This window comes from Eurosta solidaginis, chromosome 4, assembly GCF_040869045.1.
Source record: "Eurosta solidaginis isolate ZX-2024a chromosome 4, ASM4086904v1, whole genome shotgun sequence".
NCBI classification, from domain to species: Eukaryota; Metazoa; Arthropoda; class Insecta; order Diptera; family Tephritidae; genus Eurosta; species Eurosta solidaginis.
Genome location: NC_090322.1, coordinates 22,651,005 through 22,772,900, shown reverse-complemented (window position 1 = coordinate 22,772,900; position 121,896 = coordinate 22,651,005). Strand labels below are relative to the sequence as shown.

At 39.8% G+C, this 121,896-nt stretch overlaps 2 protein-coding genes and 1 long non-coding RNA gene across 4 annotated transcripts; 2 read left to right on the top strand and 1 right to left on the bottom strand.

Moving 5' to 3' along the window:
- The first annotated feature begins 2,328 nt into the window (after positions 1–2,328).
- LOC137248431 (zinc finger protein 107-like) lies at positions 2,329–108,844 on the top strand. Its single transcript, XM_067779369.1, has 13 exons — positions 2,329–3,026; positions 3,110–3,420; positions 3,483–3,582; positions 33,100–33,336; positions 33,406–33,712; positions 62,732–62,890; positions 72,982–73,706; positions 73,766–73,912; positions 73,976–74,179; positions 100,548–101,062; positions 101,124–101,223; positions 102,810–103,046; positions 106,484–108,844. Exons 1-13 carry the CDS (start codon positions 2,377–2,379, stop codon positions 106,797–106,799), a joined length of 4,008 nt encoding a protein of 1,335 aa, XP_067635470.1. The 5' UTR covers positions 2,329–2,376; the 3' UTR covers positions 106,800–108,844.
- Positions 53,347–55,048, top strand: LOC137249276 (zinc finger protein 22-like). Of its 2 annotated transcripts, none has more exons than XM_067780595.1 (3): positions 53,347–54,210; positions 54,281–54,487; positions 54,557–55,048. In XM_067780595.1, exons 2-3 carry the CDS (start codon positions 54,315–54,317, stop codon positions 54,873–54,875), a joined length of 492 nt encoding a protein of 163 aa, XP_067636696.1. In that variant the 5' UTR covers positions 53,347–54,210; positions 54,281–54,314; the 3' UTR covers positions 54,876–55,048. The 2 variants fall into 2 exon arrangements, with proteins under 2 accessions (XP_067636696.1, XP_067636695.1); XM_067780594.1 differs by having other exon boundaries at positions 53,349–54,146; positions 54,251–54,487.
- Positions 87,809–88,817, bottom strand: LOC137249277 (uncharacterized). The gene is made up of 3 exons (XR_010952321.1): positions 88,273–88,817; positions 88,026–88,213; positions 87,809–87,962 (listed from the first exon to the last, which is right to left on the bottom strand). It is a non-coding gene; the product is annotated as an uncharacterized lncRNA (long non-coding RNA).
- Positions 108,845–121,896: the final 13,052 nt, after the last annotated feature.

Below are 121,896 nucleotides of genomic sequence, written 5' to 3'. Positions count from 1 at the left end.
TGAGCAAGAGCGAGTAAGATGTAGAGATCGAGAGCTATGTCCAGCTATTGAATGTCCTGTGGTATCTGTGTCGCAAATTGGAAGGAAATCAAGCAGTCTTACCGTCAGAGGGAATGTCGATGGCAAGGAGCGTGTACTGATTGTAGATACGGGCGCATCTCATTCCTTAATCCGATCTGACTTGGTCAACAGGAGAATAAAACCGTTACCTGGAGCAAGGTTACGTACGGTAACAGACGAGTATAACCAAGTCCAGGGGAAGTGATATGTGAAGTCTTAATTGGCAAGGTCATGGTTCTACACAAATTCATTGTGGCAGAGATTGTTGATGAAGTCATATTGGAGTGGACTTCTTGGTTGACCATGACATCAAGATCGATATGCAGAGAAGGGTGATGCGTTATGAGAACCAGGATGTGCCACTTAACTTCAGTTTGGAAAAGGGGTTCAGCAGTAAGCGAGTGCTGGTGGAGGAGATTCGACAGAGACCACGAAAGTCAAGGAAAGTAGATCGAGCAAAGGTTGATGGAACAAATGGGCCAAACAAATCAAAACCGAAGGTACCTGTGAGAGAAACATTGGCATTGAAAAGCCCTAACGGACGAACTGGAACGAAGGAAAGAATTTCGCAGAAAGAATGCAAGGGTGGTTTCAAGCCAGTGCACACTACTGTTGTGAAGTGTGGGAACGATACGGATTATGCAAAGCAAATCCGTCAAACGCAAGCTCTACGAAGTAGTTCATTGGCCAAACAACAGAGTGTGAGGGAACGAACCTGGGTAATGAGTAGTACGATGAAACACAGGTACGACGAGAACAAGAATACGGAAGGTTTCTTGAAGAGAGATTTGGTACTGCTATACAACCTTCACCGGCGGAAAGGTGTTCCATACAAATATCGGTGCAGTTGGGAAGGCCCGTACAGAGTTGTGAAGAGGATCAGTGGTGTCATCTACCGCATACAAACAATTGGGAAACCACGAAATAGAAGGTTGGTTCATTTGGTGAGGCTAGCAGCGGTTAGATCGAGATATTTATCTGATCGGGACGATCAGACAGGGGGAGGGCAGTGTTACGAATATTAGCAACACTAAGGGGTACTGTTATCTCTAAGCCGATGCTAAGCAGTGACTTGTATGCACATCAATAATTCAATCATTAAGCTGCAGACATTGGTGCTTTATCGGTAACCGTATCGGTAACCTTATAACAGCCGATTCGACCAACCTTATGGGCTTCAATTGGTGCCGCAGGGGAGAAGCAACGCACAAACACATGCAGATATCTTATCTGAGATGCTCCCAAAAGTATGCAATTATAATTGTGGAAGTGTCGCTCACAAATACACGCGCATATGAGAGCTACACACGTGCATCTTTAGTTATAATTATATACCAGTAACTAAGTAAATTCTGGAAGCGCCTAGAAGATGCAACGAGGAAATCACACATTATAAAAGCAGCAACAGTAGAGGCGCGACAATCAGTTGGATTTAAGACGCTATCTGGCGAGCAATAGTAGAGTTATTTATTGTGAAGTACTTTAATAAAGGCCATTTTGCATTATTGAATAGTGGTGTTATTTATTCAACAGTTTAGCGATACGAACTTTAGTAGAAGATTTGAAAAAGCGGAATTGCAGTAAATTCGTTACAATGCGTTGTAGCCACATTCCATCCGTAATTTTTATACCAAAGTCGAAAAAGCAAACACAAGCTGGCCAAAGGTATCAGGTCAATAAGTCTAAAAACACTCGTTTTATCCACAATGGTGGCAACTTTTTAGCATTTTGGCAGCGTTTTGACAGGATGTTCAATATGGCGGCGCATGGCGCCAGCTATCTTCGGCGGTTGATAGAAAGAGATACAGAATGAGATAGCGATAGTCAATTAAAAATCAGGTGATCTATTCTATTTGTAATTTTGACGTCTGTGCAGAAGTTATCACACTTGTTTTATCCATAATGACAGATACCTGCATGGAAATTGCACCGAATATTTCCATTTTTTTGTTAATATTTTTTAAAATAAGAAGTATTTTGAATTGTCCATCGCTCAACTATATGGTTGGCTCATCCTGGCAACAACATAACTTCGTTCAGATTGTCAAAATTTGCGTGTTTGTGTTAAGTGAATGGAATGGATTGAATGGTTCCACTTTGAGTTTGCAGTCTTTTTTGACAATCCCTACTCCAGTGAAATGAGAAAAATCAGCTGAAGAGATGAGCCAACCATACAGTTGAGCCATGGAATTGGCTGAGCTTTCATATTTACCACGTCTGTCAAAGAGTAAGTAAACAAATTTCTCCCATAGTGTACAATATATAGGTACACTATGATTTCTCCCATAAAATAAATAATATATACATATATCTTTTATGAGAAGATTTTGCTTTATTTTATTGTATAAAAAGGTGCAAGTTTTTCATGAGTTGGTGAAAGGGCAGAAAAAAAAAATGGATTCAGCAAGTGAGCAGTTCTTCGATTACTTGTGTCGGACGTGTATGCACGAGTTAGTTGAAGCGACTACATTTGGGGATGACGCCAAACCACAACAGGAATGGCAATCTGTCTTTGACACAATTGAAGAATGTGGCGCGCTACGTATATCTGATATTCTATCCAGCACAATACCGCTAATAAAAGAAGTGCAGCTAAGTGACGAGTTACCAAAGAAAATTTGTTGTGAATGCCTACAGAAATTGCTTTGTGTATATCAGTTCCAGCAAACCTGCTTACAATCCGATCTTCATATGCGTAAATTAATTGCTAAAAGAAATGATTATTTCATAAAACAGACATCAGTCGACGATGAAATTGGCGTAAAAGAGTTTTCAGCACCAGAACATTCAGACGCCAAAGAGTTTGAATCGATTAAATCTTTGGCAGTAGAACCAGAAATAAGTGTTGCTGATCCTTTAGAAAGTGACGAAGCAGAAATAGATGATTGTTCTCAGAATGATGTCGATTATGTAGAAAATGGATCTTGTGCTGATGTAAAGCCCAATATTAAGGAAGCAGGCGTGGCGTAAGTACGATGTATACATAAGTGAATTAAAATAAGTATTATAATACTTGCGTTCATATGTTTAAATTTATATATCCTTTTAGCGAACCACATAATTTACAAAGTAATCTGAAACGGCACAAAAGAAAGGGTAGAAAAAAAACAAAACCCATTAAGCCCAAGATTATTCTTCAGTATTGCGCTTTTAAATGTGATATTTGCAATCGTTATTTTCATAAAGCAGAATCTCTACAAAATCATCGATTGCTACACGATGGGACATCGGAGGACAAGATACAAGACGATCAGCCAGACAAGACACCAAGTTCACCGCGTGCTTTGGCGAAAATACGTAACTCTACAGAAAAACCTCAAAAGCCATTAAAACAACATTCATGCAAATTATGCGAAAAAAGTATGCCTATATAGAAGAAGCTGCATAAAAACTTTACCTAAAAATACATTATTTATTTTAAGGCTATAAAAGCTCACCCGCACTAAGGAAGCATGTACTTGCGCATCATAAAGGCGAGCGTTTCTTATGTCCCGAGTGTGGCAAAGCATTAACTACAGCAGGGTACTCATATACGCTAATAAACCTATATCTATGGTCAAGCATTTATATATTGAAATTACCTTAACCTTCAATTCAATCGATATTTTTTACAGTTTTTGGTAACGTTTTACAAGACGGTGCACCACCTAATTCTTATCAAAAATTATCAAAGGTGGTATCAAAAGACGTGTCTCGACCTCAGTTTTAAGAATCCGGAAATCAAAAATTTTATTTCTGTCAAAAGTTATTCATAAGAAACTGTAAAATGACCCCGAGAGGGTCCGAAATATGGGCCCGATCCATAGTTTTTTTATACTCAGTTGAGCAGAGCTCACAGAGTATATTAACTTTGATTGGATAACGGTTGGTTGTACAGGTATAAAGGAACCGAGATAGATATAAACTTTCATATTTCAAAATCATCAGTATCGAAAAAAAATTTGATTGAGCCATGTCCGTCCGCCCGTCCGTCCGTTAACACGATAACTTGAGTAAATTTTGAGGTATCTTGATGAAATTTGGTATGTGGGTTCCTGGGCACTCATCTCAGATCGCCATTTAAATTGACGAACGATATCGGACTATAACCACGCCCACTTTTTCGATATCGAAAATTTCGAAAACCCGAAAAAGTGCGATAATTCATTACCAAAGACGGATAAAGCGATGAAACTTAGTTGAATTTATGACGCAGAATAGAAAATTAGTAAAATGTTTGACAATGGGCGTGGCACCGCCCACTTTTAAAAGAAAGTAAGTTAGAAGTTTTGCAAGCTGTAATTTGGCAGTCGTTGAAGATATCATGATGAAATTTGGCAGGAACGTTACTCCTATTACTATATGTATGCCTAATAAAAATTAGCAAAATCAAATTAAAAAAAAGTTAATATAAGTAAATTATGTCAACATTCAACTCCAGTAATTATATGGTGTAACAAAATATAAAAATAAAAGAAAATTTCAAAATGGGCGTGGCTCCGACCTTTTTCATTTAATTTGCCTAGGATACTTTTAATACCATAAAGGGGCAAAATCGGTTGAAGCCACGCCCAGTTTTTATACACAGTCGATCGTCTGTCCTTCCGCTCGGCCGTTAACAGGATAACTTGGGCAAAAATTGATATATCTTTACTAAACTCAGTTCATGTACTTATCTGAACTCACTTTGTATTGGTATAAAAAATGGGCGAAATCCGACTATGATTACGCCTCCTTTTTCGATATCGAAAATTACGAAAAATGAAAAAAAAATGCTATAATTCGAAATACGAAAAAAGGGATGAAATATGGTAATTGGATTGGTTTATTGACGCAAAATATAACTTAAAAAAAAAAAACTTTGTAAAATGGATGTGACACCTACCATCTTAAGTAGAAGAAAATGAAAAAGTTATGCAGGGCGAAATTAAAAGCCATTGGAATCTTTGCAGGAATAATGTTCATGGTATTACATATATAAATAAATTAGCGGTACCCGACAGATGATTTTCTGGGTCACCCTGGTCCTCATTTTGGTCGATATCTCGAAAACGCCTTCACATATACAACTACCACCATTCCCTTTTAAAACACTCATTAACCTTTAATTTGATACCCATATCGTACAAACACATTTTATAGAGTCACCCCTGGTCCATCTTTTTGGCGATATCTCGAAAAGGCGTCCACCTATAGAACTAAGGCCCACTCCCTTTTAAAATACTCATTATCACCTTTCGTTTGATACCCATATTGTACAAACGCATTCTAGAGTCAACCCTGGTCCACCTTTATAACGATATCCCGAAAAGGCGTACACCTATAGAACTGAGGCCCACTCCCTTTTAAAATACTCATTATCACCTTTCGTTTGATACCCATATCTTACAAACAAATGCTAGAGTCACCCCTGGTCCACCTTTATGGCGATATCTCGAAAAGGCGTCCACTAAGGCCCACTCCCTTTTAAAATACTCATTAACACCTTTCGTTTGATACCCATATTGTACAAACGCATTCTAGAGTCAACCCTGGTCCACCTTTATGGAGATATCTCGAAAAGGCGTCCACCTATAGATCTAAGGCCCACTCTCTTTTAAAATACTCTTTAACATCTTTCATTTGCTACCCATAACGTACAAACGAATTCTAGTGTCAGCCCTGGTTCACCTTTATCGCGATATCCCTAAATGGCGTCCAACTATAGAACTATGGCCCACTCCCTCTTAAAATACTCTTTAATACCTTCCATTTGATACACATGTCATACAAACACATTCCAGGGTTACCCTAGCTTCATTTTCCTTCATGGTGATTTTCCCTTATTTTGTCTCCATATCTCTCAACTGAGTATGTAATGTTCGGTTACACCCGAACTTAGCCTTCCTTACTTGTTTTTTCATAGAACACCTTTCTGCGTTGGCGGCCTTCGGCCGAGCTTATAAAAGATTACCCGACACCGGTTTGGGGATCAAAACTAAATGCGCGCAGAACACCCTTCTGCTTTAGTGTGTGTGTGTGTGTATAACAAATCTGACAAAAAAACAACAACTACATGAAAATTAGAACCGATTTTTTACTTATATCTTTTGACAGAAATAAAAATTTTAATTTTCGCCTCCCGATTCTAAAAACGGAGGTCGAGACGCGTCTTTTGATATCACCTTTGATAATTTTTGATAAAAATTAGGTGGTGCACCGTCTTGAAAAAAGTTACCGAGTTTTTAACTGAACCTCCTTTTATCATGGTATTCGTTTCGCTAACGATATTGTTGTTGTAGCAATTCTTATCCCTGCGTAGTAGGTACGCCTAGTAGATTGAACTGAATTTGTTTGCAGAAGTTTGCTCATTTCAAAAAAGTATAGTGAATGACTTATAAATAAAAATAAAATAAAAAAATAAATAAATGTAAGGCGCGATAACCCGAAGTAATTTTAGGCCGATCTTCTCTTCCAATTTGCGTCGTGCTCCATTTAATTTTTCCTACAAATTGGCGGAACAAGACCTACTTGTTTTATGCCGACTCCGAACGGCAGCTGCAAGGCAGATGAGTTTTCACTGAGAGCTTTTCATGGCACAAATACACTCGGAGTGCTGCTTGCCAAACACTGCCGAGGGGCGACTCCGCTTAAAAAAAATGTCTTCTCATTGAAAAAACTTGTTTCTTAAATTTTGATGTTGCTTTTCCCGGCGCGTGAACCCAGGATCTTCGGTGTGGATGGCGGAGCACGCTACCATCACTCCACGGCGGCCGCCGGCTAGTTGATTTTTAATATTGCATACCCACTTCTTCCATATAAAACAGTTGATTCTATCGGAATGAATTTAAAGCGTTATTGGTGCAACAGAATAAAAACTTACCTATCACCCAATAACATCATTTTTTTGGATCAATTCATTTAAATTCGAAGTTTATGCGAGCTGTATAAAATATTAGGGTCAATTCGCCGAAAAAGACACCACTGGTAAAAAAAATTGAGTCAAATAACCGTATTTTAATGCATGAAGCAAGCATTTTCTGTGCGATTGTCCGGCGCTTTGGCACAAGAGGAAGAAATCTCTGGGATCTCCTTCTTTGACGATCTTTGTGATCTGGTTAACTTGGAACCTAAGAAATTCCTGACGTTTGCTAAATGGACCTGTTGGTTTGAGTAGGGGAGAGATCCACGTGGTATCACAACGGGACCTTTATGGACCTAAGTGCACTGGTGCTCACACCGGTGGCCACGCTAACCTTACCTAATGCATGAAAAACGTGAAGCAGATATAATAATCCTCTAGAAATCCTTTCTTTCAACGTTTTTTTGTTTATCAAAGGTAAAATAAACATTTACAGCGAAGCAGTCAGTTGAAATGTATTCTCACACATTATGTTGTTTTAAAACAACTTCTCCCACCCGTCACGACCCAGATGTGTTTCTTTTTTTTTTCATTGGTAAGGTACACATTGGATCTTAAACCAATTTAACACAGAAACTTAATGGAGTCACAATGTTTGTGATTGTAACAGCATAAGTGTGACAAGAAAAAATTTAAATTTAGGTACATTCGATTATTGAATACAAAAACAAAAACGTTTAAACAGCAATATATCGGCACTCTGATGTTTGGGAATGAACCTAGCCTTTTGTAGCAATATAGGAGTATTACATATCGTTAGCTTAATGTGAAAATGTGCAAAGTCAACTTTTACAAATTTTACAGGAGACGAAAAAAACTGAATAATTTTTTAAATACCCTTCTTTTTTCAAAACTGTGAATGAGGATACCTTAATTGCAATGCTTTTGAGTGTAGAAGCTTTGAAAAAGATAAATAAAAATCATGTATGCCAACCCAACAGCTATTTTATGACTTAGCACAATTTCCGCACTCAAAACAAATTTTTTCTCCTGACTTATCACTTTTTACTCAATATGTTTTCCCATCACTCCTCCCCTTTAATGATTCAAATATAACACTAAAACTATATATTTGACAAAAAATACTATTTATTTGTCAAACTATTTCTAACGGTTCTGATAGGGACTCGTTTGGCGGATGCCGCGCAGACAATCATTTATTTTTAAATTCAAACAAAAACTGCCACATACTTTATCTACAAATGCTAAATCTCTTAATCGTTGTCAAGAGAGTAAACAATTGATTTCATTGTTTCAAAATTTGTTGCAATGGCTAGGTTCACTAGACGTAACATCAGTGACTTTAAGGACCCTATGACTTTGAAGGCATTTTATATATCTTTGGTCAAAAGTGGTCTTGAATATTGCTCAATAATATGGAATCCTTTCTATGAATCTAACTCCTACAAAATTGAGGGAGTTCAAAAAAATTTTACAAATATTGCTTTACGTATGCTTCACTGCCCAGACGGCCTCCCATCACATCACATACCAGCAGGCGCAAATTGCTTGGCCTTCAGGCTTTGCATGGCAGAAGAACTTTTATCTCACTCATGATTGCCTATAATGTAATACACCTGAGCACGAATTGCTCTGATTTATCTAATTTGTTCATTCCATATATTCCACTGCGTGATCTTCGGCATAATAGATTACACAGGCCGACAGCATCTCAGACCCAGGAACCGGGCTATATATTTTCGAGGGATTTTGATGCGATGAATCGAAATGTGGCCTCAGAATTGCTCTGTAAGCTCTGGTTTTCGAGATACCCTAACCTAAAAGTGCAAAAAACACCGTGTTTGCCCATATTTGAGGTTATGTAGCCTTGTAGATGTTTTCTTTCACCAAAATTAAAGGATGTCATCTTTGAATACGTGTCTTATTCTTTCAAACGGCGTTGAGTTTGCCCAAATATCATTTTTTTTCGCTGAGATATTTTATTCTGAAATTTTGTGGTGTGAGGAGTGGTTTTGAGAGGTTAGGGGATACGGAAATTGATGGGTTATCAGTTAAGTTGGTTAGCCCACTTGTGATGTGAGATATCTAGATAAATAAGACTTATTTTAGGAAAAATATGCGAGTAAACGCTGTCCCCAGGGTTAAGTGGGTTAGCCTGCTTGCGGTATGATAGGGGTGGTTTCTAGAGGTTAGGACTGTGTGTGACTTGGTACCCGAGGGTTAGATAGTGTGGGGGTGTGGTGAGTTAGCAAACTTATGGTGTGAGACAAAATTTTAAGAAAAATAAGACTCAATTCAAGAAAATTAGTAATCGACTATATTGTAACGAATGTTAGCAGCACTGAGCGATGCTATCGTCTCTAAGCCGATGCTAAGCAGTGACGTGAATGCACATCCATAATTCAATCAATAACTGCGTCTACATATATGTACCATGTACGTATACGAGCAGCGGAGAGTCAATGCACAAACACATGCATATATCTGAGATACTCCTATAAGTATGCAATGAGAAAAACTATAAAATTGTGCAATTGTAGTTACAGCTGAGAAGTTTGAGAGCTACTGGACTAGTAGATTCTGGAAGCGCCTAGAAGATGTATAAAATTGTGCAATTGTAGTTACAGCTGAGAAGTTTGAGTGCTGCTGGACTAGTCGATTCTGGAAGCGCCTAGAAGATGCGAAGGTTGAAATCAAAGAGTATAAAAGGCGACAATTGTAGAGGCGCTGGAATTCAGTTTGATTTGAGTTGTCAAGCAGTTTCGATTAAGACGATATCTAGCGAGCAATAGCAGTATTATTTTGAAAGAGTTTCATTTGGGCTATCAATCAGTTTGGTTATTAAGCAAGCTATTCGTTGCAAAGTATAAGTGTATTGTGAAGTTCTTCAATAAAAGCCATTTTTCCATTATTCAATATTGGAGTTATTTATTCAACAGTTTAGTGATACGAACTTAGCAAAAGGGCAAATAAGAGGATTTGAAGTAAATTCGTTACAATTGGTGTCAGAAGAGGAATTGTTGAATAAATTCCGAAGATTGGGAATACAACTTGGATATGGCAAAGTTCAGTGAATTGAAGATCCAGCAACTGAAAAAGGAGTTGGAGAACCGTGGATTAAATACAACCGGCAATAAGATCGAACTTCAAGCACGGCTACGAGAGGTAATGGAGTCGCAAGGAATTGATGTGGACGAGTTTGTCTTTTATCCTTATGGGGACGAAACAACAACAAAAATTGAAGAGAAAAACGAAACATCGCAGACAGTTACGAGCACAGACTTGAACATGATATTGGCTGCAATATCTGCACAAACATCGACATTAGCGTCAATGTCGTCGCAATTGGCATCCCAACTGGAAGCGCAAGAGGCACGTATAACAGAAATGTAATCACAAATATCCACAAATATGTAATCACAACTGGAAGCGCAAGAGGCACGTATAACAGAAATGTCTTGACAAATATCCACAAATATGTCATCACAACTGGAAGAGAAGAAGACATATATGGCATCCCAACTGGAAGAGCAAAAGACATATATGACATCTCAGTTGGCTGAGCAGTTGAAAGCACAGGAGACCCCCATATCCTCGCAGCTGGAGGCACAGGAGATAAGGGTAACATCGAAGCTGGAGGCCCAGGATACAAAAATTTTACAGTTTGAGGAAAAAATCGAGGCCGAAGTGGATGCTTTGAGAGGACGTATCGAGCAGTTGCAACTTAATCGCCCAGCAGTTTCAGCAAGCAATCCAAAGGTAAAAACTCCATATTTTGACGGCTCTGTTCCTTTCAAGGTCTTTAAGTTACAGTTTGAGAAGACCGCAGCAGTGAACAACTGGAATGCTGAAGATACAGTTGCAGCTCTGTGCGTGGCATTGAAAGGGCCTGCCGCGGAAATCTTACAGACGATTCCAGAGTACGAACGGAACAGCTATGAAGCATTGATGGCCGCTGTCGAGAAACGTTATGGAAGCGAGCGTAGAAAGCAGATATTCCAAATTGAGTTGCAAAACCGTCACCAAAGAGCGAATGAGACTTTGCAGGAGTTTGCCTCAGATGTTGAAAGGTTGGCACATTTGGCAAATGCGGACGCACCCGTGGAGTACACCGAGAGGGTAAAAATTCAGAGTTTTATAAATGGCATACGGGACGTCGAAACAAAGCGAGCTACATACGCAAACCCAAAGCCAACATTCGCAGAAACGGTGTCACAAGCTCTGATTCAGGAAACAGCGTCGCTTCTGTGTAAGCCAGTTTTCAAAGCACGCCGTGTGGAGGTAGAAAGGCCAGAGTGGGTAGACGCAATATTGGAGGCGCTGAAAGGATCGCAAAAGCGGAGTGAAAAAGTTATCAAACGTTTCAAATGCGGGAAGTCCGGTCACATTGCCCGTCATTGCGATCTTGATCCTAGTAGTTCCAATAATGGGGGTGGCCGTAAACCCAAAGCTGTAGGAAATGAGCAAAGAGCGTGTCTGATGTAAAGAACGAAAACTTGCCCCGGCTATTGAATGTCCTGTGATATCTGTGTCGCAGATTGGAAGGAAATCAAGCGGTCTTACCGTCAGAGGAAATGTGGATGACAAGGAGCGTGTACTGACTGTAGATACGGGCGCATCTCATTCCTTGATCCGATCTGACTTGGTCAACAGGAGAGTAAAATCGTTACCTGGAGCGAGGTTGCGTACGGTAACTGGCGAGTATAACCAAGTCCGGGGAGAAGTGATCTGTGAAGTCTTAATTGGGAAGGTCATGGTTTTACACAAATTCGTTGTGGCGGAGTTATATTGGTTGTTGATGAAGTTATATTGGGAGTGGATTTCTTGGTTGACCATGACATCGAGATCGATATGCAGAGAAGGGTGATGCATTATGAGAACCAAGATGTGCCACTTAACTTCAGTTTGGAAAAAGGGTTCAGCAGTAAGCGAGTGCTGGTGGAGAAGACTCGACAAAGGCCACGAAAGTCAAAAGGAAAGGTTGATGGATCGAATGTGCCAAATAAAGCGAAATTAAAAGTTCTTGCGAGAAAAAGACCGGCATCGAGAAACCCTAATGGATGCACTAAAATGACTGAAATAATTTTTCAGAAAGAATGCAAGGATGGTTTCAAGCCAGTGCGCACTTCTGTTGGGAAACGTCGGAACGATACTGAGTATGTGAAGCCAATCCGTCAAGAACAAGCTCTACAAAGTAGTTCTTCATTGGCCAAGCAACAGAATGCGAGAGAACGATCCAGAATAATGAGTAGTAAGATGGAACACAGGTACGACAAGGAAAATAATTCGGAAGGTTTCCGGGAGGGAGATTTGGTACTGCTATACAACTCTCACCGGCGGAAAGGTGTTCCATCCAAATATCGGTGCAGTTGGGAAGGCCCGTAGTGAGTTGTGAAGACGATCAGTGATGTCATATACCGCATACAAGCCATTGGGAAATCACGAAATAGAAGAGTGGTACATTTGGCGATGCTAGCAGCGTTTAGATCGAGAGATTTGTCTGATCGGGACGATCAGACTTAGGTGGAGGGCAGTGTAACGAATGTTAGCAGCACTGAGCGATGCTATCGTCTCTAAGCCGATGCTAAGCAGTGACGTGAATGCACATCCATAATTCAATCATTATGTATCTACATAAACGAAACAATAACTGCGTCTACATATATGTACCATGTACGTATACGAGCGGCGGAGAGTCAATGCACAAACACATGCATATATCTGAGATACTCCTATAAGTATGCAATGAGAAAAACTATAAAATTGTGCAATTGTAGTTACAGCTGAGAAGTTTGAGAGCTACTGGACTAGTAGATTCTGGAAGCGCCTAGAAGATGCGAAGGCTGAAATCAAAGAGTATAAAAGGCGACAATTGTAGAGGCGCTGGAATTCAGTTTGATTTGAGTTGACAAGCAGTTTCGATTAAGACGATATCTAGCGAGCAATAGCAGTATTATTTTGAAAGAGTTTCATTTGAGCTATCAATCAGTTTGGTTATTAAGCAAGCTATTCGTTGCAAAGTATAAGTGTATTGTGAAGTACTTCAATAAAGGCCATTTTTCCATTATTCAATATTGGAGTTATTTATTCAACAGTTTAGTGATACGAACTTAGCAAAAGGGCAAATAAGAGGATTTGAAGTAAATTCGTTACAATATCATGTCTATGTTATCTCAATCGATTTTCAGGTGTAGGGAATTTAGAAAAATTAAAATTTCAAAATGCGATATGCGATATGCGAAAGAAAATGATATTTGAGCAAACTCAACGCCATTTGAAAGAAGAATACTTTTAGTTAAAGATGCCATCCTTTAATTTTGATGAAAGAAAACATCTGCAAGGCTACATAGTAGGCCGGGTCGATTTGTGGGGAGGCAAAAAAATCGCCCATTGCTCTGTGAAAATCATATTCTAGGGATCAAAATAAGAAACTGCCGAAGGAACCATACCTCTAAAACGAATTCTGATGTCCCCCCTTTGGGTCGTAGGGGCAAATTTTGAAAAATCCCACTTTGAAATGCCTATGTTTTTTCTTTTTGGAGTTTATTTTTCTCTTTAGAAATTTATTTAGTCAGAACATATGTAAATGAAAAAATTAGTTTAACTTAGTAATAGAAAAGAAATTAAAAAAATTATTAGAAATTAGCGTTTTTACAACCCCATTTTAAAACCAAGGCATCACTGTGATGCATTTGCATGTCGTAAACATAGTTGTGTGGGTTTTTTATTCAACCGTTTTAAAAAATGAAGGTATCACAATTGCAGATCGTAAAATTGCTTGTGTTGGTTTTTTAAGCCACCACAAGACACAGCAGGTAGAATTGAAATTGCCCCTACCCAAAAGTTCGACCCAAAGGGGGGGACATCAGAATTCGTTTTAGAGGTATGGTTCCTTCGGCAAAGTTTCTTATTTAGAATACGATTTTCACAGAGCAATGAGCGATTTTTAAATCGACCCGCCCTACTACATAACCTCAAATATGGGCAAAAACGGAGTTTTTTGCACTTTAGGTTAGGATATCTCAAAAACCAGAGCTTGTAGAGCAAGGCCAGACTTGGATTCAGCGCATCATATACCTTCGGAAATATATACAGACCAATTCTAAATATTCTCGCGGAATTTTGTTCTCGCGGATTTTTTTTATTCCCGCGGAAAAATTCCTCCAATTCTTTTCTCCTAGGGAGAAGAAAAATTGGGGAATAGGAATTTCGAATTTTCGAAGTCAGCGGTTTTGTCAATTGAAATTTCGTTGCGCATTTCTTATTTTGTTTAAAAAATTGAAAAGTTTAATTATTGTTGCGAATTTGTTTGAAATTAAGATATAAGGTATAAACAATGCGAATTGTTGCATTTCATGTGGTATTCACTGAAATGAGTAATGAATTGGTGCCACAGCAACATCAACAGAGGAGCATAAGAAGAAGACGGCGGGATAACACAAATCCGCCCGAGTTGCCTGTTTTCATTCTGCAAAGCAATTTTCTGGCGGCCACGTCGAGTTGAGTTCGCCTTTCGCCATATGCCAAAATCTAATGAAGCCTTCTTAAAAAATCGTTGCGCAATTTCTGGATGCCTGCATCAAATATACAAAGAGCTCTTCCGTTGCTTATGATATACTTTTCGACTTAAAATAAAGAATATTGTGGTTGTTGTTGTAATAACAGTGAGAATATTGTGGCAGATTGTAAATACATATTTTAGCACAAATTTGTACAAATAAGTGTTCTTTCTTAAAAGAACGAATTTCCTTTAACTATTTTGATGCATTCCCTTTAATTTAACTAGTGAAAAAACTCCTATGAAATGGCAAAGAAATCTCCCTCACATTCATAGTACCTACTTTTCTCCCATAACCGGTTTCCTCTTTTTCGAACATTGTTCAGAATAGGAGATAGGAGGAAAGGGAGAAGTGAAAAAACTCACAAGGAATTTTTATTTAGAATACGAGGAATAGGAGAAGGGAAAAAACTAGCACGGAATTTTCGTTTAGAATTGGGCTGATAGTCTGGTTTCTGGGTCTGAATGATGGTTGAATTTTGTCGGCCTGTGTTATTTATCGAAATATTTCATAAAACGAATTATGCTAAGAATGAACCTATAACTAGGAATATACATCTACATAGCAAATAGATTCAGTAGTGTTATTAATTTTAATAACAGCTTATATGTATAACTTTAAATTTGAATTGTTTTCTATTTTTAACTAGTCTGTAAGAAAGCATGTAGTTATCGACATGTAAAAATTGAAGTAGATAAAAGTCAGCGCAAAGCATTTATCAAACACCGAAGGCATGTCTCGATTGGGTGAATCCAATTTCAAGGGGTTGTGTTCGCAACCCTTTCAAGGGGTTTCCAGCACACAATATATAGCTACTCCAACCCAATTGTCAACTCACCTAACAGTGGCGAATCCTGTTTCATTGACAGCTGAGGCTCTGGCGACCCCAAGTTCCTCATGGAACTAGGGGGTGGGGAGGGCGGGATGGCCTAGAAGGTTTAATGTGATCATATAAATCGTTCCCGAGATGGTCGAGCTAGTAGTACCTTAATAGTGCTTTGTTACTGGAACGTACCGGATCTATATCCGGCAAAGGGCCATCAACATCGATAACACTCCCCAAAGCCTTCGGGGAGTGTCTTTATCGTTAATACAACAACAACAACAAAGCATGTACTTTTAGACTGCATGAATTAAACAAATAAAATGCGCACACAAAGAAATGACTAGTAATTCAGATTGATATTATTGAATGGTTGACTTGGCACATTTTTTTTGAACAGCTGACGACTTAGCACATTTACACATCATTGTCCATAGCTCGTAAAAATTAAAAATTAAAATATTTTTTTTGTGATCGTTGTATTTTGAATTCAGTTTTAAAACTGCATTAAAATACAGTTTTTCAAAAAAGTGACTTAGCACATTTTCACATTAAGCTAACGATATATGTTTTTAACGAAAAATATGCTTTTAACAAAAAATGGTTAAAATGAATATGAGCGGTTTCCTCATTAAGTTTAAAGATAAACGAACTAATATGCCTGCGCAACTATTCACATATCGTTAGCTTAATGTGAAAATGTACTAAGTCACTTTTTTTGAAAATTTGTATTTTAATGCAGTTTTAAAACTGAATTCAAAATACATCGATCACAAGAAAAAAATATTTTTGTTTTTAATTTTTACGTGCTGTTTGCAATGATGTGTAAATGTGCTAAGTCGTCAATATCATATCAGTTAATAATATCAATCTGAATTACTAGTTATTCCTTTGTGCGCGCATTTTGTTTACTTATTTAATTCATTTAGTCTAAAAGTACATGCTTTGTTTTTGTTGTTGTATTAACGATAAAGACACTCCCCGAAGGCTTTGGGCCGATGTGTATGGTCCTTTGCCGCATATAGATCCGGTACGTTCCGGTAACAAAGCACTATTAAGGTACTAGTCCGACCATCTCGGGAACGATTTATATGACCACATTAAAACTTCTAGGCCATCCCGTCCTCCCCACCCCTAGTTCCATGAGGAACTTGAGGTCGTCAGAGTTTCGGCTGTCAATGAAACAGAATTCGCCACGGGTAGGTGAGGTTGGCAATTGGGTTGGAGAGGCTATATATTGCGCTGGGCACCCCATCAGAGGGTTGCCTACACAACCCCTTGAAATTGGATTCAGCCAATTGAGACATGCTTTTGGTGTTTGGTAAATGCTTTGCGCTGATCATAATCTACTTCAATTCTTACATGTCGATAACTACATGCTTTCTTACAGACTAGTTAAAAATAGAAAACAATTCAAATTTAAAGTTATATAAGCTGTTATTAAAATTAATAACACTACTGAATCTATTTGCTAGATGTATAGTCCTAGTTATAACTAGGTTCATTCAAAGCATAATTCGTTTTATGAGTTATTTCAATAAATAATCTATTATGCCGAAGATCACGCAGTGGAATATATGGAATGAACAAATTAGATAAATCAGAGCAATTCGTGTTAACGTTTATTACATTTTAGGCAAGCATGAGTGAGATTCAAGTTGTTCTGTCATGCAAAGTCTGAAGACCAAGCAATTTGCACCTGCTGGTATATGATGGGAAGCCGTCTGGCCAGTGAAACATACGTAAAGCAATTTTTGTAAAAATTGTTTGAGCTCTCTTAGTTTTATAGGAGTCAGATTCATAGAAAGGATTCCATATTATTGAGCAATATTCAAGACGACTTCTGACCAAGGATATATAAAGTGCGTTCAACGTCATAAAGTCAATGGTGATACGTCTACTGAACCCAACCATTGCAACAAATTTTGAAACAACGAAGTCAATGGTACTAGAACAAGAGAGTTTGGAGTTAAAAATTACACTCAGTACTCTTTACTCTCTTGACAACGATTAAGAGATTTAGTATTTAGTTTGTAGATAAAGTATGTGGCAGTTGTCTTTTTGGAATAAGACACAACACAGTATTTGTTTGAATTTAAATATAAATTATTGTCTGCGCACCATCCGGCAAAAGAGTCCAGATCAGAACTGTTAGAAATAGTTTGACAAATAAATAGTATTTTTTGTGAAATATATAGTTGTAGTGTTTTATTTTAATCATTAAAGGTGAGGAGTGATGGGAAAACATATTGAGTAAAAAGTGCTAAGTCAGGAGAAAAAATTTGTTATGAGTGCGGAAATTGTGCTATGTCATAAAATAGCTGCTGGGCATACATGATTTTTGTTTATCTTTTTCAAAGCTTCTACACTCAAAAGCATTGCAATTAAACTAACGGTATATTGCACCTAACGAAATATGTGCCTATTTAAAAAAGCAATAATATCTTTTTGTGCAAAGGCTACAAAAAAAAAATTTACTTTTTTTTGTGTTTTTCTATATTTTGTAAATTATTTAAAATAACTTATTTTTGATTGTCATTTGTTACATTGACAATTAAGAACTTGTATTTTGTATGGAAGATTGAGTTCAATAAGGGATTTGATGTAGAAAACTTGATTAATTATTTCATTAAGCATCTGTGTGAAATGGGTATTAGTTTCTCATGAAAACATCTGTACCAAATGATTTCAAATTTTGAAAAGATTTTTATAGTTTGAAATTGTAAAGTGAAGTTATCCACTTACATAGGCGGGTGATTTCGTAGTCCACCCTTCACTGTTAGAAAATTGTAATTTTTTGTGTAAATAATACACCTAAATCTTATATTTCAGCTTCGTATTCTATGAGTATTCGCGTTTAAAGGCAGTTTTCATAGGGGCGAATAAACTTACTACATATAATGAGTTAACCGGGGATTACCCGTATCGCTTTATATGTATGAAAACATTTATTTCAAGCAATTTTTTTAATTTTATAATTTATTCAATAATTTGGGAAAATTTTAAACAACGTGACATCAGGACGGACAAAGCGACAGCTCTTTCGATTATACCTTATAAATCTCTTCAAAGCCTTTTCTCCCGGGAGTGGGAGTCGAACCCGCACTCCTACGATAGTTGAAATGATTACAAACGCATTTAGCTACGTCTTACCACAGTTAACTACAAGTTTGCAAATTTTTTTTTAATTTAACTAATTTTTTACTTCCCAATGCACGCTAGATAACCTTCGATTACTTACTGGAGTTTAACTCGCCAATATTGAGTGGTGAAACTTTAGCTAGCTCGACGGAACAATAAGAAATCGGTAGTTAATTGAGGAAAGTATGTTAACTCGGCACTATAAAAATGGCCATAAGTGATAAAATTTCAAAACTTATGTAATTACTATTTAAACAGAAAATGATTCAAGTTTGAGTCAAAGTCGAGTCAAAATGTCCCAACCGAAAGTATGTCATGCCCCATTACCCATTTGATCTTCGAATTTTAATTAATTTAATGCATTCGAAGCCAATATTTGTTTAATTTGTTTTCACATATCGACTGGTAAGTGGGATATTACCCTATCTCGGTTGCCAGTTCGAAAGCACTCTATGTATAAAAATATTTTTCAAAAACGCTCTATCTCAGGATTTGTTTCAACAATCTCAGAATGTTGGAGAACATACTCTCACAACTAAAATAAATCCCTATCTCACGAAAATATCTAATACATTTTTGCTCATATAGAGAGTTTTTGAATAAAATTTAAAAAAGAAAAAAAGCAAATATCAAAACTAGCCGCACTGCGTGGAGAACTTCTGCACATGTATTTTGGGATTTAGCCATAATAATGTCATTTAAATCAAAAAGTATACAAATATTTGTATTTTCATCCCTTTTTTAGTAGTTTGAACGTTATTTTTCAAAGGAACAAAATTTCGTTTTGCTGATATCAAAAAACAATATCCAAAAGTTCGTTTTCAAGTTTGAGCTTAAAAAGCTTTAGCTTCGAAATATCAAAGAAAACCCAAGGCCCGTATTACTCAATTCACTCAAGCGATTGGATTCTAGATAGAGAGAATACGCCTATTATAATAAAACTTTACTGTAAGAAAGATTTCAAAGCTAGAAAGAAGTGCAAGTCAAAATCTATAAATCTTATAAAATAAAGTCGCTAAATGTCATTCTACCCACATCACTTCACACAGAATGCTCCGATTTTAAAACGGTTTTTTGCATTGCAAAGCTAAGATATGTGAGATGGATATTTTCAATATAATTTGAAGGTATATATTATAGGGGCGTGCCAAATTGCCAAAATGTAGTAAAAAATCATAAAATTTTTGTTTACGCAGCTATAACTCATAAACGGATGGATGAATTTAAAAAATTCTACTTTGCAGTAAAACTTTGAAATATTTACCTTCGTTCTGCATAAAAAAAAATACTTGATTCCTTTCTTATATCAGCCAAATTGTTTAATCAAAAGTCACATTTTTACCAAAAAAGGCGTGCGTGTGGTTGTTCGCTGTCAACTGAGCGCGCAAATTGGTTTTGAGTGAGACATGATGTGTCACATACGTACATACATAGCATTCGCTGCGTTATTTAACTTCGGGAGCGCATTTATATAATGGATGTAGATATGTATGTATTTTCATATCATATCAGCTTGACATATTTATGCGTGTTGCCAAGTTAATGCAACATAAATGGTGCAAAATGCATACATATCTTGAAAAATACTCTTTCGTTAAAAATATTGAACATTTCCTTAAACAAAATTTTTATTTTTTGGTATTTTTGCATGTATATGATAATATTTGTGCACTAAGGAGATTTAATTCTTAAATATATTTTTTATGCTAATTTGTATGCTGATCGTAAAGACAAATTAAATGAGTATCCATTTTTAATGTTTTTTTATGGCAGGAGTTATTTTAAAAAGAACTGTTTTCACGAATTTTCTTATTAAAATTTGCACGTAAGTTGTTTAAGCTGTGCTAATAATTTATTTTATTTTATTTAAAATCAAAACAAAAGTGAGCTTTTTTTTATCAATATTTTTTAATCAATATTATTGCAAAAGTAAGTACAATAAGTACCGTACAGTGCGATTTTCTATATTATTTAGCAGTGCTGCTCAAAATTTTTTATATGGAAGTGCAAATCACAATACATGTACAAGATTGTATGTGCACTGAAATTTTTTTGTATTAAAAAAAAAAAAGAATTTAAATAATTTTAATTGCTTGATGTCGGGAAAAGTTGAAGATTTGGTTTCAAGGTACAAAATGTTTGCTTAAAATATTACGTAAATAGTTGTATCGTCAACATACAAGAGGCAATAAACTTAATTCTGAAAGTTGCGAAAAATTATATTAACCTATAGCTATAGTTTTTGTAGTAACATATTTTATATATGTCGTCGAAATTTGGTTTTCAATAATCGTTCTAAAAGTGAATGTAGAGATTTCCCTGAATGTTACATTACAAAGTGAGTTTTATAACTTTCGAAATGCTTAATTAGAGGGCTCTGCGTGGTTTGTTTTAAATTTGTGTTACAATTTAAATAGTATATTAGCAACAGAGATTACTGAGTTGCTGAAATACCACCGGAATTTAATAAAATGTTTAACAAGTAAATGATAGGCATGGTTGCTTAATCGTTCCCCCCACTTAGAGTCAAAAATTGTCTCATAGCCACGAAAAATAATATACCGAAATAAAACACAGCGGCGTGCTTTGCACACAGAGTATATTAACTTTGATTGGATAACGGTTTGTTGTACAGGTATAAAGGAATCGAGATAGACATATACTTCCATATATCAACATCGTCACTATAGAAAAAAAATTTGAATGAGCCATGTCCGTCCGTCCGTCCGTACGTCTGCTCGTTAACACGATAACTTGAGTAAATATTGAGATATCTGCACCAAATATAGTACACGAGCTTATCTGGACCCATAATAGATTGGTATTGAAAATGAGCGAAATCGGATGATAACCACGCCCACTTTTTATATATATAACATTTCGGAAAACACAAAAAACCTGATTATTTAGTAAATAATTCACCTAGAATGTTGAACTTTGAGGTGTGGACTGATATTGAAACTCTTGATAAACAGTTGAAAAAATTGTTTAAAATTGGCGTGGCACCGCCCACTTGTGATAAAATCAATTTTACAAATATTATTAATCAAATCAAAAATCGTTAAACCTATCGTAACAAAATTCGGCAGACAGGTTGCCTTTACTATAAGGTTGCCTTTACTATAAGGAAAAATTAAGGACCACGCCCACTTTTATTGTAAAAGATTTTTAAAAGGGTCGTGGACGAATAAAATAAGCTATATCTTTGCAAAAAAGAGCTTTATATCAATGGTATTTCATTTCCCAAGTGGATTTATAACAATAAATAGGAAAAACTTTATATTTAAAAAAAAATGGACATGGCACCGCCCCTTTTATGAATGAGCAATTTTCTATGTTTCGGGAGCCAAACTCGAAGAAAAACTAACGGATCGTAATAAATTGGGTACTAAAATTTTCCATATAGCAGGGAATATTTCTAGAAAATATGGACGAGATCGGTTAAAGACCACGCCCACTTTTATATAAAATATTTTTAAAAGGGTCGTAGACGAAAATAATAAGCTATATCTTAGCGAAAAAGAGCTTTGTTGCACGTGTTATGTAGAAAAGTAATTTATCTGTAATGAAATGTACAATTAAGTTCACGCTGAGTATATAATGTTCGGTTACAACCGAACTTAGACACCTTTACTTGTTAAAATAAAAATAAAAAATCCAAACTGTCGATTTTATAATTGCAAATATAGCTACTAACAAAATAGTACTTATTTGGCAGTCTAGGTCTAGTTCCGAACCAGAAATGTGTATCACTAGTTACTGACTTCCCTTGCGGATAATTAACTATTATCATATGAAGTTGAAATAGGCTCCTTTTCTTTTGGTACAGTTTTGCTTATACATAGCTCTGCGGTCAGTTATCTATTTTAATTTTATTTATGAATCAGTTTTGATTACAATTTTCTTCAGTGCTCTCATATTTTTGAATAATTTTTTGTTGCAAATTGTTAGTGTAAATTTTTTTCATCATACACAAGTGCCTGAGCTTCATACGGGAGTGCTTTTTCTTGGCACTTTCATAAGAAATTCGAGCATTTTCATATAATTCGAAATTATATGAGGGCATATGGGAGTGCTATGAATTTTTTTTTATGTTTGAAGTGTGAATTTGTAGCTGTGCCTATGATTCAGGGCAAAACAAAAACAAAAGTGCTACAAGTGTATAGGGGTTAAGCAGCCCTGTTATTTAGTATAATTTTTCGAAAGGACAAATAAAAGAAAAGAAAGGGAAGTATAGGAGAGGAATGGAACGGAAAGGAAAGAAGAGGAAAGGAAAAGACAGGAAAGGAAATAAAGGAGAGGGAATTACAGGGGAGGAAAGGAAGGGAGAAGACAGGACAGCACAGCGAACGAAAGGACAGGAAATGAAAGAAAAGGAAACGAAAGAAAAGGGAACAATAGGAGAAAAGAGGACAAAAAAGGATGAGAAAGGAAAGGATAGGAAAAGAAATGAAAAGAAAGAAAACAAGGAAAAGAAAAGGAATGGAAGGAGAAAGAAAAAAGGAAAGGGAAGGAATATAAAACAATTAATTAAGATAATGTTTCCTTAACTTTCATCCATGCAGTTTAATATTTTAATAATTATTTATTGTTACGATTCAAATAAGTTTTTGAGCCGAGCTTTTCATAATAAGCATATAAAAGGAGAAGAAATTACAAGGCAGAAGACAGGACCGGACAGCGAACGAAAGGACAGGAAATGAAAGAAAATTAAAGGAAAAAAAGAAAAGGAATGGATAGGAGAAAAGAGGACAAGAAAGGAGGAGAAATTAAAGGATAGGTGAGGAAATCAAAAGAAAGGAGGAAGGATGGGAAAGGAGGAAAGAAAAGGAAAGGGAACGGAAAGGAAAAGGTATAGGAAAAAGAAAGGAAAGGATATGAATTATTTTATTTTTTAATTGAACCTATGAGGTGGGTTTTGTCGTAGGCTGAGGTAGCACTCAGTCAATCCAGGGTCAAGTAGAGGTCCCACAAACTTAATAAGAACACAGTAGTTATGTGTTATTGACGAATATACACACACACACACGGCTTGAAGGGTAGGGAGGGCAGCAGCTTTCCGTACAAAGGTGGCGCGGGAGGGAGGCGACCTGCGAGGAATGAATATAGTTAGTGCCGGCTCTCTAGCTGGACACCACCGCCTCCATGCCCGCACGATGGCACGGCTGGGTGCGGAGTTATACACGCCGGAACTCCGTATGCCGATCCGGGGGCTGAGGGGAGTGCACCCTGACGGCACAGCGGTAGCCCCTTTAGCTGGTGAATCGGTCTACGGCCGGAGCCGGGGCGGAGGGGAAAAGGGCCGTATGGTCATAAGGCGGCGCGTCCCCTCCCCCCCCCCCCCCCCCCCCCCCCTACTTAGCTGGGACACGGGCGAGAAAACCATAAAGGCGGCGACCCGTTGTCCCCGCAAGCAGAGGGTGACCGTTCCCTGACGGCGCCTCTTCCCACTCCCGTGGTGTGGTTGGCTCGCTCGCTGTTTAGTACTGACTCGCTAGCTGGACACCACCGCCTCCATGCCCGCACGATGGCAGGGCTGGGTGCGGAGTTGTGCCAGCCGGAACTTTGTAGGTCGACCTGTGGGCTGAGCGGGAGTACACCTTAGCGGCACAGCGGTAGTCCCTTTAGCCGACGAATCGCTCTACTGCCGGAGCCAGGACTGAGGGAAAGGGGTCTGTTGGCCGAACGGCGGCGAGCCTCCCTTACTTAGCTTGGACACGGGCGAGAAAACCATAAAGGCGACGACCCGTTGTCCCTGCAAGCAAAGGGTGATCAGTGCCGTGGCGGCACCCCCTTTCCCTCTGGGAGTGGGATTGGCTCGTTTGCTGGACATCGCCCATCCCGTGTTTGCACACTAAAGTAAGGTGCCGGAGAGCGGTGCACCAGCTTTGTCCTTGCCGGTTCGTATGCTACGAGGAGAAACTGGGCCCGAAGGTCACCACGCTACGCAGCTGTACAACCGGGTCGGCTGGAGCCTTAGCTGAGGGGAAGGGGTGAGGTAGCCATAAGGCGGCGAGCCCCCCTACTTAGCTGGGACACGGGCGAGAAAACCATAAAGGCGACGACCCGTTGTCCCCGCAAGCAAAGGGTGACCCGCGCTAAGGCAGCACCCCTTCCACTCAGCTAGTCAGGACGAGTGGCAGGGCGGCTTAATAAAGCAACCACTTCCTCTGACTAACCTGCGAGGAATGAAATGCCAACAGCAAATTCATTCCTTTTTATACTGCTTCTGTTATGATGCGAGTTAGAAATAAACCGCTAATTGGGCACTTCAGTGAATTGCCATTTACTGTGAGCTGACGTGCTATGTGCATATTATTGTTGTCGCCAAATGCGATTCGCATGCATTGGTTTGTAATCGGTGCTGTTGGCTACCTGTTAATGTACACTGTAAGTATACTCTCAGGCGTAGGTGAAAAAGGGTTTTATTTATTTATTCAAGTCTATGAAATACAGGTTTCTTACAGACTATAAGCTATGTGTATCAAACAACGTAAAAACTTAACAACATATTACAAAACTGTATTCAATATGTTAATAAGTTTATACTTAGATATTGAGAAGTCAAACGAAACAGAGTTAGAGATCCTTTTAAGTTTATTGATAGTTCGAGCGATGGGAGCATTTCGAGCGTAATCAGTTCTAAGAATTTGCTCATAGAAGGGAACAACAATACGCAGAGACCTCCGCGGGATGTTAAAATTAATCCGGGCGAGAAGAGATGCACAATCTATTTCTCCACTGATAATATTGAAAAAGAAAGATAATGAAAGAACGACTCGCCTTGTCTCCAGCGTTTTCAAATTTATTAGAAGTAACCGCGAATTATAAGTAGGCATCGGCTCAGAGAAGTTTAATAAGCGTAGCGCGAACCTAAGAAATATTTTTTGGACCCTTTCAATTCTATTTATTGCAGAAATATGGTATGGTCTCCATATTATAGCACCATATTCCAAGTTTGACCGAACAAAGGCTGTAAAAAGTAATTTAAGAGTATAAGGATCCGAAAATTTCGCACAATTACGCCTAATAAAGCCCAAAAGTGAGTACGCTTTGGCGATAATAAAGCTTATGTGGCTATTAAAAGAAAAGTTCCAGGTAAAAATGATACCAAGATCCTTAGTTTCTTCTAAAGAATCTAAAAAGAGCCATCAATCATATAGGTTGAAGGGAAAACATTTTGTATCTTCGCGTACGTTATGGAGAGGTGAGGGTTTAAACACCAGACCTGCATTTTATCAATATCTGCCTGAACCTTATTAATGTCGTCACGATTTTGAATATTAGAATATATTTTTAGATCGTCAGCATATAATAGGTATTTAGCGAAAGAGAAACTGCTTATGTCATTTATGAATAACACAAAGAGCAGTGGGCCTAAAATGCTTCCTTGAGGAACGTCTGAACACTCTATAAAAGGTCGTGAGTTGGTGTTATCAACAGTGACCACACATTGCATATTAGATAGATAAGATTTTAACCACTTAAAAAAAACAGAATGAAATCCCAGGTGTTCAAGCTTACTAATTAGCACCACGTGTGATACTTTATCGGAAGCCTTGGAAAAGTCAGTGTATACGCAATGAACTTGAAGACCAAGTTGGAAAGACTCTAAGCAGTATTCACTAAATTCAGTCGAATTAGTAATTCTGATCGATTTGGAATAAAGCCATGCTGAAATGGTGTTATTAGACTTTTTGTTGCAAAATATATTTTCTCCTTTACAATAACCTCAAAAAGCTTCGAGATTGTGGACAGCTTTGAAATCGGACGATAATTACATTATTCTTATTTCCACTTTTGAAAGTAGGAGTAATGCATGTAATTTTCCAATCTTCCACAAAATATCCTGAAGCCAGAGACATATTAAAAATAATTTTAAGTGGTAAAATTAACGCTGGCGCATTTTTGAGCAAAAAAACCGAAATACCATCAATATCAGTTTTTTCTGAAGGCTTAAAACCCATTATTCCTTTTAAAACATCCTCAGATGAAAGTATGAGAGATCCAAAATTTACGGAAGAAAGATTGTCGTGTGAACCAGCCACAAATTCGGGTTTACTATCATCCAATATAAAATTAGAGCTAAAAAACTTCGCGAACAAATTTGCTGCATCAGTTAAGTTACTAGCAGATTCGTTCTCCAAGAATATACCAGATGGAATACTAGAGATAGATTTTTTTGATTTGATGAAACTCGAGAATGATTTGGGACTGGCTTTTATACCGGACTCAACATTAAGTATATAATTCCTATAAAGAAATTTATCCAAACAGTTAAATTCCATCATGTATTTCTGATATGATGCAAAACATATAAAGTTACCTGTAGCCTTGTACCCTTTAAAGAACTTGTTCCGCAGATTCTTCAACTTCTTCAGGCGACGATTGTACAATGGAAGTTTATATGTTTTTTTTTCGGACAATGGGAACCCATTTCAGACACACTTCAGATTGTGGTATTTAATATATAAATCACTATTTAATAATAAGCACTATTTATTTTTATAAAATATTTTTATTTAACCGCTCCTAAAAGTGTGTTACAAAACGTTTTTAAATATTTCAACCGAATGAAAATTTTTGAAAGACAATATTTTACAATTGAAAAATAAAAATTAACAAGAACAAAAAAATTCAATTTATTTAAAGTAGGTACATTTAAAGTTGAATATAAATATAACCCTACAATACTCCCCCTTCCGGAGATTTAATGTTAAATAAATTAAAAGTAACTTTCTTTTTTGTTTTTGTGTTAGGTATCTGTATTTTATCAATCATTGCTGGTTTTAAACGATCGATAGGAATAGATTTAATTTCATTGTTTATTTCAATTTTAAAGTTTTTAATATCTTTTTCAATAACTCTATAAGGACCTTCATACGGATGTTGCAAGGAATGTTTGTTTATTACACGTACAAAAACAAAATGACAATCTTTTAAATCTTTTGGAACAAAAATACCACTAGAATTTTGATGATGTTCCAAATTTGATTTAAAATTTTTAAAATGTTCACGCAAACGACTTAAAACATCCGTTGAAGTTATATTCTCTGTAGTTGAAACAAATAATTCACCAGGTAATCTTAAATTTTGTCCATAAACCATTTCAGCCGGTGTTGCTGAAATATCTTCTTTAAAAATCGATCGCTAACCCATAAGTACTATCGGTAACTCTTCATACCAATCTCTGGATCCATTCCTAGCCATTATTGAAGATTTAAGCTGTCTATGAAAACGTTCTATCATTCCATTAGCTTGGGGATGATAAGGAGAAGTTGTTATTTGATGACTTCCAAGAAGTTTCGTTAATTCTGAAAACAAGTTTGAAGTAAATTGAGATCCCTGATCTGTTGTTATATCTAATGGAACTCCAAAACGTGAAATATATTCTTTAAAAAATTTATTTACAACCGTAACTGCAGAAATATCTCTTAGTGCGAATGCCTCTGGCCAACGTGTAAATCTATCAATTATAGTTAATATGTAACGATATCCTTTTGAAACAGGTAAGGGTCCAACAATATCTAAGTGAATGTGTTCAAATCTAGATTTTGGAATTGGAATTTTCATAACTGGAGATTTTGTATGACGATGTACTTTCGATTTTTGACAACTTATACATTCTTTAGACCAAGTATTAATATCTTTATTCATTTTAGGCCAAAAATATTTCTTAACTATCAAACGACGTGTAGCTCTACTACCAGGATGTGAAATCCCATGTAACATATCAAATATTATTTTTCTTAAATTGTTTGGAATGAAAGGCCTAGGATTTTCTCCTGACACTTCGCACCATATATTAAAGTTAAGAACAGGAATTTTTATTAGTTTCAAATTTAAAAATGTTTGCTCTGAGGTAAGTTTGCTTAATTCACTGTCTTGTTGTTGTTCACTTTGTAAAATTTTTAAATTAATGTCCGTTTTTAAATTGTTTCTACTTCAAACGCACGAGATAATGTATCAGCTACAACATTTTCTTGTCCTTTAATATACCTAATGTCATTCGTAAACTGAGCAATGAATTCCATATGTCTAGTCTGTCTTGGACTGCGTTCTGTTTTTGAATTTAAAGCAAATACAAGAGGCTTGTGATCTGTGAAAACTGTAAATTCACGTCCTTCTAGAAGGTAACGAAAATGTTTAATGTTCAAATAAATAGGTAATAGTTCCCTATCAAATGCATTATATTTAATTTCGGATGGAGACAATTTCTTTGAAAAGAATGCAAGTGGTTCTGACTTATTATTAAACGTTTGATGTATGACACCACCTATTGCCGTATTGGATGCATCTACATTTAAAGCAAGTTTTGCATCTTTGTTAAAATGATTTAACAATATCGCAGATGCAAACTTTTCTTTAATGCATTCGAAAGCTTTATTAGATGTATCGTCCCAAATTAAAATCTTGTCTCGCTTCTTATTTGTTATATTAATTAAATCATAGATAACTGTCGTAAACTCTGCTAATTTTGGTATATATCGATGGTAATAATTAACCATACCAATAAATTTTTGGACGATCAAAATTTCGAATGGCTAAAACTTTTTCTTCTGAGGGTCTAATTCCCGTTTCAGAAATATTATGTCCTAAAAAGTCAACATTTGTTACGCCAAAAGTACATTTACTTGGTTTTATATTTAAACCGTACTCCGTTAGGCGCTGAAATAGTACGCGAAGATCTTTGAAATGTTGTTCCTCATTTTCGCTTGCCACTAAGAGATCATCAATATATGTAAAAACAAAGTCTAAATCATTAACTGCTTCATTAATAAATCGTTGAAAATTTTGCGCGGAGTTCCTAAGCCCGAAAGGCATTCGTACAAATTCAAACATGCCAAAAGGCGTAGTGATTGCAGTTTTATAGATATCCTCTTCTGCCATTGGAATTTGGTGATAAGCTCTTACCAAATCTAATTTTGAAAATATTTTCTTATTTCTTAGATTCATGTTGAAGTCATGAACATGGGGCAAAGGATAACGATCAGGAACTGTTACGACATTTAATCTTCTAAAATCTCCACAAGGACGCCAGTCATTTAACTCCTTCTTGGGTACAAGATGTAAAGGAGATGCTACTGCTGAATTAGAAGGTCTACATATCCCTGTCTTTACTAAAAAATCGAATTCAGTTTTAGCTACTTTGAATTTAATGGGGTCTAAACGTCTTGGTTTAAAAAATGGCAAATTTCCTTCAGTGACTAATCTGTGAACTGTTGTATGTCTAACTGGTTGTGAATAATCTGGTTCAGAAAATAAAGAAGGAAATTCTTTTAGTAACTTTGTAAATTTGTTATCCACAGCGAAAACTTTTGGTAGCGAAAACTTTTGGTAGCGAAACATTACAAACACATGAAATTGTGTTAACTGAAAGACTTGTTATCGGATCTACTAAGCATTTGCGTTTAACATCAACTAAGAGACCATATTTACACAAAAAATCAGCACCGATAATTGGTTTAGCTATATCCGCTATTAAAAATGTGAACGGAAATTCGCGACGCAGTCCTAAATTAATATTTAAAAGTTTTTTACCGTATGTCGAAATCGTTGAACCGTTAGCTGCAGTTAAAATAATATCTGATGACTTTTTCGAACTTGAAGATTTTGAAACCGGAAGCACTGAAATTTCTGCTCCACTATCTATTAAAAAATTAAGTTTGTTTGTTTTATCAAAAATAAATAAGCGACGTGTAAAGGTGTCTAAATGTCCGTTGTTTGTCGCCGTAACAACGGATAACTTTAGTTTGACGAACTATTATTTTTAAAAGCGCATGGTTGTTTGCACTTCAAAGCCTGATTACCAAACTTATAATGATACCTACAATTTGGGTTGTCACGAGACTTTGATCGATATCTAGAAGGACTTCTAAAACGATTCCTACTAAAAGATCGGGACCTTGAATAGTTTTGACTCATCTGATTTTTAATTTCACTGATCTCTAATGACAATTTTTCAAAATTTTTGCACATCATGTTAGTTGTTTGAACCAAATTTGAAATAATTGCATTTTCGCTTTTAGAATTTGGAAAATTACTAACTGAGGCTATTTCATTTTTATTATAAATTTCCCAAATATTATCGGCTAATTTAACTAAATCACTTATTTCATTCAAATTCGAACTAGTAAGAATAATACTTAAATTTTTGGGCAACTTCCTTATCCAAAGCTTTTTAAGAATTTCTTTGCTAAAATTGTGTCCAGAGAGTAGCACTAGAGACCGATAAAACTCAGAAGGTTTACGATCTCCCATTTCTGAATCGGATAACACTCGATCTAATTTGGCATTCTCACTTAATGAGTGCCGTTCAATTAAAATGTTCTTTAATGCAGAAAATTTGTCATTTTCAGGAGGATTTTGAATAAAATCAAGAATTGTCATAATTACATCCTGTGGAAGTGCAGTTATGACATATTCATATTTTGTCCCTTCCTGAGTAATGTTGTTTCGACTAAATTGCATTTCAGCATGGATGAACCATGCTTCAGGGCAATTAGTCCAAAATTGGGGAAGTTTTACCGATGTAGCAATAATTTCATTATTTTGATTCACATATGGATTTGGTAAATAATTTTGATAATTTTCATTATCCAAATCAATAAGCGAATCGTTTACTTGATTTCGTGGTGTAGATGTACGTATATTATTTGATGGTGAATGAAACATTGTTAATAGAAATAACTACAAAAATTATATTATATGAAGAAATAAAAATGTCCAGAAAGGAGCGTTTACAAAACCCAAATTATTAATCTATTTTGATACATATACAGATACATATAAATAATATTAATACTAGATACAGCTCACCAAATATTTGTCGCATTGGCTTTAAAATTGATTGATGAAATTAGACAATGTATTGTGCAATGGCTTTAATTGTTTTGTATTTGTAGCTTTTGTTGTTGTTGCTCTTGCAATGTTTGATTGAAAGGCTGATGTTAATGATGCAGCGGTAACGTCTGAAATAATGACAATCCAAAAATACGACGAAGACGACGTCGTGCAGTTGAAAATAAACTAATTTTATAGAAGTGAATCTAGTTTTTGGACCACCACGTCTACGTCAAATACGCGTTTGAGAGGGATCTTGTGATGTTCACGATATATTTGGTATATATTTTCAACTTGTTTTTCAGATAATTCTTCGAGTAGTGAGGACACTTCACACTAGTTTAAAGGTACGAATTACAAAACTTTTAGCGAGTTAGAGCTGGACGTTGCAAGATGTTACGCACTTTATTTGAAAGTGAATTTAAATAAATCTCTTCACTGGTCTTTTGTAAATCAATTAAAGTTTGTTCAAGTGCACCACCTTTAACAATTTGTTTAAGAATTTGCTGATAAAAACGTAATAAGTTGGATATAGTAAACATAACTATGGTATCGTTTTCGGAAGTCAATATGGTTTCCACTCGCATAATATATAACTAGGAACAGAATAAATCGATTTTTGCTGAACATCAACTGGTGGCGTTATTATTTCATACAGCATACAAGAATTAAAATTTGATTCGTTATTTTTGAAGGACGGTTTTTATGTTTGGCTGGCTAGATCGCCAATGTGGTATTTAATATATAAATCACTATTTAATAATAAGCACTATTTATTTTTATAAAATATTTTTATTTAACCGCTCCTAAAAGTATGTTACAAAACGTTTTTAAATATTTCAACCGAACGAAAATTTTTGAAAGATAATATTTTACAATTTAAAAATAAAAATTAACAAGAACAAAAAAATTCAATTTATTTAAAGTAGGTACATTTAAAGTTGAATATAAATATAACCCTACACAGATAATATGTCTTTAAAGATACAAAAACTAGCTGAGACATCAGATGTAGAAAATAATTCCTCCCAATTAAGCTCAGATAAACATAAGTTTAATTCAGAAAAATTACCGGCTTTAAAATTTAAACGTACGTTTTCGACAGAGGCATTTGATGCAAACTTATAAAACTCAAAATTAATAGTCAGAGGAACATGATGCAAGTTAGATGGCGACAACAGTGGAGTCTCAGGTGTAGGAGAAAAAGGGTTACAGTGGGGGTCGTACTATTGTAACGCTACGTTACAAACCATTAATTCAAAATGCAACAACAAATTACCATTTTTAAACATTGCAACCTGTGTGAAACAAGGTGTGGGTTGCTAGTATTCTATAAAAAAAAAAAAATAAAAAACCAGTAAATCTTATTTTACTGCATTTAGATTTACAAGACAAACCCGGTTTTATTTTAGCCTCCGAAAAGAATTATGTTTAAGAAATAAAACCATTATTTAGTTAAAAACGTTTTACAGTTAATTAAGTTCATAATATGTACTAATTATCGTATTTCTTTAATCATGCTTTTGTATTAGCACAGTTGTAAAGTTGCTGTTTTTGCTTCACATGTACAAATATTCCTATTTCAATACAACTTTCAAAGGTATGTTTAGTTTGCTATTTGTGCATGCTATATATGTATCCAATACACTCAGCTCCCATTGGTTTGGGTTAATAGCGCAGGGTGTTCACACGTTCGACTATACAACTGTGTTATTTCAATAGCAGAAGGTAGAAATAGCATCAGAAAATACACTATTTCATTTCATTTCATTTATTAATCATTTTGAACTCCGTAAGTATAATATTTTGTTATTTTCTCTTTTTATACATAGCAACTTGAAACAGCATCGTTTACGTCACAGTGATAACAAGCCGTTTGAGTGTCCCTACTGTCCAATGAGATTCCGCTGTACTACCGATGTATTTAATCACAAAATAATGCATATCGGAATTAAGTCACACATTTGCGATGTGTGTGGTGCTGCGTTTCCTCAAGCTGCTATATTGCGGAAGCATAAAAAGATTCATAGCGGTGTAAAGCCGTTTAAATGTGAATATTGTGATATGCGGTAAGTTACATATACACAAAAATTCATATACTAAATTTTTTGAAATAACTTCAACCCTTCTTTAAATAGTTTTGTACGCATGACTCAGCAGCGCTGCCATATGCGAACGCACACCGGCGAGAAACCATACAAATGCAAATACTGCGATCGCGCTTATGCACAAAGTGGAGATCACGTTAAACATTTACGTACTCATCTAGGCGATAATGTTTATAGATGTGAATTTTGTCCGCTAGCTTTCCGATTAGCTTCAGAGTTGCGTTTACACTTTTCTTCACATAAAAACGAAGATCCAGAGACGCGTGAGCGAAATATGTTAGCATTGAAGAAAGCAGAGACTCAGTTGCAATTGAAATTAGCTACTAATAATGTTGCTGTTCAACAATGATGACGTCGATAAATTTAGCAATTTAGTTAAGAAGTTCACAATCGAATGGAACAAAATGTTAGCACAACCGACTAAGATCATTTATTTATTTATAACATTTTTTTTTTCAATTAAGAATAAAGGCCGAAACAAGTGCAGAATTGCTGCGCAGCTAGATTTTACTCTACACAAAACACATGTGTCGCTGCAGGCTAACCAGCGCGCTCCATGAACTGTTCAACGCTTCCCAAGGCAGTCGGTTCTATGTACCGGAGCGACTCGGGATTTTTACCGACCAAGGACTGTCATTTCAGTGTAACCCCATTTAATTTGTTGCGTCCCTCCCACAAATTGTCATCCTCCCAGCAGCTCCTTGCAGCAGGACTGCTCCATTTTCTCTTGCTCCGGGAAGGTATCGAATCCAATCCGGGTCCGTCTCCTGACCCCGGTCCTGAGAAATGGTTTTGCTGCATCTGCCGGAAAAGAATCTTTTTAGGACGGTCATACTCTGTTCAGTGTGTCTCGTGTAAGGGATGGTTGCATCGGACAGGTTATTCTGGGCTTGATCCCAAAACCCGACGTCCACGTAACTTTTATAAATATTTTGTGGCTCCTTGCTGTTCACGCCCAAGGGCGTCCCGTAGTCTACACCTAAGCATGCGCCATGTTGCCAAGTCGCAAACCCAAATCATCCGCGTACCCCAATGCTTGCGTAAGGACATCCAGTCCCAGGGCCACAACAGCAATTGCGTCCTGGCCTTCCACAACCCAGGCGTAGTCACCCGTCACTTACCCCCAGAGTGGCGACGTCTCCCCCTATGCACTTCAGAATTCTGCAGTTAAACTGTAATGGACTAACTGGGAAGATTACGGAGATAGTCGATTTCATGAAGCGGCACAACATCCGCGTTGCTGCGATTCAAGAGACTAGACTCACAGCAAGGTCTGCATTGCAGACCTGCTCTGGGTATAATGTCCACAGAAAAGATCGTGTGAGCGGAAATGGAGGCGGCCTCACGTTTATCATATACCACTCTGTGCAATATTATATATTTGATCTTGGCATCGACCGCAGGGACAATGTCTTAGAACGTCAAGGCCTATCTGTCCGGTCAGGCGATGCAAAGCTAGAAATCATCAACATCTACATCCCTCCTGCCACCTGTTGCCCCAGTGGATACCGCCCTAATATCAGGGCCTTACTCACTGGCAACAATCGCATTATCTTAGGTGATTTCAATGCCCATCATGATCTATGGCATTCAAACTTGCGGGCGGACAGTAGGGGTGAGATGTTGGCGGATCAAATAGAAGAAACGACGTTCTGCACAATAAACGGAGACGCCCCCACACGTATGGTAGGAAGCTGTCACAGCTCGCCAGATATCTCAATCGTGAGCGCAGAACTCGTAAACTGCGTCAACTCGCAGCCGATGGTAACATTGGCATCCGACCACCTGCCCATACTTATTTCGCTCGAGCGTACCGCCGACTTCATCGTCACTGAAAAACGCACTTTCATAAACTTCAAAAAAGGAAAGTGGGAAGAATATAAATCCTTTACAGACAACCGCTTTGCTGCCCTCCCTATCCCGACTGATGCCCGCCAAAGGGAGTGTGCCTTCCGCAAGGTCATTGAATCCGCCTCGGCACGTTTCATTCCCGCCGGGAGAATTCCCGAAATCCGGCCCCTCTTCCCGGCGGAGGCCGCAAACTTAGCGAGAGAACGTGACCTTATAAGACAGCTTGATCCAGGCGACCCTCAAATAAGGGATATAAACCAACGCATCAGATTGCTTGTGGATGAACACAAGCGGGCGAAATGGAAGGAGCACCTAAGAGGTTGTAACCTCTCTACCGGTGTGGGTAAACTTTGGTTCACCGTAAAGTCCCTATCGAATCCGACTAAGCACAAAGACAAAGTTTCCATCGCCTTTGGCGACAAAGTGCTGTCGGACGCGAAAAAATGCGCGAGCGCTTTCTGCCGACAATATATAATGCATCCTACGGTCGACAAAGATAGACGGAGAGCCAATAGACGCGCACATAAAGACAAATTCAGCGCGTCACCAATCACCATCACCGCTGAAGAGGTTGAGGACGCTATTGTCGCGCTAAACCATCCAAAGCAGTGGGCCCAGACGGCATAGCCATGCCGATGCTTAAAAGCCTAGGGAACGAGGGTTTCAAATATTTAGCGCATGTCTTCAACCTGTCTCTTTCCACCTTTGTCATACCCGAGAAATGGAAAATGGCCAAGGTGGTCCCGCTACTAAAGCCTGGTAAACCAGCTAACATAGGAGAGTCGTATCGTCCGATATCTCTCCTATCGCCAGTATCAAAGACGCTTGAAGCCATTTTGCTCCCTTATTTCCAAGCAAATTTGCAGATAGCCTGTCATCAGCATGGCTTCAGAAAACTCCATAGCACTACCACCGCGCTAAATGTCATTAGCACCCAGATAAATTGCGGTTTAAATCAAAACCCCCACCACAGAACAGTACTCGTAGCGCTAGACCTATCAAAAGCTTTTGATACGGTCAACCATGGCTCGTTACTGCAAGACCTGGAAGGGTCTACACTTCCCCCATGTCTTAAAAGGAGGACCGCAAATTATCTGGGTGGTCGGCAGGCATCGGTGCAATTTAGAAACGATACATCAAAACCAAGGAGAATTAAACAAGGGGTGCCACAGGGTGGTGTCCTATCCCCACTTTTGTTTAATTTCTACATATCTAAGCTACCTTCACCACCGGAAGGAGTCACAATCGTTTCCTACGCCGATGACTGCACAATAATGGCCACAGGCCCAGGCCCACAGATCGATGAGCTATGCAATAGAATAAACGGCTACCTCCCTGATCTCTCCAGTTTTTTCGCCTCGCGAAACCTGGCATTATCACCGACTAAATCTTCCGCGACCTTATTTACAACATGGACGTCCCAAATGTCGACCATTTTGAACATCCACGTCGATGGCACTACGCTACCGACTGTCCGACACCCCAAAATCTAGGGTGTGACGTTTGATCAGGATCTACATTTTGGTGAGCACGCAGCCGCAATTGTTCCGAGAATTCAGAGCCGTAACAAAATCCTCAAATCCCTCGCTGGCAGTACTTGGGGAAAAGATAAAGAAACGCTCATGACTACATACAAAGCAATTAGCCAGCCGATTACGTGCTACGCGTCACCCATATGGTCGCCAAGCCTAAAAATCACCCACTGGAAGAAACTACAGGCCTGCCAAAATACTGCTCTCAGAATCGCCACGGGCTGTCTTCTTATGTCCCCAGAACACCATCTGCATAATGAGGCGAGAATACTCCCCATCAGGGAGAGAAATGAGATGCTGACCAAACAGTTTCTGTTGAATACCCAGAAACCTGGGCATCCCAACAGACATCTGATTGACGAACCAGCACCGCCTAGGGACCTAAGGAGTCATCTCCGTAAGCATTTTGAGGAAATACGGCACCTGAGAACCCAGCCGTATGAAGCGAAAACACACAAGCAGGTCCTTGGTGAACTCCATAGACAGGCGTCGGAGCTTTATGTCGGGAATTGCCCGGTGAATCCAGTACTTGAAGAAAAATATCCAGAACTCGCAGAAGAGGAACGCATACTCCCCAGGGAAATGCGTGTCACTCTTGCTCAACTTCGTTCTGGATACTGTAACAGGTTAAACTCTTACCTATCCAGAATCAACCCCGACATACAAAATGTATGCCCCGCTTGCAATGTGTCACCACATGACACCAACCATCTCTTTAATTGTAATGTGGAACCAACGCCTCTAACACCCCTTTCCTTATGGTCCACCCCTGTTGAAACGGCAAGTTTCCTTGGACTCCCGTTAGAGGATATTGATGACAATTTGTGATCGGTCGCGGCTATTAGGTGGGGCGAGCATTGCTACAACAACAACAACAAGCAGGCCCTTGGTGAACTCCGCAAACAGGCGTCGGACCTTTATGCCGGGAATTGCCCGGTGAATCCAGTACTCAAAGAAAAGTATCCAAAACTCGCGGAAGAGGAACGCATACTCCCCAGGGAAACGCGTGTCACCCTTGCTCAACTTCGTTCTGGATACTGTAACAGGTTAAACTCTTACCTATCCAGAATCAACCCCGACATACAAAATGTATGCCCCGCTTGCAATGTGTCCCCACATGACACCAACCATCTCTTTAATTGTAATGTGGAACCAACGCCTCTAACACCCCTTTCCTTATGGTCCACCCCTGTTGAAACAGCAAGTTTCCTTGGACTCGCGTTAGAGGATATTGATGACAATTTGTGATCGGTCGCGGCTGTTAGGTGGGGCGAAGCACTGCTACAACAACAACAACAACAACATGAACTGTTCAAACAAAATTTGCTGCATTGAATCAATGTTGGGTAACAAAAACCCCAATCACGAACACACAAAACAATGGGGTTGTGTAACGCAACCTTTTCAGGTTGCCATCGCAATATATAGCTTCTCCAAACCCAATTTTCAACCTCACCTATCCGCGGCGAATCCTGTGCAATTAACAGCCGAGGCCCTGGCGACCCCAAACTCCTCATGGATCTAGGTGTTGGGATGGCGGGTTGGCCTAGAAGGGCGCATGTGGCCATAACAAATCGTTCCCGAGATGGTCGAGCTTGGTGCCGGAACGTACCGGATCTGCGTCCGGCAAAGGGCCATTTGTTTTACTAATTTAAATTCAAAACCTTTTCAAAATATTTTTTTTGTATTACAAAATTGGTTTTGGATTAACCAATTCAATATTTAGTGCGTTTGAAAAATATTTTATACTAGCCTTTACCCGCGGCCCCGTCCGCAAGGAGAAAATGAAATATGTGGGCTATTCACGTTAGCCTGCTTATAAAGTTATCTGTTTAAAATTTTTTTTCTGTCTAATGCATTTTATTTTTGTAATTGAGTAAAAAAAAGAACTTTATGAGCTGATAACCTGATAGGATCCCAAAATGATAACGAAATTATCCAGAAAAAGCCACGAAATGGCCCCGACGCTATCGCGGACGGATCCCGAAAACCATCCAGAAACGCCCCGGAAGTGTTTCCAAAAGTTCCCGAAGTAGTCCCCAAAAAACCCGAAATGACAACGACACGATTCTAGACTTATCCAGATAACCACACAGAAATGATGCCTGAAGGGTACCAAATTGATCCCGAAATAGTCCCGACAAAGTTCCGAAATTACCCTGACGGGCTCCCGGACGGATCTCAGAAACCATCCAGAAAATATCCAGGAAGGGTCCCTAAATTATCCCGACTAACTCCAGAAAAAGTTCCGAAATGGCTCCGAGGGGATCCACGATGGATCGCGAAAACCATACAGAAATGATTCCGGAAGGATTCCAAAATGATCCCGAAATAGTCCGGAATTGACCCAGATGGGATCCCGCACAGATCCAGAAATGATCCCGGAAGGGTGCAAAAACTATCCCGGAAAAGTAACAAAAAATCCCGAAATGGCTCCTACGGCATCCCGGACGGATCCAGAAATGATCTCGGAAGGGTCCCCAAATGATCCCAAAATGGTCCCGAAATGACCCTGATGGATCCGGCAAACCATAAAGAAATTATGCCGAAAGGGTCCCAAAATGATCCCGAAATAATACAGAAAAAGTCACGAAACGACCCCTAGAGGATCCCCAAATGATCCCGTATTAGCCCCAAAAAGGTCCCGAAATAACCCCGACGGGATCCCGGACAAATCCCGAAAACCATCCAGAAATGATGCCGGAAGGAATCCCAAATGATTCCGTAAAAGTCCCGCATTGGTTCCGACGGGATCCCGAACGGATACCGAAAATCATCCAGAAGTGACGCCGGAAAGGTGCTCAAATGATCACCTAATAGTCCCGAAGTGACCCTTAAGGGGTCATGGACGGATCCCATAACCCATCCAGAAATGATCCCGATATATTCCCGAAGAAGCCCCGAAATGACCCTGACGGGATCTCGAACGCACCCCTAAATGACCCTGACGGGATCCCGGACAGATCCCGAAATCCATCCAGAAATGATCTTGGGAGGGATCCCAAATGATCCCGAAAAAGTCCCGCAATGATTCCGAGGGGATGCTGATCGGATACCGATAACCATCCAGAAGTGATGCCGGAGAGGTCCTCAAATGATCACCTAATACCAAAATGACCCTGACGGCATCCCGGACTGATCCCAAAATCCATCCAGAAATGATCTTGGGAAGGTCCCAAAATTATCCCGAAATAATCTCGGAAAAGTTCAGAAATTACCCTGACGGGTTCCCGGACGAATTCTGAAAGCCATCTCTAAATGATCCCGAAAAAGTTCCGAAATGACCCTGACTGGACAGCGAAAGGATCCCGAAAACTATCCAGAAATGATGCCGGAAATGTCCTCAAATGATCACCTAATAGTTCCGAAAAGACCCTGACGGGATCCCGAACGGATCCCGACAATTATCTAGAAATGATGCCGAAAGGGCCCGCAAATGATCCCGTATTAGGCGAGAAAAAGTCCCGAAATGAACCCGACGGGATGCCGGACGAATCCCAAAAACCAGCCAGAAATGATGCCGGAAGGGACACCAAATGATCCCGAAAAAGTCTCGCAATAATTCCGACGGGATCCTGAGCGGATACCGAAAACCATCCAGAAGTGATGCCGAAAAGGTCCTCAAATGATCACCTAATAGTCCCAGAATGACCCTGACGGCATCCCGGACAGATCCCGAAATCCATCCAGAAATGATCTTGGGAGGGTCCCAAAATTATCCCGAAATAGTCTGGGAAAAGTCCAGAAATTACCCTGACGGATACCGGACGAATCCTGAAAACCAATCTTAAATGATGCCGAAAAAGTCCCGAAATGACCCTGATGGGACCCGGAAAGGATCCCGAAAACTAACCAGAAATGATGCCGGAAAGGTCCTCAAATGATCTCCCAATAGTTCCGAAAAGACCCTGACGGGATCCCGAACGGATCCCGACAACTATCCAGAAATGATACCGAAAGGGCCCGCAAATGATCCCGTATTAGTCGAGAAAAAGTCCCGAAATGACCCCGACGGGATGCCGGACGAATCCCAAAAACCATCCAGAAATGATTTTGGAAGGGACCCCAATGATCCCGAAAAAGTCCCGCAATTATTCCGACGGGAATCTGAACGGATACCGAAAACCATACAGAAGTGATGCCGGAACGGTCCTCAAATGCTCACCTAATAGTCCCAAAATGACCCTGAGGGCATCCCGGACAAATCCCGAAATCCATTCAGAAATGATCTTGGGAAGGTCCCAAAATGATCCCGAAATAGTCTCGGAAAAGTCCAGAAATTACCCTGACGGGTTCCCGGACGAATCCTGAAAGCCATCCTTAAATGATCCCGAAAAAGCCCCGAAATGACCCTGACGGGATCCCGAAAGGATTCCAAAAACTATCCAGAAATGATGCCGGAAAGGTCCTCAAATGCTCCCCTAATAGTTCCGAAATGACCGTGACGGGATCCCGAACGGATCCCTACAACTATCCAGAAATTATGCCGAAAGGGTCCGCAAATGATCCCGTATTAGTCGAGAAAAAGTGCCGAAAAGACCCCGACGGAATCCCGGACGAATCCCAAAAACCATCCAGAAATGATGCCGGTAGGTATCCCAAATGATCCCGAAATAATCCCGAAATGACCTCGTCGGCATCCCGGACGGATACCGAAAATTATCCAGAAATGATGCCGGAAAGGTCCACAAATGATCCCCTAATAGCCCGAAATTACCCTGATGGGATCCCGGACGGACCCCGAAAACCATCCAGAAATGATGCCGGAAGAGCCCCCAAATGATCCCGAAAAAGTCCCCAAATGACCCCGACGATATCCCGGACGGATCCCGAAAACCATCCAGAAATGATGCCGGAAGAGCCCCAAATGATCCCGAAAAAGTCCCCAAATGACCCCGACATACTCCAGAAAAGGTTCCGAAATGGCTCCGAGGGAATCAACGACGGATCGGCAAAACCATACAGAAATGATTCCGGAAGGATCCCAAAATGATCCCGAAATAGTCCGGAAATGACCCAGATGGGATCCCGCACAGATCCAGAAATGATCCCGGAAGGGTCCAAAACTATCCCGGAAAAGTAACAAAAGATCCCGAAATGGCTCCTACGGCATCCCGGACGGATCCAGAAATGATCTCGGAAGGGTCCCCAAATGATCCCAAAATGGTCCCGAAATGACCCTGATGGATCCGGCAAACCATCAAGAAATTATGCCGGAAGGATCCCCAAATGATCCCGAAATAAAACAGAAAAAGTCACGAAACGACCCCTAGAGGATCCCCAAATGATCCCGTATTAGCCCCAAAAAAGTCCCAAAATAACCCTGACAGGATCCCGAAAGGATTCCGAAAACAATAAAGAAATGATGCCGGAAAGGTCTTCAAATAATCCCCTAATAGTCCCGAAATGACCGTGACGGGATCCCGACAACTATCCAGAAATGATGCCGAAAGGGTCCGCAAATGATCCCGTATTAGTCGAAAAAAAGTCCCGAAAGGGCCACGACGGGATCCCGGACGAATCCCAAAAACCATCCAGAAATGATGCCGGTAGGTATCCCAAATGATCCCGAAATAGTCCCGAAATTACCTCGTCGGCATCCCGGACGGATCCCGAAAATTATCCAGAAATGATGCCGGAAAGGTTCCCAAATGATCCCCTAATAGTCCCGAAATTACCCTAATGGGATCCCGGACGGATCCCGAAAACCATCCAGAAATGATGCCGAAAGGGTTCCCAAATGATCCCGTATTAGTCGCGAAAAAGTCCCGAAATTACCCCAACGGGATCCCGGACGGATCCCGAAAACCATCCAGAAATGATGCCGAAAGGGTTCCCAAATGATCCCGTATTAGTCGCGAAAAAGTCCCGAAATGACCCCGACGGGATCCCGGACGGATCCCGAAAACCATCCAGAAATGATGCCGGATGAGCCCCAAAATGATCCCGAAAAAGTCCCCAAATGACCCCGACGAGATCCCGGACGGATCCCGAAAACCATCCAGAAATGATGCCGGAAGAGCCCCCAAATGATCCCGAAAAAGTCCCCAAATGACCCCGACGATATCCCGGACGGATCCCGAAAACCATCCAGAAATGATGCCGGAAGAGCCCTCAAATGATCCCGAAAAAGTCCCCATATGACCCCGACGAGATCCCGCACGGATCCCGAAAACCATCCAGAAATGATGCCGGAAGGGTCCCCAAATGATCGCGAAATAGTCCCGAAATGATTCCGGAATAGTCCCGAAAATGTTCCAAAATAACCCCGACGGGTCCCGTAAACTATACAGAAATGATCCCGGAAGGGTCCCAAAATGATCCCGAAATAGTCCCGAAAAAGTCCCGAAATTACCCCGGCGTAATCCCGGACCGATCCCGAAAACCATCCAGAAATGATCCCGGAAGGGTCTCGATATGACCCTTACGGGATTACAAATAAGGTTAAGCTAATTATAAAACCATGTTAATAAGGCAGCAGGCGCATTGGAGCGAATAAAAAGTTAGATAGAAACATACAGGTAAAGCTAATAAAAGCGTGCTAATAAAAACAATTGATGGAGGGCGGATGGCGGGAGTAGAGGAGAGGACCACTGATCGTTCCTCCAAAATTGTCTAGATCTCGTTCTGTATGTACCAGATACCAAAAACTATTGATTTAGGAGAAAATTTAGATTGAGTTATAACAATTTATGGATTTTACACCAGAGGGGGAGATAAAGGGGGGCGGGCGGAGGGTGTCACTGCTTACTTTGTAAGCCCTCGACTTATTTGACCCCTTGAGTCTGTGATATTGGTGAAGGCCAGTATACGTAAAGTTATAATGTGTAAAAATTATGAAAAATAATTTCTCGAAGGGTCGTGGGACCCCCACCCCTCTTTCCATGTTCGAAAAAAATTACGCTAGTAGACTACTGTCTGTGTCCCAAATTTCATCAAAATCCGTGTAGCCATTCTGGCGTGATTCAGTCGCAAAGACGAAAAAATATAATAATTAAATTATAACTGTTCCTAGTCGGCGGGGACCACGCCCCTTTTGAAAAATATATAGTTAGTAGATCCTTCTAGACTATTGGCTATATGTGTGCAAAATTTCATCCAAATCGGTCCAGCCGTTCTTGCGTTATTGAGTCACAAAGACAAACGTCTGGACAAACATCCAAACATCCAAACATCCAAACATCTAAACATCCAAACATCTTAACATCCAAACTTTCCCATTTATAATATACTAGCCTTTACCCGCGGCCCCGTCCGCAAGGAGAAAATGAAATATGTGGGCTATTCACGTTAGCCTGCTTATAAAGTTATCTGTTTAAAATTTTTTTTCTGTCTAATGCATTTTATTTTTGTAATTGAGTAAAAAAAAGAACTTTATGAGCTGATAACCTGATAGGATCCCAAAATGATAACGAAATTATCCAGAAAAAGCCACGAAATGACTCCGACGCTATCGCGGACGGATCCCGAAAACCATCCAGAAACGCCCCGGAAGTGTTTCCAAAAGTTCCCGAAGTAGTCCCCAAAAAACCCGAAATGACAACGACACGATTCTAGACTTATCCAGATAACCACACAGAAATGATGCCTGAAGGGTACCAAATTGATCCCGAAATAGTCCCGACAAAGTTCCGAAATTACCCTGACGGGCTCCCGGACGGATCTCAGAAACCATCCAGAAAATATCCAGGAAGGGTCCCTAAATTATCCCGACTAACTCCAGAAAAAGTTCCGAAATGGCTCCGAGGGGATCCACGATGGATCGCGAAAACCATACAGAAATGATTCCGGAAGGATTCCAAAATGATCCCGAAATAGTCCGGAATTGACCCAGATGGGATCCCGCACAGATCCAGAAATGATCCCGGAAGGGTGCAAAAACTATCCCGGAAAAGTAACAAAAAATCCCGAAATGGCTCCTACGGCATCCCGGACGGATCCAGAAATGATCTCGGAAGGGTCCCCAAATGATCCTGATGGATCCGGCAAACCATAAAGAAATTATGCCGAAAGGGTCCCAAAATGATCCCGAAATAATACAGAAAAAGTCACGAAACGACCCCTAGAGGATCCCCAAATGATCCCGTATTAGCCCCAAAAAGGTCCCGAAATAACCCCGACGGGATCCCGGACAAATCCCGAAAACCATCCAGAAATGATGCCGGAAGGAATCCCAAATGATTCCGTAAAAGTCCCGCATTGGTTCCGACGGGATCCCGAACGGATACCGAAAATCATCCAGAAGTGACGCCGGAAAGGTGCTCAAATGATCACCTAATAGTCCCGAAGTGACCCTTAAGGGGTCATGGACGGATCCCATAACCCATCCAGAAATGATCCCGATATATTCCCGAAGAAGCCCCGAAATGACCCTGACGGGATCTCGAACGCACCCCTAAATGACCCTGACGGGATCCCGGACAGATCCCGAAATCCATCCAGAAATGATCTTGGGAGGGATCCCAAATGATCCCGAAAAAGTCCCGCAATGATTCCGAGGGGATGCTGATCGGATACCGATAACCATCCAGAAGTGATGCCGGAGAGGTCCTCAAATGATCACCTAATACCAAAATGACCCTGACGGCATCCCGGACTGATCCCAAAATCCATCCAGAAATGATCTTGGGAAGGTCCCAAAATTATCCCGAAATAATCTCGGAAAAGTTCAGAAATTACCCTGACGGGTTCCCGGACGAATTCTGAAAGCCATCTCTAAATGATCCCGAAAAAGTTCCGAAATGACCCTGACTGGACCGCGAAAGGATCCCGAAAACTATCCAGAAATGATGCCGGAAATGTCCTCAAATGATCACCTAATAGTTCCGAAAAGACCCTGACGGGATCCCGAACGGATCCCGACAATTATCTAGAAATGATGCCGAAAGGGCCCGCAAATGATCCCGTATTAGGCGAGAAAAAGTCCCGAAATGAACCCGACGGGATGCCGGACGAATCCCAAAAACCAGCCAGAAATGATGCCGGAAGGGACACCAAATGATCCCGAAAAAGTCTCGCAATAATTCCGACGGGATCCTGAGCGGATACCGAAAACCATCCAGAAGTGATGCCGAAAAGGTCCTCAAATGATCACCTAATAGTCCCAGAATGACCCTGACGGCATCCCGGACAGATCCCGAAATCCATCCAGAAATGATCTTGGGAGGGTCCCAAAATTATCCCGAAATAGTCTGGGAAAAGTCCAGAAATTACCCTGACGGATACCGGACGAATCCTGAAAACCAATCTTAAATGATGCCGAAAAAGTCCCGAAATGACCCTGATGGGACCCGGAAAGGATCCCGAAAACTAACCAGAAATGATGCCGGAAAGGTCCTCAAATGATCTCCCAATAGTTCCGAAAAGACCCTGACGGGATCCCGAACGGATCCCGACAACTATCCAGAAATGATACCGAAAGGGCCCGCAAATGATCCCGTATTAGTCGAGAAAAAGTCCCGAAATGACCCCGACGGGATGCCGGACGAATCCCAAAAACCATCCAGAAATGATTTTGGAAGGGACCCCAATGATCCCGAAAAAGTCCCGCAATTATTCCGACGGGAATCTGAACGGATACCGAAAACCATACAGAAGTGATGCCGGAACGGTCCTCAAATGCTCACCTAATAGTCCCAAAATGACCCTGAGGGCATCCCGGACAAATCCCGAAATCCATTCAGAAATGATCTTGGGAAGGTCCCAAAATGATCCCGAAATAGTCTCGGAAAAGTCCAGAAATTACCCTGACGGGTTCCCGGACGAATCCTGAAAGCCATCCTTAAATGATCCCGAAAAAGCCCCGAAATGACCCTGACGGGATCCCGAAAGGATTCCAAAAACTATCCAGAAATGATGCCGGAAAGGTCCTCAAATGCTCCCCTAATAGTTCCGAAATGACCGTGACGGGATCCCGAACGGATCCCTACAACTATCCAGAAATTATGCCGAAAGGGTCCGCAAATGATCCCGTATTAGTCGAGAAAAAGTGCCGAAAAGACCCCGACGGAATCCCGGACGAATCCCAAAAACCATCCAGAAATGATGCCGGTAGGTATCCCAAATGATCCCGAAATAATCCCGAAATGACCTCGTCGGCATCCCGGACGGATACCGAAAATTATCCAGAAATGATGCCGGAAAGGTCCACAAATGATCCCCTAATAGCCCGAAATTACCCTGATGGGATCCCGGACGGACCCCGAAAACCATCCAGAAATGATGCCGGAAGAGCCCCCAAATGATCCCGAAAAAGTCCCCAAATGACCCCGACGATATCCCGGACGGATCCCGAAAACCATCCAGAAATGATGCCGGAAGAGCCCCAAATGATCCCGAAAAAGTCCCCAAATGACCCCGACATACTCCAGAAAAGGTTCCGAAATGGCTCCGAGGGAATCAACGACGGATCGGCAAAACCATACAGAAATGATTCCGGAAGGATCCCAAAATGATCCCGAAATAGTCCGGAAATGACCCAGATGGGATCCCGCACAGATCCAGAAATGATCCCGGAAGGGTCCAAAACTATCCCGGAAAAGTAACAAAAGATCCCGAAATGGCTCCTACGGCATCCCGGACGGATCCAGAAATGATCTCGGAAGGGTCCCCAAATGATCCCAAAATGGTCCCGAAATGACCCTGATGGATCCGGCAAACCATCAAGAAATTATGCCGGAAGGATCCCCAAATGATCCCGAAATAAAACAGAAAAAGTCATGAAACGACCCCTAGAGGATCCCCAAATGATCCCGTATTAGCCCCAAAAAAGTCCCAAAATGACCCTGACGGGATCCCGAAAGGATTCCGAAAACAATAAAGAAATGATGCCGGAAAGGTCCTCAAATAATCCCCTAATAGTCCCGAAATGACCGTGACGGGATCCCGACAACTATCCAGAAATGATGCCGAAAGGGTCCGCAAATGATCCCGTATTAGTCGAAAAAAAGTCCCGAAAGGGCCACGACGGGATCCCGGACGAATCCCAAAAACCATCCAGAAATGATGCCGGTAGGTATCCCAAATGATCCCGAAATAGTCCCGAAATTACCTCGTCGGCATCCCGGACGGATCCCGAAAATTATCCAGAAATGATGCCGGAAAGGTTCCCAAATGATCCCCTAATAGTCCCGAAATTACCCTAATGGGATCCCGGACGGATCCCGAAAACCATCCAGAAATGATGCCGAAAGGGTTCCCAAATGATCCCGTATTAGTCGCGAAAAAGTCCCGAAATTACCCCAACGGGATCCCGGACGGATCCCGAAAACCATCCAGAAATGATGCCGAAAGGGTTCCCAAATGCTCCCGTATTAGTCGCGAAAAAGTCCCGAAATGACCCCGACGGGATCCCGGACGGATCCCGAAAACCATCCAGAAATGATGCCGGATGAGCCCCAAAATGATCCCGAAAAAGTCCCCAAATGACCCCGACGAGATCCCGGACGGATCCCGAAAACCATCCAGAAATGATGCCGGAAGAGCCCCCAAATGATCCCGAAAAAGTCCCCAAATGACCCCGACGATATCCCGGACGGATCCCGAAAACCATCCAGAAATGATGCCGGAAGAGCCCTCAAATGATCCCGAAAAAGTCCCCATATGACCCCGACGAGATCCCGCACGGATCCCGAAAACCATCCAGAAATGATGCCGGAAGGGTCCCCAAATGATCGCGAAATAGTCCCGAAATGATTCCGGAATAGTCCCGAAAATGTTCCAAAATAACCCCGACGGGTCCCGTAAACTATACAGAAATGATCCCGGAAGGGTCCCAAAATGATCCCGAAATAGTCCCGAAAAAGTCCCGAAATTACCCCGGCGTAATCCCGGACCGATCCCGAAAACCATCCAGAAATGATCCCGGAAGGGTCTCGATATGACCCTTACGGGATTACAAATAAGGTTAAGCTAATTATAAAACCATGTTAATAAGGCAGCAGGCGCATTGGAGCGAATAAAAAGTTAGATAGAAACATACAGGTAAAGCTAATAAAAGCGTGCTAATAAAAACAATTGATGGAGGGCGGATGGCGGGAGTAGAGGAGAGGACCACTGATCGTTCCTCCAAAATTGTCTAGATCTCGTTCTGTATGTACCAGATACCAAAAACTATTGATTTAGGAGAAAATTTAGATTGAGTTATAACAATTTATGGATTTTACACCAGAGGGGGAGATAAAGGGGGGCGGGCGGAGGGTGTCACTGCTTACTTTGTAAGCCCTCGACTTATTTGACCCCTTGAGTCTGTGATATTGGTGAAGGCCAGTATACGTAAAGTTATAATGTGTAAAAATTATGAAAAATAATTTCTCGAAGGGTCGTGGGACCCCCACCCTCTTTCCATGTTCGAAAAAAATTACGCTAGTAGACTACTGTCTGTGTCCCAAATTTCATCAAAATCCGTGTAGCCATTCTGGCGTGATTCAGTCGCAAAGACGAAAAAATATAATAATTAAATTATAACTGTTCCTAGTCGGCGGGGACCACGCCCCTTTTGAAAAATATATAGTTAGTAGATCCTTCTAGACTATTGGCTATATGTGTGCAAAATTTCATCCAAATCGGTCCAGCCGTTCTTGCGTTATTGAGTCACAAAGACAAACGTCTGGACAAACATCCAAACATCCAAACATCCAAACATCTAAACATCCAAACATCTTAACATCCAAACTTTCCCATTTATAATATATATTAGATATTAGCAGAGAATTTAAACACAATGAGAAGGCGTTATTTTGGCATCCACTGCTTACGATCCATTTGCATGTGTCACGTCTTGCACTTCACCACTATTCCCCAAATTAATGTTAACTTAACAGGGTGCAAGACGTAACAGAAAATTCTCTTAACGATTTCCTCTGTTCGTCTGTTACCAAAAAATATCTGATCAGAGCAAATATATTGGAAATTTGAATTCTCTGATTTTTTGTAAATAAATTATGATGGTTGGAAGGTTGAAGTCTTCGGCACAGCCGAAGATAGTCCTGTCCTTACTTGATTTTTTTTATATTCAAAGTGTGAATTTGAATCTGTGCCTATGATTCAGGGCAAAACAAAAACAAAAGTGCTACAAGTGTATAGGGGTTGAGCAGCTCCGATGTAAAGAAAAATTTGGCAAGTATAAAATACATTATTCAGTCAACAAATATAGTCAAAAAAGATTCAGAAAGCTGAATTAAAAATTATTATAAATTTTTGATCTCCTAAAGTAAACACATTTGATTCAAATATGATTCCAAAATGTGGTTGAAAAAATATATTCAGTGTTTGATCATCTAAAGTATTCATATTTGATTATTGCTTTTGTTCAATTGTATGGTAACTCATTATTTTGCCAGAAAGAGTAATCAAATTATATTGATATGTAGGGAAATTGAAAATTTAATCACCTAAATGGTGAGTGGGTATAAACAAACCTAGATTGGTATATATGTACACACATATATTCCTAAACTAAAGATCAGCCTACACCCCCATTTCCCACCCACTTCATTGATACCAAAATATCCATGCATAAGCTAACAAATGTTTGTACATTCACATGTTCAAATAAAAGACAAACGGTTTCAATCAACCACTTCCAACAAAAATTATTCTTACGCACAAGCCTATGTACAAATCTATGTTCATATGTAAGCTAAGAAATATTTTTATATTCGCATGTTGACAAAGCCAACAAAATTCACTTCAACCATCCAACCATACGCACAAGCACACATACATATTTACATATGTATGCTTATGTTTTGTATGTAAATCACAAAATCCTGAAAACTAGCTTCCTCTTGATTTTTCATTCATAAATTCTTCTTCTTAAGTTGTCCAAATTGATGATAGAATTTTGCAATTCGGCAACATGGCATTTGATAAAATCGTCAAAGGCAAATTTTTGCGATTTTATAAATTCCAACTTCGATGCATATTGGGGGTATTCATTATGACGAGCATAACTACTTTCATAACCCCGCACTTTTCCTTTGAAATAATACCAAACTATTTATAAGCCTGTATGAAAGTACTAATATGGTAGTAAAAAATGCAAATAAACATGCACAGATATTGCCTAGTAAATGTCCACTAACATATTAGCAATATAATCTAAAAATTTCCATCCATTATTCATATAAATTATTGCAAATAATTTTCTCATATCCTGAATTGCCGAGTTGTCACAGCTTATGGACATTTTTATTTGCTATTTGAAACCCCCTATCATATTCTGCCGAAAAATTGTTCGCGCAGTCACGCAGCCAAATTTGCAGCAACTGTGTTGCAGTTGCTACATAAGAGTGGTGTTTTACCCGTTTCTGGCCGGAATTCGCACTGTGACGTCATACTGTATATGCTGACTTGTTTATCACATGTCAGTACAAAGTAAGAATTTTACATTATTTTCATAGATAAAAATTAATATATGGGAGCGGCGAAATAAATTAAAGTAATTTTGCGAAGAAATATAACATTATTTCGCAAAAGAGCAATAAATTCGTTTATTTTAATTTTATAATAAATTCCCCTTTTAGCTGTGAGTTATTAAAGAAATAAACGGCAACACTTTTAACTACCGACGACACATAATTTGGCTCGTGCCTATTGTATTTCGTCGGCTAATTGCTACGAGCATTGATATTTACATATCCATGGCCGTATACGCGGATTGCCATAATTGATTTGGTCGCTTTATAACGCGGAAAGCGACAAGTTGTTTTATTAATAACTTAAGACACTGCCACAGCATCAAAGCGACCAAGCTTTTTATACATGTCTGCCTTTAATTAGAGTATTATTGAATATGTATATATGTATGTACATTTGTACTTTTTTGCTTTGGTTTGTATTTTCATACATATATATTCAATGATACAATGCTCAACATCTGATCAACAGGCACATGTCTTTTGTGTATTGTTGGTCTTATTTACATATTTAAGGGTTGATTTGAGGCAGGTCAAATGTATTTAAGTTTGGCTTGGCTTATCAAACCTGCCTTTGAAAATATTCAAGTACATAGGTACTTACATCATTGTACTGAATAACGCATATAAAATGCTTTAGGAAATTTCTTTATAGGTACCTCCCCTCCCACCCATAGTCCAAATAATAACTAAATATTTTTTTATTAATTCAATTGTTATCAAATATTTTATTTATTTCAATTTTTCAATTTATTAATATTCATGGTTAATATGCATACATTTTATGCAAATTACCGTTTCATAAATATGCAATGGATTTCGTGTACAGAAATTCCAAGTGTGCAAATGCCGTCGGCAAAACACTATTTGCATGCATATTTCAATTTGCATACATTTTCCTAACATTTTAATTTATTAACAAAAAGGGATGCGATAATTCATAAATGTATGATTAATTTACAAACATTTCATGAAAGGGCATATTTTGGGTATATGAATAGGTTTTTGTTTGTAAAGAAATAAGCAAAACTTCTGCAATTTGCATCAACATAAAACAAGCAAATATATTGCTACAAGTAATAAAATTTAAATTCAATTAATCCTACTAAATACCTATATTCCCACAAAGAAATCATATTAAGAGAAAATCCAGAGAATTTATACACCAGCTGAAACTGTTGACAGAGAATTTTCTGCTGTTAACTGGTTAACATTGAAATTGGATTGTGTGTGGTGAAGTGCAAGACGTGTTCACATGCAAAAAAGTTGGAATCTAGCAAAAACGCCTTCTCATTGTGTTTAAATTCTCTGATATTAGATATTAGATTCTTTATACAAGTCGCTGCAAAGAACTGCCAGGTAAATTTAACTGCACGTGAGCGCTGCAGGCAAAATTGCTGCACATGTAATTTGGGCATAATAATTTTCAATAAAAATAGTGAGCTTAAAAAAATGGTAAATTTCTTAGTACAAATTTAAAAATTTCTTTTTTAAAATTATACAGTTTTTGAAATTTACTCCAATGAGAAAGTGTAGTTAACTTGAAATGAGAATGTGTAAATTCAAAATTGTTCAAAGGAGAAAATGTAATACCAATTTCACACAGAAACTTAATGGAATAACATTGCTATATCGGCATAAAAGAACCGTCATGAAATAACTATATAAGTATTTTTAAATTAATGACTTAAATTACAAAATATCTTTAAAAAATTCGATTCCGTCTTTCATTTTCCAAAACCTAATTTGCTGATAAAAACGTAATAAGTTGGATATAGTAAACATAACTATGGTATCGTTTTCGGAAGTCAATATGGTTTCCACTCGCATAATATATAACTAGGAACAGAATAAATCGATTTTTGCTGAACATCAACTGGTGGCGTTATTATTTCATACAGCATACAAGAATTAAAATTTGATTCGTTGTTTTTGAAGGACGGTTTTTATGTTTGGCTGGCTAGATCGCCAATGTGGTATTTAATATATAAATCACTATTTAATAATAAGCACTATTTATTTTTATAAAAATATTTTTATTTAACCGCTCCTAAAAGTATGTTACAAAACGTTTTTAAATATTTCAACCGAATGAAAATTTTTGAAAGATAATATTTTACAATTTAAAAATAAAAATTAACAAGAACAAAAAAATTCAATTTATTTAAAGTAGGTACATTTAAAGTTGAATATAAATATAACCCTACACAGATAATATGTCTTTAAAGATACAAAAACTAGCTGAGACATCAGATGTAGAAAATAATTCCTCCCAATTAAGCTCAGATAAACATAAGTTTAATTCAGAAAAATTACCGGCTTTAAAATTAAAACGTACGTTTTCGACAGAGGCATTTGATGCAAACTTATAAAACTCAAAATTAATAGTCAGAGGAACATGATGCAAGTTAGATGGCGACAACAGTGGAGTTTCAGGTGTAGGAGAAAAAGGGTTACAGTGGGGGTCGTACTATTGTAACGCTACGTTACAAACCATTAATTCAAAATGCAACAACAAATTACCATTTTTAAACATTGCAACCTGTGTGAAACAAGGTGTGGGTTGCTAGTATTCTATAAAAAAAAAAAATAAAAAACCAGTAAATCTTATTTTACTGCATTTAGATTTACAAGACAAACCCGGTTTTATTTTAGCCTCCGAAAAGAATTATGTTTAAGAAATAAAACCATTATTTAGTTAAAAACGTTTTACAGTTAATTAAGTTCATAATATGTACTAATTATCGTATTTCTTTAATCATGCTTTTGTATTATCACAGTTGTAAAGTTGCTGTTTTTGCTTCACATGTACAAATATTCCTATTTCAATACAACTTTCAAAGGTATGTTTAGTTTGCTATTTGTGCATGCTATATATGTATCCAATACACTCAGCTCCCATTGGTTTGGGTTAATAGCGCAGGGTGTTCACACGTTCGACTATACAACTGTGTTATTTCAATAGCAGAAGGTAGAAATAGCATCAGAAAATACACTATTTCATTTCATTTCATTTATTAATCATTTTGAACTCCGTAAGTATAATATTTTGTTATTTTCTCTTTTTATACATAGCAACTTGAAACAGCATCGTTTACGTCACAGTGATAACAAGCCGTTTGAGTGTCCCTACTGTCCAATGAGATTCCGCTGTACTACCGATGTATTTAATCACAAAATAATGCATATCGGAATTAAGTCACACATTTGCGATGTGTGTGGTGCTGCGTTTCCTCAAGCTGCTATATTGCGGAAGCATAAAAAGATTCATAGCGGTGTAAAGCCGTTTAAATGTGAATATTGTGATATGCGGTAAGTTACATATACACAAAAATTCATATACTAAATTTTTTGAAATAACTTCAACCCTTCTTTAAATAGTTTTGTACGCATGACTCAGCAGCGCTGCCATATGCGAACGCACACCGGCGAGAAACCATACAAATGCAAATACTGCGATCGCGCTTATGCACAAAGTGGAGATCACGTTAAACATTTACGTACTCATCTAGGCGATAATGTTTATAGATGTGAATTTTGTCCGCTAGCTTTCCGATTAGCTTCAGAGTTGCGTTTACACTTTTCTTCACATAAAAACGAAGATCCAGAGACGCGTGAGCTAAATATGTTAGCATTGAAGAAAGCAGAGACTCAGTTGCAATTGAAATTAGCTACTAATAATGTTGCTGTTCAACAATGATGACGTCGATAAATTTAGCAATTTAGTTAAGAAGTTCATAATTGAATGGAACAAAATGTTAGCACAACCGACTAAGATCATTTATTTATTTATAAAATTTTTTTTTTCAATTAAGAATAAAGCCCGAAACAAGTGCAGAATTGCTGCGCAGCTAGATTTTACTCTACACAAAACACATGTGTCGCTGCAGGCTAACCAGCGCGCTCCATGAACTGTTCAACGCTTCCCAAGGCAGTCGGTTCTATGTACCGGAGCGACTCGGGTTTTTTCCCGACCAAGGACTGTCATTTCAGTGTAACCCCATTTAATTTGTTGCGTCCCTCCCACAAATTGTCATCCTCCCAGCAGCTCCTTGCAGCAGGACTGCTCCATTTTCTCTTGCTCCGGGAAGGTATCGAATCCAATCCGGGTCCGTCTCCTGACCCCAGTCCTGAGAAATGGTTTTGCTGCATCTGCCGGAAAAGAATCTTTTTAGGACGGTCATACTCTGTTCAGTGTGTCTCGTGTAAGGGATGGTTGCATCGGACAGGTTATTCTGGGCTTGATCCCAAAACCCGACGTCCACGTAACTTTTATAAATATTTTGTGGCTCCTTGCTGTTCACGCCCAAGGGCGTCCCGTAGTCTACACCTAAGCATGCGCCATGTTGCCAAGTCGCAAACCCAAATCATCCGCGTACCCCAATGCTTGCGTAAGGACATCCAGTCCCAGGGCCACAACAGCAATTGCGTCCTGGCCTTCCACAACCCAGGCGTAGTCACCCGTCACTTACCCCCAGAGTGGCGACGTCTCCCCCTATGCACTACAGAATTCTGCAGTTAAACTGTAATGGACTAACTGGGAAGATTACGGAGATAGTCGATTTCATGAAGCGGCACAACATCCGCGTTGCTGCGATTCAAGAGACTAGACTCACAGCAAGGTCTGCATTGCAGACCTGCTCTGGGTATAATGTCCACAGAAAAGATCGTGTGAGCGGAAATGGAGGCGGCCTCACGTTTATCATATACCACTCTGTGCAATATTATATATTTGATCTTGGCATCGACCGCAGGGACAATGTCTTAGAACGTCAAGGCCTATCTGTCCGGTCAGGCGATGCAAAGCTAGAAATCATCAACATCTACATCCCTCCTGCCACCTGTTGCCCCAGTGGATACCGCCCTAATATCAGGGCCTTACTCACTGGCAACAATCGCATTATCTTAGGTGATTTCAATGCCCATCATGATCTATGGCATTCAAACTTGCGGGCGGACAGTAGGGGTGAGATGTTGGCGGATCAAATAGAAGAAACGACGTTCTGCACAATAAACGGAGACGCCCCCACACGTATGGTAGGAAGCTGTCACAGCTCGCCAGATATCTCAATCGTGAGCGCAGAACTCGTAAACTGCGTCAACTCGCAGCCGATGGTAACATTGGCATCCGACCACCTGCCCATACTTATTTCGCTCGAGCGTACCGCCGACTTCATCGTCACTGAAAAACGCACTTTCATAAACTTCAAAAAAGGAAAGTGGGAAGAATATAAATCCTTTACAGACAACCGCTTTGCTGCCCTCCCTATCCCGACTGATGCCCGCCAAAGGGAGTGTGCCTTCCGCAAGGTCATTGAATCCGCCTCGGCACGTTTCATTCCCGCCGGGAGAATTCCCGAAATCCGGCCCCTCTTCCCGGCGGAGGCCGCAAACTTAGCGAGAGAACGTGACCTTATAAGACAGCTTGATCCAGGCGACCCTCAAATAAGGGATATAAACCAACGCATCAGATTGCTTGTGGATGAACACAAGCGGGCGAAATGGGAGGAGCACCTAAGAGGTTGTAACCTCTCTACCGGTGTGGGTAAACTTTGGTTCACCGTAAAGTCCCTATCGAATCCGACTAAGCACAAAGACAAAGTTTCCATCGCCTTTGGCGACAAAGTGCTGTCGGACGCGAAAAAATGCGCGAGCGCTTTCTGCCGACAATATATAATGCATCCTACGGTCGACAAAGATAGACGGAGAGCCAATAGACGCGCATATAAACACAAATTCAGCGCGTCACCAATCACCATCACCGCTGAAGAGGTTGAGGACGCCATTGTCGCACTAAACCATCCAAAGCAGTGGGCCCAGACGGCATAGCCATGCCGATGCTTAAAAGCCTAGGGAAAGAGGGTTTCAAATATTTAGCGCATGTCTTCAACCTGTCTCTTTCCTCCTTTGTCATACCCGAGAAATGGAAAATGGCCAAGGTGGTCCCGCTACTAAAGCCTGGTAAACCAGCTAACATAGGAGAGTCGTATCGTCCGATATCTCTCCTATCGCCAGTATCAAAGACGCTTGAAGCCATTTTGCTTCCTTATTTCCAAGCAAATTTGCAGATAGCCTGTCATCAGCATGGCTTCAGAAAACTCCATAGCACTACCACCGCGCTAAATGTCATTAGCACCCAGATAAATTGCGGTTTAAATCAAAACCCCCACCACAGAACAGTACTCGTAGCGCTAGACCTATCAAAAGCTTTTGATACGGTCAACCATGGCTAGTTACTGCAAGACCTGGAAGGGTCTACACTTCCCCCATGTCTTAAAAGGAGGACCGCAAATTATCTGGGTGGTCGGTAGGCATCGGTGCAATTTAGAAACGATACATCAAAACCAAGGAGAATTAAACAAGGGGTGCCACAGGGTGGTGTCCTATCCCCACTTTTGTTTAATTTCTACATATCTAAGCTACCTTCACCACCGGAAGGAGTCACAATCGTTTCCTACGCCGATGACTGCACAATAATGGCCACAGGCCCAGGCCCACAGATCGATGAGCTATGCAATAGAATAAACGGCTACCTCCCTGATCTCTCCAGTTTTTTCGCCTCGCGAAACCTGGCATTATCACCGACTAAATCTTCCGCGACCTTATTTACAACATGGACGTCCCAAATGTCGACCATTTTGAACATCCACGTCGATGGCACTACGCTACCGACTGTCCGACACCCCAAAATCTAGGGTGTGACGTTTGATCAGGATCTACATTTTGGTGAGCACGCAGCCGCAATTGTTCCGAGAATTCAGAGCCGTAACAAAATCCTCAAATCCCTCGCTGGCAGTACTTGGGGAAAAGATAAAGAAACGCTCATGACTACATACAAAGCATCACCCATATGGTCGCCAAGCCTAAAAATCACCCACTGGAAGAAACTACAGGCCTGCCAAAATACTGCTCTCAGAATCGCCACGGGCTGTCTTCTTATGTCCCCAGAACACCATCTGCATAATGAGGCGAGAATACTCCCCATCAGGGAGAGAAATGAGATGCTGACCAAACAGTTTCTGTTGAATACCCAGAAACCTGGGCATCCCAACAGACATCTGATTGACGAACCAGCACCGCCTAGGGACCTAAGGAGTCATCTCCGTAAGCATTTTGAGGAAATACGGCACCTGAGAACCCAGCCGTATGAAGCGAAAAAATACAAGCAGGTCCTTGGTGAACTCCATAGACAGGCGTCGGAGCTTTATGTCGGGAATTGCCCGGTGAATCCAGTACTTGAAGAAATATATCCAGAACTCGCAGAAGAGGAACGCATACTCCCCAGGGAAACGCGTGTCACTCTTGCTCAACTTCGTTCTGGATACTGTAACAGGTTAAACTCTTACCTATCCAGAATCAACCCCGACATACAAAATGTATGCCCCGCTTGCAATGTGTCCCCACATGACACCAACCATCTCTTTAATTGTAATGTGGAACCAACGCCTCTAACAACCCTTTCCTTATGGTCCACCCCTGTTGAAACGGCAAGTTTCCTTGGACTTCCGTTAGAGGATATTGATGACAATTTGTGATCGGTCGCGGCTATTAGGTGGGGCGAGCATTGCTACAACAACAACAACAAGCAGGCCCTTGGTGAACTCCACAAACAGGCGTCGGACCTTTATGCCGGGAATTGCCCGGTGAATCCAGTACTCAAAGAAAAGTATCCAAAACTCGCGGAAGAGGAACGCATACTCCCCAGGGAAACGCGTGTCACCCTTGCTCAACTTCGTTCTGGATACTGTAACAGGTTAAACTCTTACCTATCCAGAATCTACCCCGACATACAAAATGTATGCCCCGCTTGCAATGTGTCCCCACATGACACCAACCATCTCTTTAATTGTAATGTGGAACCAACGCCTCTAACACCCCTTTCCTTATGGTCCACCACTGTTGAAACAGCAAGTTTCCTTGGACTCGCGTTAGAGGATATTGATGACAATTTGTGATCGGTCGCGGCTGTTAGGTGGGGCGAAGCACTGTTACAACAACAACAACAACAACATGAACTGTTCAAACAAAATTTGCTGCATTGAATCAATGTTGGGTAACAAAAAACCCAATCACGAACACACAAAACAATGGGGTTGTGTAACGCAACCTTTTCAGGTTGCCATCGCAATATACAGCTTCTCCAAACCCAATTGTCAACCTCACCTATCCGCGGCGAATCCTGTGCAATTAACAGCCGAGGCCCTGGCGACCCCAAACTCCTCATGGATCTAGGTGTTGGGATGGCGGGTTGGCCTAGAAGGGCGCATGTGGCCATAACAAATCGTTCCCGAGATTGTCGAGCTTGGTGCCGGAACGTACCGGATCTGCGTCCGGCAAAGGGCCATTTGTTTTACTAATTTAAATTCAAAACCTTTTCAAAACATTTTTTTTGTATTACAAAATTGGTTTTGGATTAACCAATTCAATATTTAGTGCGTTTGAAAAATATTTTATATTCTTTATACAAGTCGCTGCAAAGAACTGCCAGGTAATTTAACTGCACGTGAGCGCTGCAGGCAAAATTGCTGCACATGTAATTTGGGCATAATAATTTTCAATAAAAATAGTGAGCTTAAAAAAATGGTAAATTTCTTAGTACAAATTTAAAAATTTCTTTTTTAAAATTATACAGTTTTTGAAATTTACTCCAATGAGAAAGTGTAGTTAACTTGAAATGAGAATGTGTAAATTCAAAATTGTTCAAAGGAGAAAATGTAATACCAATTTCACACAAAAACTTAATGGAATAACATTGCTATATCGGCATAAAAGAACCGCCATGAAATAACTATATAAGTATTTTTAAATTGATGACTTAAATTACAAAATATCTTTAAAAAATTCGATTCCGTCTTTCATTTTCCAAAACCTAATTAAAATTTAACATATTTAGTTGATTTCAATTGAAAAATTGTGGGGAACCGCTAATTTTCAATACGCATTGACTCCAAAAATTGGTTATACGATCGTTTTAACCGTTAGGGAAATGAACTACCGCTTCGTATTTTCAAAGCGATTTCAAGAACTACATGCGTTTTTAGTTAATCGCATTGAATCAAAGCGACGTATAAATATAATATAAAATAAACGTAACAAGAGTTTCGCCCAATGATTCAATTGCTAGCGCATTGTTCTTAATGGCAGCCGAGCTTTAGCACTCCCAAATTTGTGTTTCAAAAAGGCACTTTCTCAAAATGTGTTCAAAAAACGTCCTATCTGATACATTTTAGCATAACATGGGGCGTTTATGAAAAAAAAATCTGAGATAATGCGTTCTTCAACCTGATTCTGAGGTTCGACGCCTTTGAAACAAGCCCTGAGATAGGACATTTTTTAAAAATACTTTAAGATACGGCTAGTTCGAACTGGCAGCCGATATATGGTTATATTCCCCTCAGCAGTCGGCATGATCTTTCAAAAACAAGGAAACTATTTTGAGATAGTGTAGCCAACATAGGGTGGTTCTCCACCTAGCAATGGCAATGAATTCACAAAAAAAAAAAAACAAAAAATAGCTGATGGCCTTAAAACTTCAAACTCCCGCTTTGACTCTGACAGAATAGTTAAGCTTATTTGCGGTCTTGCTACTCAAGGTGTATTTACCCTACCTTTAATGAAACAAACATCTGTCAGCAGTCCAAAAAAATATGCTTTTTACAAAAAAATAGTTGAAATTGATAGCAGCCGTTTCCTTCTTAACTATAAATGCAATCAAAATAAAATGCATGCGCAACCACCCATAGATGTTGCACCTATCCAAATATATATTTGCCTATTTTAGAAAACGCCATATTATCTTTTGCAGCAAATGCAACGAAAATTAAATTTAAAATTTTTTCGTGTTTTTCTATTTTTCGTAAGTTATTGAAAATAATTTATTTTTGATTTTCATTCGTTACATTGACAATAAAATACGAAGCACAAAGCAAAGCCGACTGAATTTTTCACTCGATTAATAAATAAAATAAATGTAAGGCGCGATAACCTCCGAAGATATTTTAGGCTGAGCTTCTCTGCCAATTTGCGTCGTGCTCCTTTTTAATTTTTCCTACAAATTGGCGGGACGGGACCTACTTGTTTTATACCTACTCCGAACGGCATCTGCGAGGCAGATGAGTTTTCACTGAGAGCTTTTCATGGCAGAAATACACTCGGAGTGCTTGCCAAACACTGCCGAGGGGCGACCCGCTTAGAAAAATTTTCTTCTAATTGAAAAACCTTATTTCTAAAATTTTGATGTTGCTTTGCCCGGGGTGTGAACCCAGGGTATTCGGTGTGGTAGGCGGAGCACGCTACCATCATACTACGGTGGCCGCCACGCGATTAGGCATTCAATAAAGCAATAATGAGATAATTGAGAATTTGTATTTTGTATGGAAGATTGAGTTCAATTGGGGCTTTAATTTAGAAAACTTGACTAATTATTTCATTAAGCTTCTGTGTGAAATTGGCATTAGGAATATATAAGTTCATAATGAGAAATATAAACTCGTATTGAGAATGCGTAAGTTCGAAAAGAGAAAATTTAAATTGGAAGCGAGAAATAGTTCTATGCTAAAAACGCAATTCACCATATATCGATTGATGGGAGAGACAGGTTTTACGTCTAGACATATTCCCGGTTGCAAATCCCATTGAAAACATTTGGGCGAAGGCTGTAATGAAGTGAAATCAAGTCTGTATGCTTCCACTTTAAATAAAGGCTGCACAAAAAACATTATTTTCATCAAAAACCATAAGAATATTTTTTTTTATTTTGCTTTTCCAATAATTTTAACCTTATATGTGCAACGAATAAGCAATATCAAAAAAATTTCGTTTTCGAGTTTAAGTATTTCGCACGTTTTATTGAAAACAGATGTAACACGAAATAGAAGATAGTTGAATTCTTCGGCTATTTTCTAGGGCACGTTATGCTAGTTTGAAAGGTAGAAGGCCAAACTTCAATTATTAGATACAATATATTGCCGTGGTGTGATGGTAGCGCGCTCCGCCATCCACACCCAAGATCCTGGGTTCACGCCCCGGGAAAAGCAACATTCTGATGCCTGAATTGTGTCCAGTCAATGTGACGATCTGCCACTTCCGTTTTTTTCAAAAGGACGCAAAACTACAACCGCGGACTTAGTACATAGTGTCAATCACATCCCATGCAAATCTATCAAGATCTTTTTTTCAAAATGTTCCTGGCCTCAGAAGTAAGACCGAAAATGTGCGCCTATTTAGTTCTTTGTTGGAGTATGATGTATTTGTCATCATCGATACTTGGCTAAACAGTAATTTCTTAGATGCTGAATTTTTTGATCCTAAGCTTTATCATGTTTTCCGTAAGCATAGATATGCAACAAAGACTGGCTTAAATAGACGTGGTGTGCTGATATGGGATAAACGCAGCTATATGTACTTGCGGATCTTAATTTAAGTAATGTTAGCTGGATCTCTCTTGAAAAGAAATCTCAAGTTAATAGTTTCCATAATTCTTTACATCGCACTCTTAATTTAACTTTTGTAACTAACAATATTAGTTTTGTTATCTTGCATCACCTGCCCTTAAAGCTTGAAATTGAGTTCCTGGAGTATTTCTGTATTCCTACATCAAATATGAAAACAGCATTCAATTTTCGACGTTGTGATTTTAATCGTTTAAATTCTGCTTTAGGTGGCATTGATTGGGATGCAATGTTTGGCGAAAGTGCAGTTGGAAAATCTTTCAATGTATTTAAAAAAGAAATTCATAAGATTTGTGAAAAAATCGTGCCGGTATATCATGGCGGAACGATACAAGGTGGCAGCATGGTGACATACCACAAACATAAATAAAAATTTCATATACTTTGTTTTTTGTAAATTCGATGGACAAATGTCAAAATCGTACTGCGCCGGAAGTTGATGTATCAAATCAAATAAAAAAAGTTTATGACCAGCTCACATGCTGCCACCTTGTGTCGTTGCGCCATGCGGTATATAAAAAGAAAATTTATTATTCTCCCTGGCACAATAGTGAGCTCAAGCAACTAAAAAATTTGAGAAACAAGTTTCTTTAAAAAATATAAGATTACTAATCAGCTTCGATTTTATGATTTGTTTATTCTTTATAAGAAAAATTTTAACAATCTTAAGAAGTCTTTATATGCTAATTACGTTAGAAATTTTGAGGTAAACATCAAGAGCAATCCGAAGAACTTCTGGAATTACATAAACTCCATGAAGAGCGTATCTTACTTACTTACTTCAGTATGCTAAAATAATGTTATTGCCAACTCTGTGAATGAGGCTGCTAATCTCTGCAGATTTCTTCTCGGCAAACTTTATCACAGATAATGATTTAACTGTGGAAGACACAGAAAACATACACAATTAAGTCTCCCACCACTAATAATTTTGGGTCACTTTCTCTCACAGAGGCAGACATAGTTGAGGGGATTATAAATTTAAAAATTTATAAAACATAAAAATTCTAAAATTGTCCTTCGCTAGTACGACCGTTAATGATTATATTCAATAAATCATTGGCATCGGGTATTTTTATTAATGACTGGAAGCAAGCATCCGTCACTCCCATTTTTAAGTCTGGCAACAAAAATAACTCTTCTAATAACAGACCTGTTTCTAAACTGTCTACAACGTCGAAGCTTTTTGAATATGTTGTCAAAGACAAGCTTTATTTTAGTATTGTGCCGAATGTTAGTGACACTAAGTGATACTCACATCAGTAGTCTGATGCTAAGTAAATGAAGCCACAACAACAATAAAGCAGACAGTCACTTGTATCTGCATAAACGAATCAGTCATTATGTCTACACATATGTACGTACACGCAGCGGAGAAGCAACGCACAACCACATGCATATATCTGAGATACTCCTGAAAGTATGCAATAAGTGTGCAAGTATCACACATATACACGCGCATGAAGTATGAGAGAAGCTATAAAATCGTGCATCTGTAGTTATAATTGTATAGCAGTAACTAAGTAAAACCTGGAAACGCCTAGAAGTATGGAACAAGGAAATCGAAGAGTATAAAAAGCAGCAACAGTAGAGGCACGACAATCAGTTTGATTTAAGCAAGCTATCAGTTGCGAAATATAAGTGTTATTGTGAAGTACTTTAATAAAGGACATTTTGCATTATTGAATAGTGAAGTTATTTTATTCAACAGTTTAGTGATTCGAACTTAGTAGAATGTTGCAAATAAGAGGAATTTCAGTAAACTCGTTACAATTGGTGTCAGAAGAGGAATTTTTGAATAAATTCCGAAGGTTGGGAATACAACTTGGACATGGCAAAGTTGAGTGAATTAAAGATCCAGCAACTGAAAGAGGAGTTGGAGAACCGTGGATTGAATCGAACTTCAAACACGGCTACGAGAGGTAATGGAGTCGCAAGGAATTGATGTGGACGAATATGTCTTTTATCCTGATGGGGACGAGACAACAACATAAATTGAAGAGAAAAACGAAACATCGCAGACAGTTACCAGCACAGACTTGAATATGATTTTGGCTGCAATATCTGCACAAACATCGACAGTAACATCCAAGATGGAAGCACAGGAGGCACGCATTTCACAAATGTCACAAATATCAACAGAAATGTCATCTCAACTGGAATCCGAGAAGGCGTATATGGCATCCCAACTGGAATCCCAAGAGACACGCATAATATCCAAGATGGAAACTCAACTGGCAGAACAGAAGACATATATGGTATCTCAAATGAAATCACAGGATACACGTATATCCGAAATGTCGTCACAAATAACATCCAGGATTGAAACACAGAAGACACGTATATCCGAAATGTAGTCACAAATAGCATCCAGGATTGAAGCACAGGAGGTACGTATATCCGAAATGTCGGGACAAATTTCAGCACAGGTATCATCGCAGATCTTTGCACAATTAGAAGCCCGTATGGACGAAAAAATAATGCAATAACGCAGCTTTAAAAGGTCGTATACAGGAGCTGCAACTAAATCGCCCAGTTGTTTCAGCAAGCAATACGAAGGTAAAACTCCATCTTTTGACGGCCCGGTTCCTTTCCAGGTATTTAAGCTCCAGTTTGATAACACCGCAACAGTGAACAACTGGAATGCTGAAGATAAAGTTGCTGCACTATTCGTGGCATTGAAACGATCTGCTGCTGAAATCCTACAGACGATTCCCGGGGGAGAGCGGAACAACTGCGAAACTTCGATGAGTGCTCTAGAGAGGCGATACGGAAGCGAGCATAGAAAACAGATATACCAAATCGAGTTGCAAAACCGTCACCAAAGAATGAGACTTTGCAGGAGTTTGCCTCGGATGTTGATAGTTTGGCTCATCTCGCAAATGCGGACGCACCCGAGGAATACACCGAGAGCGTAAAAATCCACAGCTTCATAAATGGCATACGAGACGTCGAAACGAAGCGAGCTACATATGCGAATCCGAAACTCACATTTGCTGAAACGCTATCCCATGCACAAACTGCCTCACTTTTGAGTAAGCCCGCATACAAAGCTCATCGCGTGGAAGTGGAAAGGCCAGACTGGGTAGACACAATTTTGGAAGCATTAAAAGGAACGCAGCATAAAAACGATGGTGCCGTCAAATGCTTTAAGTGTGTAAAGCCAGGGCACATTGCACGTTATTGCAGTACCAACCCTAATAGTTCCAAACATGTGGGTCGCCGTAAACGCAGAGCTGAAGGAGATGAGCAAATCTCCAAATCTATTCCATCGTTAAACTAAAGCGAGTCAGCCGCAAGGGGCGACAGCTGGCTCCCTCAATTGAATGCCCCATACTCTCTATCTCGCAAATTGGAAGAAGGTTAAACAATCTTACTGTCGGAGGACATGTGGATGGAAAGGAACGTTTACTGACTGTAGATACGGGTGCATCTCATTCCATCATTCGATCAGATTTAGTCAACAAGAAGATAAGACCATTGCTTGGAGCAAGATTACGTACAGACACGGGAGAGGACACCCAGGTAATTTGCAGAAGTAGCATGTGAAGTAGCAATTGGGAACGTCATGGTACTACACATTTTTATAGTGGCAGAGATTGTTGATGAAATCATAATTGGAGTAGACTTCTTAATCGACCAAGGCATCAAGATCGACATGCAAACCAAGACGGTGCTATATAAGAACATGGATGTGCCACTTAATTTCGGCTACGAGAGAGACTACAGCAGTAAGCGAGTGCTGGTGGAAGAGAGCCAGCAAATACACAATTTTGGAAGCATTAAAAGGAACACAGCATAAAAACGATGGTGCCGTCAAATGCTTTAAGTGTGGAAAGCCAGGGCACATTGCACGTTATTGCAGTACCAACCCTAATAGTTCCAACAATGTGGGTCGCCGTAAACGCAGAGCTGAAGGAGATGAGGAAATCTCCAAATCTACTCAATCGTTAAACTACAGCGAGTCAGGCGCAAGGGGCGACAACTGGCTCCTTCAATTGAATGTCCCATAATCTCTATCTCGCAAATTGGAAGAAGGTCAAACAATCTTACTGTCGGAGGACATGTGGATGGAAAGGAAGGTTTACTGACTGTAGATACGGGTGCATATAATTCCATCATTCGATCAGATTTAGTCAACAAGAAGATAAGACCATTGTTTGGAGCAAGATTACGTACAGCCACGGGAGAGGACACCCAGGTAATTTGCAGAAGTAGCATGTGAAGTAGCAATTGGGAACGTCATGGTACTACACAATTTTATTGGGCAGAAATTGTTGATGAAATCATAATTGGAGTAGACTTCTTAATCGACCAAGGCATCAAGATCGACATACAAAACAAGACGATGCGATATAAGAACATGGATGTGCCACGTAATTTCGGCTACGAGAGAGACTACAGCAGTAATCGAGTGCTGGTGGAAGAGAGTCAGCAAATACCACCAAAATCAGAAGCAGTCATCTGGGCAAAGGTTGATAGAGATTGTGAGACAAACAGATTGTGGGTTGTCGAAGCAGCAAACAAATCAACACTGAACGTACTTGTAGGAAAAACCCTGGATATAACAAAACAAGATGGACGTATCCGGTAAGAGTACTCAATGAGTTCAAGTCACCACTAAAACTGACCAAAGGAGCTATTTTGGGAAGATGCAAAGAGGCTGAAGTAGTTATTAACTGTGAACAGCTCCAGGAACACGTTTCATCTAGTAATACTGATCTTTCAAATGACATCACGGCATGGACGGAGGGGCTAGAGGAAGCCTATCAGAGTAAGGCAAAACAACTGCTCCTAAAGTACGCGAACATATTTGACCAGGATGGTTCCAAACCAGGCCGCACCAATGTTGTGAAACATCAAATTGACACTGGAGACGCGAGGCCGATACGTCAAGCTCCTCGTAGTGTTCCACTGGCGAAGCGGGAAGTTGTGAGTCAAAACGTACAAGAAATGAGCGACAGCGGCGTAATCGAACCATCAGCTAGTCCATGGGGCTCACCGGTGATACTTGTAAAGAAGAAGGATGGGAAAATGAGGTTTTGCGTGGACTACCGAAAGTTGAACGACGTGACGAAAAAGGATAGCTACCTATTGCCAAGAATTGACGACACTTTGGACTCGCTCTCTGGTACCAAATGGTTTTCCACACGACTTGAAAAGTGGCCACTGGCAAGTGGAGGTGAAGGAGGAAGACAAAAAGAAAACAGCCTTCAGCGTCGGAGGAGGAGGTTTTCCAAAGAATAGCTGGTGCTGGTCTGAAATTTAGTCCCAAAAAGTGTTCTCTGTTCAAGAAGCAAGTTAATTACTTGGGTCATAAAGTAACGACGGAGGGCATATGCACCGCGAATGAAAAGATAGAAGCAGTGAAGGATTGGCCAAGACCACAGAATCTGCATGAATTGAGAAGTTTCCTTGGGCTGTGCACATATTACCGGCGATTTGTACCAAATTTTGCCAGCGTAGCCCATAGCCTCCACGAGCTAACAAGAAAAAATAAAGATTTTGAATGGAAGAAGGAGCAAGAAGTAGCTTTCCAAACATTGAAAGAGCGTTTGTGCACTGCCCCAATGTTGGCATATCCGATTCCAGGAGCAACGTTTATTCTAGATATAGATGCGAGCGGATATGCTATAGGAGGCGTTTTGTTACAACTGGTTGATGGACAGGAGAAGGTAGTTGATTATTACAGCCGTTCAATTGGGAAACCAGAGAGGAACTACTGCGTTACACGGAGAGAGCTGTTGGCATTGGTAGAGTGCATTAAACATTTTCACAAATACCTCTACGGCCAGCGATTCCGCGTCAGGACAGATAACGCAGCGTTGAAATGGCTTCTGCAGTTCCGTAATCCGGAAGGACAATTGGCACGGTGGATCCAGCGGCTACAAAGCTATGACTTTTCCATTGATCATCGGAAGGCAGTACCCATGGGAATGCCGATGCAATGTCACGAAGACCATGTAGTTTGGAATGCAAGCACTGTTCAAAAGCCGGGGCTAAAGAAGACATTACAGATGTCCGGCTAATGGATATAACGTGTACAGATGAATGGGACAAGGAACAACTAAGAAAGTGTCAGCTAGAAGATACAGATCTGTCACATGTTATGCAAGGGATCGAAACGAAAGACCAAACAGAGAGGAGATGTCAGCAGAGAGTCCCATTGCGAAGTCATATTGGATATAGTGGGACAATTTAGAATTAACATTCGGTTGCTTGCATCAAGTATGGGAGAGTGAGGATGGTCAATGCAACAAGAAACTGATAGTTGCTCCCAGATAGAGGATTCCTGACGTGCTCAGTGAGCTGCATAATGATCCAACTGGAGGTCATGTTGGAATCACTAAGACGCTCGAGAAAATTAAGCAGAGATTGTATTGGGTTGGTTGCCTTCAGTCGGTCACCGAGTGGATTGCCAACTGCGAGGTTTGCAAAAGAGCGAAAGGGCCCAAAACACGAAGTCATGGCCAGATGAAGCAGTATATTTCAGGTGCACCATTTGAAAGGATCGTCATGGATGTCGCAGGTCCATTTCCTACTAGCAACCGCGGAAACAAATACGTACTGGTGGTAATGGATTATTTCAGTAAATGGCTAGAGGTATACCCAATCCCAAGCCAAGAAGCGGAAACAGTAGCAGAAGTGGTTACAAACGATTGGGTTGCAAGGTATGGTGTACCTATGGAGTTAAATTCTGACCAAGGCAGGAATTTTGAATCAGCTGTGTTCCAAGAAATGTGTAAGAAGTTGGGCATTCGAAAACCACGGACAACTGCATTGCATCTTCAGTCCGATGGTATGGTGGAACGTTTCAAAAGAACATTGGAGGAGCATTTAAGGAAAGTAGTAGACAAGAACCATAAGGAGTGGGATACACACATATCATTATTCTTGATGGCTTACCGATCGGCAGTGCATGAGACAACGGGCCAAAGGTAATTTTTGGCAATGATCTTCGACTGCCAGCTGATTTGAGGTTTGGGATAGATGCCAATGCGGAGAGAAATGTCAAGAAATCTACTGGTGTCTTGGAAGAAGAGCTGAGAGTGATACATGATCTGGTAAGGCAACGAGCAAAGATTATGAGTGACAAGATGAAAGCCAGATACGATAAAGCAATTAATTCGGAAGGGTTTCAGGAAGGATATTTGGTGCTGTTATACAACCCACAACGAAAAAAAACGATTGTCCCCGAAATTGCAGTGTAATTGGGAAGGTCCATTCAAAGTTGTAAAACGGATCAACGATGTAGTGTACCGCATACAAACCATTGGCAAACCATGAACCAAAATGAAAGTGGTTCATTTGGAAAGGCTGGCAGCGTTTAGATCGAGAGGTTTGTCTGATGGGGACGATCAGACTTAGGTGGAGGGCAGTGTGACGAATATTAGTGACACTAAGTGATCACATCACTAAGTAAGTGAAGCCACAACAACAATAAAGCAGACAGTCACTTGTATCTACATAAACGAATCAAGTATCACTCACATATACACGCGCATGGGGTATGAGAGAAGCTATAAAATCGTGCATCTGTAGTTATAATTTTATAGCAGTAACTAAGTAAATTCTGGAAACGCCTAGAAGTATGGAACAAAGAGATCGAAGAGTATAAAAAGCAGCAGCAGTAGAGGCACGACAATCAGTTTGATTTAAGCAAGCTATCAGTTGCGAAGTATAAGTGTTATTGTGAAGTACTTTAATAAAGACCATTTTGCACTATATAATAGTGGAGTTATTTTATTCAACAGTGTAGTGATTCGAATTTAGTAGGTTGCAAGTAAAAGAAATTTCAGTAAATTCGTTACAGTATTAAACACATGATTTGCGCCAATCAACATGGTTTTGTGCCGACTAGATTCACGATACCGAACCTCGCTGTCTTTTCTGAGGATTGTTACACGGCATTTAGGCGGGGTTTTCAGGTTGATACAATATACTTAGACTTCTCCAAGGCATTCGATAAAATTTCTCATAAAATTTTAATTGCGAAATTAGCTTGCTTGGGTTCCACTATACGTTTCTACAGTGCATTAAATCTTACCTGTACAACAGAAGTAATGCTGTAAATATTGACGATGCTTATTCGAAACCATTTTGGGTGACCTCTGGAGTGCCCCAGGATAGTATTCTTGGCTCTTTACTATTTATCTTAACACTACGGACTCAATCAGTCTATGTGAGGTCCTCATGGACCGGCCAGTTCAACCTACTATTTATCTTGTTCATTAGTGACATTAGTTCTTGCTTCTCATCTACCAAATTTCTGCTTTATGCTGATGATCTCAAGATCTATTCTGAGATCAGTTGTTATAATGATGTCGTTGTTCTTCAATCTGAGATTAATAACCTTTATAGCTGATGCGTCAAAAACCGTTTCTTCCTTAATATAATTAAGTGTCACACTGTGACGTATGGTAAACTACTGAGGCCACTTCATATCTCCTATCATATTGCAGACACTTTTTTTCGCACGACTCTTGAAGTTAAAGACTTGGGTGTATACTTAGACTCAAAGTTTAATTTTAACACTCACGTCAGCTTCGCAATTTCTAATGCGTTTTCAATGCTTGCTTTTGTTAGACGCCATTTGGCAAACTTCTCGGACACCTACACAGTCAAAGTTTTATATTCGTCCTTTCTGCGGTCCCAACTTGAGTATGCGGCTTTCATTTGGCGGCATTACCACGCAGTGCACATCAATCGCCTGGAGCGGGTTCAAAAATTTTTATGCGCTTCGCGCTTACTTCATTACGATTCTCTGAACCGATCCCGTCTTATGAGTCTCGTTGCCAACTATTATCTTTACTATCCCTAAACAACCGCCGAACTCTTTTGGCCTCGTTATTCATATTCGATATTTTTACGGGTAAAATTGACTGCGCGTTGCTTCCTGAAATACTATGCTTAAATACTCCCTGTAGAAACCTCCGCCGCTTTGAAATCTTTTTCATAGGGCTGAGTAGAACTGTATAACTCAAAAGCGCCTATTAACAGAGCCCTATCAGAAATCAATTGTTTCTCAAATGTTTTGGATATTGATTTCTCGGACTCAAAATACGCTTTTCACTTTATACTAAAAAACTACTTAATCTGTAATAATATAAATTCTGTTTGCTAATATATTCCATACCTTAATTTAAGCTGGTCTCTGTAATTTATTCATAACTGTATGTACTAAACATTTTGTTACTAGACTAAATGAATAAATAAACCCAAAGTACAGCAAACGCAAACTGTTAACTCATGTATAGATAATATTATTATTGGTATTATTTTAAAGAATCAGCTTTATTTTTGCTTTGAAATTTACTTTAATATAAAAAAATCATTCAGCCAATTACAACTTTCATGCAAATTCATACGGAGTATTTGAGGAAAACAGATTTATTTTGTGTTCATAGTACAGGTTTACCTTACAATGTTTGTGTTGTTCATTTAACATTCAAAAATCGCAGCATTTTCAAACAAAATTTTTAAAATAAGGGCACAAAAACATCTATTTTCTCCATTATTATCGCACAGTGTATAATATAAGGCTGAACAGTCAGTAGAAGAATTTTCCTAAGCGGGGTCGCCCCTCGGCAGAGTTTGGCAAGCACTCCGAGTGTCTTTCTGCCATGAAAAGCTCTCAGTGAAAACTCATTTTCCTTGGCAGATGCAGTTCGGAGTCGGCATAAAACAAGTAGGTCCCCTCCCGCTAATTTGTAGGAAAAAATTAAAAAAAGGAGCACGACGCAAATTGGAAGAGAAGCTCGGCCTAAAATCTCTTCGGAGGTTATAGCGTCTTACATTTTTTTTTTATTTTTTTGAACAGTCAGTCAGTTATTAAAATGTATCATAGGTATGGGTTGAACTGCCCGGTCAATAAAGACCTCACGTAGACTGAATGTGTCCATAGTGTTACCAGAATTGTTTGACGACCAAACGGAAGAACCCCAATCGCTGGAAATCGAAAAATTGATGCCGAATGTTTTCTAAGAGGGACATTTTTGAATTGTCTCGCATTTATCGCAACTGTTATTTTTGGAAACAGAATGGATGAAATAATTATATACATTCGGAAAAATAAACACAAATATCCCCCGAAAATGTTTAGAAGACATTTTATGCACACCTCGCCCAAGAAAAAACCAGCGACTACCTCTTAAAAACATCGAGCAAATGGCTGCGAGTAACGAGTGACTTCTCTTATCATAAATTATCCTCTTTGGTAGCGGTACCACCCTGGCCATTTTCCGGGATGTTGTCTCAACTTTTTTGTAGGGACGTTTATTTACGTTATTTTTTTTTTAAATCCACCAAAGTAGTGGCTATATATATCATATCGGAAAAAAATATCGATAATATTAGACACTGATGCCCGATGTGATATCGCACATCCCTACCTTGTGTACGTCCGCTTGGAGTAATATTTACTCTTCGATTCACCTGCTTTTTTGGAAAAGTTTTGATTTCATTCGTTTTTCTAAAAATTCATGTGAAGTGACTGCTAATATGGATATAAAAAATGAGCAAAGTTTCGATAGGTTGTGCCGTACTTGTATGCATGAACTACTTGAAATATCATCAGTAGACTCCAAATCAAAGCAAGAAGAGTGGAAATCTATCTTTGATACGATTGAGGAATTTGGAGCGTTACGAATAGTTGATATTCTTTCTAAGACAATACCTCAAATATTAGAAGTGCAGCAAAGTGACGAGCTCCCAAAGAAAATTTGCTGTAAATGCTTGCAAGAATTACATAGCTTTTATCGGTTCCAACAGATGTGCGAACAATCTGATCGACAAATGCGTGAATGGATCGCTGAAAGAACCATAACAGAGCCATTGGTGAAATATAAAATTGGCACAAATAAAATTTCCCTGCGAAAAAACAATGGACAGATAATGGTGTTTGAATCTATAAAAACCCTAGTGGAAGCTGTACAATCTATTTCTGATGATCCTTTGCAAAATTTGGATAACCATTGTAAAACGTCAGAGAGTGATTTTAAAGAAATTGTTATAAAATCGACATATGATTGCGAAGAGATTATAGATAAAGTGGAAACAAAGGAGGCAAGAGTAAATTCAGAGTAAGTTCCAATTGCTTAAGTAAATATTTTCCATATACCTATGATTCAAAATTTTATAGCTCGAAGCCTACCTGTCATATATGCAAAAAAAATTTTAAACAGCGTCGTTATTTGCAAAATCATTTAAAGCTGCACGATAAATTATTGGAACACCGTAAAATCTCAAACAATGATGTTAAAAGAAAAAGGAAAAGAGTAAACTTGGCGTAAGAACTAATTGTTTTAGTAAAATATTTCCAACTACATACTTATGATTTTAAATTGTATAGCTTGTCCAACCTTACCTGCCGTATATGCAATAAAACTTTCAAACAACGTCGTTATTTGCAAAGCCATTTGAAGCGGCACGATAGATTATTACAACAACGTGATATTTCAGAAAACGATGTTAAAGGAGTTGCTGAAAATGTGTCATTTGATTGGGATGAAAACATAAATAAAGTGGAAACAAAGGAGATAACAAAAAACTTGGCGTAAGTACCAATTACTTAAGGCCATATCCAGCGTCACTTACGTTTCACAAAATTGCAATTGTTTCTGATAATTTTCAGCAAATTTCGAAATCGTGTGGCACAGTTAATGCAGTCTCGTGAGAGACTTGTTTGCAAACAATTACCGAATATTCGGGAAATTGGCAATTTAAGCCGATAAATGCTTCCGCACGAATTTGGTTTTATTATTTCTCCAGCTTTGCCTCTAAACTCACAAATTGCTTTATTTAATTCAAATGAAGCCATGCTTTTCAGGAAGAGCCATTTATTGAAAGTCTGCTGTCGTTTCCATGTTGATGATGCCCAATGTCACGTTTCACATACTAAAATTCTTCCAGAAAACTAGTTTCATTAGGACGCAAGATGCTTGAAGGGGAATTCAGATAAAATAAATAAAAAATGTAAGGCGCGATAACCTCCGAAGAGATCTAAGGCCGAGCTTCTCTTCCAATTTGCGTCGTGCTCCTCTTGATTTTTCCCTACAAATTGGCCGGACGGGACCTACATGTTTTATGCCGACTCCGAACGGCATCTGCAAGGCAGATGAGTTTTCACTGAGAGCTTTTCATGGCAGAAATACAATCGGAGCGCTTGCCAGACACTGCCGAGGGGCGACCCCGCTTAGAAAAATTTTCTTCTAATTGAAAAATCTTATTTCTAAAATTTTGATGTTGCTTTGCCCGGGAGTTGAACCCAGGGCATACGGTGTGATAGGCGGAGCACGCTACCATCACACCACGGTGGCCGCCATTCAGATAAAATAACTGATAATTATCCTGTAAGATTCCTTTTTTGTTGGCTGAATTTGTCATATTCACCGCTAAGTGCTCATACGTATACAGGTTGATATATATAGATTTAATGATATACATAGATACGTACTCCTAAGACAAAAGTGACTGGCTCTAATATAAGAGGTAGTGGTTTTGGTTGTAGTTGTTGCTTTTGTTTTAGCGATCAAGACACTCCCAGAAAGTTTTGGGGAGTGTTATCAATGCTGATGATCCTTTGCCGGATGTAGATCCGGTATGTTCCAGTAACAAACACCATTTAGGTTCTAGCCCGACCATCTCAGAACATATTCAATTTGAAATTGAACCTTCTAGACCATAACACCCCTAACCCGCACTTTACAACAACTAAGGCATGACGTGGCTGAATCATATATGTAATACTTCTATATCACTACTACTGAACTGTGCAGCCTGTCAAACATTACAGTACAGATATACAACGAGAGAAGGAGACAAAATCTCAAGGCTGTCGTTAAATTTTTGTAAAAAAGGGCCTTAAATATACGTATATTTCAATAAGCCGTCTTGCTTCTATCAATATTGTACATTAGGCTATTTCGTTCTCCAAATGAAAAAGTAAGTTTTGTTTTCCATTAGTATTATAAAATTTTCATATCATATTGTAATTTAAAGACGCACGCGCAGGGACTCGAGGAATATATCGCTTCATTGCGAGATGCTAATGGTACCTTTCTGGTTGAATCTGACCGGAAAACAGGATTTGTTGGTATGATCGTTGCTTTAAGAAATATTTTTCCACTATTTGAGAAGCTTAAAAATGTTGGCATGACATACCTTTTAACTTATAAGCTTTCACAAGACTTCCTGGAAACCTCTTTTGGTGCAGTTAGGGTAAGAGGGGGTTTCAACAACAATCCCAACGCAGTTCAGTTTAAAAGTGCATATAGACGACTCTTAGTAAGGCACGAGTTAAGTGCCACTGAAAGTGGGAATTGTACCTTCGACGGCGAATCCATTCTAAGGGCATCATCAGCGTCTACTAGTATCCTTAAAAAAATAACGAGGTAATAAATTTCGAGTTAGCAAATGTTTATGTTAATACGATGTGTATGTGGACAATGTTGTTCGTTATATTGCTGGCTATGTTGCTTGGAAGGCCCAAAAGAAAATGAAATGGTCCACATGTCAAGGGCAATTGATTGGTGAAGAAATGCCTTTACTTTCAGCGCACAAAAATAAAGGTCCGTTGTGGGCTGTGGACGTAGGTAATATTTGTATAGTGTCAGAGAAAGCTTTAAGACAAGTTCTCAAGGCATGCCCAATTGGAAATTCAAAATTAAGTTTAATAAATAAAAATTTACAAGTGATGCATTCACCAATAGTATCATGGACGATCACATAGCCATCGAAAATTTATTTAGCAATGACATCCTTAATAATCACCGGACATAGCTGTGTAAGGAAGTAATAAGTGTTTATTTGGATATTCGTTTGTTTTTTGAAACGAAAAAAGCACGGACGAACAAGAGTATGTTAGAAAAAAATTTACAAAATTGATATTATTAAATACATCAAGCCTTGTATTGTATTTGTTGGCCATTTCGTTGTTTAATCGAACAAACTGAAGATGGGTAAAGGGGATAGTGACCCGTGTAACCCCTTTAATACTTTTTTTACACACGCTACTACAATTCACTAACACTAACAAAGCCCGCGCATGCGCAGAACATACATTTGCACAGTTTTAGCAAATAATGATTGACAGAAAATTTGCACATTAGGAAGATAGGAAGGTATTGATATAGAAGTATTATATATATGGGCTGAATGCGTTTGTAACACTTCAAGCATCGTAGGAGTGCGGGTTCAAATCCCAGTCCCGGGAGAAAAGGCTTTGAAGAGATTTGATTTACAAGGTATAATCGAAACAGCTTTCGCCTTGTGCATCCTGATGTCACGTTGTTTAAATTTTTCCCAAATTATTAAATGAATTAAATAAAAAAAAAAAATAAATGTAAGGCGCGATAACCTCCGAAGAGATCAAAGGCCGAGCTTCTCTTCCAATTTGCGTCGTGCTCCTCTTGATTTTCCCTACAAATTGGCCGGACGGGACCTATATACATGTTTTATGCCGACTCCGAACTGCAAGACAGATGAGTTTTCACTGAGAGCTTTTCATGGCAGAAATACACCCGGAGTGCTTGCCAAACACTGCCGAGGGGCGACCCCGCTTAGAAAAATTTTCTTCTAATTGAAAAACCTTATTTCTAAAATTTTGATGTTGCTTTGCCCGGGGTGCGAAACCAGGGCATACGGTGTGGTAGGCGGAGCACGCTACCATCACACCACGGTGGCCGACAGAAATGAATTATAAATTAAAAATTGCCTCAAATAAATGTTTTCGTACATTAAAAAAATCAATAAGGACAACCCCCGCATAATTCATACAAATAGACAACATTGGTTAATTCTTTGTAGCTCTATAAATAGAACAAAGAAAAAAAAAATCCCAGTTTCTTTGAAACCGCCTTACCAACAAGCATAACTTTAACACATGATCACATACAAAGTATGTACTGTGGAAAAAATATATATAGAATAAAATGTGCAAGAAACGCAATCGGGTTAAACTTTACAACTTAGTTGTTGTTTGGTTTTGGTTGTAGTTGTTGCTTCTGCTTTTGTTGTAGCGATGAAGACACTCCCAGAAAGTTTTGAGGAGTGTTATCAATGCTGATGATCCTTTGCCGGATATAGATCCGGTATGTTCCGGTAACAAACGCCATTTAGGTACTAGGCCGACCATCTCAGAACATATTCAATATTGAACCTTCTAGACCATAATACCCCTTACCCACTTTACAAATCTGTCCCGGGAGAAAAGGCTTTGAAGAGATTTGATTTACAAGGTATAATCGAAACAGCTGTCGCCTTGTCCGTCCTGATGTCACGTTGTTTAAATTGTTCCCAAATTATTTAACCCTCTGCAGCTGACGTGATCAAATTTTAACAATTTAACTGATGTGAGGTCCATCAAACCTCAATTTTAAAATGCTTATATTTATTAAAAATTCTTTTTGCAGTTTTCATGGTTATATTTTCTTGAACAAAAAATATTTGTTAATCCAACCTAATATTACATTTTTAAAGAAAATAATTATTTTAACAAATACGGTTTATTTCATTCAGTTTCATAAAAACAACAAAACAATACAATGCACTCAACAAAAATAAAAATAAAGCCAAAGTTCTCAAAAAATTGAGAAACTATGCCCCGTATATTTAAAAATACTTATTAAATAAATTCAGTCTCCATTTTTAGCTACATCCTGTTGTTAGATTTCCTTTTATGCAGTCTGGAAATTTTACATTTTTTGTAGGCAGTTTTCGCAGAGGGGACTAGAACACTGCCAACAAATAGGGTTTATGCAATAACAGCAGCTGTATTTCGTTTTCCTTTGTATTTAAGGTGGGCATATATGTCATAATTTCCTACCACTGATGGAGCCCAGCGAAATTTTTGGAGGTGGAGGGGGGCAAATCTCTTCTTGCCAAGGCTCGACTTATAGTCAAGAGCAATTCCTTTTGTAGTCTGCCGTTATATACTCGTGGTTTTAAGTGATCTGGCACCATTTCTTGAGCCATATTTAATAAAAAATCACTCATTCTCATTTTGGGATCCCTGTTTTCACAAGCTTGGTATGCAACATAACAGTTAATCCCTATCATATCGAGCATAATATAAAATATATATACAATGATCACCTATCGATTCTTCCGTAAATTCATTAGATTCTCCTTGAGTTTCTGCTTCCAAAGAAATTTCGTTATTGTTGTTGTTGTTGTAGCAATGCTTGCCCCACCTAATAGCCGCGACCGATCACAAATTGTCATCAATATCCTCTAACGGGAGTCCAAGGAAACTTGCCGTTTCAACAGGGGTGGACCATAAGGAAAGGGGTGTTAGAGGCGTTGGTTCCACATTACAATTGAAGAGATGGTTGGTGTCATGTGGGGACACATTGAAAGCGGGGCATACATTTTGTATGTCGGGGTTGATTCTGGATAGGTAAGAGTTTAACCTGTTACAGTATCCAGAACGAAGTTGAGCAAGAGTGACACGCGTTTCCCTGGGGAGTATGCGTTCCTCTTCCGCAAGATTTGGATAATTTTCGTTAAGTACTGGATTCACCGGGCAATTCCCGGCATAAAGGTCCGACGCCTGTTTATGGAGTTCACCAAGGACCTGCTTGTGTTTTTTCACTTCATACGGCTGGGTTCTCAGGTGCCGTATTTCCTCAAAATGCTTACGGAGATGACTCCTTAAGCCCCTAGGCGGTGCTGGTTCATCAATCAGATGTCTGTTGGGATGCCCAGGTTTCTGGGTATTTAACAGGAACTGTTTGTTCAGCATCTCATTTCTCTCCCTGATGGGGAGTATTCTCGCCTCATTATGCAGATGGTGTTCTGGGGACATAAGAAGACAGCCCGTGGCGATTCTGAGAGCAGTATTTTGGCAGGCCTGTAGTTTCTTCCAGTGGGTGATTTTTAGGCTTGGCGACCATATGGGTGACGCGTAGCACGTAATCGGCTGGCTAATTGCTTTTTATGTAGTCATGAGCGTTTCTTTATCTTTTCCCCAAGTACTTCCAGCGAGGGATTTGAGGATTTTGTTACGGCTCTGAATTCTCGGCTTGCGGCTGCGTGCTCACCAAAATGTAGATCCTGATCAAACGTCACACCCAAGATTTTGGGGTGTCGGACAGTCGGTAGCGTAGTGCCATCGACGTGGATGTTCAAAATGGTCGACATTTGGGGCGTCCATGTTGTAAATAAGGTCGCGGAAGATTTAGTCGGTGATAATGCCAGGTTTCGCGAGGTGAAAAAACTGGAGAGATCAGGGATCGATCTTTGGGCCTGGGCCTGTGGCCATTATTGTGCTGTCATCGGCGTAGGAAACGATTGTGACTCCTTCCGGTGGTGAAGGTAGCTTAGATATGTAGAAATTAAACAAAAGTGGGGATAGGACACCACCCTGTGGCACCCCCTGTTTAATTCTCCTTGGTTTTGATGTTTCGTTTCTAAATTGCACCGATGCCTGCCGACCACCCAGATAATTTGCGGTCCACCTTTTAAGACATGGGGGAAGGGTAGACCCTTCCAGGTCCTGCAGTAACGAGCCATGGTTGACCGTATCAAAAGCTTTTGATAGGTCTAGCGCTACGAGTACTGTTCTATGGTGGGGGTATTGATTTAAACCGCAATTTATCTGGGTGCTAATGGCATTCAGCGCGGTGGTAGTGCTATGGAGTTTTCTGAAGCCATGCTGAGCAAAATGGCTTCAAGCGTCTTTGTCACTGGCGATAGGAGAGATATCGGACGATACGACTCACCTATGTTAGCTGGTTTCCCAAACTTTAGTAGCGGGACCACCTTGGCCATTTTCCATTTCTCAGGTATGACAAAGGTGGAAAGAGCCAGATTGAAGATATGCGCTAAATATTTGAACCCCATTTTCCCTAGGTTTTTAAGCATCGGCATGGCTATGCCGTCTGGGCCCACTGCTTTGGATGGTTTAGCACGACCAATGGCGTCCTCAACCTCTTTAGCGGTGATGGTGATTGGTGACGCGCTGAATTTGTGTTTATGTGCGCGTCTATTGGCTCTCCGTCTATCTTTGTCGACCGTAGGATGCATTATATATTGTCGGCAGAAAGCGCTCGCGCATTTTTTCGCGTCCGACAGCACTTTGTCGCCAAAGGCGATGGAAACTTTGTCTTTGTGCTTAGTCGGATTCGATAGGGATTTTACGGTGGACCAAAGTTTACCCACACCGGTAGAGAGGTTACAACCTCTTAGGTGCTCCTCCCATTTCGCCCGCTTGTGTTCATCTACAAGCAATCTGATGCGTTGGTTTATATCCCTTATTTGGGGGTCGCCTGGGTGAAGCTGTCTTATAAGGTCACGTTCTCTCGCTAAGTTTGCGGCCTCCGCCGGGAAGGGGGGCCGGATTTCGGGAATTCTCCCGGCGGGAATGAAATGTGCCGAGGCGGATTTAATGACCTTGCGGAAGGCACGCTCCCCTTGGCGGGGATAGGGAGGGCAGCTAGGCGGCTGTCTGTAAAGGATTTATATTCTTCCCACTTTCCTTTTTTGAAGTTTATGAAAGTGCGTTTTTCAGTGACGATGAAGTCGGCGTTACGCTCAAGCGAAATAAGTATGGGCAGGTGGTCGGATGCCAATGTTACCATCGGCTGCCAGTTGACGCAGTTTACGAGTTCTGCGCTCACGATTGAGATATCTGGCGAGCTGTGACAGCTTGCTATCATACGTGTGGGGGCGTCTCCGTTTATTGTGCAGAACGTCGTTTCTTCTATTTGATCTGCCAACATCTCACCCCTACTGTCCGCCCGCAAGTTTGAATGCCATAGATCATGATGGGCATTGAAATCGCCTAAGATAATGCGATTGTTGCCAGTGAGTAAGGCCCTGATATTAGGGCGGTGTCCACTGGGGCAACAGGTGGCAGGAGGGATGTAGATGTTGATGATTTCTAGGTTTGCATCGCCTGACCGGACAGATAGGCCTTGACGTTCTAAGACATTGTCCCTGCGGTCGATGCCAGGATCAAATATACAATATTGTACAGAGTGGTGTATGATAAACGCGAGACCGCCTCGCGGTCTTTCCTGTGGACGTTATACCAAGAGCAGGTCTGCAATGCAGATATTGCTGTGAGTTTAGTCTCTTGAATCGCAGCAATGCGGATGTTGTGCCGCTTCATGAAATCGACTATCTCCGTAATCTTCCCAGTTAGTCCATTACAGTTTAACTGCAGAATTCTGAAGTGCATAAGGGGAGACGTCGCCACTCTGGGGGTAAGTGACGGGTGACTACGCCTGGGTTGGGGAAGGCCAGGACGCAATTGCTGTTGTGGCCCTAGGACTGGGCGTCCTTGGGCAAGCATTGGGGTACCCGGATGATTTGGGTTTGCGACCTGGTAACATGGCGCGATGAAACCCGTCGGGGGGTTGCCGTCGCGGAGACCAGAACATCTAGGGAAGTGGCACCACCCAAGGCAGGAGCTGCATTGGGCGGATGTCGCAAACATATATATTCTGTGCTGGCAAACGGTGCAAACGGAGGTAGGGACTAAGAGTCTGTTTCCCTGACCTACACGATTGCTGGCGGAAAAGAGGGGGGGGGGGGGGGAAGACGGGGGCAGGGGCTGTTGCTCAGCATTGCTTCCGACTCTACAACGAAGATTGTAGTTATGAGTGGTAGCAGCTGTTTGAGTTGTTGGCGCCGTGGGCCGCGAGCAGCAGCGGGTACTTGTTTTGGTTTGCTGAGCAGCGGGGCTGCTGGAATGTAGTGGGGGGGGGGGGGGGGGGGCGCTTAGACGTAGACTACGGGCAAGGAGCCACAAAAGATTTATAAAAGTTACGTGGACGTCGGGTTTTGGGATCAAGCCCAGAACAACCTGTCCGATGCAACCATCCCTTGCACGAGACACACTGAACAGAGTATGACCGTCCTAAAAAGATTCTTTTCCGGCAGATGCAGCAAAACCATTTCTCAGGACCGGGGTCAGGAGACGGACCCGGATTGGATTCGATACCTTCCCGGAGTAAGAGAATATGGAGCAGTCCTGCTGCAAGGAGCTGCTGGGAGGATGACAATTTGTGGGAGGGACGAAACAAATTAGATGGGGTCACACTGAAATGACAGTCCTTGGTCGGGAAAAATGCCGAGTCGCTCCGGTACAAAGAAATTTCGTCGTCATCAAATGTTACTTGTTCTGATTCGAAATTTGGATCTTGTATATCATCGTCCTCGCTAAAGTGCTCTTCTTCATCTATTTGCTCGAGCCAAGCCAGTTATTTGCTCCTCGCTGCTTTTAAACGTTCCGGCTGAAGTTCTTTTAAAGGACTTATTGCGTCTGAGCTTATGACTGAAAATTTTAAAACGATGATATAGCCGCATTATTTACAAATTTACTGTCGGGAGGTCCGAGAGCCACTATGATAATTTTACGATGTAGCTGATATGAGGTCTGTAGGACACTATGAAATATCACAATTATACTGACCTGGTGGTCTGCCAAATCCTTACACAAATACTGACGTGGAGGTATCACATACACTTTTTCGCTTAGCTACACACGTGTGTTGCCCTCGTTACTTTTCGCACTGAGCGAAGTAGAAATATTAATACGAAAGGTAAAGAGAGTATAGAGAGCATAGGTTAAATTTTTACCAAGATATGCTCTGAGTGTTGATTTGCGGTGTCTATCAGGCTACGACGTCAGTTGCAGAGGGTTAATCTATTCTTAATATGTAATTTCTACCTTCGATGGTTAATAAAACAGCAGAAACGTCCGGATTAATTATCTTAATACTTTATTCTTCAGTCGTCAATCCAGTAATGAACCAGAAGTCCACCATCTTCCCTTTTTGTTGTTGTTGTTGTTGTAGCAATGCTTCCCTTTTCTTCATTTACAGTGATGTATTTTTGCTTATTCTATTAATTAGTTGACATGGTTTTATTTATGATCTTACAACTCGGCCAGCCTGAAACTGTATGGACCTCAATACATTATCTTAATTTCTATTTTTACTGTCATACATTTCTTAATATGATACAATTCGCTATTTGTGTTCAGAGTTACAGCTCGCACTGTATTGACCTTGATACATTATAACTTAATTTTTATCTTCACTATCGTACATTTCTTAATCTAATACCTAATCTAATACAATTCGCTATTTGTGTTCAGAGTTACCGCTCGGCCAATCTGACACTGTAATCGACCTCGATACAGTATAACTTAATTTCTAACAAATATTAGTCTGGTTCTACTGTGAAATATTTTCTTTTAAAACGGCTCACTAATACCTTCAACTCATCAAGTGTTTTGGCCGGTAACAGTAGATGTGCATTTGGCACTACATTGCCTATACCGTCTATTATGAAATCGATGATTTCTGTTTCGTATATGTTTGCCCGTTTTCCTATTGCCTGGGTCAATAGAACGTAACAATGTAATGACTCGCTCTTTTTGTCCCACTTGCGTCTTGCCAACATCTTATAAACTTCGTTCTTCTGTGTCGGCACGTCAAATTCCGCCGTAAGGGCATTTTTTAACTCGGCATAGCTTAATGCTTTCTTTGGTGGTGGTAAGGTAAACTTTGGCTGTTCCCACCAGGCAGCGACGAAAAGCCAGCAATTTAAATCGTTCGTCTATTCTTGACGACTCCATTATTTCTTCGAAATCTTGAAGAAAATGTCCCATCGTCACAGATATATCATCACCACTGAACTTGAGCATACACGGAGCGCAAACGTTCATAAATTCATTGAATTTGTACATTGATTTCAATGAAAACATTCATTAAAAACGTGCCAACGAACAAAATCATAATAATTTAATGATCGATATTCATAAATTGTAAAATTTATGAACGTTATTTATGATTATGAAAGAAATTAACGAACGCTGTTCATAAAAATATTATGAACGGGTTCATAAAATTTAATGACATTTTTCATAGATTTTGTGAATTTATCCGTAGATTTTAATGAACATATTCATATTGTATATGCATTAATTCGTAGATTTTAATGTATTTTTTCATAGACTTTAATGAAAATATTTATAAGCTTTATGAATCTTTTCAATAATTTTCACCCCCCAAAAAACCAGCAAAATCTTTTATTTGTTTACAAATTCATTTTATTAACCCTCAGCTACATTCGTGGGGTAGCTTTTACCCCAATACAATTTTTTACATATTTTTCAAGGTACTTAATTAAAAAAATAAGGCAAATCTTACAAATACTATATAAAAAAAACTGATTTCATTTATCACATTGCTTACATATTTCTATTTCCTTAGAATGAGTTTTAAAAATATATATATATTTGTACATACAGGCAAGCGATGAATACTGAGGGTTCAATAATTAATAAAAACTAAATACATAAAATAAGTCTCCTCTAATCCATAGAAATTTGTTTATAAGTGCCAAGAAAGAAATTTCAATAAGGGTGCTCAATTTTTACTATGGATTAAAGTAGACCTAAAATAAAGTAGTTTCACTCTTCAAGCTCTTGAATCAAAATATTGATTTTGGGGGTTATTTTGCTTATTATTGTGCTTTGTTACGGTCTGCTGCTACGGTCTACGGCTACGACCCACTTGGGAGCGTGTTCACGGGAACACACCTAGCGATGTGGAAAGGGTTGCGATGAAAAATATCGAAAAAGAAGGGAACAGACAGACCGGCCATCACTAGAAGACGGAAAAAAAGAAAAAAAAAGGAAGAAAAAACCACCACGAGTTTCCGAGGAAGAAAAAGCTTCTTTTCCTTTTTGCTGGCGGTCTGAAGCGGTAGAGCACACAACCCTCGTGACCAAAAAGTGGTCAAGTGAAAAATTACAGGATACTTAAGTGCATCCACATATAGTTGGTGGAACTGACGAGCGCGTTCTCAAATACAGATAGTTCACCATCAAAATTTGGGCGGTTTATAGCAATCGTAAAACACTCCTCTACATATGTTCATCGTATTTTCGGAATTCCTCAAAGCCGTGCTTATATACATAGCCAAATTTTGAAAGGCTAAGGAGCTACATACGGGAAGTTTACATTTTAACGTTTTAACCCGAAAATTGTCTCCGAAATGAGTGAATTCAATTAAAAACGAAGTAAGCTAGCCGGTGGCCACGTTGAGACCGTTTTAACCTACTCTCAGGACGTGCTAAATTCCCGAACATCGTGAATACTAATAAATAGTAATTGGAAGGCATCGGCGTTGCCTTCTCCGCGTATGCGAGGAGCGCGGGAATGTTGGAATATTCCCAACGATTGCCACGTAATATACACGGTTCCTCAACTTAGCAATAGTGGTGTTGGCTTAGCGGTGTCATTTCCATCCACACCAACTGCAATAGCACCAACCATATCCAGTGACCCCGGCACCGTCATATGCCAAGACGCCAGACGTACCACTCCTAGAGTGACATATCAACAAACACAGCGCCATTCACCACAGCAACATATTAATGATACACAACAATTGCAACAATTACAATTGCAACAACAAACGCAAAACCATCATCTAAACGAGCTGAGCAAATATTGGGTGGTGTCCAATGGCCAAGCATTGCCCTATAACATTCTACCTAATGGCACGCCAGCCAGCAACATCTGAGCAACATACGCACACTCAGCAGCAGCAGGTTCAGCAGCAGCAACAGCAACAACAACAGTACCAACACCAACTACAACAACAACGTTTGAAACTGGGTGAGTCCGTTCCAACTCGGTGAAATTGTATTATGTATCTATGTGAAGTGATAAAATTCGTCACTTACAGATTATCGTTTCAAATTTTTGTAATTCATTCCAAGCACGCTTAATGAATCTAAAGACCCCTTTCTGTAACTCGATTCGAACGTACGGTATATGCATTCGGACACTTTGGTGCTCTTAACTCTGTTGACCCGTCGGATAAGGGCAATGTAAAACCCGTTCTGCAATCTTGCGAATAAGAACCATTGTTCTGTAAAGCTTGTGAAAGGTCAATACAGTCAAGAAATAGAAAACCAAAATTATGAAAGTGTGAGTTCTGCAGATAATTTTATTCCAGTCGAGTTACAGAATAGTGTCACTAGTATATATATAATACCTTACATATTTGAATGTGTCACTCGGAACCATAAATTTTTTTATACTTACCTGCGAAAGCCATGTAAATGGGTAATGCATTACACATTAGCGACATAGGCCTTTCTGCGAGAGTTATAACCTAGATGCAACAGGGGTTGGGGAGCGATGTCCTTTTGAACCCGGAACAATAAACTCGTTTCAGACGTTTTTTTTTTTTTGTATTTTCAAATAACGTCGCGAATGAACCCTTGCACAAAAAAAAAAAAAAAAGGAAGAAGAGGAAGAATTCCCCAAATTAAATGAAATACATAAAAATGAATTTAATGTAATTGCACTAGTAATTAAAAGCCAAAAGATATTTAGTACATTCAAAATATTTTCTACACTATATACGAAACCACTAGGCTGTAAGACATATAAGGAGTTGAATCCGAATAATTGTATGCGATGTAAATGTAATTCGGAATAAACGTAAACTCTAGCATCACATGTGAAACTTAGAAATTCTCGATAGAATCCTAAAAATTTAATGCATAAGTTATTAATTAGTATGAACTGTCAATAAATCTAAATTGTAAATGGGAATGCTGAGGTCTCCTTTCTTTTAGAGGGCACCTAAGGTATACAGGTAAGGGGCCACCGAAATTTTAGGTGCGTCGGTGGCCATGGATTTTGAGGGTGGGACTAAGCACCGGGCGTCGCAACACCACCCGCGGCGCCCCCTATGTATATTCGGCCCTTTTCTTTTTATTTTTAATTTTTTTCAGCTTTTTTGTTATTGTTTGGTTTTTCAGCGGTTTTTTTTTGAATTTGGTTTTCAGCGTTAGTGACCGGCCATGTCCGGTTCGGTAGTATTTTTTTGCGTCAGTTTTTTTTTGAATTTGAATTTAAAATTTTGGAATGTTAACGGTCTGTCCGTGACATCCGGTTCAGCCGGATGTTGTTTTATTTTGTATTGATAAGCGTTTTGAGTCGGTCTCTGCGCTTCTGCCAGGTTTTTTTGAATTTGACAGCTGCTCGTTTTGATAGGCATGATAGGAACATTTCTCTGTTTATGGCGCAGGAACAGTAAGGTTGGCAAGGACCCGCCCCAGCCGACAATGACTAGCCACTGTGCACCAACACATCATGCCGACCGCCTTCCTTACTGATTCCATCGTAAATGCGTTTCCATAACAGCTTTAATAAATTAATATATTTGAATAAATGTCTAAAAAGTAGTACTCGCTTTAGGATACTCTAAATAAGTGGAATGATTTAAAACATACACCGTAGTTCTTGTTGACAACTAAGAAAATTGTGGGTATTTGGGAACATTACTGTGAAATCAAGATCGATCTGAAAAAAAATTTTTTGTTAGTAAATTGCAAACACAAAACCTATGATTTAAGATTTATTCACCAGACTGTATCCATCAGGTTCCTTATATTCTGGCCACTCGCGAAATATTTGGTGTATGTTTTGAAATTTTGTTTGGGATTGATTTATTCTATAATTGGCGTAAGCTTGCCAAGCGTTTTGAAACTCCTCCGCAGTCAAATTGTTGAACTTCACACGCTGAAGCATTTCTTCAGCACCAATTTCCGGAACTTGAAATGAAATAAAAATTATATAAACGAAAATTTACGTAATATACTGCAAAACCTACCGTTTTTCTCGACCTTTGGAGATTCCATACGACGCTGTTTAGCTTCCGAACTGTAGCTTTTGATGCTTTTTTTCATGTTCAAAATTTGGTGTACAGTTTTCCTCTCTTTTCGGTTCGATAGGAACTTAATTTCTCGTTTGGGAAAATTTCCAGAATTTCACCTTCTAAGCAGTAGCTACTTTGAAGTGACATATGGATGTCGTAAATCCTTTTCAAATGTCGAACAAAACCGTCAATACTTTCATATTCCTTCTTACACAAAGCACAGATCATTTTATTTAACAAACAAATTTATGCAGTTGTACTTTACCTTTTTTCACTCAACAACTGATGATGCGAAATTCAGTGGCGTTAACTTTTGAAAAATTTCCCTCTTTTTGTGTAGTTCTGCAGCCTAAACACTACGGGATTTGCAACTTTACCCGGATTATTTGCACAAAAGAATTGATTGGCAATACTAACACCATCAGTTGTATGAATACATTCTTTGATTTTATGAAATGTTTCATAAACTCAATGAATAATTTCATAGAAGTTTATGAAAAGCATTCATAAACATTGTTCATAAGGCATAAAAACTGAATTTTGTTCTAAGACTACTTCATGAATTTGCATCGATTACCTTTATGAGCATTTTCATAAATTTCTATGAAATTATTCATTTAATTTATGAAAAATTCATTAAAATCAATGAACTTATTCATAAAACCAAGAGCAGAATGTTTATGAACGCTTTTCATGGAAAATTAATGATTTATTTTTATCCGTGTACATGCTGAAGAATACATACACTTACGTGTTTAACCAAAAAATGCATATTTGGAGAAGTTAGGTGCCACATGGTCTCAGTATAATGGCAAAAACGTGGGTTACCGCATTGTCATATATTGCTTTGGCTGCAGACAAAAATTCAACCACACTAAATATATAGCATTATTTGTGCTGAAATACCCAGCCAACGCGATGACCCACTCCTGTACGGAATTGTGTGAAAAAATACGATACATGGACCATGTGGATAACATAATATATTTTCCCCATGCATGGCAGATGGTAAGTGTGTGAAGAGATTTACCCGAAATTATATAGCGCTAAGACGCAGTCTGGCGAAGATGGCTACCCAACATACCGTAGACGGTGTCCTGAAAACGGAGGTAGTACTGCCGACCTTGATGTACGTGGAACGCTTCCCAAGGCAGTCGGTTCTATGTACCGGAGCGACTCGGGATTTTTCCCGACCAAGGACTGTCATTTCAGTGTAACCCCATTTAATTTGTTTCGTCCCTCCCACAAATTGTCATCCTCCCAGCAGCTCCTTGCAGCAGGACTGCTCCATATTCTCTTGCTCCGGGAAGGTATCGAATCCAATCCGGGTCCGTCTCCTGACCCCGGTCCTGAGAAATGGTTTTGCTGCATCTGCCGGAAAAGAATCTTTTTAGGACGGTCATACTCTGTTCAGTGTGTCTCGTGTAAGGGATGGTTGCATCGGACAGGTTGTTCTGGGCTTGATCCCAAAACCCGACGTCCACCTAACTTCTATAAATCTTTTGTGGCTCCTTGCTGTTCACGCCCAAGGGCGCCCCGTAGTCTACGTCTAAGCGCCCCCCCATTACCTTCCAGCAGCCCCGCTGCTCAGCAAGCCACAACAAGTACCCGCTGCTGCTCGCGACCCACGGCGCCAACAACTCAAACAGCTGCTACCACTCATAACTACAATCTTCGTAGTAGAGTCGGAAGCAATGCTGAGCAACAGCCCCTGCCCCCGTCTTCTCCCCCCCTCTTTTCCGGCAGCAATCGTGTAGGTCAGGGAAACAGACTCTTAGTCCCTACCTCCGTTTGCACCGTTTGCCAGCACAGAATATATATGTTTGCGACATCCGCCCAATGCAGCTCCTGCCTTGGGTGGTGCCACTTTCCTAGATGTTCTGGTCTCCGCGACGGCAACCCCTCGACGGGTTTCATCGCGCCATGTTGCCAGGTCGCAAACCCAAATCATCCGGGTACCCCAATGCTTGCCCAAGGACGCCCAGTCCCAGGGCCACAACAGCAATTGCGTCCTGGCCTTCCTCAACCCAGGCGTAGTCACCCGTCACTTACCCCCAGAGTGGCGACGTCTCCCCTCATGCACTTCAGAATTCTGCAGTTAAACTGTAATGGACTAACTGGGACGATTACGGAGATAGTCAATTTCATGAAGCGGCACAACATCCGCATTGCTGCGATTCAAGAGACTAAACTCACAGCACGATCTGCATTGCAGACCTGCTCTGGGTATAATGTCCACAGAAAAGATCGCGAGAGCGGAAATGGAGGCGGCCTCGCGTTTATAATACACCACTCTGTGCAATATCACATATTTGATCCTGGCATCGACCGCAGGGACAACGTCTTAGAACGTCAAGGCCTATCTGTCCGGTCAGGCGATGCAAACCTAGAAATCATCAACATCTACATCCCTCCTGCCACCTGTTGCCCCGGTGGATACCGCCCTAATATCAGAGCCTTACTCACTGGAAACAATCGCATTATTTTAGGCGACTTCAATGCCCATCATGATCTATGGCATTCAAATTTGCGGGCGGACAGTAGGGGCGAGATGTTGGCGGATCAAATAGAAGAAACGACGTTCTGCACAATAAACGGAGACGCCCCCACACGTATGGTAGGAAGCTGTCACAGTTCGCCAGATATCTCAATCGTGAGCGCAGAACTCGTAAACTGCGTCAACTGGCAGCCGATGGTATCATTGGCATCCGACCACCTGCCTATACTTGTTTCGCTCGAGCGTACCGCCGACTTCATCGTCACCGAAAAACGCACTTTCATAAACTTTAAAAAAGGAAAGTGGGAAGAATATAAATCCTTTACAGGCAACCTCTTTGCTGTCCTCCCTATCCCGACTGATGCCCGCCAAGGGGAGCGTGCCTTCCGCAAGGTCATTGAATCCCCCTCGGCACGTTTCATTCCCGCCGGGAGAATTCCCGAAATCCGGCCCCACTTCCCGGCGGAGGCCGCAAACTTAGCGAGAGAACGTGACCTTATAAGGCAGCTTGATCCAGGCGACCCCCAAATAAGGGATATAAACCAACGCATCAGATTGCTTGTGGATGAACACAAGCGGGCGAAATGGGAGGAGCACCTAAGAGGTTGTAACCTCTCTACCGGTGTGGGTAAACTTTGGTCCACCGTAAAGTCCCTATCGAATCCGACTAAGCACAAAGACAAAGTTTCCATCGCCTTTGGCGACAAAGTGCTGTTGGATGCGAAAAAATGCGCGAGCGCTTTCTGCCGACAATATATAATGCATTCTACGGTCGACAAAGATAGACGGAGGGCCAACAGACACGCACATAAACACAAATTCAGCGCGTCACCAATCACCATCACCGCTAAAGAGGTTGAGGACGCCATTGGTCGCGCTAAACCATCCAAAGCAGTGGGCCCAGACGGCATAGCCATGCCGATGCTTAAAAGCCTAGGGAAAGAGGGTTTCAAATATTTAGCGCAGGTCTTCAACCTGTCTCTTTCCACCTTTGTCATACCCGAGAAATGGAAAATGGCCAAGGTGGTCCCGCTACTAAAGCCTGGTAAACCAGCTAACATAGGAGAGTCGTATCGTCCGATATCTCTCCTATCGCCAGTAGCAAAGACACTCGAAGCCATTTTGCTCCCTTATTTCCAAGCAAATTTGCAACTAGCCTCCCATCAGCATGGCTTCAGAAAACTCCATAGCACTACCTCCGCGCTAAATACCATTGGCACCCAGATAAATTGCGGTTTAAATCAAAACCCCCACCATAGAACAGTACTCGTTGCGCTAGACATATCAAAAGCTTTTGATACGGTCAACCATGGCTCGTTACTGCAAGACCTGGAAGGGTCTACCCTTCCCCCATGTCTTAAAAGGTGGACCGCAAATTATCTGGGTGGTCGGCAGGCATCGGTGCTATTTAGAAACGAAACATCAAAGCCAAGGAGAATTAAACAAGGGGTGCCACAGGGTGGTGTCCTATCCCCACTTTTGTTTAATTTCTACATATCTAAGCTACCTTCACCACCGGAAGGAGTCACAATCGTTTCCTACGCCGATGACTGCACAGTAATGGCCACAGGCGCAGGCCCACAGATCGATGAGCTATGCAATAAAATAAACGGCTACCTCCCTGATCTCTCCAGTTTTTTCGCCTCGCGAAACCTGGCATTATCACCGACTAAATCTTCCGCGACCTTATTTACAACATGGACGTCCCAAATGTCGACCATTTTGAACATCCACGTCGATGGCTCTAAGCTACCGACTGTCCTACACCCCAAAATCTTGCGTGTGACGTTTGATCAGGATCTACATTTTGGTTAGCACGCAGCCGCAATTGTTCCGAGAATTCAGAGCCGTAACAAAATCCTCAAATCCCTTGCTGGCAGTACCTGGGGAAAAGATAAAGAAACGCTCCTGACTACATACAAAGCAATTAGCCAGCCGATTACGTGCTACGCGTCACCCATATGGTCGCCAAGCCTAAAAATTACCCACTGGAAGAAGCTACAGGCCTGCCAAAATACTGCTCTCAGAATTGCCACGGGCTGTCTTCTTATGTCCCCAGAACACCATCTACATAATGAGGCGAGAATACTCCCCATCAGGGAAAGAAACGAGATGCTGAGCAAACAGTTCCTGTTGAATACCCAGAAACCTGGGCATCCCAACAGACATCTGATTGACGAGCCAGCACCGCCTAGGGGCTTAAGGAGTCATCTCCGTAAGCATTTTGAGGAAATACGGCATCTGAGAACACAGCCGTATGAAGCGAAAAAACACAAGCAGGTCCTTGGTGAACTCCACAAACAGGCGTCGGACCTTTATGCCGGGAATTGCCCGGTGAACCCAGTACTCAAAGTAAAGTATCCAAAACTTGCGGAAGAGGAACGCATACTCCCCAGGGAAACGCGTGTCACTCTGGCTCAACTTCGTTCTGGATACTGTAACAGGTTAAACTCTTACCTATCCAGAATCAACCCCGACATACAAAATGTATGCCCCGCTTGCAATGTGTCCCCACATGACACCAACCATCTCTTTAATTGTAATGTGGAACCAACGCCTCTAACACCCCTTTCCCTATGGTCCACCCCTGTTGAAACAGCAAGTTTCCTTGGACTCCCGTTAGAGGATATTGATGACAGTTTGTGATCGGTCGCGTCTGTTAGGTGGGGCGAAGCACTGCTACAACAACAACAACATGTACGTGGAACTATGACCAGGATAGACAATAGATGGGTTTTTCCTTATTCTCCTGTACTCCTGCGATGTTTTTCGGCACATATTAACGTTGAATACTGTCATTCCGTTAAAGCTATTAAATGCATTTGCAAATATGTTAATAAGGGTACAGATCAAGCTGCATATTCTTTTCAAAATACTTCGGATGAGATTCAAAAATATCTCAACTGTCGGGATATAAGCACTTCAGAGTCTTTCTGGCGGGGTTTTGATTTTCCCATCCATGAGCGATATCCAACTGGTGTACACTTAGCAGTGCATTTAGAGAATAGGCAACGAGTGCACTTCTCGGAAGATAATGTACACCGAGTTCTGGAAAACCCCCGTAAAACTACGTTGATGGCATTTTTTTAACTATGCGCTACCGATTCTTTTGCGAAAACACTTCTTTATCATGAAGTGCCGTCTTATTATACGTGGAGCAAATTAATAAATTTTCCAGAAGGAAGCGCGGAATATCCATTGAAGGTAACCCAGGGATTAAAACGGATTCGGCGCTTGGTAGAGTTTAGAATGTACACCATCAAATGGAATGTTTTTATATACGTTTATTGCTTCACAATGTTCGAGGTCCTACCTCTTTTGAAAGCTGCAGGACTGTAAATAGTGTAGTTTTCCCAACTTTTCAAGCCGCTTGCAGAGCACTACAACTTTTGGAAAACGACGACCGTTGGTAAAATGCCATAGTTGAGGCAGCTCTTTTTTATTCGCCGCCAAGGCTAAGAGAGTTATTTTCCATTTTAATAGTTTTTTGTCAGCCGTCAAATGCTGAGTTATTATGGAACACGTTCAAGAATGACTTCTGTGAAGACTTCCTTTTCAATGAACGCAGAAGGCGTAATGATCCCGATCTACAAATTTCTGAAGATTTAATAAGTCTAGGTTTGAAAAAATATTACGACTATTATGATAATGATTGAATAAGTAGTTAACATTTCTATTAAGGTTGGATTGACATCGAGGTCGAAGTAATAGTCCTTTGCAAAAAAGATTTATGCTGTTTTGGATTGCCTTCCCCAAATCGTGAGATTCAATGACCGGAATGCTCTTTAGAGACAATCCTGAGGCGCCCATGTGACTTAAATTATTTAAATGACTACCTTCAAGTTAATATATCGAAAAACATTGAAACAAAAGAGGTCAATAATTTTTCTTAGATGCTCCTGGTGGTTGTGGAAAAAACTGCGACTCTTTTATCTGGTGGTCGAAGAGCCCACTCCACCTTTAAATTACCCTTAAACGTGTCCCTCCAAGAAAAAAGATTTGTTCCATTCGAAAGAACGGGTCACTGGCTAAAATAATAGAAGAGGCAATTCTTATAGTGTGGGATGAGTGTACAATGACTAACCGAGCACATATTGAAGCAGTAGACCGTACATTAAAAGATCTAAGATCAAACGACAAACCCTTTAGTGGGATAACAATCCTTTTTGCAGGGGATTTTCGTCAGACTTTGCCAGTGGTGGCGAAAGGAACTCGAGCTGATATTGTTAAATCGTGCTTCAAATCATCGTTATTATGGATTCACCTCGAAAAATTGTGTCTGCGAACAAACATGAGAGCGCATCTTAACGGAACTATAAGTACATTTCCCCAGGATTTATTAGATATTGGAGAGGGTAAAATGTTCATTGAGAACGGCTACTTTATAGAAGATTCAAAGCTTGGGAATATGGTACATAACGTGGGCGAATTAATATCAGAAGTTTACCCAAATATTGAAGAGCTATCCAGCAAGCCATATACTGTAGACGAAATAAATAACATAATTCTAGATAGACTTCCTGGCGAAGTTAAAGAGTATATATCAAATGACATTATTCTTAATAATGAAGATGCCGTACACTATCCAATTGAATTTTTAAATTCGCTTAATCCCTCTGGCATACCGCCCCATAATTTGAAGTTAAAAAACGATATTCCAATTATATCGTTCATACCCCGTATACCAATGATTCCAACGGATATACTTACTTACTTAATTGGCGCTTAACCGTCTAAACGGTTATGGCCGCCCAACAAGGCGCGCCAGTCGCTTCTTCGCTCCGCCAACCGGCGCCAATTGGTCACACCAAGGGAGTTTAAATCGTTTTCCACCTGGTCCTTTATAGTGTTAACTACTTTGTACTCTTTACTTTAATTTTTAAAATAATTTTAATTGAGTTTTCGTGTTAACTTAAAATTTTTAATAACTTCAAAAAAAGAAAATTCTAATTAGTTGGAAAATATCTAAACTCAAAAATAAACAAAAATAGATTTTTATATTTAAAATCAAAATAAAAGATTTTTAAAATATCAACTTGAATGTTGATATATTGGCGATCCTACCAACGATCCTTCTGACCTACTCTCGATTTACGCGATAACAAAATTACGAAAATTCCGGATGAAATTTCGCTGTTAAAAAATCTAATAAAACTTGATTTTACACAAGAAAATTAACTACAACAGAAACTAAATATTCAACATTTGATCGTGAACTTTTGGCAATTTATAATTCAATTAAACATTTTAAACATTTTCTTGAAGGTAGAACTTTTACAATTTATACTGATCATAAACCTTTAATTCATGTTCTAAATTCTAAAGTAGATAGATCTCCTCGTCAACTACGTCATCTTGAATATATTGCTCAATTTACAAATGATATTCAATATATACGTGGAAAAGACAACATAGTTGCCGACACACTTTCCCGTATTCCAGAAATAAATGCAATTTCAACTCAAGATATAAATTTAGAAACTTTATATAAAGAACAGCAAACTGATACATTTTTACAAAAAACCATTTCTGATCAAAATTCTAAAAATAATTTAAAAGAAATTCATATTCCAGTTATTAATTTAAATATATGGTGTGATGTTTCTCTACAACCTTTTCGACCTTATGTTCCACATTCTATGAGAAGAATTATATTTGACAAAATTCACTCATTATCTCATCCAAGTATAAGAACAACTAGAAAATTAATTCAAAATAAATATTATTGGCCTAACATGCGTAAAGAGATTAACGATTGGACTTCATCTTGCATCAATTGTCAAAAATCCAAAATTTCAAGACACACTAAATCTCCTATCCAAAAAATTCAAATACCATCAGGCCGTTTTGAACATATTCATATGGATATTGTTGGACCTCTTCCAGTTTCAAATGGAAATTGTTATATTTTAACAATTATTGATAGATTTTCACGTTGGCCTGAAGCTTATCCGCTTAAAGATATTTCAACAAATACTATAGTAAAAACTTTTATTCAAAATTATATACCACGATTTGGTATACCATTAAATATTACAGTAGATCAAGGTTCACAATTCACCTCAAAATTTTTTACAGAATTAACTAAACTTTTAGGTTCTCATAAAATTCATACATCTCCTTACCAACCCCAAGCAAATGGCATGATAGAGAGATTTCATCGAACTTTAAAAGCAGCAATTATAGCATCAAACGACTCGGTTCATTGGTCTGACATTTTACCATTCATTCTACTTGGTTTACGAACTTCTATTAAAGAAGATTTAAAATGTTCATCTGCTGAACTTGTTTATGGCCAAACACTTAGAATACCTGGTGAATTAATTATTTCAAATAGTAATAAAGAACATGATTTTTCTAATGACGCTCTTCATAAAATAAGAGAATATTTTTCGCTTGTTCGTTCTAAAGTGTTTCATCATAATAAAGAAAATTTTTTCGTTCCTAAACAATTAGAAAATTGTGAGTATGTTTTTGTTAAAGTTCTTCGTAAATCTAATTTAGAATCACCTTATGAAGGACCTTTTAAAGTTATCTCTAAGAAAAATAAAACATTTACAATTCAATACAAAAATACTATTAAAAATATTTCAATTGATTTACTTAAACCAGCAAACATACTTATTAACACTAATTTAAATACAAATACATTAAACAACAAAAAACAAAAAAAGGTTACTTTTAATATTAATTAATAATTTGTTTGTTTCAAATTTTCTTGGAGGGGAGTAAATATAGTGTTAACTACTTTGTACTCTTTACTTTAATTTTTAAAATAATTTTAATTGAGTTTTCGTGTTAACTTAAAATTTTGAATAACTTCAAAAAAAGAAAATTCTAATTAGTTGGAAAATATCTAAACTCAAAAATAAACAAAAATAGATTTTTATATTTAAAATCAAAATAAAAGATTTTTAAAATATCAACTTGAATGTTGATATATTAAATATAGTGTTAACTACTTTGTACTCTTTACTTTAATTTTTAAAATAATTTTAATTGAGTTTTCGTGTTAACTTAAAATTTTGAATAACTTCAAAAAAAGAAAATTCTAATTAGTTGGAAAATATCTAAACTCAAAAATAAACAAAAATAGGAGTAAATATAGTGTTAACTACTTTGTACTCTTTACTTTAATTTTTAAAATAATTTTAAATAAGTTTTCGTGTTAACTTAAAATTTTGAATAACTTCAAAAAAAGAAAATTCTAATTAGTTGGAAAATATCTAAACTCAAAAATAAACAAAAATAGATTTTTATATTTAAAATCAAAATAAAAGATTTTTAAAATATCAACTTGAATGTTGATATATCCTTCCAACGGAGTGGGGGCCGCCCTCTACCTCTGCTTCCATAGGCGGGTTCCGATAGAAACACTTTCTTGGCCGGAGCATCACCTTTCATTCGCATAACATGGCCTAGCCAGCGCAGCCGCTGCGTTTTAATTCGCTGGACTATGTTGATGTCTGCGTATAACTCGTACAGCTCATCATTAAATATTTTTCGGTACACGCCATCGCCAACGCGTAGAGGTCCATAAATCTTTCGAAGAACTTTTCTCTCGAACACTCCCAAAGCCGCTTCATCTGCTGTTGTCATGGTCCATGCTTCTGCCCCATATAGCAGGACGGGTACGATAAGTGACTTGTAGAGTATGATTTTCGTTCGCCGAGAGAGGACTTTACTTTTCAATTGCCTACCTAGTCCAAAGTAGCATTTATTGGCAAGATTGATTCTTCGCTGGATTTCAGTGCTGATGTTGTTGCTAGTGTTGATGGATATGCCTTTCCAATATAAACGGTTAAAATTTGCTGTGAAGGTTTCCTTTGCAGTCACAATCAACAAATCACAAGGCCAAACTTTCCACAATGTTGGTATTGACTTGAGTGCAGAATGTTTTACCATGGGCAGTTGTATGTTGCAATATCGAGAACTGGGAACCCTCAGAATCAAACTATACTGCTACCTTCAGATAATAAAACTAAAAATGTAGTGTAATCGGAAGTACTTTAAGTTATAGAATTAAATAAATACCACATATGTATATTTAGAGTAATTCTCTTTTCTAATATCAATAACATATCTCACGTATGATTTGTTATTATTTTGTACAACAATAAACATCCGGTTTGCGAGCAACGTCGCACACGAGCTGCTAGTAAATTATAAATTGCTCCAAATAAATGATTTCATACATTTAAAAATATATAAGCAATAATTCATACTTAATTCAAATTATAAATAAACCCCTGATTTCTGTTGATATTTTCTTATCAAATCTACCATAAATGGTACTTTCATTCGTTTTTTTACACTTTTTAAAGAAAATAATATGACAAAAAATTTTTTATGATGTATATTGGAACGATTTTCCGTCATCCCTAGTCAAAGGTTTCGAGACAAACCGGTTTCGGCGTTGTGCCATCATCAGTGTCGATTTTCGTTGTGATCTGTTGTTGGCGTTTGTCCTGTATTTATAGTTGGTAAGCACATGAACAGGTATTGTCAGAATTGATGCTTGTGTATATTTAGGTATGTATGTGCTGTGTGCTAATTCACAACCGAGGGTGGGTTTTATTGATCGATTTGTGTGGCTGACTGAGGCAGATAAGTCAGTCGTTTGACCTTATTTGTGGGTTTGTTGTTTTTGAGCGTTAATTATTTTGTGTTTCTTTGTTGTTGTGTGTTTGTCTGTTGTACCTGTGTTATTATTTTGTTTCTTGTAAACAAGTTTTAAAGGCTCGAATATTGTGTCAGAAATTGTGTTTATCTGTTCGCTTATTATTCTACCCTCGAATGTTTTCTGTTTTTTATGTATCACTTACGTTTTGTGAGCAAGAGCCCGTGACTGCCAAACCTTCGCCATTTTATAAAAGTTGAAATTTCGTCAGTACATACTTCCAACTGAAGCAGGATCGTTGGTCTATTATAAAACATGAGTCATAGTGGCTTTAACAGAAAAATAGACCTTTCTTTAGTCGTTTTATAAAGACTGATTTTCATATATGGTCTTCGTCACGATATAAGAAGCCTCATAGCAAGACACTTTCCATAATGGCTTTGATTAGCCAGACACTTTTAATCCTTCTAAACTTCAAAGAACAACGAAGCAATTTTATACTGAAATTCGAATACAAAATCTTAAAAAAAAACTTTTGAAATTTTGTTTGCCGTAAAAAACTTTCAGCTTATGAAAAACTATTTAGCTTTATGAAAAAGTACATTTTTGCATTATAAAAAGTGTCTGGCTGGACAAAGCCACTATGGGAAGTGTCTGGCAATGGGGCTAGTGGCTTCTTATATCGTGACGAAGACCATATATGAAAATCAGTCTTTATAAAATGACGAAAGAAAGGTCTATTTTTCTGTTAAAGCCACTATGACTCAAGTTTTATAATAGACCAACGATCCGGCTTCAGTTGGAAGTATGCACTGACGAAATTTCAAATTTTATAAAATGACGAAGGTCTGGCAGTCACGGGCTCTTAGACTATTTCAGTTTTGAACTTGCAATGTTTTTGTGACTGACCCAAGTTTGAAACGTGAAATCTGTAAACCCGGATATATTAAGAAGTTTCAAACTGCGTAATTATTTTGAAGATTAAAAAGTGTTTCTGTTTTCGTCACGTTTCAATCTGTAAATAAAGTTTAAGTGGGCTTTTAAGAAAACTATTGGCGTCAGTTAACTTGAGGTTGTATTGATTCATTTGTCTATCGTACACTTGTTTTATAGCTCGTCCAAGCCTACCTGCCATTTATGCAATAAAACTTTCAGCAAACCTGGCTATTTGCGAACTCATTTGAAGCGGCACGATTTTCGAGCATCTCTACAGCAGCAACTTCAGACTAAAAATAAACACCAAAATTACAGTTTCCGATGTGAAATTTGTTTGCGTTTTTTCCATAAAGAAGAGTCGTTAAATAAGCATCGTTTAATCCATGGAGGAGATGCGGACAACTTATCATGCAATGTTTGCAACCGGTGTGGAAAAGCGTACACAACGTTGGCTGGATTAAGGAGACATGAAAAGAAAAACCATCGTGCGGACTACCAGCCCAAGATGCAATTTGATTACTTCACTTTTAACTGTAAAATTTGCAATCGGTATTTTCATAAAGCAGAATCGCTATATAAACATCGTTTACAAGACCATGGGATATCGGATGACGAGTTACAACAACAACTACAACAACAACAAGCTATTGATAAGGCTGAAAATTCACATAAATGCGAATTATGCGATAAAAGTATATCTTTAAAAAAACGACCTTCCTATTTGAAAACTAACTAACATTTTCTTATTTGAAGTTTATAAAGCTGCTTCAGGGCTGAGAACGCATGTACTTGTGCATCATAAAGGCCAACGTTTCTTGTGTCCGGAGTGTGGCAAATCGTTAGCAACAGCCAGGTACATGTAAACTTATACTCAGATACTAAGGAGCGTATGTGCAGTTATGTATCTTAAACCTATATCATTAGTTTTACACTTTAACAGAAATTTTTGGACGTTACTATATCAGATTGTGAATCCAGAGCATCTTCATCTTATCTTGTTGACCACATTGAACCTTCTAGACGTGGTTAAAACAATCAGTTGGTTGTTTGGGAGCGCTGTTTCACAGAAAACAGAAGCATTTGTCTTATTGAAGCTTCTGCAAACAAAAATGTGTTTCTTATTACTTCTCCCTCCTCTACATGCTTAATCCCTTTCCACCGTATCTTCCTCCGCCCACTCTCCGATTTTTATCTCATCTATCTATCTCCTTCCCTTCTTCGCTTCCTATCTTCCCCGTCGCACTTTTTTCATCTCCATTTCCTGCTCCCGCATCCCTTGAAATTTGCTTCGTAGACGTCCCAATTAGATTGGGCGAGACTAAGAGAAGGCAAGTGTTGCACATGATCGACCAAGCAGGAAAGCGTGTAAGGTGTCGAAGATCAAGTGTAGGTCTTAAAACCTTAGACTGACAAAGTTGCCTCTATGTATCATTAAGAAGAGAGGACTGTAGACTCATGACGGGTCTTCTGACTAGACACTGCCTTCTGGCGTTACATGGCTTTAAACTAGGCTTGGTCAAAGATAGCAGTTGTAGGAAGTTCGGACCGGAGGGGGAAAGGATTGAGCAAGTTTTGTGCTAGTGCTTGTTCTTGCTAGGATTAGACTCCAGCTATTAGAAGTGATACGGCTGTGAGATCTAGAAGCAGCAAGTGGCATAGGTTCTACAAAACTTCTAGTATTTGCCAAAAGGACGGAGTTATTTTATAACATAAGTCCTAGTTTTTAATAAAGCTTTTCACTTCACAGATTTTGCATTCTTTTTTATATTTAAGATTAACCCATTCGAAAGACTGCCCAAAAAATTTCCCACAAATCGCATGATAAAAAGGATTGATTACAATATGTCGGGTCCTAGGTTTCTTACCGCAAAGAAATGTTACTCACATTATAAGCTAGCCAAGAAGGTACCCCTATACCAAATTTAAGGCAACTCGCTCCATCGTCCCCATTTCAGGACGGAAGGTCCGAAAAACTAAACTAGGCAAAAAGGTATACTTGCAACAAATCTCAGGCAAATCACGGCTTAATACGAAATATTACCATAGGTGGGGAAAGAAATTATAAGCAAATCGCACCCAAATTTTTTTTAGGGTATGTCGGCTGCTAGTCCACTTCCCGGAAAGAAATGAAAGAAAATGGACCAAATTGTGAATCTATATTATTCTCAAACTGCTTGATCACACAAAAATCGGTCGAGTCGGTTAGGAGGAGTTCAGTGTAAAACACAAGCACAGAATGAACCCCCATTCATAAAAAAATTACCATACAAATTTCTGATTATAAGAGCTTTATAAACCTAAAGATATGATTTCGAAATTTAAAATATTTAGATATCACCCGAAGGGTTTAAAGTTTCTCACATCCGCTCCGAAGTTTAAAATGAAATCAATACCAATCGAAGATTTCAATTTGTTTAATTAACTTTTTATAATCTGCAGCAGCTTGCAACAGCATCGCTGTATTCACCGCGATGACAAGCTTTTTGAGTGTCCTTACTGTCCTCGAAGGTTCCGGTGCAGTTCCGGATTATCAGCTCACAAAACGTATCATAGTAACAAAAAACCACACATTTGCGATATTTGCGGTTTTGCATTTCGTTTACGCAACTGTTTAATTGTACACAAAAGAATTCATAGTGGTGAAAGACCGTATAAATGTGATTATTGTGAAAAGCGGTGAGTTCTCTTCAAAACCAAGGCGAACCATTCCACCAATTCGCCATGCAGAAGAATATCAAGCAAGGCGAATCTATACAAGGTGATGGCAAAGCGAATTCAGCTAATTCGCCGTGCAGAAGTATGTCAAGTCAAAAGAAAATTTTCATTGAATTCAATTAACTGACGTATTGTTGTACAAGGCGTTGTATGGGAAATTATCAAGAAGAAGCCATCAGCTCTTGGGATAACACCATCTGTTACTGAATTCGCTTCAATGTGAAGTCAAAAGAAAATTTGTCGATTAACTGACACATTGTTGTTCAAGGCGTTGCAAGGCGAATCCATACCAGGTGGTGGCAAAGCGAATTCAACCAATTCGTCATGCATAAGAATGTCAAGTCAAAAGAAAATTTTCATCGAGTTCGATTAACTGACATGTGTAGTACAAGGTGCAAGGCGAATTCAATAAGGTGGTGTTATCCCAACAGCTTATTGCTTCTTCTTGATAATTTTCCATACAAAGCCTTGTACAACAAAATGTCAGTTAATCGAAATCTATGAAAATTTTCTTTTGACTTGACATTCTTCTGCACGGCGAATTGGTTGAATTCGCTTTGCCACTACCTGGTATAGATTCGCCTTGACAAGGTGTATGGAAAACAATAAAGAAGAAGAAGCAATCCGCGCCCGTATTACGTGTTACGATCAGTGACTGAAAACCATTTTCACTCAAGCAATAACTATGCAACTGTCAAACTTTTTTTTTAATTATAACAAAAAATGGATCTAACGAGTACGATTTGTCGCTAGTTTAAATATGCCATTATTCCGATCCACCTTTTAAGAGCTATTGTGATTTAAAAAATGAATTTCGATCACGGATCGTAACACGTAATACGGGCCCAGCTTTTGGGATAACAACACCTGGTACTGAATTCGCCTTGAGGCGTTGTATGGAAAATAATCGAGAAGCAAGGCGAATTCAGTACCAGGTGTTGTTATCCTACCAGCTGATTGCTTCTTCTTGATAATTTTTAATTTTCCATACAAAGCCTTGTACAACAAAACGTCAGTTAGTCGAAATCTATGAAAATTTTCTTTTGACTTGACATTCATCTGCACGGCGCACAGTGTTTCGTGTAGAACAAGCTAGCTGGACAAAAAGTTCTTATTCCAAGAAAAGTGTAATGAGAAATGAAAGAAATCAAACAAAATAACGGGATTTTTGCTTTTTTTTTGATATTTTTGCTCATATATATTGAGTAATTGAAGTAAGAAGGCAGGAGTGGCCGTAAAATGCATTGATTAATTTGCAAAATTCTTGTTGAATTTTAAGATTCATATTTCTTTTAAGTGAACACTTTTACATAATTTTTTTGATGGATTCTAAACTCGAAGGTAAGTAAAATTTTTTAATAGTAATTCTTTCACAATTAGAGTATTTTCAATATATTTAACATTCCGTTATTAAGAAGAAAAGGTATTTTTTCCCTATATTTTTAACTTTAGGGACAAAAAAGTTACATACATCCGCGGACATCCGGGCTTAATTTTACATATGTTATAGTCGCAAGTATTCTCTAATAGTCGAAAGAAAAAACCATTGCGAATTCTTTGCACATCTATTTTTAATTTTTTTTTTGTAGATTTAGTTATCTCTACATATCAAATAGGATGTATGTACGTACCAGCTCCGACGAGATATTTGAACCTTTAAAGCTGATCTACAAACGGCAAAACCAATTCCCTGGTACAGGGAACAAACACGTAGCATAAAACATACAAAAATAAACGCGCAAGGTCAACAAGATCACACCAAAAGCAAAAAGGCGAAGATCATTAACTTCAACTTGCCACAACCTACCGCACCAGTCACCAAGGCATAAAAACAGGTACATACAATGAATTGATGAAGATAAACCAAAACCAGGTTTCGGCAATACCAATGACGGCAACACTGCTCGTAGGTTTTTCGAAAATTCTGAGGCTAGTGCTGAGATTACGGGATTGGATGTAACGCTCATCAAAATATTCGACACTCTCCTTCGCGCATTAGCATCTGGGTACAATATAAATATCTAAAAATTTGAAAAATTTGCGGTCCAGACTAAAAAACTATACATAGATCTCTATCCATGGTTTAATATGCCTGTTACAGTTCATAAAATCTTAGTGCATAGTACTGATATTATACAATCAGCAATTTTACCTATTGTTCAACTTTCTGAGGAAGCCCGTAACAAAGATTTGAGACGATTCAGGGACGATAACACACAAAAGCAGTCGCGTGAAGCCACGAATAGAGATCTTATGAATATGTTGCTTATAATATCGGATCCTTTAGTTAACAGTTTTAGGGAGATACCTAAGAAAAAAATTTATAAGTCTGACTTCAGAAGTCTTAAATTTACTGTCCCCCGATAATGTTGAGGAGTCAATAAATACCCCAGTTGTTTCAAGCTTTCACAGTAGTGTTGCTGATGCTCATGGCTATTCCACAAGTGACTCAGCGAATGAAAGTGATGATAGCGAATAATAACATAATTATAAAAGACCTACCCTATAACTTTTTGTTGGATCAGGTTTTATTTAATTTAAATCTATTGTCTTTTCTACTTTGTATGATACTTTACTTTTAAGTTTTTGTAATAAGTAATTTTCACATAATTAATTTAATTATTTACATTGTTATTATTATTATTGTAATTCACTTTTACATTCCTGACAGGTACTATAAAATAATTTTGTAAAAGTTGTAGTGCTAGGATAAATACTCAAATAAATACAATATATGTATGTACATATGTACAGTCACTCACATAAATAAGTAGACACCCCTTTTTGGACAATTCTTACAATTTTCGCTTTCGCAAATTTATTTTAACTAATTTCCCATAAGAAAATTTGTCACGATCTATAACAAAAACTAAATTATATTTAAAAAATTCGACGAATTTTCATAAAAACTTCTAATTTTTTTCCGAATTTTTAGAATTTTTTAGAGTATTGAGATTTGTATTCCATTCAATTTAAGTACAATAAAGTAATATTCTTAAGTCCTTTAAATTTTTTTGGATCTATGTCACTTATTCACATGAGTTACTGTATATGAAATAAGCAAATGTATGCATATGAAGTAAAATTTTGGAAGAAAATAAAAAAAGAACATATGGCTGAAAAAAATGACGTAGTTGTAATAAATGACTGCATATGAAACGGAAAATCTCATAAAATAATTTTGTCCAGCTAGATTGTTCTACACGAAACACTGTGCGGCGTATTGATTGAATTCGCTTTGCCGCCACCTGTTATAAATTCGCCTTGTCAAGAAGAAGTAATCAGCTGTTGGGATAACAACACCTGGTACTGAATTCGCCTTTCTTCAAAACCTTATAAAACAAATTTTCATTCATATTTTTTCATTTTTTCACTCATATTTTTTCTTTATCGAAAAGCTTTCTTCGCGTAGATCAGCAGCGTCGTCATATGTTCACACACACCGGCGAAAAACCATTCAAATGCAAATACTGCGCATGTGCCTTTGCTCAAGGTGGCGATCTACTCAAACATTTACGTATTCATGTGGGTGTGAATATTTTTAGATGTGAACTCTGTCCCTCAGCTTTTCCTTCGGCTTCGGAGCGACGTTTACACTTTGCAACACATAAACACGAAGATCCAAAGACGAGGGAGCAAAATATGAAAGCCTTGAAAGAGCAAGATGCTACATTAGTTGTGAATGATTGTAAAAATTGTAAAGCTAGATGTTAATGAATCTAATAGCATATCTCTACTTAGAGCTTCATTCGAAATTTAGGCATCTGAAAAGATTTAACGTTATACTTTGCAAGTTTTATCACACTAACTTAAATTTCAAAAAGCAGAAGATTTAAGTTAAATCTTCATTATTTTTCAATCATTACAATATTCCAGGTATGGCAACCTACAATTCATGTTGTGTGATTTTTTGATAGGAATATATTTAACTGCAGGGGCAGCTTTTAAATTCATGGATAACAGATATTTCTTGAAGATTTTCGCATAACGTTATTTTGCACAGCAGCATAAGTTTTGCGGGGAAACCAAATTCGAACATACCGGTATATGGACAGCTCCTTTTTGTGCTGTCGAAGGCGGCTTTAAAAACGAAGAGGTGATCTACATATGTCAATTCTTTTTTCGCGGATTTTTTCCCAAGATTTGGGGGCATTGTGCAAATTTACCAGGTCTGAAGCCGCACTGATAAGGTCCAACGAGCCGATTCACGGTGAATTTCAATCTTTCGCACAAAACACTTGACAGGATTAAGAAGGCTGATTGGGCATAGAACACTTAGATTCCAATCGTCGGGCATGCACTCTTCCGACCATATTTTGCAAGGAAGCTTATGCATGCGCCTTGCCAACTCGCCGCAGTATTTGAATAGCTCCGCAGGCAATTCATCAGCGCCCGCGGCCTTGGTATTTAATCTGGTTATTGCTATTCATCATAATCGGGCGTGGGGATATTATTTCCATTATAATCAATCGCGGGATCGAATTCATCATCGGTACATCGCTCTCCCCATTAATGAGAGCAGATAAGTGTTTCCTCCATAATCTAATTCCTCTCTGGACATCGGTTACAAGGTCGCCGTTTTCGTTCTTACAGGAGTTTGCCCCGACCATCCGTCTGTCGCCGAATTTTTTGTTAAAATTTGCGGCCGTTGTTCCTGGTTGCTAGCAGCTCAAGCTTCTCGAACTCACGCCTTCTGCCTCGACGCCTTTGTCTCGCTTTCCTAATCAACTCGCGTTAGCGTTCATACACTCTTGTTGCGCTCGCTTTTATTGTAACCCTGTAGGTAGCTGTGGTGGTACGAAGTACCTTATAGATATGCTCCCACTTCTCCTGCATTCCGAAGTGCTGACTTGTGCTCTCGGAGAGCAGGAGTGTGAGTCGAGTTGAGAAATCATTGTCAGTCTGTTGCGATTGCAGCCTTTCGATGTCGAGGTTTCCTTGTGTTTTTTGTGTCTTGGTTTTAGCGGAGCGCATATTTTTCTGCGACGAGATAATGGTCCAAGTCGATTTTAGGTCCTCGGATCGTGCGCATATCAAAAATTGTGAAGGAATGCTGTCCGTCTTATCACAACGTGTTCGATCTGATTGCGTGTATTTCGAGCGCAGGTAAGCCGTAAAGCTTGATGTATATTTTTATGCATGACCCTCGTGCTTGATATGACCATGTTTCAAGCACCGGCGAAGACGATCAGTTTCACTGTAACCCCATTTAATTTGTTGCATCCCTCCCACAAATTTTCATCCTCACAGCAGCTCCTTGCAGCGGGACTGCTCCATATTCTCTTGCTCCGGGAAGGTATCGAACCCAATCCGGGTCCGTCTCCAGACCCCGGTCCTGAGAAATGGTTTTGCTGCATCTGCCGGAAAAGAATCTTTTTAGGACGGTCATACTCTGTTCAGTGTCTCGTGTAAGGGATGGTTGCATCGGACAGGTAACTTCTATAAATCTTTTGTGGCTCCTTGCTGTTAACGCCTTAGGACGTCCCGTAGTCTGCGCCTTAGCGAACCCCCCCCCCCCCTACCTTCCAGCAGCCTCGCTGCTCAGCAAGCCACAACAAGTACCCACTGTTGCTCGCGCCCACCGGCGGCACCAACTCACGCGGCTGCTCCCACTCATACCTACAATCTCCGTAGTAGAGTCGGGAGCAATGCCAAGCATCAGCCCTTGCCCCTGTCTTCTTCCCCCCCCCCCCCCCCTCTTTTCCGGCAGCAATTGTGTAGGTCAGGGAAACAGACTCTTAGTCCCTACCTCCCTTTGCACCGTTTGCCAGCACAGAATATATACGTTTGCGACATCCGCCCAATGCAGCTCCTGCCATGGACGGTGCAATTTTCCTAGATGTTCTGGCCTCCGCGACGGCAACCCCCCGACGGATTTCATAGCGCCATGTTGCCAGGCCGCAAACCCAAACACACCGGGTACCTCAATACTTACCCAAGGACGTCCAGTCCCAGGGCCACAACAGCAGTTGCGTCCTAGCCTTTCACAATCCAGGCGTAGTCACCCCTCACTTACTCCCAGAGTGACGACGTCTACCCCTATGCACTTCAGAATTCTGCAGTTAAACTGTAATGGATTAACTGGGAGGATCACGGAGATAGTCGATTTCATGAAGCGGCACAACATCCGCATTGCTGCGATTCAAGAAACTAAACTCACAGCAAGATCTGCATTGCAGACCTTGTTGTTGTTGTTGTAGCAGTGCTTCGCCCCACCTAACAGCCGCGACCGATCACAAATTATCATCAATATCCTCTAACGGGAGTCCAAGGAAACTTGCTGTTTCAACAGGGGTGGACCATAATGAAAGGGGTGTTAGAGGCGTTGGTTCCAAATTACAATTAAAGAGATGGTTGGTATCATTTGGGGACACATTGCAAGGGGGCATACATTTTGTATTTCGGGGTTGATTCTGGATAGGTAAGAGTTTAACCTGTTACAGTATCCAGAACGAAGTTGAGCAAGAGTGACACGCGTTTCCCTGGGGAGTATGCGTTCCTCTTCCAAAAGTTTTGGGTACTTTTCTTTGAGTACTGCATTCACCGGACAATTCCCGGCATAAAGGTCCGACACCTGTTTGTGGAGTTCGCCACGGACCTGCTTGTGTTTTTTTTGCTTCATACGGCTGGGTTCTCAGGTGCCGTATTTCCTCAAAATGCTTACGGAGATGACTCCTTAAGCCCCTAGGCGGTGCTGGTTCATCAATCAGATGTCTGTTTGGATGCCCAGGTTTCTGGGTATTCAACAGGAACTGTTTGGTTAGCATCTCATTTCTCTCCCTGATGGGGAGTATTCTCGCCTCATTATGTAGATGGTGTTCTGGGGACATAAGAAGACAGCCCGTGGCGATTCTGAGAGCAGTATTTTGGCAGGCCTGTAGCTTCTTCCAGTGGGTAATTTTTAGGCTTGGCGACCATATGGGTGACGCGTAGCACGTAAACGGCTGGCCAATTGCTTTGTAAGTGGTAATGAGCGTTTCTTTATCTTTTCCGCAGGTACTGCCAGCAAGGGATTTGAGGATTTTATTACGGCTCTGGATTTTCGGAACAATTGCGGCTGCGTGCTCATCAAAATGTAGATCCTGATCAAACGTCACACCAAAGATTTTGGGGTGTAGGACAGTCGGAAGCGGTGTGCCATCGACGTGGATGTTCAAAATGTTCGACATTTGGGACGCCATGTTGTAAATAAGGTCGCGGAAGATTTAGTCGGTGATAATGCCAGGTTTCGCGAGGCGAAAAAACCGGAGAGATCAGGGAGGTAGCCGTTTATTATGTTGCAGAGCTCATCGATCTGTGGGCCTGGGCCTGTGGCCATTATTGTGCAGTCATCGGCGTATGAAACGATAGTGACTCCTTCTGGTGGTAAAGGTAGCTTAGATATGTAGAAATTAAACAAAAGTGGGGATAGGACACCACCTTGTGGCACCCCTTGTTTAATTCTTCTTGGTTTTGATGTTTCGTTTCTAAATTGCACCGATGCCTGCCGACCACCCAGATAATTTGCGGTCCACCTTCTAAGGCATGGGGGAAGGGTAGACCCTGCCAGGTCTTGCAGAAACTTGCCATGATTGATCGTATCAAAAGCTTTTGATAGGTCTAGCGCTACGAGTACTGTTCTATGGTGGGGGTTTTGATTTAAACCGCAATTTATCTGGGTGCTGATGGCATTTAGCACGGTGGTGGTGCTATGGAGTTTTCTGAAGCCATGCTGATGACAGGCTAGCTGCAAATTTGCTTGGAAGTAGGGGAGCAAAATGGCTTCAAGCGTCTTTGCTACTGGCGATAGGAAAGATATCGGGCGATATGACTCTCCTATGTTAGCTGGTTTCCCAGGCTTCAGTAGCGGGACCACCTTGGTCATTTTCCATTTTTCGGGTATGACAAAGGTGGAAAGAGACAGGTTGAATAAATGTGCTAAGTATTTGAAACCCTCTTTCCCTAGGCTTTTAAGCATCGGCATGGCTATGCCGTCTGGGCCCACTGCTTTGGATGGTTTAGCGTAACCAATGGCATCTTCAACCTCTCTGGCGGTGATGGTAACTGGTGACGTGCTGAAATAAGTATAGGCAGGTGGTCGGATGCCAATGTTACCATCGGCTGCCAGTTGACGCAGGTTACGAGTTCTGCGCTCACGATTGAGACATCCGGCAAACTGTAACAGCTTCCTGCCATACGTGTGGGGGCGTCTCCGTTTATTTTGCAGAACGTCGTTTCTTCTATTTGATCCGCCAACATCTCACCCCTACTGTCCGCCCGCAAGTTTGAATGCCATAGATCGTGATGGGCATTAAAGTCGCCCAAGATAATGCGATTGTTGCCGGTGAGTAAGGCGTTAATATTAGGGCGGTATCCACTGGGGCAACAGGTGGCAGGAGGGATGTAGATGTTGATAATTTCTAGGTTTGCATCGCCTGACCGGACAGATAGGCCCTGATGTTCTAAGACATTGTCCCTGCGGTCGATGCCAGGATCAAATATTGCGTCCTTGGGCAAGCATTGGGGTACCCGGTAGATTGGGGTTTGCGACCTGGCAACATGGCGCAATGAAACCCGTCGGGGGGTTGCCGTCGCGGAGACCAGAACATCTAGGAAAGTGGCACCGCCCAAGGCAGGAGCTGCTTTGTGCGGATGTCGCGAACATATATATTCTGTGCTGGCAAACGGTGCAAATGAGGTTAGGGACTAAGAGAGATGCAGCAAAACCATTTCTCAGGACCGCGGTCAGGAGACGGACCCGGATTTGATTCGATACCTTCCCAGAGCAAGAGAATATGGAGCAGTTTCGCTGCAAGGAGCTGCTGGGAGGATGATAATTTGTGGGAGGGACGCAACAAATTAAATGGGGTTACACTGAAATGACAGTCCTTGGTCGGGAAAATTCCCGAGTCGCTCCGGTACATAGAACCGACTGCCTTGGGAAGCGCCTCGCGTTTATCATACACCACTCTGTGCAATATCATGTATTTGATCCTGGCATCGACCGCAGGGACAATGTCTTAGAACGCCAAGGCCTATCTGTCCGGCCAGGCGATGCAAACCTAGAAATCATCAACATCTACATCCCTCCTGCCACCTGCTGCCCCAGTGGATATCGCCCTAATATTAGCGCCTTACTCACTGGCAACAATCGCATTATCTTAGGCGATTTCAATGCCCATTACGATCTATGGCATTCAAACTTGCGGGTGGACAGTAGGGGTGAGATGTTGGCGGATCAAATAGAAGAAACGACGTTCTGCACAATCAACGGAGACGCCCCCACACGTATGGTAGAAACCTGTCACAGTTCGCCGGATATTTCAATCGTGAGCGCAGAACTCGTAAACTGCGTCAATTGGCAGCCGATGGTAACATTGGCATCCGACCACCTGCCTATACTTATTTCGCTCGAACGTTCCGTCGACTTCATCTTCGCAGAAAAACGCATTAACTTTAAAAAATGAAAGTGGGACGAATACAAATCCTTTACAGACAACCGCTTTGCTGCCCTCCCTATCGCAACTGATGCCCGCTAAGAGGAGCGGGCTTTCCGCAAGGTCATTTAATCCACCTCGGCTCGGGAGCATTCCCCAAATTCGGCCCCACTCACCGGCGGAGGCCGCAAGTTTAGCGAGAGAATGTGACCTTATAAGACAGCTCGATCCCGGCGACCCCCAAATAAGGGATATAAACCAAAGCATCAGATTGCTTGTGGATGAACACAAGCGGGCGAAATGGGAGGAGCACCCAAGCGGTTGTAACCTCTCTGCTGGTGTAGGTAAACTTTGGTCCACCGTAAAGTCCCTATCGAATCCGTCTAGGCACAATGACAAAGTTTCCATCGCCTTTGGCGATAAAGTGCTATCGGATGCGAAAAAATGCGCGAGCGCTTTCTGCCGACAATATATAATGCATTCTACGGTCTACAAAGATAGACGGAGGGCCAACAGACACGCACATAAACATAAATTCAGCGCGTTCACCAATTACCATCACCGCCAAAGAGGTTGAGGATGCCATCGGTCATGCTAAACCATCCAAAGCAGTGGGCCCAGACGGCATAGCCATGCCGATGCTTAAAAGCCTAGGGAAAGAGTGTTTCAAATATTTAGCACATGTCTTCAACGTGTCTTTCCACCTTTGTCATACCCGAAAAATGGAAAATGGCCAAGGTGGTCCCGCTACTAAAGCCTGGGAAACCAGCTAACATAGGAGAGTCATATCGCCCGACATCTCTCCTATCGCCAGTAGCCAAGACGCTTGAAGCCATTTTTCCCCCCCTACTTCAAAGCAAATTTGCAGCTAGCCTGCCATCAGCATGGCTTCAGAAAACTCCATAGCACCACCACCGCGCTAAATGCTATCAGCACCCAGATAAATTGCGGTTTAAATCAAAACCCCCACCATAGAAGAGTACATGTAGCGCTAGACCTATCAAAAGCTTTTGATACGGTCAAAGATGGCACGTTACTGCAAGACCTGGAAGGGTCTACCCTTCCCCCATGTCTTAAAAGGTGGACCGCAAATTATCTGGGTGGTCGGCAGGCATCGGTGCAATTTAGAAATTAAACATCAAAACCAAGAAGAATTAAACAAGGGGTGCCACAGGGTGGTGTCCTATCGCCACTTTTTTTTAATTTCCACATATCTAAGCTACCTTCGCCACCAGAAGGAGTTACTATCGTTTCCTACGCCGATGACTGCACAATAATGGCCACAGGCCCATGCCCACAGATCGATGAGCTCTGCAACATAATAAACGGCTACCTCCCTGATCTCTCCGGTTTTTTCGCCTCGCGAAACCTGGCATTATCACCGACTAAATCTTCCGCGACCTTATTTATAACATGGACGTCCCAAATGTCGACCATTTTGAACATCCACGTCGATGGCACTACGCTTCCGACTGTCCTACACCCCAAAATCTTGGGTGTGACGTTTGATCAGGATCTACATTTTTGTGAGCACGCAGCCGTAATTGTAGCGAAAATCCAGAGCCGTAATAATATCCTCAAATCCCTTGCTGGCAGTACTTGAGAAAAATACAAAGAAACGCTCATTACCACTTACAAAGCAATTGGCCAGCCGACTGCATGCTACGCGGCCCCTATGTGGTCGCCAAGCCTAAAAATTACCCACTCGAATAAGCTACAGGCCTGCCAAAATACTGCGCTCAGAACCGCCACGGGCTGTCTTCTTATGTCCCCAGAACACCATCTACATAATGAGGCGATAATACTCCCCATCAAGGAGAGAAATGAGATGCGGACCAAACAGTTCCTGTTGAATACCCAGAAACCTGGGCATCCCAACAGACATCTGATTGATGAGCCAACACCGCCTAGAGACTTAAGGAGTCATCTCCGTAAGCATTTTGAGGAAATACGGCACCTGAGAACTCAGCCGTATGAAGCAAAAAAACACAAGCAGGTCCTTGGTGAACTCCACAAACAGGTGTCGGACCTTTATGCCGGGAATTGCCCGGTGAATCCAGTACTCAAAAAACAGTACCCATAACTTGCGGAAGAGGAACGGATACTCCCCAGGGAAACTAGAGTCACTCTGGCTCAACTTCGTTCTGGATACTGTAACAGGTTAAACGCTTACATATCCAGAATCAACCCCGACATACAAAATGTATGCCCCGCTTGCAATGTGTCCCCACATGACACCAACCATCTCTTTAATTGTAATGTGGAACCAACGCCTCTAACACCCCTATTATTATGGTCCACCCCTGTTGAAACAGCAAGTTTCCTTGGACTCCCGTTAGAGGATATTGATGACAATTTGTGATCGGTCGCAGCTATTAGGAGTGGCGAAGCATTGCTATAACAACAACAACATCAGTTTTAGTCTTTTAGGAGAGGTTTCATTGTGGAGGCTGAACTTTCAGACTATGGGGTCAAAAACACCTTTGTCCACCCCGACGTTGAAGTCGCCAAGCTCGACTTTTATATCATGGCGGTGTATGAATGATATATTAAAAAATATTGCTTTTATTCGGATAGCGGCGAAACGTTCATCCACAGGTGTAAACGTCAATACTTGGCGGCAAAGTCTCTCTCCCACCACGAATCCGACGCCGAAACTGATGTCACAATTTTTACTCTTCTTCCTTCCTTGCTTTGTCCATCGCATTTCTTGGATGGCGGTGATGTCTGATTTTGCTTCGTCGCGGACATCAACCAGCCGGACATCTGCACCAATCCCATTTAGGGAACGGACAATCCAGGTGCATGCCCTCATATCATTGCCCTTTAAACGTTTGCGGGGGTCGTCATCAGTTAAGGGTTGTCTTCTTATCCAAGCCCAGCGCACAACCCGCTCAGCAGGTAAGAGCTTTAACTGTTAAAATTAAAGAGTTCAGAGTTTTTTGCATTTGTATAGGATACGTATCGTTTTGCATTTACAGTTACTTTGGATTTTGATGGGTATTTTGTTTATGTATTGTAAAAAGTATACTACACAAGTTTGAAGTGCAATGATGCTAGACCAGATCCTGAGCTCCCTTGAAAAGATTATAAAGTAGGACCAGATGCACTTTGTATTTGTATTTATTAGGTAATTCATCCCAGCACAACAATTTGGCAAACATTATTTTATAGTGCTAGTCGGTAAAAGGCATAAAATAGGAACGATTTAAACTTGAAACTTAAAGCTAATGACTATGACTAAGAAAATGTTACAATAAATAATCTATTTAATAAATAAATAAATAAACGAATAATAGAGTACATTTGCTTAGAAGAAATCAGTATTTTAATTGCCTAGGTTATTATAGAAACTTGTTAATTCTTTATTGAAGAGCAGATCATTGCTTATAAGCCTAAGTCTAGAAGAGAGCGAGTTCCAAAGACGTATGGAAGTAATGAAGAACTGGCGATCAGATATTAGCATACGATGTCTGAAGTGGGTAAGGAGAACAGATCTAGACGACTGGAGAAAATTTAGCCTCCGACACAGATAGTCAGGTTGCTTCATATATATTAATTTATGTAGCGTAGTGAGCGTTTTAAGTTTAATAAGGTTATCGAAAGAAATGTTCAGCAACCTGTAAATAAATTCCTTTTTGATACATTTTTTATTTTACTCACGTTAGGAAATCAAAGTCTAAACTCGAAAATCTTCAAAAAAACATCTGTCATCCATAAATTTAAAAATTATTCCTACCATTTCCAGCGTAAAGCAAAGTTTCTATCAGGTTGTTAGAAGCGACTTGACAAATGATGTAAACAATTTGTATAGCTGTATGCATACACATACATACCATGGTTTTCCATACGAATAAAAGGAAAAATGTATGCGGGTGTTTAGTGATGTCAAAACTTCTGTTAATGTGGAGTTTCCGTCAGCTCTGTCTAGCAGGGTAATGTATGTAATAACAGTAATGAATAGCAAAGAGAATAAAAAACTCAAACCAGTTCGATATATCTGCTGCTGTAAATAAATGCACAACAGATGTAAACATCAAAGCAAGCAGTCACACTTGCATGCAAACAGCGAAGCATTGGCAGCAGCTAAAAGCCTTCCGCGATTTACAACCAGATTGACTGAATTTTGTGTGTGTTAGTGCAGTCGGGTGGCTTCGTGACACACGTATTTGTTGTCGGCTACACGTTGATGAAAATCAAAAATTTTTGATTTTTTCATTTGACGCTAGCTTATTTGATAGTCGCGGGGTGTGATTGACAAAACGCAGTGTTGTATTTAGTTTGTGTCGACATTCAAAATGAACAAGTGCGCGGAAGAACAGCAATTCATATTAAAATTTATTGAAAATTGTCAATGTTTAGCAGCTTTATGGAATGTAAAGCTTTTATTATTCTTTAATAAAATTTTTATTAATTTTTTTATTATTTAATAAAACTGCTGTAGTTGCAAGTAAAAAAAAGTCATCATCCGATGACGGCATATTCACGTCCTAACGCTACGGTTTCTCAATGCAAATGTTGATTGATGGCTTTTTATTTGATAGTCGCGGGGCAAGCGTCAAATACCCGACACACACACATACAAAATTCAGTCAATCTGGTTGTAAATCGCGGAAGGCTTTAAGAGCGAAGAAAGAGAAACGGCCACACATCATCATCACCTAAAGCGGCAGTTACCCACGATCGTACGTACAAAAAACGTGTCAGTTGACACGATCTATCTTATGAGTGTGCAATGTAAACGAAAATTCGCCGACGTTCAACGCACGTACGTACGTAGCCCGGAACGTAGAAATCAAAGGCAGTTACCCACCGACGTGTGCCGTACATACGGACGTTTGTTGTACGAAACATGTTTGACCGAACTCTCAAGCCCGTAGGAATCAATGTGTGCGTCTGTGTACATGTACATAACATATTTGTGTGTGGATTGTTTACAGATAAGCACTGTTGCCATTGACCATTTTGCATGCATGCTTATGGAAACATCAACTTTTTCCAATTTAATTTTTGATGTTGTAAAAGGCTGGAATTAATCTATATATATAAAAATGAATTGCTGTTCGTTAGTCTCGCTAAAACTCGAGAACGGCTGAACGGATTTATCTTATCTTGGTCTTGAATTATTCGTGGAGGTCTAGGGAAGGTTTAAAAGGTGAGAAAAATTCGAATACTCGAAAATACGGGAAAATACTCAAAACAGCATATTTCCTCGAGATATAGGCCAAAACGTGGACCCGGGTACCCCTAGAGTGTGTTTATAGAATATGGATATCATATGAAAGCTGTTGATGAGTGCTTTAGTAGAGGGTAATTTTCATACCCCTGGGTGACTAGGGTCTCGAGATATAGTCCAAAACGTGGACCCGGGTACCCCTAGGGTGTGTTTATAGAATATGGATATCAAATAAAAGCTGTTGATGAGTGCTTTAGTAGAGGGTAATTTTCATACCCCTGGGTGACTAGGGTCTCGAGATATAGGCCAAAACGTGGACCCGGGTACCAATAGGGTGTATTTATAGAATATGGATATCAAATAAAAGCTGTTGGTGAGTGCTTTTGTAGAGGGTAATTTTCATACCCCTGGGTGACTAGGGTCCCGAGATATAGGCTAAAACGTGGACCCGGGTACCCCTAGAATATGCATATCAAATGAAAGCTCTTGATGAGTGCTTTAGTAGAGGGTAATTTTCATACCCCTGGGTGACTCGGGTCTCGAGATATAGGCCAAAACGTGGACCTGGGTACCCCTAGAATGTGTGTATAGAATATGGCTATCAGATGAAAGCTGTTGACGAGTGCTTTAGTAGGGGGTAATTTTCATACCCCTGGGTGACTAGGGTCTCGAGCTATAGGCCAAAAAGTGGACCCGGGTACCCCTAGAATCTGTTTATAGAATATTGATATCAGATTAAAGCTGTTGATGAGTGCTTTAGTAGAGGGTAATTCTCATACCCCTGGGTAACTAGGGTCTCGAGATATAGGCCAAAACGTGGACCCCGGTACCCCTAAAATGTGTTTATAGAATGTGGATATCAAATGAAAGCTGTTGATAAGTGCTTTATTAGAGGGTAATTTTCATATCCCTGGGTGACTAGGGTCTCGAGATATAGGCCAAAAAGTGGACCCGGGTACCCCTAAAATCTATTTATAGAATATTGATATCAGATTAAAGCTGTTGATGAGTGCTTTAGTAGAGGGTAATTTTCATACCCTTGGGTGACTAGGGTCTCGAGCTATATGCCAAAAAGTGGACCCGGGCACACCTAGAATGTGTTTATAGAATATTGATATCGAATGAAAGCTGTTGATGAGAGCTTTAGTAGAGGGTAATTTTCATACCCCTGGGTGACTAGGGTCTCGAGATATAGGCGAAAACGAGGATCCGGGTACCCCTAAAATGTGTTTATAAAATGTGGATATCAAATGTAAGCTGTTGATGAGTGCTTTATTAGAGGATAATTTTCATACCCTGGGTGACTATGGTCTCGGGATATAGGCCAAAATGTGGTCAGACAGAAAAAGCTTATTAAAATGTATGCAGATTGGCCAAATTTAGGGCAGGACAACGTCTGCCGGGTCTTCTAGTATTAAATAAATATAAATATTTTACATATTTATAATCTGCACTTTTACATAATTATTTCGAATTATTTTCACAAGTTTTCAAACTTTAATTAGGTGTTTTTGCATAAAACTGCAAACGGTCAAAAATTAGCGCACAAAAGTTTACTAGGCAACTGTCTAGTGAGAGAGCGATCAGCTGACACGTTCTTACGGAAAAAATCAAAATTGTTTTGATTTCTACGTTCCGGGCTACGTACGTACGGGCGTTTCACGTCGGTGAGTTTTCGTTTACATTGCACACTTATAAGATAGGTCGTGTCAGCTGACACGTTTTTGGTACGTACGTGCGGCAGTTACCCACCGACGTGTGCCGTACGTAAGGACGTCTGTCGTACGAAGCACGTTTGACCGAACTTTCAAGCCCGTAGGAATCAATGTATGCGTCTGTGTACATGTACATAACATATTTGTGTGTGTATTGTTTACAGATAAGCACTGTTGCCATTGACCATTTTGCATGTATGCTTATGGAAACATCAACTTTTTCCAATTTAATTTTTGATATTGTAAAAGGCCGGAATACATATTAAATAAGTATAAATAGATTAAATATTTATAATCAGCACTTTTACATAATTATTTCGAATTATTTCCACAATTTTTCAAACTTTAATTAGGCGTTTTTGCATAAAGTTGGAAACGGTCAAAAATTAGCGCACAAAAGTTTACTAGGTAACTCTGTCTAGTGAGAGAGCGATGAGCTGACACATTCTTATTAAAAAAATCAAAATTGTTTTGATTTCTACGTTCCGGGCTACGTACGTACGGGCGTTGCACGTCGGTGAGTTTTCGTTTACATTGCACACTCATAAGATAGGTCGTGTCAGCTGACACGTTTTTGGTACGTACGTTCGTGAGTAACTGCCGCATAACTGCCGCATTTGATTTTTTCCGTAAGAACGTGTCAGCTGATCGCTCTCTCACTAGACTGAGTTGCCTAGTAAACATTGTTTACTATATAGTTTGGCAGCTTAAGTAGAGGTTATGTTGCGAATAGAGTGGAAGGCAGTGGACTAGGCAGTCGAATGTCATATAATGAAGGAATGGTGTTCGGAGATTTTTCAAAGTTAAAAAAAAAAATGATAAAAGCTTTAATATAAATAAAACTATTGTTTTAATAACAACAAAAACGCCATATATATTCTGTATACATAAATTTGTAAGGATTATCTCACCTTAAAATTTGAATTAAGTAACCTAAAGTTTTTTTTTGAAACTGAGTCGAGAACTGTGCGTGTGAATGTGCGAATTTTCACCGATCAGCTGTTAGTTGCGCTACTTGGTAAAATTTACAATGCTAGTAAACTTGTATGCGCTGATTTTTGACCGTGTGCAGTTATTATACAAAGAGGCCTAAAGATTGTTTAAAATTTTGTTGAAATATCCTGAAATTATTATATAAAATTGGAGGTTACAAATAAATGAACTAGAAATTCTTATTCAGTATTTGTTTCTGCCATATGCACCATGAAAAATTGTTATTCCAAAAGTTGATGTTTGCATAAGCATGCATGCAAACTGATTAAAGGCGGTGACACAATGACATTTTTCATATAGATGCGTTTAACACAAGCTTATGCTTTCCAATAACATCGCCACAATCAACCAAGATGTTGCGTTTGCAAATAAGAAGGAACTTCAGACTTGGCAATAGAAGTTTATTACGCCTTGCCGATTCACATACACAATTTCGCGATGCACTGTACAACAAAAATACTTGCTAACATATTTTGTGTCGTATTCGATTGTTATATTGCAGTTTTTAATTGTGAAAAATGTTAGAAAATTTACCAACCAGTGGAAAAAATAATTTCACTTGCAAAGTGTGCCAACACCCTTAGCCAAAGCAAATGTCAAATTCTTCTTCTTATGATTTGCTTGGAACAAAATTGGGGAGTTGGCCACTTTTCAATATCAGATGGCGCTAGTGTCGCTCATTCTACCATCTATAAATCTTATAAAACATGGTTCAATTATGTACAGGTTGGCTCATCTCATCAGCTGATTTTATTTATGGCATTGCATGGTCGAAGGGATTGTCAAAAGGAGACGGCAAACTCAAAATGAAACCAACACATTGGCAACATTTTACTTACACATACAAAAACTGCTAAGTTTTATGTTTCCATTCCATACCATTCGCACCAACACCAATACACAGATTTTTACAATTTGAACAGACATATTTTGTTGCTTTACAGATGAGCCAACCTGTATATAGTTGAACCATGCTTATAAAATAAAGTCGCTAAATGCCATGTATGCACATAACTTTACACAGAATGCTCCGATTTTAAAACGGTTTATTGCATTTGAAAGCTTAGCTACGTGAGATGGTAAAGTTAATATAATTTGAAGGTATATATTATAGGGGCGTGGCAAATTGCCAAAATGTAGTAAAAAATCATAAAATTTTTGTTTACACAGCTATAACTCATAAACGGATTGATGGATTTAAAAAATTCTACTTTTCAGTAAAACTTTGAAATATTTACCTTCGATCTGCATCAAAAAAAAAAATACTTGATTCCTTTCTTATATCAGCCAAATTGTTTAAACAAAAGTAACGTAAAAGTAAAGAACTGTCCACGCTAATTGCTTTTGAGTGCCTCTCGTAGCCGTGCCTGAAGTTCGATCTTATTGCCGGTTGTATTCAATCCACGGTTCTCCAACTCCTTTTTCAGTTGCTGGATCCTCAATTCACTCAACTTTGCCATGTCCAAGTTGTATTCTCAATCTTCGGAATTTATTCAGCAATTCCTCTTCTG

Excerpts from the sequence above, each read along its gene's own strand:
- LOC137248431 (XM_067779369.1), top strand. The coding sequence starts at position 2,377 with ATGAGAAGATTTTGCTTTATTTTATTGTATAAAAAGGTGCAAGTTTTT. Across the intron at positions 62,891-72,981 it reads CAGTTGGAAAATCTTTCAAT|ACACTGATGCCCGATGTGAT; the intron begins GTATTTAAAAAA and ends CGATAATATTAG. Across the intron at positions 73,707-73,765 it reads GAGGCAAGAGTAAATTCAGA|CTCGAAGCCTACCTGTCATA; the intron begins GTAAGTTCCAAT and ends AAAATTTTATAG.
- LOC137249276 (XM_067780595.1), top strand. The coding sequence starts at position 54,315 with ATGAGATTCCGCTGTACTACCGATGTATTTAATCACAAAATAATGCAT. Across the intron at positions 54,488-54,556 it reads TGTGAATATTGTGATATGCG|TTTTGTACGCATGACTCAGC; the intron begins GTAAGTTACATA and ends TTCTTTAAATAG.